Genomic DNA, 144179 nt, shown 5'->3' with positions numbered 1-144179 from the left:
TCTGGGACATTCACATATGGATTGGGTGGAGTAGAGATGATACATCTGAAGTTGCTGTAAAAAAAAAAAAAACATACTGTACATAGACATGTACACTACTACAATATATGGGCTTTATCTTTGTACAGTATGTTGTTTTTTTTTTGGTATGCAACTTTACATGTATTATCCCAAGTCTCCTTGCTCGCCTCTATCCTGAGGTTCATTAATTTTTACATTAATTTGTTCTTTGTTTGCTTTACAGCACATCAAGCAGTACTAGGGCGCCCGAAGCTCCTCATGAAGTCCAACCGGAGGCTGTCACACTAGAGGCGGTCCCTGAAGAGCCGCCCACCGCGGGTTCCTCTCGTCCTACTCCAACAGCTGGTCAGGACCTCAATGTTCCCCTACGTGTGCCCTCTGGTGACGCAACGATGAGTACATTAGCAGCGTTTTTTGAGTCCCTCATGCGTCGCCAGAGGACCGGTAGGAGCCGTCAGGCGGACTACAAGGATCTCACAAGGCTCGCTTACAATTCACCAAATTTGCTGCTTTGGAGGACACTGTGCGACTTCGCAGTTGGGTCCGGTGCATCACTATTGGTTATTGTGGCTCCCCGTGACGAAACGGTTAACGCCAGACCAGCTGTTTGAAGACAGGTGGACAGTGTCTTGTGGCAAGAACAGCACCACCCCACATCCCTTCCCCCACCCCAGACCCATCCCCCGTCCATTCCCTATTTCCCATCCCAACCGCAACATCCCCCTTCCCAACCTCCTCATCCCCCATCCCAGCCTCCCCATGCCCATTCCCAAACCCCCGAGCTCTTTACTCAACACTTTTCTCCCTCTCCTCCTCATTACTTTCCTCCAACCATTTTCACAACTCCCTCAACTCTTGCTCGGTCAACTGCTTCTCCTGCCCCATCCTCAAGATTGCACACTCCCTCTGTTGCACTTCCCACAACACACAGTTATATGTCCACAGGAGCACAATAACAGGACAGAGGGGGACCAAACCGTGTTCTGCCCTCCACCCCCAACCTTCTACTCCTTACTAGGCCTTCATATAGGCATTTGTATTATTATTTTTTTGTTTCCTTTTTATTTATATTTTTTTTTTACAAAAATTGTATTTAAAAATAAAAGTTATTTTGTTTTGAAAATGTATTTGCTTTTGTCTTTTTTTTTTTTTAAAGTGTATACAAATAATTAACATCTCACATCGCTTGTGGAGCGACCAATACTTGTGTCGCTCCACCAGCACTGGGAGATAAACAATAGTGTGTATAACCGGCCTGACAATCTCAAAGTGCCAGTGGAGCGAAACAAGTATATGTCGATCCTCAAGCGTGGGGAGATTGACCAATAGTGTGTGTAGAACAGGCCTGACAATCTCCCAGCGCCAGTGGAGCGACACAAGTATGTGTCGCTCCTCAAGCGTGGGGAGATTGACCAATAGTGTGTGTAGAACAGGACTGACATTCTCCCAGCGCCAGTGGAGCGACACAAGTATGTGTCGCTCCTCAAGCATGGGGAGATTGACCAATAGTGTGTGTAGAACAGGCCTGACAATCTCCCAGCGCCAGTGGAGTGACACAAGTATGTGTCGCTCCTCAAGCGTGGGGATATAAATATAAGTAACAAGATTCAATGTATGGTGTTAAACAAAATTTAATGAACAAAAAATTAAATATACAACAATACACCCCACTGTAACCACCCACATAAACAGGCAACCAAACATAATCACATTAACGGTTCATGGAAAATTAATCACAAATTGTTTACACAAATCAGTCCTGCCAGTCCACCCTTCCGGCATCAGAGCAGAAATAATCTGCAAAAGAGTCTCTCATCCTGGCAACCGCTACACTTGACCGCGGTCCAAAATTTTGAATGCTGGCCATCTCGCTGTCCTCCGGTATATGCTCCAAATTTAGGGGTTCTTTTTTAAGGAGGTAGTTGTGTAACACAACAGCAGACTTTATCACCTCGTCGACCGTTTCAACTTTCATATGAATGGGTTTAGTGAAAATCCTCCATTTTGCAACCAAAAGCCCGAATGTGCATTCCACCATCCTTCGAGCCCTGGTCAAGCGGTAGTTGAATGTGCGTTTTTTAAAATTTTATCTGCTGCTGGAATATGGTTTTAGAAGATTTCCACACATTTGGAACGCCTCATCACCAACCAACACAAACGGCATGGGTGGGGCATCTGTTCCTGGCAGTGGTTGAGGCAGAGGAAAATCAAATTGTCTGTTACATAGACTGCGGCCCATATAAGAATTTTCGAATTTTTGAATTTTTAAAAACCATTGAATCATTGGTGCGTCCATAGGCTCCTATGTCGACGGCAACAAAACGATATTGGGCATCTGCGATGGCCATTAGGATGATAGAGAAATATTTCTTGTAGTTGAAAAACTCTGATCCAGTTCCTTGGGGCTTGATAATTCTAATATGTTTCCCGTCTGCCGCACTGATGCAGTTGGGAAACTGACAAACCTCCCAAAATGTTTCTGCAATTTCTGTCCAATTTTGTCGAGTTGGATGTGGGATAAATTCATCATGCAGTTGTTCCCACAAAACACAGCATGTCTCCTTCACAATTATGGAGACAGTTGATATCCCAAGCCGAAATTTTAAATGGAGTGATGTGAAACTTTCTCCACTTGCCAGAAAAAAATAAAAAAAAAATAAAAAATATATATATACTAGAAATATATGTAAATACTAGAATAATACTTTTCAAAACAATACAATACAAGGTACATCAATTGGACGCAATTCTTTGGGACCTTATGGCCATTCATTTGTTCTGATGTAATTTTCTCCGGCCAAACAAATTTTTGGGAAAATGCAATCACAGATAACAGTGCTTTCAACATCGGTAATGCCCAATATACCAGACAAGATGTTGAAGTCACAATACTAATGCAGAGCCTCATTGGCATGCGCAATTCTGCACTTTGTACAGTGATGCTTGAAAAAATTAGGAAATTTCGGGTCTGAAAGATTTATTCTGTCACCTTAAAACCATAAAAATCAACCTTAAAAACATACTAAAAATAAAGTTAACAATATATAATAATTAATAACATTTTATTTACCTTATGGTCAGCAATAGGCGTTCTGCTGGGGAAACACTGTGGAGGAAAGTGGTGTCCTGTCTTTGGATGTGAGGTGACACCCGTTGTAAGAGATCATCAAAACTTTTCTGGATAATCCCTCAATTCAGGAAACAGAGTTTTAAAAGCTCCCCTTCTTATTCTTTCAGAGGTTATTGGATGCACCCAATAGCGACGTTGACGCCGCCATCTGGCTCTAAGACGTCTTCTCCAGCAGGAAACAAGGATTAGAGCCTGAAATCCAAAACTAATATGGTCCGGCATCATCTTTTCAATCTTCAGAGGGAGCATCTGAGGGGTAAGTGACCTTCGGTTGTCTTTTATAGCCACTGTACTATTTGCATAACTGATTGATTCTCTTTGATCTGTGAAATTTTGAAATTAGACGGATCCGCTATTTTGACGGATCTGGCAAAAACTATCTCCGTTATCATACGGTTTGACGGATCTGGCCGTTCTTTCCGGCGACGGAACGGCGGATCCATTGTATGAAAAAATGTACGGTAATATACGTTTTGCCGGATCCGGCAGGCAGTTCCGTTGACGAAACTGCTTGCCGTATCACTCTGCCGCAAGTGTGAAAGTAGCCTAAGGCACCATGCACACAACTGTATTTTTGTCCCGCATCTGATATGCATTTTCTTTGTGGATCAGATGCAGATCCATTCATTACAATGGGGCTGCAAAAAAAATGTGGACAGCACATTTTGTGGACAAGGATAGGACTTTTCTATACATGTGAAAAAAAAATTACAGCTGGTATCCATGTTTTGCAGATCCATGGTTTGCGGACTGCAAAACACATACAGTTGTGTGCATGGGGCCGAAAGAAGAGTTTATTTATCTGCCTAATCCAAAGAATGAGGAAATAACGTAGGAGGCTGCAAATCACTGCTTGTGGCGATTCTCATAAAGAGAAGAGAAGGATGGGACACCCACTGCACTGCAGGCAAATACAGAACAGCAGGGATTCTGAGGGGGGGCAGTATCTCAGAAAGTGTCAGGCATCTTTCAGACCAGCATGTCCAGTGCGGAAAACACATTCGTGTGGAAGAGTGATTACCTGCTATGGTGGTTTCACAGGACCACATGGCATTATAATAATTTATAATGCTGTGTGTCTCTGAATGACCTGTATCTACTGAATTGTACTGACGGCATTATGTCAGTAGAATTCTGTAGATGCAGAGGCACAAAGCATTATAAATCATTATAATTATAGAAAAATTAAGGTATGAGAGTCATACTTTAAAGGGGTTTTCCCATCTCAGACAACGATGGCATATCGCTAGCATATGCCCTCATTGTCTGATAGGTGCGGGTCCCACCTATCTCGTAAGCGCAGCCAGCAAAGTGAAGGAGCGCGCACCACGTATGCACGGCTGCCCTCTATTCATTTCTATGGGAAATGGGGAAAATAGCCGAGGGCTGGATTGGCTATTTTAGTCGGCCCCATAGGAGTGAATGGAATGGGGAGTCTGAAAATAGCTGAGCACGCCGCTTGGCTATTTTTGATGGGCCAATAAGAATGCTTGGTGGTGGCCGGACCTGGCACTGCCGGCCACCACTTTGCCGGCTTTGTTTTTGGCTGCATTTATGAGAAAGGTGGGACCCGAAACTGTCAGACAATGGTGGTATGCCCCCATTATCTGAGATGTGATCCTTTTATTTTTCTATAGGTATTTACATATATTTGTTTTCTGTGGGCAACAGACTGATATAGACACTTGGCATAATTGTAACATCTGTGGGGTGAGCCATCCGTTCTATAGTATATTATAAATCTAAATCATTATAGCGCCTTGCTATCCTGTGAAACCAGTAGTGTCCACAACAAGAAATCTTGCTCCCACACCGAGCGTGGCCTTAGGGTAGTGTCGGTTTTGCTTTTATTAGGCTCCATTCACACATCCGTGGTGTGTTGCGGACCCGCAAATTGCGGATCCGCAACACACCCGCCCGGCACTCCTATAGAAATGTCTATTCTTGTCCGCAAACTGCGGACAAGAATAGGACATGTTCTATCTTTTGCGGAGGTGCGAACCGGAAGTTCGGGCCGCGCTCCGCAAATGCGGATGCGAACAGCACACTGTGTGCTGTCCGCATCCATTCAGTCCCCATAGAAAATTAATGGGTCCGCACCCGTTCCGCAAAATTGCGGAACGGATGCGGACCCATTTGCGGACATGTGAATGGATCCTAAATTTGGCTCATCTTTAAACACTTTTGTCTAGAAATGTTACTCCAGTTTTTAAGTTGATTTTTTTAGACATTAGAGACCCAGCTTAATTTTCTTTTTGGAAACAGAATCGTGGCTTTTGTTTGAAAGGTTTTTTAAAAAGTCATAGTGGTAATTCTGGAGTGAAATAAATTAACATTTCTTGCCACACATAAAATGCCAAAAAGTTTCACATTTTGAACAGGACTTGTGCCAAAAGTTATGACTTTTTACACCAGAAAACTGACATAGATTTGATAAATTACCCCCATAAGGGTCTTTAGGAGAAAAAAAAAATACCTATATATTTCTTAGTTTTTTCGCAACATTTTTCACAGTGTTTTTCAAATTATTTTTTTTTGCTGCCTCTTTTGTAGCAAATAACAGTCAGATGTCACCTGTGAGGCAATAGGGAATTGTGGAAATGCATTACAAACAGTGCATTTTTTGTGGCATTTTTTTCTGACCTCATGATGTTTTCCCATGGCCGTGATGTCAGAGGAAATACAGTCTCCACAGAGGACGCAGTCAAATGACCACTTTCTCGATCTCTGGAGTGACAATAACTAATGCAAGTAAATTTGTAAATTGCAGGGCCTGTCAGGGATACACAATGGAGTGCTTCCGTGGAGTTTCGTCCCGTACTTCCGTTCCGCAAAAAGATAGACCATGTCCTATCTTTTTGCGGAACGGCCGCATCGTGGACCCATTAAAGTGAATGGGTCCACGATCCGCTACATCTGCCCCACAGTCGGTGTTCGTGCATTGCGGCCCACATTATGCGGGCCGCAGCATGGCCACGGGGCACACACGTTCGTGTGCAGGAGGCCTAAGGCTACTTTCACACTACAGTTTTTTGCGGATCCGTCATGGATCTGCAAAAACTCTTCCGTTACAATAATACAACCGCATGCATCCGTCATGAACGGAACCGGCTGTATCATGTTATCTATAGCACATATACAATATACAAAGAGTCATATCTAAAAGCCATATAAATAGATGTAATTACATAGGTAATTACAAAAGCAGAGGAAGGTTAGACAGAAGTCACACACAAAACAAATAAAAACAGTACATAAATAGCATTTAAAGGGAACCCGTCATCAACTTTATGCTGCCCATACTAACGGCAGAATAAAGCAGAGACGGGTGAGATGACTTCAGTGGTCTGTCATTTATAAGTTAAAAGTAAGTGGTTGCCGAGAACCAACATCACAATCATTGCAGACTGGGCCTGGAAAAGAGTCCCGGCCACCTGAGAAGAGTCCTGGTTATTCATGATCTCCTGCTCTCCTGCCCACCTGCTGATGACTGACAGTCTTCTACCTAGTTTTCTCTCTTTCTGTCTAGGAGAGAACTGCCAATCCTCATCAGATGGGTGAGAGAGCAGGAGATTATGAGTAACCATGACTCTTCTCAGGTGGATCTGACTCTTTTCAAGGCCCGGGCTGTAATGATTATGATGCTGGTTCTCAGCAACCACTTACTATTAGCTCATGAGTGACACACCGCTGGAATCAGCATTTCTGTCACTATTTTATGCTGCCCTCAGTTAGGTCAGCATAACGTTGATGAAGTTGATAACAGGTTCCCTTTAAAGTAAACTTGACATAGTAGTAGGTGTCTTCCCCTAATCAGGTGGGGGTTCTCTTTAATATATTATATTCTAGTAATTTACAATAGACACAGACATGATGGTAAGCAGAATGCAGCTGTACAAAGACAAAGTAGCAACATTTAGTAATGTAACTTAAAGAGGACCTTTCATCGGTCCAAACATTGTGAACTAAGTATCATGATCTGTACAGCAGCTCCCAGGGATCTCACTGCACTTACTATTATCCAAGGGCGCCGCTCCGTTCTCCTGCTATGCCCTCCGGTATCTTCGGTCACTGGGTTATAGTAGGCGGTGTCTGCCCTTGTCCTGTGGGCGTCTCCTTCTCCTAGGCTGTAGCGCTGGCCAATCGCAGCGCAAAGCTCACAGCCTGGGAGAGAAAAAAACTCCCAGGCTGTGAGCTCTGCGCTGTGATTGGCCAGCGGCATAGCAGGAGAACGGAGCGGCGCCCAGGGATAATAGTAAGTGCAGTGAGATCCCTGGGAGCCGCTGTATATGTCATGATACTTAGTTCACAATGTTTGGACCGATGAAAGGTCCTCTTTAATAACTACAGTATATACAACATAATATCAGGGGCGTAACTATAGGCTGTGCAGAGGTAGCAGTCGCCCAAAGACCCTTGTGTTGCATAAGAAGACACTGGTATTATAGAAAGTACATGCTGGTCAAGTTCCACCTCTGGCTGGAAGAAAGGGGTTAGGTCAAGAATTTTGCATGAAGGCTATGTGCTCCCCTGCTCCTGGCCAAAAAGCACTGAGGCAAGGGGGGGGCCCAAGCTGAACTCTTGCACCAGGGCCCATGAGCCTTTAGCTAAGCCCCTGCATAATATACAACATAATAACTATGTACAAATTGTACATCATAATAATTAAATCACTACATTAATTGGTGTCGGGGATACATGTAAACCTTCTATAGTTAGATAATAATTGAAGAACTTTACAATCATAATCAATGTTTCTGTTCAAGTACTAGAAGACACAATAAACAGATGGAGGCATGTCTATTGTATATATCCTGTTTTATTATTCCTCCTCCCTCCTGGTTTTGCCAGTCACTATTTTTGTTATTTTAACATTTGTAACTTCAAACCAATTACTTTCTTAAAGAGAAGATGTCACCTCTCCTGACATGTCTGTTTTTAGTAAATACTTGTATTTTCCATTTAATTATTGCACAGGAGAATCATGGTACATTGTGCCATTCCTCGTTATACCTCCTAGAAAGTTCCCCAATGGATATGTTTATTAATGATACTGAGAAGCAATAGATCAGAAGCAATAGATCCTCCACAGTCTAGTAGTCTGTCTATGCAAGGAGTAGTAAGCAGGTGGCTCACTCTGATTTATCACGATAGGTGCACAGGTTCAAAGAAGCACCCCCTGATTCTGATAGGTATAGTATAGATTGGGTAGAACCGGCACTCAAAACAGTCGGAATGTTATATATGCTTTTTATATGAATTTTTACCCTGGTGCACACAGGATATAGTGTTCATTGTTTAATAAATATTTTAATTCAATTTCCACGTGTATTCCGACTGTTTTGAGTGCCAGTTCTACCCAATCTATAGTAGTCTGTCTATATATATATATATATATATATATATATATATATATATATATATATATACCCGGTGTTTATTTTATTAATTTTTTTTTTAATCATTGTTTCTATTTTTGTTAACCATTTATCAGACATGCAAGTCTCTAATATTGTTTCTCTTAATAAGAGCACTAAACTATATACAGCTAGGTCCATATATATTTGGACAGAGACAACATTTTTCTAATTTTTGTTCTGTACATTACCACAATGGATTTTGAACAAAACAATTCAGATGCAGTTGAAGTTCAGACTTTCTGCTTTAATTCAGTTGGTTGAACAAAATGATTGCATAAAAATGTGAGGAACTAAAGCATTTTTTTAACTCAATCCCTTCATTTCAGGGGCTCAAAAGTAATTGGTCAAATTAATTAATTGTAAATAAAATGTTCATTTCTAATACTTGGTTGAAAACCCTTTGTTGGCTAAGACTGCCTGAAGTCTTGAACTCATGGACATCACCAGACGCTGGGTTTCCTCCTTTTTAATGCTCTGCCAGGCCTTTACTGCAGCGGTTTTCAGTTGCTGTTGGTTTGTGGGCCTTTCTGTCTGAAGTTTAGTTTTTAACAAGTGAAATGCTCTATTGGGTTCAGATTAGGGGACTGACTTGGCCATTCAAGAATATTCCACTTCTTTGCTTTAATAAACTCCTGGGTTGCTTTGGCTTTATGTTTTGGGTCATTGTCCATCTGTATTATGAAACGCCGACCAATCAGTTTGGCTGGATTTGAGCAAACAGTATTTCTGTGAAAACCCCAGAATTCATCCGGCTGCTTCTGTCCTGTGTCACATCATCAATAAACACTAGGGACCCAGTGCCACTGGCAGCCATGCATGCCCAATCCATCACACTGCCTCTGCCGTGTTTTACAGATGATGTAGTATGCTTTGGATCATGAGCTGTACCATGCCTTCGCCATACTTTTTTCTTTCCATCATTTAGGTAGAGGTTGATCTTGGTTTCATCTGTCCAAAGAATGTTCTTCCAGAAGTGTGCTGTTTTTTAAGATGTCTTTTAGCAAAGTCCAATTTAGCGCTCTTAGGCTGGGTTCACACTTGAGCGTTTTACAGCGCGTTCAAACGCGCTGTAAAACGCTCAACACATGAAAACCAATGCTTCCCTATGGCCCTGGTTCTCACTTGAGCGTTTTACAGCGCTGAAAAACGCGCTGTAAAACGCCCTACGCTCAAACAAGTACTTGAGCTTCTTTGGGGCGTTTTGACGCGCGTTAGGACATTGCAGTCAATCACTCAAACGCGCGTTTACTATTGCAAAAAACGCTTGTCAAAAACGCGCGTTAAACGCGCATATCAAAGACGCTCAGGTCTGAACCCAGCCTTATTCTTGAGGCTTATGAGTAGCTTGCACTGTGCAGTGAACCCTCTGTATTTACTTTCATGCAGTCTTCTCTTTATGTGTTGTTCTCTTGATTGGCTGTTGTGAAGGGGTTTCTCTTCACCATGGTAATTATTCTGCGATCCTCCACCACTGTTGTCTTCCGTGGGCGTCCAGGTCCTTTTGCATTGTTGAGGTCACCAGTGCTCGCTTTCTTTTCTGTAGATTTTGCCACTCCTAATAGTGTAGTAATTTCTCGGATGGTTTTTTTCTGTTTTCGCAGATGAAGGATGCCTTGTTTCACCTGCATGGAGAGCTCCTTTGACCGCATGTTTACTTCTCAGCAAAATCTTCAAAATGCAAGCACCATACCTCAAATAAACTCCAAGCCTTTTATGTGCTTAATTGAGAATGAAATAATGAAGGAATTGCCCACACCTGCCCATGAAACAGCCTTTGAGTCAATTGTCCAATTACTTTTGGTCCCTTTAAAAACAGGGTGCCAACATGTAAAGGAGCTGAAACTCTTAAACCCTTCATCCAATTTTAATGTCCATTATATCAATTTAACTTTAATATGTTTTAGTAAACAGGTAATACAAACAAAATTTGTGTCAGTGTCCAAATATAGACCCCACAGTGAAATTTCCCAGTGGACCAATGACCAAGGGGCCACCCAAGCCATCCTCTCTGCTGATGGCCAGGTACATAATAATCTGATGCTCTGAGCGGTAATTAACAATAGGAGCATCAGTGCTTATTTACCTGGCAGGTGACCACACATGTCCTCCTGAATTCAACTGTATTGCTGTCCTCAGGAAGGTGATACAGTTGAATATTGGTGGCTTGTACCGGAGACAGCAACTTGGAACATGACTCAGGTATTTAATTTTTTTCTTCTTTCTTTGGCCACTTGAGGAGCATACTACTCGGGGCACTACAGGTGTCATTAATAGGGGATGTCCAGGCAGCATGCTAAAGGCAGGGCCGTCTTTAATGCAGGGCAAAAGGGGCAGCTGCCACGGGCCCAGTTGCTCCTGGGAGCCCAGTGCCATAGCGTGGGGGGCGTTGCCCAGGGCGCAAAATTCCAGGGGGTGCTAGCGCGACCCTGGAGACAAGTGGGGGTGGCAGCAGGGCACAGGGAGATGAGCGCTTCCATTGTGGAAGCGCTCATCTCCATAGTCATCTGTATCGTCCTCCTCAGGACAGTGATACAGATAGATGTGCTGTGGCGGGGCAGGGGAGGGAGAGGTGTCTCCTTTCCCCGTTCCTCTGATAGGCTGCAGACATCATCGCGCCGCCTGAGCCGTACAGCACGGGACACAGGCCGTAAGAGGCCTGCATCGCATCGCTGCCATCCTGATGGAGGTAATTCTAAGTGTTATTTTTTTATATGGTACTACTTACTGGCACATGATTGGGGGACATCTATGGGGGCATTTGTTACTGGCACATGATTGGGGGCATCTATGGGGGCACTTGTTACTGGCACATGATTGGGGGGCATCTATGGGGGCACTTGTTACTGGCACATGATTGGGGAGAATCTATGGGGGCACTTGTTACTGGCACATTATTGGGGGGCATCTATATACCATGTTACTATGTTACTCGTTATTGGCACATGATTGGGGGCATCTATGGGGGCACTTGTTGCTGGCCCATGATTGGGGGCATCTATGGGGTACTTGTTACTGGCACATAATTGGGGGCATCTATGGGGGCACTTGTTGCTGGCACATTATTGGGGGGAATCTATGGGGGCACATCTTACTGGAACATTATTAGGGGGCACTGTGGGGGGCACTTCTTACGGACACATTATTGGTGGCACTTTTTACTGGCACATTATTGGGTGGCACTATGGGGGCACTTCTTACTGGCACATTATTGGGGGCACTATGGGGGCATCTACTGAGACCACAAAGGGGTATTTTATATGGGGGAAGGGGGAGAGGAACACTATGGGGGCTTCTACTGATGCCACAAAGAAGAGGTATTTTATATGGGGGGCTCTTTATAGGGGCATTTTATACTGGGGCACAATATGGTGGGTACTATGGGTAAGGGGAGAAAGGAGTACTATGGGCTCATCTATGGGGAGCACTAAGAAGGGGTATTTTATACTTGCAAATTATGAGGGACACTGAGGGCATCTACTGGGGCACTATATATGGGGCATTTTATACTGGTACATTATGGGGGGCACTAGGAAGAAGGGGGAGAGGAGCACTATGGGGGCATTTACTAGGGGCACTATATAGGGGTATTTTATACTGGCCCATTATGGGGGCACTATGGGGACATTCTCTCAACTGGGGGCATTAAAAGGGGGTATTTTCTGCACTGGCACATTATAAGGAGAATTATTACTACTGGGGGGCATTATGATGGGCTTTATTTCTACTGGGGGTCTATGGGGAACATGATTACTAGTATGGGCACTATGGGAGCATTATTACTTCTGGGGCACAGTGCGGACATGTTGGAGGCACTGTAGGAGAACTATTACTACCATGTGTGCTCTAGCAGAGAATTATTCCTATTGGTGGGACTTTTGGAAGCACTATTACTGTGGGGGCACATTGGCACAGTATCAGCTTACCACAATTATTTTTGTGGGACGTTATGTTTACACTATTAGTGTCAGGGTCACTATTGGCTGGGCGCAGTTATTTAAGGGCACTGTGTGCCAATAATTATTGAAGGGCACTATCTGCATGGTACTACTATTATCAGGGGGTTCATCTGTTTCTGCAGTATAGTATTGGGGAGCACAGCGGCACAGTATTGGGGGTGGTAGGATGATTTGTCAAGAAGATGGGAGGATGATGGAAAAGTAGTAAACTAAGATTTTGTTTGTCAAACTGCAGAGACGAGAAATGGCTGAAAAATGGTAGTCTGGTCTGAAGGTCTGAAAGGAGAAGATGAGGAAAGAGAACATATACATCAAAGAGACGTCACTGGATGTAAGAGGTATGTGGCGCTGTATTACCCTGTATGTAGGGATGAATAGAGGGGTTAGTAGTACAGTACTATCTGCATATTGTAAAAAAAAAAAAAAGTAATTGGCAAAATACTATATATTTGTGCCAGAAGTTGTGCTTTTTTAAATTTTAGAATAATGATACAGCCATTTTATTTGATCCTTTTGTGCCGATTCTTCCCCCCCCCCCCTCTATATTAAGGGACACTATAGTCACCAGAACCACAACAGCTAAACGTAGTAGTTCTGGTGACTATAGCATGTCTCTGCAAGGTTTTTAATGTGAACACTGCCTTTTCAGAAAAAAAGCAGTATTTACATTACTGCCAAGGAACACCTCTGGTGGCCACTTATCATTATTAAAGTTTACTACTCTACGAGGTGTGTGCATTTATTTTTGTGTGTGTTGTGGTGGAGGGAGTGATTGCATGCTAGGGTGTGGAAAGGCGGGATCCAGAGGGCCCAAGTAAATTCTTGCCCAGGGTACAATCAATATTAAAGACGGCCCTGTCTAAAGGGAGGCAAGGCTCAATGCTGTAACTGCATCTCATCTACTAAGTTCCCTGCTTTATATCTTAATTAGAGACAAATGGAGAAGGACAGAACAGAGGTTGCAACTGATGTCCACCACAGAGGAGCAGCTTTTTGGTAGGACGGACTGGCCATAGACCCTACATGGAAATGTCCTGGTGTGCCGATGCCCAGGGGGCCGCCCAAGTCCTCCTCTAAGTACATAGCGATCTGATGCTCTCGGCATTAAAGAGGACCTGGCCCTGCCTTCTGTCAATTTGGACCCACCTATAACATGGGGCCACTTTAAGTTCACAGTCCACCCCTGCTTTTGTGCTGCACTGTGGTATTTGGTTCTGCTGGGATGGCATTTTGCACTATGGTATTGCTGACCTGTCTACTTGTGTTGCTCTGCCTTTGAATTAGCAGGAGACTGCATAAGGGTTAATAGGCTTCTGAGACCATATAGAAAGATGGGTTTTTGCAATCTGTTCACTTTGTTTGGTGCTACATGGTGGCTATTGTTGTTGTGATGCTCTGCCAGTGGGCTGGTGGGACCACTGGAGGCTTAACCTGATGGTCACAATGTGGCAGTGCTACAAATTAGAGTAGGGACCCACTTCATGGAAGATCACTTTGATGTGGTGAGTGAGTCTATGCATTTTGATCAGAGCATGTACTAAATGCCTCATGGACACATTTAGAAATGATGCTGAGAAACAATAGATTGGTGCATGGCATGTGGATGTGTAATCCATGTCTTTTTCTCCACAGTCTAGTATGGATAGACCATTATTTTATGGTATTATAATGACAGGTATTTTGCATGATACAATATTTGCTTTCCTTGTATACTGTATGTCTAAGGGAGACCAGACCGATCATATGTGTCATGTGACTAGTGCCACTGGTTGTGAGCTTGTAAGGGAGCAAGACTTGTTCCACATGATACTATATGCGGAGAGAGCTACAGTATATAATTTAGGTGTATTGATCCGTAGCTGTGTGCTTTCTGAGACCTATGTTTATCTGTGCCTGGAGTGTATTATATCACGTGTATATACCCAGAGCAAACATACACCATGGTCTCCACATTACAGATGAGAATGTACCTTTTTAAAACAAAATGGTGTCACTAAGGGCTTCATCCAACAATAGGGCCACGTTATAATCACAAGATTCAATTCATAGAATTATTATAACCAAGCACTGAATGTTTTAGGCCTCGTTCACATTTCTGTGTCAGTGTAACGTCCATAAAAAAAAAAGCGTACATGTTTCATCCGCAAAGATGTCCGTGAAGGATCAGTGGTTGGTCCGTGTATCCGTTTTAACCATCTGTGTGTCATCCGTGAATTTACTGACGTTGCTCAGCTGAAAATTAATTTTCAAAGAATCTCCTATTAGTCTTCAGTGAAAAACGTACGCAACACGGACACAACATGGATGTGTGTCAGTGATTTTCACGGACCCATAGACTTCAATGGGCGTGCTTGGTCCGCATCACTGATCAAAGTAGTGCATGTCTCCGTGTTTTTTTTACTGACCCACGCTCAGTAAAAAAAATACTGAAATGTGGACACACACATTTAAATCAATGAGACAAAAGAAGAACTATGGCCAGCTCACAGTTAACTTGCATACACTTTGCTAAATCAATACATATACATTTATTATAAAAATTATATAAATAATATCCCCATTGTAAAGTTATTCGAAACACATTCAAGGTCCCTTTAGGTATTAAAATGCGGAGCTCTCGCATAAAACCTCAAAATATGGCCTTGTGATCCTTATATCGATATATCTAATGCACGCTTAATTATATCTTATTTAAGTAGATGTCTTGATATCCACAGTATAGCGCTCCTGCACTTATGCGGGGGCTTATAGTACTATTGGATTATGAAATGTCCCGTTGTAAATAATTGTTCAATAGTTTAGCGCTCCTGCGCTCGGACTGGGACTTATAGTACTCACGAGCTATGCCTAGAATGTCCCACTATGTCTCACTTATCATATGTTAGCTCGTTCTATGTTGATGGTGGTTTATTACTCACGAGACCCACAGTGCTGTGTTGGTATTGATGGCTCGTGTTGGCTTTATGCTTCTCTGTATGCCTATTTCGTCGATTTTTTTGCGCATGCGCCCTTGTGTTTCAGGAACGCCGAAACCACCTTAGGTTTCCTTGTGTGGATTATTTTGAATTATTGCTGTGCGACTTGTATTCCTCACAGGCCGTATGTACCAGACGCGTTTTGGAACAGAAACGTTCCTTTCTCAGTGGTAACCAATGGTGCTTATTTGTTTGGTACCACTATTGTTAGCACCATTTGTTACCACTGAGGAAGAAACGTTTATGTTTCGAAACGCGTCTGGTACATATGGCCTGTTAGGAATACAAATCGCACAGCAATAATTCAAAATAATCCACACGAGGAGACCTAAGGCGGTTTCGGCGTTCCTGTAACACAAGAGCACATGCGCCAGAAGTTCGACGAAGCCGGCATACAGCCAACACGAGCCAGCAATACGAACACAGCACTGTGGGTCTCGTGAGTAATAAACCACCATCAACATAGAACGAGCTAACATATGATAAGTGAGACATAGTGGGACATTCTAGGCATAGCTCGTGAGTACTATAAGTCCCAGTCCGAGCGCAGGAGCGCTAGACTATTGAACAATTATTTACAACGGGACATTTCATAATCAAATAGTACTATAAGCCCCAGCATAAGTGCAGGAGCGCTATACTGTGGATATCAAGACATCTACAATTTACAATTAAGTGCGCATTAGATATATTGATATAAGAAACTATAAGGATCACAAGGCCATATTTCGAGGTTTTATGCGAGAGCTCCGCATTTTAATACCTAAAGGGACTGCAAATGTGTTTCGAATAATTTTAAAATGGGATCAGGAGAGGATAATAAACTGAATATAGATAGAATAAATTAAATGTACCTGTCATGTGAGGATTTTATGGTAGTAAGCTATGGGACAGCATTGAATTTATTTCACCACACCGTGTATGTTAATCTAGAGCATTAATGATGTTTCCTATTCTAGAATGTAAGGTGAACTATATTGATCCTGGATATTGGTCTAGGGTGAGCTATGATGTTTAGAAACATTATAGTATTCTGCTAATATCCTGTTTGTCCTAATCCACCCCCTAGGGATATACGGATCTCGTCTTATACATTAGGGCTAGTCACAAAGGTATGTGCCATTGTGAACAAAATTTAAAAAAGGGTTTTCCAAGATTTTTATACTGATGACCTATCTTCTGTATAGGTCATCAGTATGTAATCAGTGTGGTGCTCACAGGAGTGCCACTGCTTTCTCAGTTGATTGGCGGCGGTCCCGGGTGTCAGACTCCCACCGTTCAGATACTGATGACCTATCAACAGGATAGGTGATCAGTATAAACATCCCAGAAAATCCCTTTAAGGCAATAAAACATATTATACAATTGTGATGAGTTGATTTTAATCCAAAATTGTAAGTTATTTTGCCACACAATCGTTGCTGGTGGTGGGCTGGTGACACAATGGACCTCATGCATCAAAGTTATCTATGAGAAAAAGAGGAGCTATTGACCGCAGCAACCAAATAATGAGCTTGCATTTTCCAAACTGCACTAGAAGGTCAAAAATGGACAAAATATGGATAACAAGCTTATGACTTTAATAAATAGGCCCACAGTAATAATCATTGATCCACTGAAGGCCACCCGGACTTCGTATAACCAGAGAACTGACTGTTGCTTCAATGCTTTCCTCATGTTCTTATGGGCATGAATTTTCTGCAGGTTTCTCACAGCATAAAATGAAATTCTGGTAATTCAGCTCTCCCACTCACAACTTTAACCACGAGAAGCTTGACACAGTAAAAATCTACAAGTTTGAAATTGTAACCACAAAAGTTAATATTCCTTATTCTAAAAAATGTGGATTCTATCACTGTAACCCTTATAAAGAAATTATATGAAAACCTGCAAGTGACAGAAAAATAAAAGTGTGTTCCTCAGTGGGACAGGGGCTAGGTATTAGCAAATAGATTTTAAAAAAAACTTACATGAAAATTGACAAAACAAATCTTTCCAGCTGAGGACATATACAAAATAATGAAAGCAAGTACAAGGCATATGTATACCCTTAACCCAGCTGTAGACATCACATGGAATTCTGCTGTCAGATACTCCCAGAAAATATTTCTGGTAAACATGGTCAGACACATAAAAAATAGAATACTATTGAAGGTAAGAAGAAATTATAGCATACACGTAAACATCCACATAAAGCCATTTGTACTGTAAACCTCAGATTGTGAAGGAAAGAAAAACACACCCTCATATATAATTTTATAATTAAATATTTATATATATATATATAGTTGATCAAAGCAAATGTAGGCAGCACTGCAGAGAAATGTAGAAAACGGGTGCCAGCAGCTGTAAAAACCTGGAAATATAGCGCAAAAATTCCACGACACTCCCACAAGTAAAAGGAATTCTGTGTTTTATTCACCAAACAACAACGTTTCGGTTCTCTTTCTGGAACCTTTCTCAAGCAATGATACATAACCACAGTGCATGGCGTATATAAATAGAGTAACCAATTTACAACAATAATTAATACAATTATGTGTTAATCAATCTAAAAAAACATGATTAAATAGTGCATACATAAAAATTCATTGGTGTATATAATTCAGTGCCCTCAGTAATCCAAACAATTCCTAATGATGTGTCATATTTTAAGAGAGCAATCATTAATTCATAAAAGTGCCTAATAAATTATCAGTTGACCATGATATGTGTATTAGTGATCAGGTGTGGTTAAAATCATAATTAAAAAAAATGCTTACACAAATTGTTTGAACCGGCAGGGATCCCCCCCTACGCCATGAGCTTCTCGGCGTGGTGTAAACATTATCGCGCGTGCGTAATGCACGCTTTCACTTCCGCTCCAAGTGGAATGCACATGAGCCGAACATGTAACCCCTATTTATTAGAAGACTGTCTAGATAATGGATATTTGGATTGAGTCCATTTTCTTTGACTTTCGACTGTTCCATTATTTCCATTTTTATATATAGAGACACCTTTTTATATCAATGGTGATTTTAGGAAGTATGGCGCACATAATGGAATTCCATATCTGGGCGCAGATATGGAGTTATCTTGTGCTGCCTCCAGACGCACCCCGGCCGAATAAGACTATGTGGTGAGATGTGTAGGGCTCCATATTCACCTATATATACATACAGTACAATGTGTGATTGCTAGCTACCCACTAAATAATCCCCCAAATTAAATAATTCATTTCCTTTAATAAGAGTCTTTGACCTTACACAGAAATAGAAGACTACTTAGAACAAACTTAAATAAGGAGAAAAATATACAAATATAATGGATTACATGTTTGAAAATATACACACTTATATATGCGCGCAGGTTGAGGGGCGCATCACGTGATCGGAAAATGGGAAATCACGTGTGCGCTCCACTCGAAGAAGGAAGAGATGTGTCACATGTTCAGCTCACGTGCGTTCCACCTGGAGCGGAAGTGAGAGCGCGCATTAAGCACGCGCGATAATGTTTACACCACGCCGAGAAGCTCATGGCGTAGGGGGGGGATCCCTGCCGGTCCAAACAATTTGTGTGAGCATTTTTTTAATTATGATTTTAACCACACCTGATCACTAATACACATATCCTGGTCACCTGATAATTTATTAGCCACTTTTATGAATTAATGATTGCTCTCTTAAAATATGACACATCATTATGAATTGTTTGGATTACTGAGGGCACTAAATTATATACACCAATGAATTTTTAAGTATGCACTATTTAATCATGTTTTTTTAGATTGATTAACACATAATTGTATTAATTATTGTTGTAAATTGGTTACTCTATTTATATACGCCATGCACTGTGGTTATGTATCATTGCTTGAGAAAGGTTCCAGAAAGAGAACGAAACGTTGCTGTTTGGTGAACACAGAATTCCTTTTACTTGTGGGAGTGTCGTGGAATTTTTGCACTAAATATATATATATATATATATATATATATATATATATATATATATATATATATATAGTTAAAACCAGCCCAGGTGATCAGCACACACATACAAATGAATTAAAATATTAATTGTACAAATGAGCTCATGTCAACTGTGGTGACATGCATACAACACTATTGAAGCTAAACTGGATTGACGTATATATACAAATGTAACATAGAAATATCATTCTGAGAAACGGTACTAAAGCCTTTTCACATATATAACTAGATACTACCACTAACGAAGAAAATAGAAATCAAGCGTATGATGGGTAGTGCCACAATTCTCCACAATGGTGAAATCAGTCCTATGATTTACATTGTCAAAACAATGGTGCCATATGGCTGAGCAATTAAAATCCAATAATTTATGCTGACTGACAGCGTGTGTGCAATGGGTCTATTGTTTAGTTTTTTTCTTGGATATGGGAAATAACCAGAGCTTATGTCAAACCAGCCATCTCGATTACTGACCAGTGAGCAGCCCTACTTGGCTTCCTTTAAACCTCAGAGTCTCAGCAACTGGTAGAAAAAACTGATCATATTTTATTGGGTTGTTAAAAGGCACCTATAGAAGTGCATTGGCCCTTACGAAGTTCTTTATTAGGAGCATTGCAGCCAATAGCGGATGGCACAGTGGCACATTGGCGCATGCTGGCAGTACTGTGTGGCTCAGTGGTTGGCACTATTGCCTTATAGTACCAGGGACAACATTTGCATGAAGTTTGTATGTTCTCTCTCTGTTTGCATAGGTTTCCTTTCACACTCTAAAAATCATACTTATAGAGACCTATGTGACTGGTGACAACTGCTAAATACATGCGGAGTATGCTACCGCACTGCTTCCATACCCATATATCCATGTCCTTTGTATTCTTTACTTAACCCACAAACCTTCTCCATTGTCACTGCCCCACACACTACTGTAGTTATTACAAGTGCTCTATTAGCTTACTGATTGTTGGATACTTCTGGCATTTATGATACTGTGGCATTTATGTTTGGATTCCTCTTTATAGATATGAACAATAATCACTGGTAGTAGCATACAGCCTTTTATTACTTTCATCCGTTTTTCCATCCAAAAAAGAATAGAAATAAAATCTGAAAAAATAAAAAACATGAACACGTATAGTGAAAACATAAAAAATATATAACTTTGAAGTACAATAGGTTAAGAATCAGTGGAAATTATTGGGGATGTATTCAGTAAAAAGAGGTCTATTATAAGGGGTACAGAAGCTGGAATAATATTGTTGGGTTAAGGTGAGGAGGCAACAGCTACTGGAATGAAGATAAACCAAGGTTTTCAATCCCATGTAACAACAGCTAAGGTGAGAGATAAAAGCAGTTCCTGTCTTTTGTACTTACTAAATGAGGGTCTGAAGAACAGAAAGCTAACACTGAAGGCTGCATGTTAAAGGGTAACAGGGCATGAAATTATCTTGCACCATCTCATTAACATCTGGGAGGAGAAAGGGATTGTTCATGCATGCTGGTTCCATAGGATTAGAATGAGTTACTTGTCCGGTGACATCCTCAGATTAGCAGCAGGTACTGCATTAATGAAACCATATATGATTATCACAAATGAGATTACATACTTGTGGTCAAATGATTACCTTTTATTAATTTTTTTAAGTGCTTACATATTGTGCAGCAGAGACAGTCATCATCAATCCGTTGTCTCATCAATCCTTGTATGTTTTTGAGTGAGTTAAAGGGAAATATACTGATTCGATTTGAACCCAGGACCACAGCGCTGCATTGAGCCACAGAGCAAATACGTTTATGAAGATATTTACATTTTCAGTGGAAAAACTCAGGGGAAGGTCATTCCTATGCTAATGGCTGAAAGACTCTTGTATCTCCATAATTTGCTTGCCTGACAGCGTACATTATTTTACATTACAATGGCAGAGGTTATACTTTGAAAAAGATTGCTACAAGTGACTGAACATGCTTTCACTTATGATGGTCTAAACATAAAACATAAATACTTAACCATCAAACCAATATAAGCGTTTTGTGGTGTCAAAAAGTAGCAAATTTTGGCACGTGCCCCTTTTTATGCAAAACTTTGCAACTTTTTGATGCGTCCATTTACAACATTTCAAAAGAATGGTTGGGATACTGGCATAAATTATACCTGAAACGTACTCCAACACCTAGGTGACATAGATTTCAGTTCTGGAGCACTGACCTGTAGTGATGGACGAACATCGCTCGGGACGGTTCGCGATCAAATGTTCGCGGCAGGCCCCAGTGACTTTAATATCAGGCGATCCTGAAAAACCTTCAGGTCATATTTGCAGCCACCAAATACTTACTAGAAGTGCACAAATAGTCCCACAAAATGGACAGTGACATGCCAGAGGGGGATCATTGGCAAAAATTCCCACAAAAAATATGTATTTTTATGCATCTTAAAAGGGAAACTCTCAAAAATGTGCTCTGCTGGAGCCTAGAAAATTTTTATTTTAGGCCACCGGAGTACAGGCCCCAAAAATTAGGCATTTACCTGACAGAAAATAACTTGTGATGATGTGGCTGGAGGTACATTAGGCGGTCATTGGATAAAAATTTTACTATAGGCAACTGGAGTACAGGTCCAAAAAATTAGGCATTTACCTGACAGAAAAGAACTTGTGATGATGTGGCTGGAGGTACATTAGGCGGTCACTGGATACAAATTTTACTGTAGGCCAGTACAGGCCCCAAAAAATAGGCATTCACCTGACAGAAAAGGCCTTTTAAGACAAGGACCATTCTTTGTTCTGGGTGGTGGCGGATATGTGTGAGCTAGCATGAGGAAATTCAATTACACGTGGTTGTCACAGGTGTTGAATTCCTCAGAGATCCATGCCTCATTCATTTTTAGAAATGTGAGGTAGTCCACACAGTCGTGAGCTAGGCGAGTGCGCTTATAAGTCACGATCCCCCCTGCTGCGCTGAATGTCCTTTCAGACAGTACACTCTACGAGGGGCAAGCCAAGAGTTCCATGGCAAATTGTGGCAGCTCTGGCCACAGGTCAAGCCTGCACACCCAGTAGTCAAGGGGTTCCTCACATCTCAGAGCATCCACATCGGCTGTTAACCCGAAGTAGTTGGACACCTGTCGGTCTAGGTGTTCCCTGAGGCTGGATCTGGAGGGTGACTGTCAATGGGTTGGCTGCAAGAATGATCTCATTTCCGAAGCGACCAACACATCTTCAAACCGCCCTTTTCTTGCAGGCACGGTAGGATTGGTACCCGCACCTGTTTTGCTGTGGGTGGAAATTCCTCTGCCGGCGCCCGCAACAGCAGAATGCAGCATCTCTCGGAGAAAAGGCCTGGAAATGCTGCATTCTGCCAGTCCTCTGTGATGCTGGTAACATGTCCGCCATTTTGTGTTTGTACCAGGGGTCTAAGTACGTTGCCACCCAGTACTGGCCCTTGACCTTTATGCTTTTTATACGGGGGTCCCTCTTCAAACACTGGAGCATGAAGGCCCACATTTGCACTAAATTGGATGCGGTGGAGCGCCCTGGCTCCTGCTTATCGCCCAGGAGAATGACATCCTCGGTCTCCTCCCCCCAGCCACGGACAACACCAGGGACCCCAGAGAAGTTTAAAGCCCCCCTGAAAGCCTGCTCTTCTTGCTCCTCCTCCTCCTTTCCCCAGCCATTATCCTCCTCTGACTTCTCTTCAGACTCCTGCTGACTTGTCTCAGATGGAGTAGCCCCCCTGGGAATTCATTCAGCATTGCGACTTCCTCATCTTCCAGCTCCTGCTCCTCAAAGGCTTGATCAATGACACAACGCAATGCACGCTCCAGAAAGAAGGTGTAAGGTACGATGTCACTGATGGCCCCCTGGCTGCGACTGACCAGTTTGGTGATCTCATCAAATGGCCGCAGAAGTCTGCATGCGTCTGAAAAGAAACAAAGCTCCCCAGAACCTGTCCTGCTGCAGAGTTCGTACAGGTAGTCGTTAACGGCACGTTGCTGCTGGAGCAGCCTATAAAGCATATACAAGGTGGAGTTCCAGTGTGTCGGGCTGTCACAAATCAGACGTATGATGGGCATGTGGTGTCACCGCTAAACATCAGCAAGGCGAGCCATGTCCTGCCACAAGACGTCCTGGACCCCGGGGTATTTGGCAACGAATCGCTGCACAACTAAGTTCAGGACGTGTGCCATGCACGGCACGTGTGTCATTTTGCCCTGTTTCAGCACGCTCAGCAGATTGGCACTGTTGTCGCACACCACTTTACCAACTGTCAAATTTAGTGGGGTTAGCCACTGATCGGCCTGTGACAGCAGAGCTGAAAGAAGTGCAGGACCGGTGTGGCTCTTGGCTTCCAAGCACAACAGTCGCAGTACAGCATGACGTCTCACCTGGAATGTCGAATAGGTTCTAGAGATCTTGGGGGGGCGCAGCGGAAGAGGCAGTAGCAGTGGAAAAGGAGGAGTCAGCCGAGGAGGAGACGGAGGATGGAGTAGGAGGAGGAGAAGAGGCAGGCCTGCATGCAATCCGTGTTGGTAACACCAAATCCACATGGGAGCCACGGGTTACATGCTTGACGGCCATCAGAAGGGTCACCCAATGGGCAGTAAAAGTTATGTACCTTCCCTGCCCGTGTTTGCTAGATCACATGTCTGTGGTCAGATGTATCTCGGCACTGCTCGGGCTCAAACATGTCCTCCATAGTAGGATATGTTGGCTAATCTCTCAATTTTAACATCAGTTTGCGGGTTTAGTAAGACCGCAGAGTGCAACTGTCTTTGCTATTATTATATTGTTATCTTGGCACCGACACTGTGTGCCAGAGATAAATTCACTTGCCGCTGAACGTGGCCATATAGCTCAGGGATGCCCTTCTGGGAGAAATATTTCCTTCCGGGGACCTTCCATTGCGGTGTGCCAATGGCCACAAATTTTCTAAAGGCCTCCGAGTCCACCAGTTGATATGGAAGTAGTTGGCGGACTAGCATTTCTGACAAGCCAGCGGTCAGCCGTTGGGCAACAGGGTTATCCGGCGTCATCAACTTTTTACGCTCTAACATTTGGGCCACGGAAGCCTTCCTTCTGCCAGATGAACACGACAATGGCACGGTGGAAGGTGGAGTGGAGGACAAATGGGAGGAGAGAGAAGGAGAAGAGGCAGGACGTGGAGCGCCGAGAGTGTGGCTTTGTGGGTTCTGACGGCGTTGCTCCCACTGGGCTCGGTGATGGGAGGCCAGGTGCCTTCTTAAGGTGGTCTTCCCTAGGCGAGTGTTGGGCTTACCGCGACTTATGCATTGACAGCACAGGCTGCCGATGGCAACACTATTGTCAGGAGCTGACACGTAAAAAAAAATCCCACACTGCGGAGCCATGTGCCGGCGTCTTGGGAGCACCAGAAGTGACCGTGCATGGTGGATGGCTCCAGATACATTTGCAGTCTGCTTTTTGCCTCCTGTACCCTGCGAGCTCTTCCTGCTTCTCCTCCCTTTCTGCTGCTCCATCTCTCCCTCTGAACTCCCCTCCTCTTCCTCTCTTGAGGGCACCCACGTGACGTCCATCGACACGTCATCATCATCACCTTCACCACCACTGACATTTGAGATCTCGGAGTAGGCAGCAACAGCGAGGACCACCCTCCTTGGGCTGATCTAGGTACTGTCGTCAGACCGCTGGGTGGCAGCTGTTGCTACCTCCTCTTCCTTATACGATGTCAAGAATGGCTGCGCATCAGTAAGGTATGGGGATGGATGGGAAAATAATTCCTCTGACTCTAGTGGAGGGGCTATGGTGGTGGTGTCTTTTGGGGTGCACACAGCAAAGAGTGAGGAGGGTGCAGAAGCGGAAGACTGAATGAGCCACTCAACCAACTCTGGTGCGTCCTTTGAAGTAATCGCACGCGTCTTCTCCAACTTCCCACTGAGGCTCTGGCCTGGTGCACCTGCCCGACCCATACGGAACGGTCTGCCTCTTCCTCTGCCTGTCATTTTCAAAATGACCCTGTGCCTAAATCCCTAGAGAAGAGCAGTATTTGTGGAAGCAGGTATATCACAGCCCTCAATCAATATTTGATGGAAACAGGTATATCAAACCCCTTAATCAGTATTTTGAGGAAGCAGGTATATCAAACCCCTTAATCAGTATTTTGTGGAAGCAGGTATATCACACCCCTCAATTATTTTTTTAGCCACAACAGTTATATCACACCACACTGTTTATTTGGGGCAACAGGTATATCGCAGCCGTCAATCAGTAATTTGTGGAAGCAGGTATAATCAGTTTTTTTGGGGGGCAACAGGTATATCACACCTTTGCAAATAGTTGTTTCAATAGCGCTTGTCTCTCTATATAGCTGCGGTATCACAGCAGAACCGTACACCACTGCTGCACAATACAAATGCACTATAATATGCTTTCTATGTTAGAAAGTATATTATAAGTATATCACACCTATCGATTGCACACCTATACCAGTCCTTAAAAGGACTTTTGTGGCCCTATTAGCTAGCGTTTGGTGTCCCCAACAGCCTGTCCCTTCTCCACAAAGCAACCTCTCCCTACACTGGCAAAATACTGAATGTAAAATGGCTGCCAGATCGAGTTCTGTTATAGGGTTGGGGGTGTGTCCATGTGCTGAAACGTCTCAATTGGCTGTCCTGTCCCACCTGATGGATGTGTCAAAGTTCGGCGCAATGCAAAATAATATGGCGCCGGCGGACATCGCCATATGCTTGCATGTTCAGTGAATTGCGAACGCACAAAATTCGCCTCAAAACGACCGCCGGGCGAACCGCAAGGCCATCTCTACTGACCTACAGTGCTGTGCCACAATTATTAAGAGGTTTTTGCCTCTTAAGGCGATGGATCCGACGCCAGCTAGTACAGACATTAAGACCAGTTTATGAAAGACCGGTTTTAGGGAATTTCTCCCTAGTATATAACAAGTTATATCTGAACTGTAATGTTTCAGGACTTGAATGATACAAATCCCCCCCTTTCCCAATTTTATAAATTAAAATAAAAAAAACATTAAGCATCACCTCCCAAAAGTTGAAGTGATCAAAAAATCATAACACCCCAAAATGGTATTACATTTTTTTGGGGATTTACATGCAAAAAAAAAAAAAAAGCCCTCACACAGCTCAGTAGACAGAAATATAACAGAGTTGTGCCTGTCAGACTATAATGCAAATACAGTGTTTTCAAAGTGTTTGATATTTTTTTTTTTTAAGTATTGAAAAGTAAGAAAAAATTGACATTTGGTATCATTCTTCTTGTACTGACCTGCAGAATAAAGATAAAGGGGGAATTTATCCTAGTTTTAAGTCAATCTAAAATATCCCCTACGCTGCTGGAAGATGTGTTTGCACCTTGTTATAAATTAGACGCATACTCCGGCAGTCCGTGGGCGCATGCGCTGTAGCGAGACTGAAGCCGGCTGAGTGTCCGAGCCGGAATCGCGATCGCGCTACAGCAGCCCTTTACTGCGCATGTGGGCTGAGAGCGCGGTCCCGGCACTGAGATGCGGCGTGTCAATCAAGGCGGCGGGAGGCGGGGAGAGCAGGATTGGAGACGCCTAGGCCGCTGCCCCCTTGACTTCAAGCCTGACTCGAAGCACGGGGCAGCAACTGAATAAAACATCGATTTCTCAATGAGGCTAAATGCTGGAAAACGAAGAAAAAGTGCAATAGGACACTACTATGTAGCACTATAAGGTACTCTGAACAGCTTAATAAGCGATTTTTTGGTGACAGGTTCCCTTTAAAAAGGCATCTCCTGTTTTAAGAAGAGGCCTCTTTTCTTCTTTCCATCTCCCAACAACCCAATATTACTCGGATATTGTGTCTATATTTACAGCAGATCTTTAAAATCAAGCTTAGTTGGGCACACAATACTGGTTCCAAAAGATTGGTTAAAGTCCGCCTACCAATTATTATAACAAGCCAAGGAGAACAGTGCGGCAAATAACTATACGTCACCTGTCACACCATATCAGACTTCATTTTTTCATTCTATTAAAACTGACATTACACAATATTGAAAACATCCAAAACAATCCTGACTTTCCTGTTGAAGATTTCCTGACAGGCAAAATCTTATCTGCCAGGACGGGATTCCTTTTCTATGTATACAAGATAAAACACTGTCCAGATCTGCACAGTGATATAATGTAGCGCTCACTACTAGCATTTATGAAATATCACAATGAGTTCTTCTTACCCAGTCCTGGTCTTATCCCCATGTTTGAATCAAGGAATACAACAAGGAAAAGAAGAAATGGTGTAAAACTATATAAAAATGTATTTGCTAAGCAAAGTGTAAAGTTGAAATGTACTTGTATAGAAATACTATAGAGGCATTCTTCCAGGTATGGTTAGTCACTCAGTAGATGAACATCCTCATTCAAAGGAGAATGGCAGGGTTGCCCTCTGCTGGACACACCATGTAAAGTCAAGACAGTCGAGAAGGACTGAAGTACATAGGTACGTAGATCATAAGGGCAGGTTAAGGGGGACATTTTTTCAGATTCACGTCAGTTTGGTGGTCTAAAAAAGTTGCAAGTCATGGCAACTGCGACACTATCTGTGACATTTTGTGATCCTCGTCACTTTGTCACGGTAGTCAATGTTTAAAAGCTAAAAGTAAGATTAGACCTGGATCATGGTTCATTTACTATGTGTGACTTTTGCAAAAGTTGAAAAAAAAAGTCACAACCTACGCCATGCAACCCCCTGGTGTACTTTGAGGCCTAAATGTGTTAAACACATTGCACTCACTCTAGATATATTAACCCCTTAATGCAAAACGCTGTGCATGTATGGCGGGGGAATCTGTGCCAGACCGCATTCTGCTGTACATGCACGGTGTTCATTTAAATGCTCCCCGGCCGAGATTGTGCGCCTGAAGCGCAACTTACCCCACTGTGTTGGGGATCGAACAACTCCCGCTTGACAGCCAGGGACCAATCAGCTGTGGTCCCGGCCGCAGATCACTGCGACACGTCTGTTCCCCCCTGCATGCATTCGTGCGCGTGTGCGCATGCGCGCACACACCTCCTCCTCTTGCCTCATCCAGCTCTCACTGAAATGAGAGGATTGCAGATGAAAAATAGCTTTCTGTACATGATTCACTGTGATTTGTCTGTTCCTGACAGTGGACCAATCACAATGAGTTATGTACAGTACGATATCTCTTAGCTTCGATCCTCTCATTTCTGTGAGAGAATTGATCGGAGCCAGAGCCAGTCAAACAGACCTGTCAAAATAAATTAATAAATAAATAAAAATAACTATAAGTGCCCCATCAACACCCCTCATTTGTCCCTACTACCTGTCACTGTGTTCTGTCTGCCAATAGTGACAGTACATCAGCACCCACAATTACACTTCAATAAACCCCCCAGTCCCTGTCATCCATACTGTCAGTAACCTGTCAGAAAGGCTTTTGGGAATTCATTAGGGTTAGTTAGGGAGTTATCAGGGTTAAAGCTCTAGTTTTAGGGTAAGTTAGACTAACGTTTATTGTAAAAAAAAAAAAAAAAAAAAAATTTTTAAATTTTAAATAATTCAAAAAATTATTGGGGACCACAGTACTGGTCTCTAATTATAAATACTCTGCGTTTCAACCCCCCCCCCCCCACCCATAACTCCGAATCTCTATCTTCTATCTGTGACCAGTCCTCGCCACTGATCTTGCCTGCAGTGACAAATTTCTGTCACCAGTGACTGATCTAAAACTCCACTGCTTTTCAGGGGTAAATTAATCACACTGAATGATTTTAAAGATAGGTTTGATCTCCCTACTAGTGAGTCATTTTCAGCCAATCAAGTCTTTTCATTCCTCCACTCCTTAAAGATTGACGATATAGGTTTAGATTTTACTCCCTTTGAACGTTTTGTTACTTTTTCTCTATGTAAGCAGGGGTTATTATCTAGAATATATGGAATGCTTGATGCTTCGCCCGAGGGAGTCAAACTTTCGTATATGGTGGAGTGGGAGAAGGATATACAAGAGGAATACCCACTTTCGGAGTGGTTTCTACGTTCCCAGACTAACCAAAAACTCATGGCAGACCACTCTGGCCGAGACCTCCGTGAAAGTGCTTCATAGAACACATCTGGTACCCTACAGGTTACATCATATATACCCAGAAGTTTCACCGCTATGCTTTAGAGGTTGCACAGATGATGGTACAGTTTTCCATATTTGGTGGACTTGCCCTCATGTACGTCTGTTTTGGTCTAAAATAGGCAAACTAATCGCTACAGTGCTAGATTGCACCTACAAGCCCACCCCCTCACTATGTCTATTAGGGGATAAACCCCCTTGGCTGACATTTGCTAAGTTCAAATTATCACAACATATATTGCTAGCTGCTAGAATCCATATTGCGTTCAAATGGAAATCTGATACGTTAAGTTTTCGTGCAATTATAGATAGAGTCAATAAGATTTTACTATATGAAAAACTGTTGGCCATTCGCATGGATACATATGAACCTTTTGAAAAACTATGGGAACCTTGGGTCTCCTCCTCCTACTCTGCCAATGTACAACAAAGTATTTTGTTGTGATATCTACTACGCCCTGTTGAAGACCTCAAGTACACGAGGCCTATAAACCACTTGAAGATGTAAGGATGTAATACTTTATAATATTTCCCTATAATTGACCACAGTCAGATCTCCTTTGGATATTTGTTCAAGTAATTTTATTTTGTTCCTTTGTTTTCTTATATGTATGTACCGAATACCTTTGCCATTGGTATCTCATGATACATTCTTGATGCTATAAAATTTCAATAAAGCATTTGAAACATAAAACTCCACTGCTTTTGGAGCACTTTTTTTTCAGTTTTTTTCTGAATAAAAAAATAAATAAAATTTACTTTCCAAGTTAGTATTAGGGTTACAAAATGTCTCAACGGGTGTACAGCGCCGAGGAAGCTTATGCTATACTAGCCTCAGAGTCTGACTGACAGTGGAGAAGAAGAATATTTTCTTATGTATACCTCTTCTTCTGATTCATCAGTTGACGAACCCTCTCACAGACGCAGTAGAGTTAGCAGCACATCAGCTTCTACAAATAACCCCAGCTGGACTTCTGCTACTAACTTTGTCCCTCAGGTGCCGGACTTTACGGCCACTACAGGCATTCATGTGAACACTGCAGGGTTCACGAAAGCTTATTTTTTCCACCTTTTTTTTCTGATGAATTGATAGGCATGATGGTGGAGCAAAGTAATCTTTATCCCAATCAATTTTTAGCCGCCCACCCCAACTCATACTATGCAAGACCCCTTCAGTGAACTCCCACGACCCCTTTGAAAATGAAAAAAATTTGGGGTCTAATACTTAATATGGGGATAATTAAAAAACCATCACTACGGTCATATTGGAGTAATGACCTTTTACATCACAATCCAATATACCGCACCACTAGGTCCAGGACCCGATTCGAAGTTCTCCTGAAATTTCAAAATTATAACAATAATGCAGATTGTCCACCCCCTAATGATCCTGGATATGATCGTTTATACAAAATTTGGCCCATTATAGATTAGAATAATCTAAAGTTTGGCCAGGTATACACCCCCAAAAGCATCTGTCCATTGATGAATCCCTTGTGCACTTCAAGGGCAGACTGCATTTTTGCCAATACCTGCCCAACAAACGGGCCAGATATGGCATCAAAATCTACAAACTATGTGAAAGCCAAAGTAGCTATACACATAAATTCAGAGTTTACAAGGGAAAAGATTCAAAAATTGAACCCTCAGAGTGCTCCCTGTCCTTGGAATAGCAGGCAAAATAGTATGGGACTTGATTCACCCCCTGCTAGGTCAAGGGTGAAATGCCTGTTTTCCAGGGACACTGTTGCATGCGGAACTATCAGACGAAACTAAAAACATCTGCCTAAAATTGTATGGACCAAAGAATAAGGCTACATGCACACGACCGTATGTGTTTTGCAGTCCGCAAATTGCGGATCCGCAAAAAAAAAGGACAACATCCGTATGCCATCCGTGTTTTTTTTTTGGCGGATCCATTGTAACAATGGCTAAAACGGACAAGAATAGGACATGTTCTATTTTTTTTGCAGGCTACGGAATGGACATACTGATGCGGACAGCACACGGAACGGAACGGAACGGAAACAAACAACGTTCGTGTGCATGTAGCCTAAGAGTGAGGGAAAGCAGGGCAGTTTGCATTGATAACATGATGCTTGTTAAGTACAAAGACAAGCATGATGTCTTTGTACTTACTACCATACATACTGACCCACCCCTGTTCCAGTTCGTGGATCCACAGAATCAGACCCCAAACCTGTGTGCATCCAGGACTATAATAAGTTTATGTGAGGAGTGGATCTGTCAGACCAGGTACTGCAACCATATACTGCCCTCCACAAAACTCGGGAATGGTATAATAAATTGGCATTGCACCTGACGCAAATTGCCCTCTATAATGCTTTTGTAATACACAGAAGTGCGGGAAACAGAGGAAACGTCCTGCACTTTCCAAGAATAAGTAATAAAGAGCTTTTTATTTGAAGAACAGGAAGGGGGAGGGAGCAGGGCCACAGGAAGTGAGAGCAGAATAATATGAGGACAGCTTTTCCCTGGGGTAGTTCTCCCCACAGAGACACGGAGAAGGCCACAAAAAAGATGTCGGGTATGCTCCAGAAATGGAATCAGGATAAACATAATTCATCATTGTGAGACGTGCCCATCAAAGCCGGGTCTTTGCATAAAAAATTGTTTTAGAATCTACCACACCTCTGCTGACTTAACTAAACCCCCTTTGATCATTTTATAAAACACCCCCTTGAAACTGTATGCTGGTAAAAATTCTAATTCCCCTTTTCTCCACATTGCAATTGGCATTCTAATAAAACCCATAACAAAGCTAAAAATTCTCATTACACCCCTAGATAAATACCTTGATGGGTGTTGTTTTATAAAAGGGGACAATAACTTTGTATGTTCTGGTAGCTCAGAGCCTCTGCAATGTGATGACATATAATATACAACATATTTCTTTTATATAATTTGAGACCCTTGTTTCTTTTAGCTGCTATATTTAGCGACTATGTCCTGCCATATAAAGCTTTTACACTATATATATATATATATATATATATATATATATATATACACACACATATACACATACAGTACAGACCAAAAGTTTGGACACACCTTCTCATTCAAAGAGTTTTCTTTATTTTCATGACTATGAAAATTGTAGATTCACACTGAAGGCATCAAAACTATGAATTAACACATGTGGAATTATATACATAACAAACAAGTGTGAAACAACTGAAAATATGTCATATTCTAGGTTCTTCAAAGTAGCCACCTTTTGCTTTGATTACTGCTTTGCACACTCTTGGCATTCTCTTGATGAGCTTCAAGAGGTAGTCCCCTGAAATGGTTTTCACTTGACAGGTGTGCCCTGTCAGGTTTAATAAGTGGGATTTCTTGCCTTATAAATGGGATTGGGACCATCAGTTGCGTTGAGGAGAAGTCAGGTGGATACACAGCTGATAGTCCTACTGAATAGACTGTTAGAATTGGTATTATGGCAAGAAAAAAGCAGCTAAGTAAAGAAAAACGAGTGGCCATCATTACTTTAAGAAATGAAGGTCAGTCAGTCGAAAAATTGGGAAAACTTTGAAAGTAAGGGCTATTTGACCATGAAGGAGAGTGATGGGGTGCTGCGCCAGATGACCTGGCCTCCACAGTCACCGGACCTGAACCCAATTGAGATGGTTTGGGGTGAGCTGGACCGCAGAGTAAAGGCAAAAGGGCCAACAAGTGCTAAGCATCTCTGGGAACTCCTTCAAGACTGTTTGAAGACCATTTCAGGGGACTACCTCTTGAAGCTCATCAAGAGAATGCCAAGAGTGTGCAAAGCAGTAATCAAAGCAAAAGGTGGCTACTTTGAAGAACCTAGAATATGACATATTTTCAGTTGTTTCACACTTGTTTGTTATGTATATAATTCCACATGTGTTAATTCATAGTTTTGATGCCTTCATAGTCATGAAAATAAAGAAAACTCTTTGAATGAGGTGTGTCCAAACTTTTGGTCTGTACTGTACAGGGAGTGCAGAATTATTAGGCAAGTTGTATTTTTGAGGATTAATTTTATTATTGAACAACCACCATGTTCTCAATGAACCCAAAAAACTCATTAATATCAAAGCTGAATATTTTTGGAAGTAGTTTAGTTTGTTTTTAGTTTTAGCTATTTTAGGGGGATATCTGTGTGTGCAGGTGACTATTACTGTGCATAATTATTAGGCAACTTAACAAAAAACAAATATATACCCATTTCAATTATTTATTTTTACCAGTGAAACCAATATAACATCTCAACATTCACAAATATACATTTCTGACATTCAAAAACAAAACAAAAACAAATCAGTGACCAATATAGCCACCTTTCTTTGCAAGGACACTCAAAAGCCTGCCATCCATGGATTCTGTCAGTGTTTTGATCTGTTCACCATCAACATTGCGTGCAGCAGCAACCACAGCCTCCCAGACACTGTTCAGAGAGGTGTACTGTTTTCCCTCCTTGTAAATCTCACATTTGATGATGGACCACAGGTTCTCAATGGGGTTCAGATCAGGTGAACAAGGAGGCCATGTCATTAGATTTTCTTCTTTTATACCCTTTCTTGCCAGCCACGCTGTGGAGTACTTGGACGCGTGTGATGGAGCATTGTCCTGCATGAAAATCATGTTTTTCTTGAAGGATGCAGACTTCTTCCTGTACCACTGCTTGAAGAAGGTGTCTTCCAGAAACTGGCAGTAGGACTGGGAGTTGAGCTTGACTCCATCCTCAACCCGAAAAGGCCCCACAAGCTCAACTTTGATGATACCAGCCCAAACCAGTACTCCACCTCCACCTTGCTGGCGTCTGAGTCGGACTGGAGCTCTCTGCCCTTTACCAATCCAGCCACGGGCCCATCCATCTGGCCCATCAAGACTCACTCTCATTTCATCAGTCCATAAAACCTTAGAAAAATCAGTCTTGAGATATTTCTTGGCCCAGTCTTGACGTTTCAGCTTGTGTGTCTTGTTCAGTGGTGGTCGTCTTTCAGCCTTTCTTACCTTGGCCATGTCTCTGAGTATTGCACACCTTGTGCTTTTGGGCACTCCAGTGATGTTGCAGCTCTGAAATATGGCCAAACTGGTGGCAAGTGGCATCTTGGCAGCTGCACGCTTGACTTTTCTCAGTTCATGGGCAGTTATTTTGCGCCTTGGTTTTTCCACACGCTTCTTGCGACCCTGTTGACTATTTTGAATGAAACGCTTGATTGTTCGATGATCACGCTTCAGAAGCTTTGCAATTTTAAGAGTGCTGCATCCCTCTGCAAGATATCTCACTATTTTTGACTTTTCTGAGCCTGTCAAGTCCTTCTTTTGACCCATTTAGCCAAAGGAAAGGAAGTTGCATAATAATTATGCACACCTAATATAGGGTGTTGATGTCATTAGACCACACCCCTTCTCATTACAGAGATGCACATCACCTAATATGCTTAATTGGTAGTAGGCTTTCGAGCCTATACAGCTTGGAGTCAGACAAGATGCATAAAGAGGATGATGTGGTCAAAATACTCATTTGCCTAATAATTCTGAACGCAGTGTATATTTTATATAAAACGTCTACACACCCCTGTTAAAATGTCATTTCAGAACTTTTTCCACCTTTAATGTGACCTATAAACTGTACCACTCAATTGAAAAACAAACTGAAATCTTTAAGGTGGAGAGAAGAAAACAAACAAAAAAAATAATAAAACAGACAGAATCTGTGGATCACTTCGGTTAGACAATGTGGAACAGGTGCTCTTGGTCTAAAGTGGCCCGCCCAGCCACAGGTAAATGGATAAGAATATAAAGCAAGATAAACCAGGCACTCTATATATGATGTCACAGTCGAGATATTTATTAATATATATAAAATCGGTATAAAAGCAGTATATATCTAACGAACATTTAATATAAATTCACATAAGTAATCATAAATATATCACAATGTCAGTAAGCAGCAATATGGTATAAGCGCATCAAATGTTAGTCCAAGCGGTACCGCTATAGTATTCAGACAAAAACCACAAATTGGTTCTGCATCCACTTGGATAGTGGCAGCACAAATGGTTTTATGAATGATCCAGATTTCAAAAGGTTTTTTGTATGTGCATAATTCCGTTATAAGCTTTCAATGCCAGTAAGTGAAACAATAAGACCAGTAGGTTTAAATGCAATAGGCTTTCATGGTGGCGTCCCAACCATTCGTAATTGCTGTTGAGCTGTTACCTTTAAACTGGTCGATCCACTCCTCTAGACGCCGGTTGTAGTGGTCTGTTGGATGTCGGCTGACTGTGCTTTTTATCATCAGCGGATAATATGTTCCATAGGACCAGGCGTCGTCCAAGTGTGTTCTGTAGTTTCCAAGGTTTTAGTTCAAGTCTAGGGAAGACTCTCTGCCAGCATGCCGGTGTAAGGTGTAGCCCATACGCGTTTCGGGGGTGTGCCCCTTCATCACTGCGTATGGGCTACACCTTACACCGGCATGCTGGCAGAGAGTCTTCCCTAGACTTGAACTAAAACCTTGGAAACTACAGAACACACTTGGACGACGCCTGGTCCTATGGAACATATTATCCGCTGATGATAAAAAGCACAGTCAGCCGACATCCAACAGACCACTACAACCGGCGTCTAGAGGAGTGGATCGACCAGTTTAAAGGTAACAGCTCAACAGCAATTACGAATGGTTGGGACGCCACCATGAAAGCCTATTGCATTTAAACCTACTGGTCTTATTGTTTCACTTACTGGCATTGAAAGCTTATAACGGAATTATGCACATACAAAAAACCTTTTGAAATCTGGATCATTCATAAAACAATTTGTGCTGCCACTATCCAAGTGGATGCAGAACCAATTTGCGGTTTTTGTCTGAATACTATAGCGGTACCGCTTGGACTAACATTTGATGCGCTTATACCATATTGCTGCTTACTGACATTGTGATATATTTATGATTACTTATGTGAATTTATATTAAATGTTCGTTAGATATATACTGCTTTTATACCAATTTTATATATATTAATAAATATCTCGACTGTGACATCATATATAGAGTGCCTGGTTTATCTTGCTTTATAAAAAAAAAAATAATGTGGTTGCATAAGTGTGCACACCTTCTTATAACTGGGGATGTAGCTGTGTTCAGAATTAAGAAATCACATTCAAAATCATGTTAAATAGGAGTCAGCATACACCTGCCATCATTTAAAGTGCCTCTGATTAACCCCAAATAAAGTTCAGCTGCTCTAGTTGGTCTTTCCTGAAATGTTCTTAGTCGCATCCCACAGCAAAAGCCATGGTCCACAGAGAGCTTCCAAAGCATCAGAGGGATCTCATTGTTAAAAGGTATCAGTCAGGAGAAGGGTACAAAGAATTTCCAAGGCATTAGATATACCATGGAATACAGTGAAGACAGTCATCATCAAGTGGAGAAAATATGGCACAACAGTGACATTACCAAGAACTGGACGTCCCTCCAAAATTGATGAAAAGACGAGAAGAAAACTGGTCTGGGAGGCTACCAAGAGGCCTACAGCAACATTAAAGGAGCTGCAGGAATATCTGGCAAGTACTGGCTGTGTGGTACATGTGACAACAATCTCCCGTATTCTTCATATGTCTGGGCTATGGGGTAGAGTGGCAAGACGAAAGCCTTTTCTTACGAAGAAAAACATCCAAGCCAGGCTACATTTTGCAAAAACACATCTGAAGTCTACCAAAAGCATGTGGGGAAAAGGTGTTATGGTCTGATGAATCCAAGGTTGAACTTTTTGGCCATAATTCCAAAAGATATGTTTGGCGCAAAAACAACACCGCACATCACCAAAAGAACACCATACCCACAGTGAAGCATAGTGGTGGCAGCATCATGCTTTGGGGCTGTTTTTCTTCAGCTAGAACTGGGGCCTTAGTTAAGCTAGAGGGAATTATGAACAGTTAAAAATACCAGTCAATATTGGCACAAAACCTTCAGGCTTCTGTTAGAAAGCTGAATATGAAGAGGAACTTCATCTTTCAGCATGACAACAACCCAAAGCATACATCCAAATCAACAAAGGAATGGCTTCACCAGAAGAAGATTAAAGTTTTGGAATGACCCAGCCAGAGCCCAGACCTGAATCCGATTGAAAATCTGTGGGGTGATCTGAAGAGGGCTGTGCACAGGAGATGCCCTCGCAATCTGACAGATTTGGAGTGTTTTTGCAAAGAAGAGTGGGCAAATCTTGCCAAGTCAAAATGTGCCATACCCAAAAAGACTGAGTGCTGTAATAAAATAAAAAGGTGCTTCAACAAAGTATTAGTTTAAGGGTGTGCCCACTTATGCAACCATATAATTTTATTTTTATATTTTTTCTTCCCTCTACCTAAAAGATTTCAGTTTGTTTTTCAATTGAGTTGTACAGTTTATAGGTCACATTAAAAAGGTGGAAAAAGTTCTGAAATGATTTATTTTTGTCTCATTTTTTTACAGCACAGAAACCTGACATTTTAACAGGGGTGTGTAGACTTTTTATATCCACTGTGTATATAATTTGTAGGATACCGAATACATAAGCTGTTGCTTATCAGTACACTGAACTTTAGAGTGTGTCCATACAGCAGTTTACGACCACATATGAAGTGTTGCCATATTCAGGAGAAAATGGGTAACAAATTGTGCTCTGTTACCCCTTGTGAAAATAAATAATGTGGGCCTAAAAAGACATTTTCTTGTAAAAAATGAAATTTTTTGTTTTTACAGCCAAATATTTCTAAATTCTATGAATCGCTTGTTGGGTCAAAGTGCTCGCTACATGCCTTGAAAAATTCCTTAGTGTAGTTTCTAAAAGGAGGTCACTTCTTGGGGTTTTCCACTGTAGGAGTACCTCAGGGTGTCTTCAAATGTGAATATGGCACCTGAAAATTATGCCAGTGAATTCTGCCCTCCAAAAGCCATATGGCGGTTCTTGCCTTCTGAACCCTGCAGTGTACCCATACAGCAGTTTACGACCACACATGGGGTGTTTCTGTAAACTACAGAATCAGGGCAATAAATATTGAGTTTTGTTTGGCTGTTAACCCTTGCTTTGTTACTGGAAAAAATGGATTAAAATGGAAAATCTGCCCAAAAATTTGAGATTCTGAAATTTCATCTCCATTTTCCATTAATTCTTGTAAAACACCTAAAGGGTTAACAAAGTTTGTAAAATCAGTTTTGAATACCTTGAGGGGTGTAGTTTCTAAAATTGGGTCATTTTTGGGTGGTTTCAATTATGTAAACCTCACAAAGTGACTTCAGACCTGAACTGGTCCTTATAAAGTGGGTTTTGGATATTTTCAGAAAAAATTCAAGATTTGCTTCTAAACTTCTAAGCCTTCTAAACGTTCCCAAAAAATAAAATGGCATTCACAAAATGATCCAAACATGAAGTAGACATATGGGGAATGTAAAGTAAAGTAATAACAATTTTAGGAGGTATCACTATCTGTTTTAAAAGCAGAGAAATTGAAATTTGGAAAGTTGAGAATTTTTGAGAATTTTTGGTAAATTTGGTATTTTTTTATAAATAAAAATGAAATTTTTTTACTCCAATTTACCACTGTCATGAAGTACAATATGTGACGAGAAAACAATCTCAGAATGGCTTGGATAAGTAAAAGTGTTTTATAGTTATCACCACATGAAATGACACGTCAGATTTGCAAAAATCAGTCTGGTCCTTAAGGTGAAAAATGGCCCGGTCCTTAAGGTGAAAAATGGCCCGGTCCTTAAGGGGTTAATAGGTTGCACCATTTCATAAATTTGGCTTAAAACTGACACAAAAACAATCTCAAATTATAAATGACACCCTAAGTGCGTTTTTCCCTCCCACAGATTTTCATGGGGAAAATGTGCAGCATAATATAGCACCAGTTAAGTTAATGAGATCCTTCAAATTTCATGTTCACAGTGTGTTTTTATTATGCGCAGAAATTGACCTGCATTGCGGATTTTGAAATCGATTGTTTGTGCAGATTTTCAGTGCAGATAGCACCCTTTACAGTGCAAAGAGTGAGATCTGGACAAATCTGTGATACATGCAGATTTTTATCCAACTAAATCCGTGTAAAATCCACATAAAATACTGTGTGCATGTACCCTAAAGTACAGGGTATGTACAGTTTTCCAGCAATGGCAGCAAGAAAGTCTCTCTAAGGGATTGTCACCATATATCCAGCCATCTATTGTTTTTTTTTTCTAGAATTTTTTTTTTCTTTTTCTTGAAAATGTTAAAAATTGCTTCTAAGCCTTCAAAAAATAAAATTACATTTACAAAATAATTAAATTTGAGTTGAAAAGTTTTTCCTTCATTTGGACAAAATATTCTAAATTTGACATTTTCTGCTTTTAAAAAGGATAGTAATCCCGCATCAAATAATTACTTAAAGCGAACCTTTCACCTGGATTTCACTTAATAAACTATCAAAAGTACCTTATAGATCATCCTCATTGTGTTAGCACACGGTCTTGTCCCGCTTTTCTGGCATGTATATGCATGGAAAAATCGCTTTATAAAGTACTCTTCTCCAGCTCCACAAGTCACGGTAGAAGTCAAGGGGGTAGCCCTTCCCTAGAGTGCCCCCAGTAGTAATAATACCTTATATTGTGCTCCAGGTAATAATCCCTGTATACTGTCCCCGCTTTTGTGGCATGGAAAAATCGCTTTATAAAGTACTCTTCTCCAGCTCCACAAGTCACGGTAGAAGTCAAGGGGGCATGCGCCACCTGTACAAGCGCGGTCCCGGCAACTGAGCCGGGTGTCAATTAGACTGCATAGAGGCGGGGTTAGGGCAGGGGAGTTACAGCCTGGTTGTGGCGGTAAGCTCTGAAAGGGGCTGTGCAGCCTGTTTATATTGGTGACCTATCCTCAGGTTCACCTGTTTGAAGAGGAGGTGGCTTTCCGTGTGAGTGCTGCTTCATCTTCATTAGACTCACTTGCAGCAGTGTAGTGTAATTACAAGTACTCTATTCACTTTCAAATCACACTGTACTTCTGAGACAATGGGCAGTGTAATGAAGATAGTAGCACTAGCATGGAGAACGTCATCAATATAAATGGGCTGTACAACCCCCTGAACTTTAATTTGACGTATAAAAGCGTTGGGTTACATTGTGATCTGAAGGCGCCCTGTGGCACTGCAGATCACTGTGACCGCACTGTCATTAGTTTGTCCGAGACCTGCTGAAGCGGTGTGGCTTCATGGCATTGTTATATCAGGGTGCTACAACATCACAGCGCCCTTTTTGACGTGAGAGTGCCCTCTACTGGCTGTAAAAATTAATTCTGAGCCTGGAGTCTGTGTATTAGTACCTTCCTGCCCTAACTATATCAGGAAGGGCTTAATTTACTTTTTTTCATAAAAAATAAAAATTTTAACACTTTAAATAAAATTAATAAAAAGTGAAATAAAATAAAATAAAAAACTTATAGAGCTATAATGAAGTAGTTAACCCCTTAACGCTGTATGAATATGTTTGTCTTGGAACTAAACTGTCACCATGTTAATGTGCAGGGATCTCAGCTACCCAGCCCGGGACCAAATAGGGCAGTCCCTAGCCGGTGATCGCTCTGATTGGCTAGTCTGTACGGACTAGCCAATCAGTGGTTTCTAATGCCGGTTATAAGTTCTGATGATCAGAACCTGGTGAGATAAAGTGATACTGTCCTGTGGCCCCCACTGTGCCCCGATCCTTCCTCTTCAGGCCCCAATGTGCCCTGCAGCGCTGACTATGAACCCTTCCTCCTGTTTCAGGATGGCTGTGCGGCTATGCAGTGAATGTAGTCAGCATCCATAGGATTAACAGAGGGAGGGGGCTCCCCCTCTCCTCCATTGGGCCGCCGTGCTGCAATGGCAGCAGCCCGATGGTTACTATGGCAACCAGACACCTTACAAAGGCTTCCATGCTTGCAATGTATCCAAGCCTGACTGACCCTGATGGTTTGATCAGGTTTAATGTCAGTGTAAAACTGACAGTACAGTGCATTGCAATAGATGACTATTGAAATGCACTGTACAACTATCAGGTCCACTGGATCTTCAAGATCCAAGTGGTACTTGATTTAAAAAAAAAAGTAAATAAAACAAATTAGTCTTACCGGTAATTCCCTTTTCATGAAATCTCCACAATGGCACCTTAGACTGATTATCCTCCTTCTCCTACCAGGCAGGGACATGAAGCTTCAAAAAAGGACCACCTGCATACTCACTTCAGTGTCTTCCGGACTTGGCAGGTCCTAAACTCATATCATGCATACTGTACAAACAGACTTCCACATTCCTCATTTCGTAAAAAGGGAATTACCAGTAAGACTAATTCAGTTTTTCCCCTCATCTCCACGATGGCACCTTACACAGAGGTCTACCAGATAAATAATAACTAGGGTGAGACAATACCTTGAAGAACCTTTCTACCAAAATAAAGATCTTTTTTAGCATCAATCTCCACTCTATAATGTGTGACAAAGGTGTGTGGGTTAGACCAGGTCGCTGCCTTACAAATCTGATCCAATAAAGCTGATGCCTTCTCAGCCCAAGAAACAGAATGAGCCTTAAGACTAGGAGGGTCTTTCCCCATAATCTTATCCAAATTGCTGATCTTAGCCACCTAACAATGGTAGCTTTAGAGGCCTTGAATAAAATTGTGCTCACCTTACTGCCAGAATGCAAGCTGTCATAGAACCCATCAGTGCCATCACTTCACGAATGGTGCATGAGCGTCTCTTCTTGAACTCTTGGATCTGTGACTGGATCTTCACAATCTTTGCCTCTGGGAAAAAGCACATTTGTCTTGTTGAATCTATTAGAGTGCCCAGAACACAATCTGCTGAGTTGGGAGAGCCTGAGATTTTTCCCAGTTAATCAACCAGCCTAGTTCTTCCGATACCTGACAAGTCCCTGGAAAGTTTGTTTACCAGTTCTGTCACAGAATCTCCTACCACCAACAGATCGTCTAGATAAGGAATAATCAATATATTTTCTTTCCTCAAAGATGCAACCATTTTCAGCGTCACCTTTGTGAACAACCTGGGAGCCGTGGTTATTCCATTTTGAATCTTTCGTATTTTATCGTTTTTCAGATTTATTATGAGACGAAACTTTCCATTGTAGTAACCTAGACCCATCTGTTCCACAGGTACTGATACTAAGGCCCCTTGCAGACGAGTGTGAGCGGATTAGGTCCGAATGCGTGTGAAAAATGCACGATTTCGCAAGCAAGTTCATTCAGTTTAGGGCTTGTTCACACGACTGTGTGAAGCCCGTGCTGTGGACCGCAAATTGCAGTCCGCAATGCACGGGCACCGATCCTTGGTCCAGCCGCATGGGGATCGCAGACCCATTTACTTGAATGGGTCCGCGATCCGTCCGTTCCGCAAAAAGAACGGAACCACTCCGTAGTGCTTCTGTAGTGTTCTGTGCTTCCGATCCGCATCTCCGGATTTGCGGACCCATTGAAGTGAATGGGTCCGCATCCGTGATGCGGAATGCACACGGAACTGTGCCCGTGTATTGTGGATCAGGAAATGCGGGCCGCAATACGGCAACGGGCAGCACACTTTATTGTGAATGAGCCCTTAGTATGCGATCACGTTCAGTTTTTATCACGCGGGTGCAATGCGATTTAATGCATTTTGCACGCACGTGATAAAAAACTGAATGTTTACAAACATCTCTTAGCAACCATCCGTGAAAAATGCTTGCACTTGCTTGCGGATGTGATGTGATTTTCACGCAACACCATTCACTTCTCTGGGGCCAGTGTTGTGTGAAAAAATGCAGAATATAGAACATGCTGCGATTTTCACGCAAAGCACAAGTGATGCGTGAAAACCAACGCTCATGTACACAGACCTATTGAAATGAATGGGTCCGGATTCAGTGCGGGCGCAATGCGTTCGCATCACGCATTGCTCCCGCGCAGAATACTCGCTCATCTGCAAGGGGCCTAATACCTCCATCTGCACTAGATCTAAAATTCCTTGTTCTAGGGATTGCAAACTTTGTAGGAGGGACATTGAGAAACGGAATTCTATAACCCTGGGACAAGAATTTTATCAACCAAGGACTTGAAGAAATATTTCTCCAGGACTCAAACGGTCTCAGGCCTCTTGCACGCGAACATTGTGTGCCTGTGGCCAGATTGCTGTCCGCAAAACACGGGCACCAGCTCGTGTGCACTCCGCATCACGGATTCGGACCCATTCCGATTGGGTCCGCAATCATGGAGATGTAAAACAGAAGCACGGATCGGAACCCCATGGAAGCACTACGGAGTGCTTCCGTAAAAAAAAAAAAAAAAAGTCTGTCCCGGCGGCACAGGTTTCTGCATAGAAAGATAAGCTAAACATATAGCCTACCTAATCCATCTAGGTATGGATCCACTATAAATAAGAGCAGTCACTTCAGGCTCGGACTGGCCCACAGGGGTACAGGGGAATCCCTGGGTAGGCCCCTGAGCAAGGTGGGCCCCTAGTCTCCTACCCCCTGCACAAGTGGCACATAACACAGTAGATTTACTGCACTATATACATATATTCAATGTACAGCACCTCAACCAGCCTATGTTCATATAAAAAAACTTGTTAGATTATTTATTGTATTTGAATGTATACGTACGGAGGGCCCCCAAAATAAATTTTACTGGTGGGCCCTAGGTACCCCAGTCCGACACGGAGTCACTTTCTTATGAATAAAGAAAGATCTCCTTTTCCTGCATTGTAATGCCTTATTCACACAGCAGTGATTCACAGACGTGTGCCGCACGTGCTCTCCACAGACAGCACACATACCCACAGACTTTAATGTGTGTATTCACACATCCATGTTTTAGCACAGAAGCATGCTCTATTTTGTCTGTGTTCACGGATCCATTACAGTTTATAGGTCTATGAAAAACACAGAGGCCATCTGTGTTTCACGGACCAATAGGAGGAGACACTGAGACACGGATGAATCACTGACCAGGATTTTATCCCAGACACGGATGTGTGAATTACGCATTACCCCTCAAACAATGTCCTGTACAGATTTTACTTCTATAGGGTCCTCAATAGTCATTGTAGCCCTTATAGCCTTCAATAACTGGTCCTCTTCTTCCATAGAAAAATGATGATTACACTTAACGGTAATCGGATTTTCCAGACCCCACGACAGCACCATAGAGAGAGGGATCCACCCCCAGGGACACGAAACCTACAGAAATAAAAGGGTGGAGCCTCTCTACCCATTCAGTGGATTACAGAGCAAGAGAGGGACTCCTACACAATTAATCATTCTGAACCGAACCAGCATATAAACCATATAATCAATACAGCTTTTTTTTTTTTTTTTTTTTTTTTTGCTACTCCATGTGAAATACAGAAACCATCACCAAGGGAGGGAATTAGGAAGGGTGCTGTCGTGGGGTCTGGAAAATCCGATTACCGGTAAGTGTAATCATCAATTTTCCCCTCCCCACGACAGCACCATAGAGAGAATTACAGAGGAATAGAACCCTTCCTAGGGAGGGACCACCGCTTGTAAAAACTTTCTACCGAAAGAAAGATCAGAGGAAGAGTGTAGATCCAAACGGTAAACGGTAGTGACGGAAAAAGGTAGAAGGTGAAGACCACGTGGCCGCCTTTCAAATTTGCTCAATAGAAGCCTCCGACCTTTCCGCCCAAGAAGTGGAAACAGAGCGAGTAGAGTGAGCCCTCACCGAGACTGGAGGAGACAGACCCTCCTCCAAGTAGGATTGTATAATGCCCAGTCTAAGCCACCTAGACAGGGTGCTCTTGGTAGCCTTTTTCCCTTTATTCGATCCCGAAAAGTGAATGAATAAAACAGAAGACTTTCTCCATCCTTCCGGAACTTTGAGATACTGTAATAAGCATCTCTGTACATCTAAAGTATGAAATGCCACCTCCCCAGAATTTTTAGGATAGTCACAAAAGGAAAGAAGAATTATTTCTTGGGACCTATGAAATTTAGATGACACTTTGGGTAAAAAGGCCGGATCAGGTTGAATTATGACTATCATCCAGAAGCCTAGTGAAGGGGGGATTAATGGAAATGGCCTGCAACTCGCTTATTCTTCTAGCAGTGGTGAGGGCTACCAATAAAACTAGCTTGTAAGTAAGATGTTTTATGCTCGAAGAATCAATGAGTTCAAAGGGTACTTTGGTTAAGGAATTTAGCACAAGATTAAGATCCCACGGGAGGACCCTGGGGGATAAGACTGGTGTCATCCTATCAACTGCTTTAAAGAATCTAATGATCCATGGATTCGAGGCAAAGTTTTGCTCGAATAGTACTGACAGGGCAGAGACGTGTACTTTAAGAGTACTCTTTGCAAGACCTAAAGAAAGACCTTTCTGTAAAAACTCCAGGACCTGGGAAATAGGGACAGATAAGGGTAAATGTTTTGGGTTAAGATTACTAAATTCTATAAATTTCTTCCAGGTTCTAGCGTAGATAGAAATAGTTACAGGTTTTCTGCTTTTAAGTAAGGTCGCAATGAGTTCTTGAGAGAAACCTTTCTTGATTAATAAGTTCCGCTCAAATTCCAAGCAGTCAGATGGAAACCACTGACCGCTGGATGAAAAACCGGACCCTGGGACAGCAGATTCGGGAGGTCTGGTAGAATCCAGGGGTCTGATATCGACATGGTCCGGAGTAGAGTAAACCATGCCAGGGGGCAATGAGGATAACCCTTGCCTTGTCCTTCCTGATGTTTTTCAGGACTGCTGGGATCAATTGGAAGGGGGGAAAGGCATAGGCTAGGGGGAAGTTCCACTTCAGGAGAAAGGCGTCCACCCCATAGGGGGACTCCCTTGGATTTAGTTAACCAAAAAGTTCCACTTTTTTGTTCTGGCTTGAACTGAAAAGATCTATAACCGGCATGCCCCAAGACTCTGTGATCCTGGAAAATATTGAAGTGTTCAGGGACCATTCTCCTTGCTTCAAGGGGTACCTGCTGAGGAAGTCTGCCTGAACATTCTCCTTCCCCTTTATGTGGAGAGCTGATACGTGACTGACCTGTTTTTCTAATGTCCCCAGTAATCTCCTTGCTTCCCACCCTAGGGTTACCGACCTTGTTCCCCCCTGGTGGTTCACATATGCCACGGTTGCCTGATTGTCTGAGAGAATTCTCACATGGCCTGTGCCTAGTAGGGACTGAGAAGCTTTCACGGCCAGTCTTACTGCCACTAATTCTTTCCGATTGGAAGAGAACAATCTCTGACTTGGGGACCATTGACCCTGAAAATTGTACTCTAGAATATGGGCTCCCCACCCCCAAGGACTTCCATCCGTGGTCAGGACCATAGGATCTGGATAGGACCATGGGACTCCCTGAACTAGATTGTCCCTGTCCAGCCACCATGATAGACTCTTCAGTGTAGTGTTTGAAATTTTTATTCTGACATCCAATGCCCCCCTGTGCTTTTTGAAGGCTGTTAAGATCTCTGACTGTAACTGGCGGGAATGAAGTATGAAAATAGGAGTCTTTTAAATCTATTACGGCCATGAAACAATGAGGAAAAAGAAGCTGGATCGTATTCCTCATTGTTTCCATTTTTAACTTTTTGGAAACCAGAAATTTGTTAAAATCCCTTAGATTGATGATAGTCCTGTGTGTACCATCTGGTTTCGGAACTAGAAAAAGAATGGAGAAATAGCCTTCGGATTGCTCTTCTGGAGGAACAGGAATCAGGACATCTTTCTTGATAAGGTCTAAAACTTCTTTTATTATGGGAAAACAGCCTTTTTGTAATAATGAATCTTTGCGAAGGCAAGGAAAGGAATTCTGGTTTCAGACCTGAACGAATAATCTCCAAGACCCAAGGCCCTGCAATCCTTTCCCAGGCTGCCTGGAAGAATTTTAGCCTTCCTCCCACTTCTGACCTGGCGTCATTGTTGAGTTTTTTTTTTTATTTGTAGAGGAAGAGTTTCCAAATAGGAATCCTTTCCCCCCAAAATTCTTGGATCTGAATCTATGATCTTTATCTCTGATTGGTCTTCTACTCGCATTATTCCTATAGGGACAAAAGGACTGTCTATTCCTGGAACCACATACCGCAGCAGGATTAGGGACCGGAAACCTTCTCTGCTTTCTCTAAAAGGTCATCTAGCTCTGGACCGAACAAAAATTCTCCCTGGCAGGGGATGTTACATAACCTTTATTTAGAGGCTATATCCCCCCCACTCCAACTTTTTAGCCAAAGGGCCCTCCGTGCGGAATTGGTGAGGGATGCCGACTGCGCACAGAGCTTAATAGAATCGACTGACGCGTCTGTTAAGAAGTCAGCCGCTTTTTGTAGAGTTGGCAAGGAGGATAAGATTTGTTCCCTAGGGGATCTTTCTTTTAGTTGCACTTCCAGTTGCTGCAACCAAAGAGCTAATGTTCTAGCCATAACCGTAGCAACGATAGCAGGGCAAAAGGATAATGTAGAGGCCTCCAAGGCTCCCCTAAGGAAAGATTCAGCCTTTTTGTCTAAGGGTTCTTTAAGCATACCAGTATCCTCAAAGGGAAGGGAGGATTTCTTAGACACCTTCGAGATGGCGACGTCAATTTTTGGGGCTTTCCCTCAAGAGGAGGAATTGACTTCCTCAAACGAATACTTGCGCTTAAAGAACCTAGAGTCAAAGACTTTCCTGCCTGGCTTTCTCCATTCCCTCTGAATTAAGGACATGATACTACTATGTACAGGAACACAACGACCTTTCCTCTCCTGTAACCCCTCAAACAGAGTCTGCTACTGATTTATCCTCTTTGACATCCTCCATGTTCATGGTAGATCTTATGACCTTTAGTAACTTGTCCGTATCTTCCGGAGGAAAAAAGGTATTAGCCATAGTTTAATCTTCAGAGGAAGAACCAGAAGAAGACGACTCCTGTGGTGAGTCACTGTCGTCAGACGAGTAGTTCTGGGATAGGCTAAATTTAGAACTTTTATCCTTTACAGATGTTCTCGCCCTCTTGCCTGACTTTAAGGAATTTTTAACTTCTGTTTTAATGAGTGATCTTATGTTTTCTAACATGCAAGATTTGCATAATTTCTTCCCGTAAGAAGAAGATAGCGATTTTCTACACAGCGCACACTCTTTGTTTTTTCTTTTTGAAGGCATCTTCTTCGGCTTAGGCTGGGAAAGAGAGAACACAAAAGGGCAAAATTTTGAGATGGAGCATCATAACTGAGCCACTTACCCCAAGGAAGATTGATCAACTACCAGGATGGGATTCACCATTTCACCCTCAGCAGATTCTTGTCTTCTTTCTTCCTCCATTGTCAGAAAGGAGGAGGTAGGGAGTCTATTCACTTAAGAAAAAATGAATAATTAATCTTTAGTCCGCACCATTACTAACGTGAGGGAATGTTTCTATTGAAAGAATTTTCCATACATGCAGTCAAGCGCAGACTGTCCTGTAATAGCTCAGGGACTGGTCTGGCTTGTACCTCCTAAAATACAGCACGAGCGGCATCCCCCACAGGAAGCGCGCCCCGGAAGACGCCGCCCATTTGACCTCCGCGTCATCACATGCATGTCATCAGCGTATCACCGCCTCCCGGACGCTGCCCACGTGATCAGCCGGAAGCGCGTCATCACACGCATCGCCTACCGGGAGTGACTGTCGACATCACGTGCCCGGAAGCGTCCGCAACGGCCCGTTCTCCTTAGAAAATCAGTGTGGCAGAGCCTTTCCTCAAGGATGTCCACATTTTCCGCCACTCCAGATGGCGCTTTCAATGGGGCAGAGCTCTCCCTGAGAGGTAACCTATATGCCTGCCGCAAGATACAGAGGGCCCCCGGAGCACCTCCATATCCTGTCAGCCTGCCCAGCAGCGCGATGGACCCCGGCAGCTACCGCCAGCCCTCTAGGGACCCCCTAGGAATAAAAGACAGACGGTAAGAACCTAAAAAGGAAAAAACTGTAGGTCTCCCACTCCAGGGACAGGAAACCACTGAATGGGTAGAGAGGCTCCACCCTTTTATTTCTGTAGGTTTCCTGTCCCTGGGGGTGGATCCCTCTCTCTATGGTGCTGTCGTGGGGGAGGTGAAAAAATGTGTATGCCCTTTTTCTCCTCCTCCGACAAGGAAGTCTAAATTCAGCTCTCCACTTTCATAACCATGGATATCAGCCTCTAAACTAGGAACATCCGAATAATCCAACACAGCAGATTACATATTTCTAGCGCTTTGTGACTTGCAGTATATTTTATATATTTACTTTTGAGGACACTACAGACTTCATCCTTAATCATAAGCTTCATACTGTATATTGAACCATAGAGGAGGACTCTTTTGCTCTCCATGCAGGACTGACAAACAGCTTTTTATATGTAGCTCACAACTAGTGTTGAGCGAAGGCAGCTTTGGATGCTTCATCCGAAGTCGCTTCTTTCAAAACTTCGGAATAATACTGTTTGGAAATACGCAACATGAATAACTAACCGGCTCATCGGAGCCCATACATTCTAATACTGTATGGAGACAAATCTCTGTACAGTATTATTCCGGAGTTTTGAACAAAGCGACTTCGGATGACGCATCCAAAGCTGTCTTCGCTCAACACTAGTCATGACTTTACACAAAGTGCATTTCTTATGTGTTTTACATGTTGTTTTCTTAGGCTTATTTTCAAAGTAACAAGGAATCCTCAGCATAAGCCTTAAATACTTTTATACTCAAGACCCATAACCTCCAAGTATAAATCCTGGGCTAGTGAAGTGCCACTGCGCTCACCAGAACTCTCCATGCTGCTGGACGTACAAGCCGCCAAAGCTTTTTGGCCAACCACAGATGCGTCAGATCCAGCTACAGTAAGGCCCCTTTCAGACAAGCGAGTGTCTTGCTGCAGACTCGCAGCAAGACACCCGGCCTGACCTCCCAGCACTGACTGGGTTGCATAGCATTATATTGATTTATGATGCTATATAGCCCTTACAGTTCTGGAATGTATTGGATAACAGTGATAGCATTATGTCAGTGTTATCTAATACACTGCTCAAAAAAATAAAGGGAACACAAAAATAACACATCCTAGATCTGAATTAATTAAATATTCTTCTGAAATACTTTGTTCTTTACATAGTTGAATGTGCTGACAACAAAATCACATAAAAATAAAAAAATGGAAATCAAATTTTTCAACCCATGGAGGTCTGGATTTGGAGTCACCCTCAAAATTAAAGTGGAAAAACACACTACAGGCTGATCCAACTTTGATGTAATGTCCTTAAAACAAGTCAAAATGAGGCTCAGTAGTGTGTGTGGCCTCCACGTGCCTGTATCACCTCCCTACAACGCCTGTGCATGCTCTTGATGAGGTGGCGGATGGTCTCCTGAGGGATCTCCTCCCAGACCTGGACTAAAGCATCTGCCAACTCCTGGACAGTCTGTGGTGCAACGTGACGTTGGTGGATAGAGCGAGACATGATGTCCCAGATGTGCTCAATTGGATTCAGGTCTGGGGAATGGGCGGGCCAGTCCATAGCATCAATGCCTTCGTCTTGCAGGAACTGCTGACACACTCCAGCCTCATGAGGTCTAGCATTGTCTTGCATTAGGAGGAACCCAGGGCCAACAGCACCAGCATATGGTCTCACAAGAGGTCTGAGGATCTCATCTCGGTACCTAATGGCAGTCAGGCTACCTCTGGCGAGCACATGGAGGGCTGTGCGGCCCTCCAAAGAAATGCCAGCCCACACCATTACTGACCCAATGCCAAACCGGTCATGCTGGAGGATGTTGCAGGCAGCAGAACGTTCTCCACGGCGTCTCAAGACTCTGTCACGTCTGTCACATGTGCTCAGTGTGAACCTGCTTTCATCTGTGAAGAGCACAGGGCGCCAGTGGCGAATTTGCCAATCTTGGTGTTCTCTGGCAAATGCCAAACGTCCTGCACGATGTTGGGCTGTAAGCACAACCCCCACCTGTGGACGTCGGGCCCTCATATCACCCTCACGGTCTGTTTCTGACCGTTTGAGCAGACACATGCAAATTTGTGGCCTGCTGGAGGTCATTTTGCAGGGCTCTGGCAGTGCTCCTCCTGTTCCTCCTTGCACAAAGGCGGAGGTAGCGGTCCTGCTGCTGGGTTGTTGCCCTCCTACGGCCTCCTCCACGTCTCCCGATGTACTGGCCTGTCTCCTGGTAGCGCCTCCATGCTCTGGACACTACGCTGACAGACACAGCAAACCTTCTTGCCACAGCTCGCATTGATGTACCATCCTGGATAAGCTGCACTACCTGAGCCACTTGTGTGGGTTGTAGACTCCGTCTCATGCTACCACTAGAGTGAAAGCACCGCCAGCATTCAAAAGTGACCAAAACATCAGCCAGGAAGCATAGGAACTGAGAAGTGGTCTGTGATCACCACCTGCAGAACCACTCCTTTATTGGGGGTGTCTTGCTAATTGCCTATAATTTCCACCTGTTGTCTATCCCATTTGCACAACAGCATATGAAATTGATTGTCACTCAGTGTTGCTTCCTAAGTGGACAGTTTGATTTCACAGAAGTGTGATTGACTTGGAGTTACATTGTGTTGTTTAAGTGTTCCCTTTATTTTTTTGAGCAGTGTACATTCTAGAGCTGTAAGGGTCATATGTATCATATATCAATATAATGCTACATGACACCGCCAGTGCTGGAAGTTCAGACCAGGTGGCCCGTTGCGAGTTCGCAGTGAGACACTCGCTCGTCTGAAAGTGGCCTAACTGCAAGGATCCCCACCCAGGCAGGCTGGCTGAGCTCCAATAACCTGTGCTTATCCAAGTTCTGTGCTCTTCCGCTTTCTCCGCTGTCTTCTTCCGGTCCTCCCCTTCAGGAACACACTCCTCAGGTGGAAGTTAGCAGCAGAGAGGACGGCAAACAAAAAGAGAAAACCGCGCTGCTCAGAATAGGTATAAGTTCACATTAGGAGTAAAAAAGGAGCATCTTTGCGATATTATTCCTCAGTATCCTGCGTGGATTATCACAAACGTCAATGCTCTAATCTTCTAGAGAAGAGAAGAAATAACCCGACATAGTGAAGTACTGCCGACTGGAGAGGGGGTGATCCATTGAATAGAATAAATAGAAAAGTAGAATGGATCTATAAATTGGGGACTGTGTACCCTGATGGTTTGAATGTTGAATTTGATATAAAGGCCTGTATTATAGATAAATAAAATATGGGTTGGACATTGATATGCAGCACATTCAAGAATTGTGAATCTCTGAGTGTAAATATAAACCTTTGGTGACAATATGGGGAAGTTGGTGTGACATTTTCTCACTTGCTAGATATCATAATGTAGGTTATTTTATGCAATGAAAAAAGAAAATGGGGTTATATATATTTTATGTGGGGTAAGTGTAGCAAAATGTAAAGACTAAAGTCCATATTGACACTGGTGTGGTGAACGATAAGTGGAGCCGAGATGACTGTGGGGGAGTGTAGGTAAAATCTTTGTGGTGTAGGTGAGAATAATGGAGTAGAAGATGAATAGGTGTAATCAACCATATGACTAAGAGGAGGAGACAGAGGTATTTTAATGGATTTTAAAGTTAGGTCAGAAATACAGTTTTTTAAATGCAGTATGTTTTTATGTATGTGAATATGTTTGTAATTTTATAACTGATACGGGGAATGGGGAATCTTGCTATGTTATCATGTGAATCGAGGTTGTGGTAACAGCCACATTAACTTGAAAAAGAAGCAATCTAGAGGAGTCCACAGGTGCCCCTGACGAAGCGGAGGCGAATCCTGGGTCGGGCGTTTGATGAGAGGACGTACACATTTTATATGATTGTTGTTTTCTGGATCTTGTGAGTAGAATAAATCCGTGTATTTAAACTCAGTTGGCAGTACTTCACTATGTTAGGTTATTTATTCTGTTCTCTAGGAGATTAGAGCATCGACATTTGCGATAATCCATGCAGGATACTGAGAAATAACATCGCAAAGACACTCCTTTTTTACTCCTAATGTGAACCTATACCTATTCTGAGCAGCGCGGTTTTCTCTTTTTGTTTGGTTTTCAGTTAATTGTGAAAGGTGTCCAACAAAGACCGCAGTGCAATTAGTGAACATTGATTCAGGACTGCAATTTTGATGCAGATTTAGTGTAAGTTTGTCCTTTTTTTTTTTCAGTTTTTCTTTTTGTTTATTTAGTTAGTATTGGGTATATTTGTTTATTTGTCACTGTATTTTATCTGTAAAGAGAGGACGGAAAATGCCTCAACAGGTGCAAAATAAGGAGACATTAGCCAGTTTCCCCTTCTTCCTGCTAGCCGCGGAGGCTATCGGTAGAAATTGAGAACAGGTAACAGTGGCTTCCTCTTCATCAGCCCTTTTGTGGACATGCCATGCGAGTCACAGGTAACACTGCGATATGCAGGGCGGGGAAGTCACTCCCCTAAAATCACCAGGAGCAACAACCACCTGAGCCCACAGGAAACCACTGCTGTCTGAGGAAGGGGATCCCTCTCTCTCCTGTGCGGTCATGGGAGAAGGGAAAATCTACCTCAGCTATGAGATTGCATACTGTAGGTTCAAGTTATAATTCACAGCAACTGTCTGGGAGGCAGTGGACGTTCTGCTTCTTTCCGTAAGTCACATACACTTGGCTTAAGTGTAGTCAGCAGCAAAAAAAAAACCTCAAGAAATAGCCAATTTTAGTGCAGAATTTGAATTTTTTTACCAAAACAACTGATGCAAAAGGCAGCTATTCCTGTTTGATTGGTATACCTCTGCCTCATGAACATTTACTATCTTTTTGAGCCTGAGGACGTAACTAGATTAATTTCAAGCAGGCTGACATTTTTATATACAGTATAGTGTGGTCCTGTTTTACCAGGACCACACTATGGTGTTGTAGGGGTGTAGCTGCTATAATAAACATGTGATTTGATGACCATGATTACTTCATTCGTTGCGTTGATATACCAGTACCATCTAAAAACTGTTGAGGGTATTAGTATTAAAAAGTTATAATTCTAAAAAACTGCAAAGATTTCCTTTTTAACTAATTCCAGAATTCATCATGTCAGAAATATTTGCCACTAAGACTTGTCATTAAATTACATTCTGCCACCAAACATAAAATTTCAGCTTGGTCATAAGTTTTATTACAATATATAAAATTTCTTACAGTTCATTATCAACTAAAGAGTCGTAAGTCCTCCAGGTGTACAAGTTGTTTCCTCTGTTTCAAGAGTCTAAAAATAAAAAAAATGCTTTAAAAGCTCAGCTAAAAGCACACCATGGAGTCTCATTCAAGTCACATTCCAGCAGTACATTTAGTACAGTACATGGAGCACCACCAATGGTCAGTTCATTACGAGACTCAACACGATACTGGACAGAGTGCACTCCTCCCTCACGATCCACTTTGAACTGCTCCTAGAAAGCATAGGGAAAAAAAACATAAGTGCTAATAGTGAAGAATACAGTAAATGCATGAAAATGAAGCAAGACATTTAAATTTTGCACTCCAGCTTACAGAAAACCAGCATTTCAGGTATCATACACAACACCCATTGGAGGTAAAATTTTCCAATAATAGTTAAAAGTATAGATGTGTTCAGTTTGGACTGCTTTTCAGTGCAGGATACCAACAAAACATCTATACCTGCTTCTGAGCTGCAATCCTTTTCTGATCCCGCTTCCTCCATGCAGGGTCATGAATATGGCGGAAGGTTCGGTATCCTGTGCTGATTCCAGTGGGTCGCAAGAGCTGTAATAAAAGACAAATAACACATGTCAGAGTGGTCTGGGAGGCAATACCTAGAACAGAAAAGTAAACCAATTGACCTCCTAACAGTCACAATAAAACAGGAAAAACTCTCCCAAAAATGTTACTTATTTTATTGTAGATATTTAATATATGTCTGAAGAAAATATGTTTGGTGCACAACTCAGGGGATACAACTGCCCTTAGTGACATAACTCATTTTAGCCTTAAGAACCAGCAACATTTCCCCCCTCTGTGTTTCAGCAGACAAATCTTTTGACTAATATATATAATATTTCTTTCCTCCTGCAGGCTGTCAGCTTCCCAACTGCCCCCTCCCCCCTTCAGACTAAAGGTGGTGGTGGTGGTGGGGTGTCGCTGGTTTAACTGCTCATATCTCTAGATTAGCAGAAGCTACTGACATTCCAAGCTTTCACTCAAGACCAGAATCACAGCATCATCTCCACTACATCGGAAGATATTGCTGTTAAAAATCGAGTTGGCATTGAATGCAGCTGAAAGTGAAAGTAAAAGCCAGTTTCACGCCTTCACTCCCAATTTGATTTCTAACAGAGATATCTTCCGATGTAGTGAGATAATGCTGTGTCTTGAATGAATTGCCAGCTTTCAAACAAGATCATGCCCACATCTCTAGCTGCTACCAATCCAGAGATAAGGGAAGCTAAAGCAGCCCCCACCTCCCCCTGCTGGCTGAGCTGTGCTGGGTAGAACTGTTAAGTGCTTTTCTCAAAGGTCGAGCAGAGCTCAGGCAAAACTGTTAGGTGGTTGAAGGGGTTTTCTGAGAGTGTTTTTTTTTTTTGTTACTGATGACCTATCCTCTGGATAGGTAATCAGTATCTGACCGGTGGGGGTCAGACACCTGGGACCCCTGCAGATCAGCTGTTTGAGAATGCGATGGCGCTCGCAGTAGCACTGCAGCCTTCTCTCAGCTCACCAAGCACAGCATCATACATTGTATAGTGGCTCTGCTAGGTATCACTCTCGGCTTTATTCATTTCAACGGGGCTGAGTTGCTCCTTGGCCACGTGACCGATGAACGTGATGTCACACGGGCTGGCAAAGCTGGAGAAGGTCGCGATGTTACTGCAACCGCTGCTGCCTTCTCAAACAGCTGATTGGCGGGGTTCCCCCACCGATCAAACACTGGGAAAAAAAAAATGATGATTACACTTACCGGTAATCGGATTTTCCAGACCCCACGACAGCACCATATAGAGAGGGATCCACCCCCAGGGACAGGAAACCTACAGAAATAAAAGGGTGGAGCCTCTCTTCCCATTCAGTGGATTACAGAGCAAGAGAGGGACTCCTACACCATTAATTATTCCGAGCTAAACAGCATATACAATCGCATACATTTTTATTTTTTTTATTTTTTTATTTTTTGCTACTCCATGTGAATACAGAAACCATCACCAAGGGAGGGAATTAGGAAGGGTGCTGTCGTGGGGTCTGGAAAATCCGATTACCGGTAAGTGTAATCATCATTTTTCCCCTCCCCCACGACAGCACCATAGAGAGAATTACAGAGGAAAAAGAACCCTTCCTAGGGAGGGACCACCGCTTGCAAAACCTTTCTCCCGAAGGAAAGATCAGAGGAGGAGTGTAAATCCAAACGATAGTGACGGAAAAAAGTAGAAGGTGAAGACCACGTGGCTGCCTTACAAATCTGCTCAATAGAGGCCCCCGACCTTTCTGCCCAAGAAGTGGAAACTGAACGGGTAGAGTGAGCCTTCACCGAGACTGGAGGAGACAGGCCCTCCTCCAAGTAGGACTGTAAAATGCCCAGTCTAAGCCACCTAGACAGGGTACTTTTGGTAGCCTTCTTCCCTTTATTCGATCCTGAGAAGAGAACGAATAAAGCAGAAGACTTTCTCCATTCTTCCGTAATTTTTAGATACTGTAACAAGCATCTCCGTACATCTAGTGCATGAAAAGCCACTTCCCCAGCATTTTTTGGATGATCACAAAAGGATGGAAGAATGATCTTTTGGGACCTATGGAATTTAGATGACACTTTGGGTAAAAAGGCCAGATCAGGTAGGATAATAACTCTATCATCGAGAATCGTAGTGAAAGGGGGATTGATGGAAATGGCCTGTAACTCACTTATCCTTCTAGCAGTAGTGAGGGCCACTAACAAAACCAGCTTAAAAGTGAGAAATTTAATGCATACCGAATCAATGGGTTCAAAGGGTGCTTTGGTTAAAGAATTAAGTACTATGTTAAGATCCCACGGGGGCACCCTAGGGGATAAGACTGGTGTCATCCTATCAACTGCCTTAAAGAATCTAGAAATCCAAGGATCTAAGGCAAAGCTCTGTTCGAACAGAACTGACAGGGCAGAGACCTGTACTTTAAGAGTACTTTTAGCAAGACCTAGGGAAAGGCCTTTCTGTAGAAACTCCAGAACCTGGGATATCGGAACACACGCTGGTAAATGCCTTGGGTTAAGGTTACCAAATTCAATAAATTTTTTCCAAGTCCTGGCGTAAATGGAAACAGTTACAGGTTTTCTGCTCTTAAGTAAGGTCGTGATGAGCTCCTGTGAGAAACCTTTTTTAATTAATAATCTCCGCTCAAATTCCATGCAGTCAGATGGAGACCACTGACTGCTGGATGAACGACTGGACCCTGGGACAGCAGATTCGGCAGGTCTGGCAGAATCCAGGGGTCTGAAACCGACATGGTCCGGAGCAGAGTGAACCATGCCCTTTTGGGCCAAAAGGGGGCGATGAGAATGACCCTTGCCCTGTCCTTCCTGATCTTTTTCAGGACTGCTGGGATCAGTTGGAAGGGGGGAAAGGCATATGCTAGGGGAAAGTCCCACTTCAGGAGAAATGCATCCACCCCATAGGGGGATTCTCTTGGATTTAGAGAGCAAAAGATTTCCACTTTCTTGTTCAGGCTTGTACTGAAGAGATCTATGGTCGGCAGGCCCCATGACTTGATGATCCTGGAAAATATTGAGGAGTTGAGGGACCATTCTCCCTGTTTTAAGGGGTGTCTGCTGAGAAAATCCGCGTGAACATTCTCCTTCCCCTTTATATGAAGAGCTGATACATGGCTGACCTGTTTCTCCAACATCGTTAATAATCTTCCAGCTTCCCACCGTAGGGATACCGACCTTGTCCCCCCTTGGTGGTTTACATAAGCCACTGTCGCCTGATTGTCTGAGAGAATCCTCACGTGGCCAGTGCCTAGGAGGGCCAGAGAAGCTTTCACTGCTAATTTGACTGCCACCAACTCTTTCCGGTTGGAAGAGAATGATTTTTGAGCTGGGGACCATAGACCCTGAAAATTGTATCCCTGCACGTGAGCCCCCCACCCCCAGGGGCTTGCGTCCGTGGTCAGGACAATAGGATCCGGGTAGGACCATGGAATTCCCCGGACCAGATTGTCCCTGACCAGCCACCAAGATAAACTTCTCTTGGTCGTGTCTGAGATCTTTATCCTGACATCTAATGTTCCCTTTTGTTTTTTGAAGGTTGTCAAAATCTCTGATTGTAACTGACGGGAGTGAAGTTGGGCCCATTCTACCGCCGGGATACAGGAATTCAGAGAACCTAGGACCGACATGGCCTTTCGGAGAGTCAGGGAGGTGGAAGAGAGGGATTTGATTTGTTTCCAAATTTTTGTAATCTTTTCTTCTGGGAGATATGTTCTTTGAGTCTCTGAGTTCAAAACTAGGCCAAGGAAACTCTGTACCTTTACCGGTTTCAGTCTGGATTTTTTGTAATTCACTATCCAGCCTAAATCCTGAAAGGTCTGAACCACAGTCTGAACACTCTTCTTGCAGTCCAGCCGAGAATTCGCAATAATTAGAAAATCGTCTAGATATGGGACTATCAAAATATTTTTGGTTCTTATAAATGACACCATCTCTGCCACTACCTTTGTAAATATCCTTGGGGACATGGACAGGCCAAAGGGTAGTGCCTGAAATTGATATTGCCGAATCTGACCCTCTATCGGAATCGCCACTCTCAGGAATTTCTGGAATCTCTGGTGCATTGGAATATGGAAGTAGGCGTCCTTTAAATCCAACACTGCCATGAAACAATGAGGAAAAAGAAGCTGAATCGTATTCCTCATTGTCTCCATCTTGAATTTTTTGACAACCAGAAATTTGTTCAAATCCCTGAGATTGATGATGGTTCTGAGTGTACCATCTGGTTTTGGAACTAGAAACAGGTGGGAGAAAAAACCTTTGGATTGTTCTTGTTGAGGAACGGGAATCAAAACATTTTTCTTGATAAGGCCCAAAACTTCTTTTATTATAGGAAAAGACCCTCTTACACAAATACTTTTTGTAATAACAAATCTTTGCGGAGGCAAAGAATGGAACTCCGGTTTTAGACCTGAATGAATGATATCCATGACCCAAGGTCCTGCAATCTTTTCCCAGGATGTCTGGAAGAACTTTAGTCTTCCTCCCACCTCTGACCTGGCGTCATTGCTGGGGTTGTTTTTTATTAGAAGAGGAAGAGTTTCCGAATAGGAAACCTTTCCCCCCAAAATTTCTGGATCTAAATCTCTGATCCTTTTCCCTGCCTGATCTTCTGCCCGTATTACCTCTAAAGGAACGAAAGGACTGCCTATTTCTAGAACCAAAGACCGCAGCAGGATTAGGGACCGGAAACCTTTTCTTCCTATCCGCCGCCTTTTCTAGAAGGTCGTCCAACTCTGGACCAAACAAAAATTCTCCCTGGCAGGGGATATTACATAATCTTTGTTTGGATGCTATATCACCCCCACTCCAACTCTTTAACCAAAGGGCCCTGCGTGCCGAATTAGTGAGGGAGGCTGACTGTGCACTGAGTTTAATAGAATCAACTGATGCATCCGTCAAGAAATCTGCTGCTTTTTGTAATGTTGGCAAAGAGGATAGAATCTGATCCCTAGGGGCTCTATCTTTTAATTGTACCTCCAGCTGCTGTAACCAGAGAGCTAAGGTCCTGGCCGTGACTGTAGCCGCTACGGCTGGACAGAAGGCTAGGGTAGAGGCCTCCCATGCACCCCTAAGGAAGGTTTCAGCTTTTTTGTCTAAGGGCTCCTTAAGCATACCAGTATCTTCAAAAGGAAGAGAAGACTTTTTTGATACTTTGGAAATGGCAACATCAATTTTTGGGGCTTTCCCCCAAGAGGAGGAGGCTACTTCTTCGAACGGATATTTTCGTTTAAACGCCCTAGAGGCAAATACTTTTTTGCCTGGTTTTCTCCATTCTCTTTGAATTAAAGACATAATGCTGGAATGTACAGGAAAACAACGGCCCTTCCTTTCCTGTAACCCCTGAAATAAAGAGTCTGCTACCGATTTATCTTCTTTAACGTCCTCAATGTTCATGGTGGACCTAATGACTTTTAATAGCTTATCCGTGTCTTCAGAGGGGAAAAAGATGTTAGACATGGACTCGTCCTCCGATGAAGAACCAGACGAGGACGACCTGGTGATGTCACTGTTTTCTGACGAAAGTTCCTGGGATAAGCCCGCTTTTGCACCTTTATCTTTAACGGATGTTCTTGCCTTTCTGTCTGACTTTAGGGTATTTTTGACTTCCGTCTTGATGAGTGACCTAATGTTATCTAATAAGGATGGCGACTCATCCGAAATGGTCTTGTCAATGCATCTTTGACACAATTTCTTCCCGTAAGAAGAAGATAGGGCTGTTCCGCATAGCGCACACTCTTTGTTTTTTCTTTTAACCAGCACTTTCTTCATCTTAGGCTGGAAAAAGGAGAGCACAAAGCGTAATAAATAAAGGGCAAAACGGAAAAAGAGCCACTTACCCCCTGAAGATCAATAAACTACCGGGATGGGATTCACATCTCCCTCCGCAGATTCCTGTCTTCTTTCTTCCTCCATTAGATAGAATGGAGAAGTTAGGGAGTCTATACGCTTATGCAAGAAAAGAGAAATAATAACTTTCCGCCACTATCTTGGAGCACATGTAAGAAAAGCTTACAAGGTAGGCCTCATACATGTAATTCAGCACAGACCGTCCTGTATAGACTCAGAGGACCGGTCTGGCCTGCACCTTTTTATAATAATGAAAAAAGGAAACCCAGCGTCCACGCTAGGAACGCGTCACATCCGGTACCCGGAAACCGGAAGTCCGCTGCGATCTGCGTTCCACGCCTCTGATGGAGCAGCTGCCGAAAACCGGAAGTGCGTCATCCCACTCCGCGTGCACCGGAAGTGACGCTGTCCGGCTTCTCCGTCAGAAATCCAAGTGGCAGAGCCCTGACTCCAAGGATGACCACTTACTTCCGCCCGTTGGCGCTTCATGGGGCAGAGCTCTCCCTGAGAGGTAACCCACATGCCTGCCGCAAGATACGGAGGGCCCCTGGAGCACCTCTGCATCCTAGGGTCCTTTCAGCCTGCCCAGCAGCGCGATGGACCCCGGCAGCAACCGCCAGCCCTCTAGGAACTTCCTAGGCAACCAGACCGACGGTAAGACCTGAAAAGGAAAACACTGTAGGTCTCCCACTCCAGGGACAGGAAACCACTGAATGGGAAGAGAGGCTCCACCCTTTTATTTCTGTAGGTTTCCTGTCCCTGGGGGTGGATCCCTCTCTATATGGTGCTGTCGTGGGGGAGGGGAAAAAACACTCTTGGGAAAACAAAAGAAACTCATTAAGGAGCAAGGAAAATAGTGAATACCAAGCAGTGCAATTAAATCAACATAAATCACCAAATGTCTGTGTAAGAATTTGAGAAAACAGTAATTTCCCAAATCCAAGTTATAATTTGTTCACAATATAAAACAGGCCTAACATTATATGGAATAGACACATTATTATGATGGCGACACACTGTTAATTGCCGAGATGTCATGCAATTCGAAGAAAAAGGGAACCTTTATTATATTGCTTAATTACATATTGCAGATCACTAATCCTCCATAAAAACATGACATGCTGAAAAGCTGGTGTGTTAAAAGAACACAGAATAACTAACAACTCCCTAACAAAATGTTATTTTTATAAGTGCAGCAATATAATAACCATGCAGAATAATGTACATTAATAAGCACTGGTTCCTCTATGCACAATACACTTTAACCCCTTTAATAACTGCCAACACGCCTTTCTACAGCAGTCATTAACCGGCTTTATTTTAGGCCGCCACCTTTTTACAGCAGCCTAGAATAAACTCTGCACAGTCTCCTGTGCAGTGGAGAGCGGGGGTCCAGCTCTCACATGAGAGCCGGGCTCCTACTCTTAACAGCCCAGACAGGAAGGAGCGCAGACCTGGGCCATTTAAACCCTTAGATGCTGCGATCAATAGCGAAGTGCACTTGGTTTCCTATTGGCACTCCTCAAATTAAATTACGTGTTTCCAATGTCTGTGCAAGGCTGTGTGGGACGTAATGAAGGTCAAGGCCTGCCAACAGTATATTCCTAGGCTGCTAGTGACTGTCAATATAAGGTCGCATTAACACGAACAAATTTTTGGTCCACACCCAATTGCGGATAGGATGTGGACCCATTAATTTCAAAGGGTCTGCAAAAAATGCAGACAGAACTCAGTGTGCTGTCCACATACGTATGTCTGTTCCGTAGCCCTGCATAAAATATAGAACATCCTACTGTAGTCCATTTTGCAGACAAGGATAGTCACTGTTACAATGAATCCGCAAAAAAAAACAAAAAAAAAAAAACAATGTGGATGCCACACAGACGTCATCCATATATTTTTGCAGATCCACATTTTGTGGAACACAAAATACATACGGCTGTGTGAATGCACCCTAACACTGACAGTATAATCATTTGTATTGCTAATGCAGTACAAATGTTATTATAGAAGCGATCAAAAGATTGCCAATTAAAGTAACTTTAAGGGACTAGTAAATTATAAAAAAAAAAGTTTATAAAGTTTTATTAAATAAAAAAATTCCAAAAATAAAAACATCCACGTATTTGGTATTTTCACGTCTGTAGCTACCCACACTGCACAATTATGTAAGCGAATGCCGTATAAAAAAAATAAATAATCATTTTGAGCTAAAAATAATTTTTTTAATTGGTCTTTATTGAAAATTAACAGTTTTCCCTGCACTGCTTTCAGTTTCTATGTATTTGCAGACTGGCACACTCTCCATTCACATTGAATCCCATCAGACAGCAGCTCTGACGCTGGATGTGTAACCCCGATATCTGAACTCCTGACAGCTCATATACACTCATTTACGCTAACTTCTTATCAAACTGATGAGAATTAAAAGGGCTGTCTCACTTCAGCAAATTACATTTATCATGTAGAGGAAGTTAATACAAGGCACTTACTAATGTATTGTGATTGTCCATATTGCTTCCTTTGCTGGCTGGATTCATTTTTCTATCACATTATACACTGCTCATTTGGTTATGACCACCCTGCAAGCCATCAGTGGTGGCCGTGCTTGCACATTATAGAAAAAATATATATAATCACTAGCCTAAGTGCGCTCCCAGCCACCAAATAAGCCGGCGCTTTTTCCTGTAGTGTGCAAGTGCGACCACCACTGATTGATTGCAGGGTCGTCGTAACCATGGAAACGAGCAGTGTATAAATTGATGAATAAAAGAAAACAGGCATCAAAAGAAACAATATGGATGATAACAATACGCGTAAGTGCTTTGTATTAACTTTGGCTACATGATAAATGTCATTTGAAGAAGTGAGACAACCCCTTTAAACTATAATCAGTATCCATAGCCTTTAAAAGGAAACCCGTCAGCAGTCCCGACTATGCTAAACTTCTGCCTGCACCAGGTAGGGGCTGGGGATAGCAGGACAAACATACCATTTGTAGAGAATCAGTAGTAGTGTGAATATCAACTTTTTTTCTGCAAGAATCTGCTCCCACAAGTGCCCTAGAGAGGCAATGCTTCAATGTCAAGTCCTCTCTGCTTCTCAGCCCCTACCCTCTGCAGCATCCAATGAGTACACCACTACAGCTGTCATTCAGAGCAGAGGGGATGAGCTGTGAGACATCTCACTGCAGAGAGCACATAAACAGTGAAGCTCTGCCTCCAGTACACTTGTACGATCAGTATACTGGAGGCAGAATAAAAGTTCATTTCCACACTACCCCTGATAGTTAAAAAGGTCCACAAAAATGTATGTTTGTTCTTCCCTCCCCCCGGCATTGTCAATAGTGCTGACAGACACCATTTAACATGTACCACCAAGACTCTGTATCTGAATGGATCCAATCGGTATTATTAGAAACAGTCTTGTTTTTTTTTACTGTAATACAACTTCTAAGAGCCCACATTTCCTACATTTAACACGTTTTACGTCTAACTTCCCACCACATTGCATTTGTGCCCTGCAGACCGTAAAAAAAGCGTTTTTAAAAACTCCTGTGTCCTATGCAAATTAGTTATCACGTATTTTCTGTAAGAGCGCCCCCTGTTCTGGCAGACCTGGCACACAGTACTGCATTTCCCTTTTGCCACTTTTTTGTAAAGTACTGCACACCCTATGTAGGGATGCCAACCTCAGGCAACATCCAATACAAACCTGAAAAATCATTTAGCATTCAAAAAATAGGGCGGTTCCAGTTCAGATGGTTATAGAAGCACAAATTCAGAAAAAGTACTTCCAAGGTACACAAAAAGAGAAATATTCTGCTAACCTGCAAGCCAGCTCCTTTGATCCTTCGATAAAACTCATCGTCTTCACGACCCCATCCCCAAAAGCGATTTGACATTCCATTACACTGTATCAGATGGAAAAAAAATTATTATAGGTGCCATATTACGTACTTCCATTGCCTATAAATATGTACCAGGTGCTTGGCCTTTTAGAATACACTAATAAACCAGGATGGTAATTGATCAACAGGAATTTAATAGTCTCATATAACCAAGGACTACCATTAGATTACGGTGCACATGTTTTTAATATAGGGATAAAGTAGTGCGAGCAGAGGAGTCTTTGCTCCGTATCCAAATCTCTCTGTAAGTGAAAAGTTATCATTCTAGGCCTGTGATGGCTGACCTCCGGCACTCCAGCTGTAGTAAAACTACGACTCCCAAGATGTACACTTGCTTGGCTGTTCTCAGAACTCCATAGAAATGAATGGAGCATGCTGGGAGTCGTAGTTTCACCACAGATGGAGTGCTGGAGGTTAGCCATTACTGTTCTAGGGCATATTCACATGTGGCAGATTAAGCTACTTCCACACTGGCGTTTTGGCTTTCTGTTAGTGAGATCCGTTCAGGGCTCCCACAAGCGGTCCAAAACGGATCAGTTTTGCCCTAATGCATTCTGAATGGAAAAGGATGCGCTCAGAATGCATCAGTTTGCCTCCGATCAGTCACCATTCCGCTCTGGAGGCGGACAACAAAACGCTGGCTACTCGCCGAACCGCTGCTCTGTCCCCATTGACTATAATCGGGACAGGGCGGAGCTCTGGCGCAGCACGGCAGTTCGCCGTGAGAAGCCGCCAGACTAAAGTGTGACATGCACTACTTTTAGTCCGGCGGCCTTTCGCCGCGCACTGCCGTGCTGCGCCGGAGCTCAGCCCCCGTCCCAATTATAGTCAATGGGGACGAAGCAGCGGTCCGGCAGCACGGCAAAATAGCGGCAGGACGATCCGACAGGGTGAACAGCCTGTCGGATTCGTCCTGCCGCTAGCGTGAAAGTAGCCTTAGCTACAGAAATCCATCCCGCATGTGTAAATGGAGTGGTTTCTGCAAACCCCCTGGACCAGTCTCAGAACTTTCTCCTCCCGTGTGAACAGTAAGTGAATAAGGTATCACATTACGTGACATTATTTTATAGCTTTAAAGAACACAATGAAAACATCTTAAAGAGGGCAATAAAAGCGATAGGAAGAAGGTTGTGTAACTTGTAACTAGTTCACATTCTGCCTACCGAGGGAACAGTTGTGGCATGCATCGCTGCCCCCTTGCTCATGAGCAATGGGCTATTATACATTTTCTTGTCTCATCAAGCTCTTTAGTTCAATAGTTCATCATAAGGCTCATAAAACAGAGAACTTCCAAATTATATATCTCATTCTAGCGTTTCATAATTATCCCACACATCTGAATGTTGGAAGCTGAAGGGACTACACACAGATACAGAGCCGAGATAGAAACAGAAGTTCTGTGGTTACACCCAGAGGCTCCGCTCTCTCTTCAACTGACGCGCCATCTTCACTGTATACCAGCAGCATGTTGGGCTACTTCACACTAGCGTTTTGGCTTTCCATTTGCGAGATCCGTTCAGGGCTCTCACAAGCGGTCCAAAACTGATCAGTTTTGCCCTAATGCATTCTGAATGGAAAAGGATCCGCTCAGAATGCCTGTTTGCCTCCATTCCGCTCTGGAGGCGCCTGCAGCATTTTTCTGTCCGCCATGTGGTGCAGAGCAAGACGGGTCCATTCTGACACACAATGTAAATCAATGGGGACGGATCCGTTTTCTCTGACACAATAGAAAACTGATCCATCCCCTATTGACTTTCAATGGTGTTCAAGCCGGATACGTCATGGCTATAGAAGACATAATACAACCGGGTCTGTTCATGACGGATGTATGCGGTTGTATTATTGTAACAGAAGCGTTTTTGCAGATCCATGACGGTTCCACAAATAACACTAGTGTGAAAGTAAATTACAATCTGAGGCAGCATGTTATAGAGCAGAAGGAGCTGAGCAGAACATATTACAATCTGCAGGCAGCATGTTCTAGAGCAGGAGGAGCTGAGCAGAACATATTACAGTCTGCAGGCAGCATGTTATAGAGCAGGAGGAGCTGAGCAGAACATATTACAGTCTGCAAGCAGCATGTTATAGAGCAGGAAGAGCTGAGCAGAACATATTACAATCTGCAGGCAGCATGTTATAGAGCAGGAGGAGCTGAGCAGAACATATTACAATCTGCAGGCAGCATGTTAATGAGCAGGAGGAGCTGAGCAGAACATATTACAGTCTGCAGGCAGCATGTTATAGAGCAGGAGGAGCTGAGAAGAAAGTATTACAATCTGCAGGCAGCATGTTATAGAGCAGGAGGAGCTGAGCAGAACACATTACAGTCTGCAGGTTGCATGTTATAGAGCAGGAGGAGCTGAGCTGACTGATGTGTAGTTTTCTGAGCACAGATTGAGTATAATTTGTATTTCATTCATTTAAATTCCTCTGCATTCTGGGCTTTGAAGTAAAGGAGGTGGTCCTATCAGTGATTGATCTCTGTATATACAGTCATAGAAGGAAGGCTGTCAGTCACTGATAGAACCGAATCCTTGTCTTCAGTCAGTGACTGACAGCTATCTCTGTATACCTAGTCATAGAGGGAAGGCTGTCAATCACTGATAGGACGGAATCCTTGTCTTCAGTCAGTGACTGACAGCTATCTCTGTATACACAGTCATAGAGGGAATGCTGTCAGTCACTGATAGAACCGAATCCTTGTCTTCAGTCAGTGACTGACAGCTATCTCTGTATACCTAGTCATAGAGGGAAGGCTGTCAATCACTGATAGGACCGAATCCTTGTCTTCAGTCAGTGACTGACAGCTATCTCTGTATACCTAGTCATAGAGGGAAGGCTGTCAATCACTGATAGGACCGAATCCTTGTCTTCAGTCAGTGGCTGACAGCTATCTCTGTATATACAGTCATAGAGGGAAGGCTGTCAGTCACTGATAGGACCGAATCCTTGTCTTCAGTCAGTGACTGACAGCTATCTCTGTATACACAGTCATAGAGGGAAGGCTGTCAATCACTGATAGGACCGAATCCTTGTCTTCAGTCAGTTACTGACAGCTATCTCTGTATATACAGTCATAGAGGGAAGGATGTCAGTCACTGATAGGACCGAATCCTTGTCTTCAGTCAGTGACTGACAGCTACCTCTGTATACATAGTCATAGAGGGAAGGCTGTCAGTCACTGATAGGACCGAATCCTTGTCTTCAGTCAGTGACTGACAGCTACCTCTGTATACATAGTCATAGAGGGAAGGCTGTCAATCACCGATAGGACCGAATCCTTGTCTTCAGTCAGTGACTGACAGCTATCTCTGTATACCTAGTCATAGAGGGAAGGCTGTCAGTCACTGATAGGACCAGCTTCTTCACTTCAAAGCCCTGAATGACATGGCTGTTAAAAATGCCCATGAAAAATAGATGAATTTCAGTGGACGGTGAGTATTTATTTTTTAACCCCTAAATGGCTATATTGTTCTACTTTACTCTTTTTTAATTAAAAAAAGGTCAGGTGCACTCCTGTCTAAATGGCCATTAAAAACGGTCCCATTGATTTCAATGGGATCCGTCTGGCTGTGAAAACAGCCAAAAATAGGACATGTCCTATATTTTGTCGGCCGCTATTAACTGGCCAATATAAGAAAATAAAATAAATAAAATAAAATAAAAAAACATGTGAATAGCCCCATAGGCTTTCATTCACATTTTAGATGTAGTAAGAACCTCAGCTGAGGTGTCAGGCCTAGAATTCCAGCAATCATTTCGTACATTTCTTCTCATAGGCTTACTTTAGGTGATGGTTAAACACTCACCAGTTCATAATGCTGTTTGGTAAGTAGTAAAATCCCCCCAACATAGGTCTTGTAATGATACAAGGGATGCAGCTCTGGGGATGCCACGTGAAAGGGGCCCTTTTCTGGGAATCCATAGTTCAGATTTAGGTTAAGAGGTAGCAGGTCAACATCATGCATAGCGATGTAGTCCGTATCGTTCCCACTCTCCAAGAATCCCACATTTATCAAGGCAGCCCTGTTAAACCTGATAAAAATAAAAAATAAATACATGATAGGTATCAGCCTAGTCCTGCAATAACTGGCGATTTAAATGAGTATTCCCATCTTGGACATTGGGGGCATATCACTGTGAAAGGTGCGGGTCCCATACTTAGAATGCAGCACGCTCGGCTATTTTCAGAAGTCCCAGTGAAATTAACGGAAAGCACACTGCGCAAGGGCGGCCACCACTCCACTCACTTCTATGGGGCTTACAGAAATAGCCAAGCCAGTGCATGTGTTTTCTGGCACTATGCAAGCTCCATTCTAAGTATAGGTGTGGGTCTAAGAGGTGGGACCTGCACCTATCAAACATATGGGAATATCCTAGCGATATGCCCCCAATGTTCAAGATGGGAATACCCCTTTAAGGAGAAAAAAAAACAACCTCCCACCTGCCCGAAAAACAGCAAGCTACTTGAATTACCTGCAAACATGCAGCTTTTCAAAGTTCTATTTAGTTACTCTGTCAGACATTCCTGTTTTGTTTTTTTGTTTTGTTTTTAACAGACAAAAATGGATAAGGAAACTAACAAGAGCCTTCAACTGTGTCTTCCTCCCAGTTCAGTATCTTTCATCATCCAATCTGCCCAGGTCTTTTTGCAGTCCCTGAATTTCTAGTCCTGGGCTCACAGTTTATGGTAACATAAAAATAAAATGTTGATAAGAAAGAAAAAATAAATAAAATAAATAAAACTTCAGATTCACAGACCATGGAGTGGAAATTAGGGCAATTTGCCTAAAATAGTTAAAGGGGTTGTCCGGGTTCAGAGCTGAACCCGGACATACCCTTTTTTTCACCCAGGCAGCCCCCCTGAGGCTAGCATCGGAGCATCTCATGCTCCGATGCGCTCCCTTGCCCTGCGGTAGATCGCGCAGGGCAAGGGCTCTTTTGTTTTCAATAACACACTGCCGGGCGGAAACTTCCGCCCGGCAGTGTGTTCGGTGACGTCACCATCTCTGATGGGCGGGCTTTAGCGCTGCCCTAACTGTTTTACTGGCCAGGGCAGCTCTAAAGCCCGCCCATCAGTTCCGGTGACATCACCGGGCTTCCTAGCAGCCCCATGGAGAGCCCCGGTACGTCACCGGATCTCCAAAAAATGCCTTTGCCCTGCGCAAGTCAAAGAACAGGAGACCAGCAGCTACGCAATCAATTGGAGGAGGTGAGTTAATTGATCGCCACCAATGTTTATTATACTGGGGTGATGGGGGGGGGCCACCAATGAAGATAACTGACCTGTTAATGCAAATACAGAAAGCGGGTGCCGGAATCAAATAGCCGGCACCCGACCTCTATGACGGGGGGCTGCGATCAGCGGCAGTTATAGAGGTCGGGTGCCGGCTATTTGATTCCGGCACCCGCCTCCTGTATTTGTATTAACAGGTCAGTTATCTTCATTGGTGGCGCAGTGGCCACAGCCCCTCCCCCCGTCTCTCTTACTGGCAGCGGCGGCGGCAGCAGCACAGGGGGGAGGGAGAGACTCCTTCTCCACTGCGCTGCTGAGAAGAACATCGGCAGCGGGGAAGAGAACTATCATCTCCTGTGCCCCGCCGCTGTATTCAACTGCAGAGCTGCGGTGGCGGGTCTAGTCGCAAATGGCGACAAGACTAAAAAGGTCTTGTCGCCATTTGTAAATTCTAAGTTGCATTTTGGTCGCCATCTGGAGCCCTGTATTTTGGGGTCCACAAAACGCGGATCCAAAAAATAAGGATGACGTCCATGTTGCATCCATTTTTCTTGCAGACCCATTGACTGCAGTGGGCCTGTGGTCTCTATCTGTGGCCAAGAATAAGACATGTTCTATCCTTTGAAGAATGGACGTACGCATCTGGAAACAAAGGGCATTTCAGTTTCTGGTCAGTTATATGATCATTTACCCCCTTCCTGATCAGGCCTAATTTTGCAAATCTGACTAGTGTCACTTTATGTGGTAATAACTTTGAAACGCTTTTACTTATCCAAGCCATTCAGAGAAAGTTTTCTCATGACACACTGTATTTCATGTTAATGGTAAATTTGAGTCAATATGTTACACCTTTATTTATAAAAAAACAAAAAGTTAACGAAAATTTGAAAAAATTCGCTGTTTTAAATTTTACAGTTAGTGACGCCTCATAAAATATTCATTAATTAACATTCCCCATATGTCTACTTTATGCTGGCATCATTTTAGTAATGTAATTTTAGTATTTTAGGACGTTAGAAGGTTTAGAATTGTAGAAGCAATTTTTTTTTTTTTTTTAGGAAAATTTCCAAAACCAACTTTTTTAAGGACCAGTTCAGTTCTGAAGTCACTTTGTGGGGCTTACATAAAAGAACCAACCCATAAATGACCCCATTTTAGAAACGACACCCCTCAAACTATTCAAAACTAGTTTTAGAAATGTTGTTAACCCTTTAGGTATTCCATAGGAATTAAAGCAAAAGAGATGGTGAAATTTCAAAATTTCACTTTTTTTTGCAGATTTTCCATTTTAATAATTTTTTTTCCTGGAACACAGCAAGGGTTAACAACAAAAGAAACCTCAATATTTATTACCCTGGTTCTGCAGTTTGCAGAAACACTCCATATGTGGTCGTATACCGCTGTATGGGCACACAAGGCAAGGAGTGCCATATGGTTTTTGGAGGGCAGATTTTGCTGGAATGATCTTTGGGCACCATGTTGCATTTGAAGAGACCCTGAGGTATTCCCACAGTGAAAACCCCAAAAAAGTGACCACATTTTGTAAACTACACTACCTAAGGAATTTAAGTGGTGTAGCAAGCACTTCACTCAACAGGTGATTCATAGAATTTTAAAAACTTGGGTGTGAAAATGAAAAATTAAGTTTTTTTATTTTACAAGAAAATGGTGCTTTAGGCCCAAACTTTCTTTTTCACAAACTATAACAGGAGAATCTCCCCCCCCCCCCCACACACACACACAGAATACAGTAACACCCCAACTGTGGTTGTAAACTGTTATTTGGGGATACGCCAGGGCTCAGAAGGGAAGGAGCGGCATCTGGATTTTCTAAAATGGAATTTTCTGTGAGAATTTTTAAGAGATAACTTTTTTAATTTTTTTTTGTTGAATTAGCTGCGTGAGGGCTTATTTTGTGCGGGACAAGCTGTAGTTTTTATTGGCACCATTTTGGGGTACATTCTTTCTGGTTGCTTTTTATCTCATTTTTGGGGAGGTGAAGTCACAAAAAAACAGCTTGGTGTCATTTTTCTAATTTGTTTTTTTTTTATACCGTTTACTTGATGGGGTAAATCATGTGATATTTTTATAGATCCGGTCATTACGGACGCAACAATACCAAATATGTCTAGGTTTTTTTATGTTTACATTTTACACAAACTTTTTTAGAAAAAAAGAATCATGTTTTTGTGTTGGCATTTTCTTAGAGCCATATTTTTTTCATTTTTCTGGCTATAGTATCGTGTGAAGGTTTGTTTTTTGCGGGATGAGGGGCTTATTATTTCTACCATTTTGGGGTTTATACGACTTTTTCTTGATTGATATTAGGTTTTTTGTGAGGTGACAAAAAAAAAGAAGCTGTTTTGGCATAATTTTTATTAGTTTTTTTTACATAGTTCACTTGATAGATCATGTGATATTTTTGTACAGCCAATTGTTACGGACGCGCCGATACCAAATAGGTCTATTTTTTTACATTTTACACAATAAGAGCATTTTTAGAAAAAAAAAATCATGTTTTTCTTAGAGCCATATTTTTTTATTTTTCTGGCAATGGCTAATTTTTTGCTGGATGAGGCAACGTTTTTATTGCTACCATTTTGGGGTACATATGACTTTTTGGGAGGTGTGCTAACTAAAAATAAAACTGTTTTGGCGTTATGTTTATTTTTTTTACGCCGTTCACCTGATAGGGTAGGTCATGTGATATTATAGAGCTGGTCGTTGCGGATGCGGTGATACCAAATATGACAATTTTATTTATTTTTTTCTTCTATTTTTAACATTTTTTAAATAACGGATTTGGGGGGAAATTTTTTTATATATTGCTGAGCACTGTGTATACAGTGATCTAGAAGGCAGAGACACCCAGGAACAGTCCCTGCCTTCTCTCTGGGGTGCCCTGCTGTCACTGACAGCGGGCCCCACAGCTCGGCAGCTGCACGATTAGCATGCAGCTGCCATCTTTGAAAGAACGTTCTGAAACATCTGATCAGAGATAAACCCGACCGTCCAAGACGTTTATAGTCAATGGGCGGTCGGGAAGTGGTTATAAAATATTCCATAAAGTAAAAAGTGAATTTACAAATCAGAAAGGCAGTCTTCTCACAATGAGAAATACTACAAAAATACTGTAAATTCTACTGCAAATTCTTATTCTTTATTTAAAAATTTTAATGACATATTGCACCACGATGACAAAGGTGCAGGTATCTAGGTCCATTGCAGGTCTAATTGTCCACTATATTCTGAAACATAATCAAAGTACAAACCTGTAATGATCCAACTGGTTGATGACAAATATATGGTGCCGGATCTTTTTCTCAGACAGGTACTGGTGCATATGGGGCACAAAGCTTAAAAGTTCTTCAAATCGTTCCCGAAAGGGAACAAGTATAGCAAGACGATGTGGACCCCAAGAAGGATCCTCATTCACAGTTCTAGGAACAGGGGGGCAGGACTGCTTGGGAGGTGCATCTTCTTGCTTCCTTACATCACCTGTACAGCTGAGTTGTAGCCACAGCATAGAAAGAAAACCAAGAAGCAGGCAGGTGAGGAACAGCTTGAAGATACTGCATTTTCTGGGCAGGATCCCAAGAAAGAGACCTGACCTAAAATGGAAAAAGGAACAGTTCAGACATATATCCAAAGGCAAGCTGAGCCATGATGTTAGGAAAGATGTAATGCTGTGGGATTAGAATACGGTAACTGCCTATGGTTCAAACAGAGATTAAGTCAGGCACGTTCCAAGCCAGGAGAACTGGGATCTGGTTCATATGGTTCTCTCTCAGACAGCATTCATTGCCTATCCACAGGGTAAGTAATGAATGTGGGATCACTGCAGGTCCAACTGCTGGAACACACATTGATCCCAAGATTGAGGGTCCCCGAGTGCCCTGCCTTAATGACAAAGTGGTGCACATGTCAGACTCTGTGTGGATCTTCGAGTCCCATGTTGGGCCACCACCCCATACACTGCTATGGGACTGATGTAGATGGTGCTCTGTTAGTCCCATATCAGTGAATGGAGCAGTGGACCAATATGGGACTCTAAGATCCACACACAGCCTTTTTACCCCCAAATCCTGCATGAATTATAACTAAGGCTACTTTCACACTAGCGTTCGGGGCTCCGCTTGTGAGTTCCGTTTGAAGGCTCTCACAAGCGGCCCCGAACGGATCCGTCCAGCCCTAATGCATTCTGAGTGGACACGGATCCGCTCAGAATGCATCAGTTTGGCACCGTTTGTCCTCCGCTCAGCAGGCGGACCCCTGAACGCAGCTTGCAGCGTTCGGGTGTCCGCCTGGCCGTGCGGAGGCAAGCGGATCCGTCCAGACTTACAATGTAAGTCAATGGGGACGGATCCGTTTGAAGTTGACACAATATGGCTCAATCTTCAAACGGATCCGTCCCCCATTGACTTTCAATGTAAAGATCCGTTTGCATTATCATGAACAAAAAAAAAAAATAATCTTTTTTTTTTTTTTTTCATGGTAATGCAACCGGATCCGTTCTGAACGGATCTAAGCGTTTGCATTATAGGTGCGGATCCGTCTGTGCAGATACCAGACGGATCCGCACCTAACGCAGGTGTGAAAGTAGCCTAAACTGTACACACCTAAACTCAGCACCTCAGATAGGACAGCATAGCAGATACTCGAGATCTCCTTAAGATACCCATACAGATCTACTTGCCCAACTAAAAACATCAGCAGGAAGGGACAATTTGATTTCCAACTTTCCTGATTCTTTGGTTCTCACGGGAGATAAGCCACAGTCAGAGGTGTCGGGCAGTGGATTATTCCCCTCTCAATATTGAGAACATATGCACGCTTTAGAGATAAGAGGGTGGAAAGGACAGGAGAATCCAGCCAATAGATATAGGGCTCATGCACACACACACTTATTTTTTTTCTGTGTCCGTTCCGTTTTTTTTTTTGCGGCCCGTATGCAGAACCATTCACTTCAATGGGGGTCAGACAAGTCCATGTGCATTCCGTTTCCGTATGTTCACATGGCCATTTTGAAAAAAAAAATAGAACATGTCCTATTACTGCGCATGCGCCTTCCATTTTCCATGGGCTGCTGAAAATAGTCGAGCGCTGGCTCAGTTATTTCCGTCGGGCCCATAGAAGTGAATGGGAACAGTAGCCAGTCATGTGCGGTGCGCTCCCATTCACTTCTATGGGGAGAGCGCTTGGTGGTGGCCGGACCGGAAACCTCCAGCCACCACCTTGTGGGGCTCAATTCCCGATATAGCTACAGGTCCCAGCGGTGGGACCCGCACCTATAAGACAAGGGGAGCATATCCTAGCGATATGCCACCATTGTCTGAGATGAGACAACCCCTTTATAGCTACTTTCACACTAGCGTTTTTTTTACTGTATCAGATAAGCAAAAACACTTCCGTTACTGATAATACAACCATCTGCATCGTTATGAACGGATCCGGTTGTATTACCTGTAATATAAATAGTTACAAGAATAGGTACACTACCGTGGTGGAAGCAAACAGTAACATCTGACTAAACCCTCAAGCTGATGTTAAAAATGAGACTTTAGCCAGTATATTCTTATATTAAGGACATACCTGAGCCCACGCACCACGCCAAGGTTCTCAAGTGGCACAGGACCTAACGCTAAACCTACCTGTACCATATGGGTAGTACCAGGAGCCTGTGGGCAAATTACAGCAGCGTAAGATCCGACTCACAGCAAACAGCTCCCAGTTCCCTCCAGTGTGACTAACCACACATACAATGGGAGGAGGCTTAGAGTCCCACCTATGGCTGGCTGATATGTTGCAGGCCTTACAGGTGCACCTAAATGCTGCCTTTTGAGACAACGTATTTTTGTGATTTAAAATTGTATATTTATATGTGGAGGTGTATAAACTCCAATCTAAATTTGCCTTGATTACCATCCATAGGCAGCATTTAGGTGCGCCTGTGAGGCCTGCAACATATCAGCCAGCCATGGATGGGACTCTAAGCCTCCTCCCATTGTATGTGAGGTTAGTCACACTGGAGGGAACTGGGATCTGTTTGCAGCGAGTCGGACCTAAAGCTGCTGTAATTTGCCCACAGGCTCCTGGTACTACCCATATGGTACAGGTAGGTTTAGCGTTAGGTCCCGTGCCACTTGAGAAACCTTAGCGTGGTGCGCGGGCTCAGGTATGTCCTTAATACACTGCTCAAAAAAATAAAGGGAACACTTAAACAACACAATGTAACTCCAAGTCAATCACACTTCTGTGAAATCAAACTGTCCACTTAGGAAGCAACACTGAGTGACAATCAATTTCACATGCTGTTGTGCAAATGTGATAGACAACAGGTGGAAATTATAGGCAATTAGCAAGACACCCAATAAAGGAGTAGTTCTGCAGGTGGTGACTATAGACCACTTCTCAGTTCCTATGCTTCCTGGCTGATGTTTTGGTCACTTTTGAATGCTGGCGGTGCTTTCACTCTAGTGGTAGCCTGAGACGGAGTCTACAACCCACACAAGTGGCTCAGGTAGTGCAGCTTATCCAGGATGGCACATCAATGCGAGCTGTGGCAAGAAGGTTTGCTGTGTCTGTCAGCGTAGTGTCCAGAGCATGGAGGCGCTACCCGTAGACAGGCCAGTACATCAGGAGACGTGGAGGAGGCCGTAGGAGGACAACAACCCAGCAGCAGGACCGCTACCTCCGCCTTTGTGCAAGGAGGAACAGGAGGAGCACTGCCAGAGCCCTGCAAAATGACCTCCAGCAGGCCACAAATGTGCATGTGTCTGCTCAAACGGTCAGAAACAGACTCCATGAGGGTGATGTGAGGGCCCGACGTCCACAGGTGGGAATTGTGCTTACAGCCCAACACCGTGCAGGACATTTGGCATTTGCCAGAGAACACCAAGATTGGCAAATTCGCCACTGGCGCCCTGTGCTCTTCACAGATGAAAGCAGGTTCACACTGAGCACATGTGACAGACGTGACAGAGTCTGGAGACGCCGTGGAGAACGTTCTGCTGCCTGCAACATCCTCCAGCATGAACGGTTTGGCATTGGTTCAGTAATGGTGTGGGATGGCATTTCTTTGGAGGGCCGCACAGCCCTCCATGTGCTTGCCAGAGGTAGCCTGACTGCCATTAGGTACCGAGATGAGATCCTCAGACCCCTTGTGAGACCATATGCTGGTGCGGTTGGCCCTGGGTTCCTCCTAATGCAAGACAATGCTAGACCTCATGTGGCTGGAGTGTGTCAGCAGTTCCTGCAAGACGAAGGCATTGATGCTATGGACTGGCCCGCCCGTTCCCCAGATCTGAATCCAATTGAGCACATCTGGGACATCATGTCTCGCTCTATCCACCAACGTCACGTTGCACCACAGACTGTCCAGGAGTTGGCAGATGCTTTAGTCCAGGTCTGGGAGGAGATCCCTCAGGAGACCGTCCGCCACCTCATCAGGAGCATGCAGAGGCGTTGTAGGGAGGTCATACAGGAACGTGGAGGCCACACACACTACTGAGCCTCATTTTGACTTGTTTTAAGGGCATTACATCAAAGTTGGATCAGCCTGTAGTGTGTTTTTCCACTTTAATTTTGAGTGTGACTCCAAATCCAGACCTCCATGGGTTGAAAAATTTGATTTCCATTTTTTTATTTTTGTGTGATTTTGTTGTCAGCACATTCAACTATGTAAAGAACAAAGTATTTCAGAAGAATATTTAATTAACTCAGATCTAGGATGTGTTATTTTTGTGTTCCCTTTATCTTTTTGAGCAGTGTATAAGGATATACTGGCTAAAGTCTCATTTTTAACATCAGTGTGAGGGTTTAGTCAGATGTTACTGTTTGCATCCACCACAGTTATTGGTTATTCTTGTAACTATTTATTCTATATATAATTCCACATCCACACATTTTACCATCTGGTGTAGGATGTCTCTGTGACACTTGTGGTATCCTGCGGGCATCCTACACTGTATGCATTTTTTGCTGGGGATCTCCCTTAGCAACAGACCAGAAGCGCAGTATCTGCTCGCCCGAGCATAAATGCACAACTGCATTTGGGGTTGAGCATTTACTGCCTTTTGAGACCACGTATTTTTGTTATTTAAATCAATTATCTGTAACATAGCCAAGACGGATCTGTCATGAACTCCATTGAAAGTCAAAGGGGGACGGATCCGTTTTAAATTGTAGCAGAGAAAACTGATCCGTCCCCATTGACTTGCATTGTGGGGGTCATGCCGGAACCGTCTTGCTCCGCATCCCAGGACGGAAAGCAAACTACAACATGTTGCGGTTTGCTCTCCTGTCTGGGAATGCAACTAAACGGATTGGAATGCATTTTGGAGCACTCGGTTCTGTCCAGTCCCCATTGACAATGAATGGGGACAAAACTGAAGCGTTTTTTTTCCGGTATTGAGCCCCTATGACTGATCTCAATACCGAAAAACTTAAATGCTAGTGTGAAAGTAGCCTAAGCCGAACTATTTGGTGTGCTAAAAGTCCAAATAGGAAGTTAAAGAGCCAGGTTAGTAAAAAGAATGCATGTTATATCCAAAAACACATCCATTCGTTTTTATAAAAAAAATAAAAAATGGCAGTATTCACATTTAGGTTGTTAATAGGTGCTTAAAAAAGTTTTGTTGAAAGTGTCCCTTGGCACACATTTTCAAGTGCTCTTTTAAGGGGTATTTAACTCAGACAATGAGGTCCCACTGCCTAGATTTTTTTTTAAGCTGGGGTGGAGTCAATATGAATGTGATCAGTGTTCATTAATACTTTCATTTTCACTGTGCAATGATTGAAGTGGTGAATGTGCTACTGTTACTGTGACGGCTCGTACATTCTTCCTCCGATTCACTTTACATTCTGTCGGCAGCACCACCGTTATTCACATGGGAAATGTGTTGCCAACCACCGAGCATTTTTACAAGAGCTGGTTCTGCCAATCATTGTAAAAACGGCCTTGAAGGGACTTTCCAGGAATAATTACTTTATATCTAATGCCCACATCCTGATTCCGCAAACAGAAAATTCATACTTACCTGCTACCCTACTGCTGCCTCCATGTTCACACAGTGTTTATATCGGCCGCTGAATGGTCACATGCTCCGCTGTAGCCAATGACTGGCTTCAGAGGTGATGTGCCACTTGTGACCACATCACCACTGAAGCCAGTCATTGGCTGCAGCGGAGCATGTGACCCTGCAGCGCCAGAGGTAAACACGACGAGGACCGGAACATGGAGACTCTGAAGGCAGCAGGTAAGGGTCCGTTCACACATAAGCAAAATGGGTCCAGATCCGTTCCGCAATGTTGCGGAACAGATCCGGACCCATTAATTTTCAATGGGGCTGAAAAAATTGCGGACAGCACAAAAGGCAGACAAGAAAAGGCATTTCTATTATAGTGCCGGCCATGTGCAGTCCGCAAAACACTTGCGGAGGAGTGAATGGACCCTTAGTATGAATTTTCTGTTTATGGAGGCAGGATGGGGGCATTAGATATAAAGTAATTATTGCGGGAAACCCTTGTTAAAGGTTTATTACACTTATTAGGCGTTATTCCGTATCCACAGGGTAGAGGATAACTATTAGATTAGCTCAGGTACAACTACTGGGACCCACACCCATCACAAGAATGGCAGCACTATACCCCGAAATGAATGGTGCTGCTGGTTGAGTAGGTGCCATTATGGTCCACTTATTCCCTATAGGACTGCTGGAAACAGTCACACACTGTACTTAGAGTGTCAATGAATCCCCAGGGAGTATGTTTGACCAGCTGCTTCATTCAGGGTACGGCAGGCACCCCTGTTCCTGTACTCAGAGGGGGGCCCAGTAGTCAGACCCCCACCGATCTGTCATCCTGTGGATAGGGGTAGTCTTGCATTCAGAAACCCCCTTTAAGTTACCTACTGAAATGACGGATGAGAGGTAGGGATGAGCGAACTTGTGTTTAAAGTTCGGAGTACAAGGTTGGAGTTATCTAAGAATTCCGTTATGGATTCCGCCACCATGGACAATCGGTATGGTCGGTGGTAGCGGAATCCATAACGGAATTCTTAGATATGCCAAACCTTAAACACAAGTTGGCTCAACACTGCTGAGACAAATGAAGTGCTCACCTGCTGTCCTCTCGCAGATACAAGGCCGGTTTCCTTCGCGTCAGATACATCTCTGCTTGTATGCAACTTAGTAATACAATAAATTCACATATTCATAACCATCTATGGCCAGAAGTAAAGGCATCCTACAGCCTGATCTGCATCACCCGCATAAAGCCGACCTGCCAGCTAAAGCACATAGTATCCTGAATAATAACTACTTCTGCCCTAGAAAACCAGAGAGCTGTATGAACCGAGGCAATATGGCGCCCGCACCAGCGGCTGGAGTCTGTGGGGACACACAAGCAGGGCTGCACTCTCACACTAAGCCCGCACAGTCCATAGCCCCCGGCGCTGCTCCTCTACCCGTTACACGCTGGCTTGTTACACTCCAGCCCTTCACTCTATCCACCCCGCCGAGAAACATGGCGCTGCACTAAAGGTTCCGGGGCTCAACGTTCCTAGATGGGCTTTTCCTAGACACTGTCTGTAGGGAAGAGGGAAACATGAGCTGCGTTTCACACATACATACTTGCGCTTTATTACATGGTCATAAGGAGAAAGGAGAGATAAAGCAGTCACTTATTACTAAAGCCTTTACACATTAGATAATAATAATAATAATAATAATAATAATAATAAATAATAATAATTATAATCATTAATAATAATAAAAAAAAGGGAATCATTTTACTGTTGGGGTATGACCAAATGGTGAGGCTGTGGGCAGTGGCATACATAGAGAAGTAAGGGCCCCATAGCAAGGGCCAAACCAGGCCCCCCCACACAGGACAGAAGGGTTTCTGCCTAAACCCCTTTCAATGACCCTTGGGCTTTTTTTTTTCCACTGCCTCGTTTGCTAAAAGTTGTTCCTTTAGGCTCCATTCACATGTCCGTGGTGTGTTGCGGATCCGCAACGCACCCCTATAGAAATGCCTATTCTTGTTCGCAAGCTGCGGACAAGAATAGGACGTGTTCTATCTTTTGCGGAGCTGTGGACCTGAAGATCGGGGCCACGCTCCGCAAATGCGGATGCTGACAGCACACTGTGTGCTGTCCGCATCCATTCCGTCCCCATAGAAAATTAATGGGTCCGCACCCGTTTCGCAAAATTGCGGAACGGATGTGGACCCATTTGCGGACGTGTGAATGGAGCCTTAGAGCAGGGATGGCCAACCTGCGGCTCTCCAGCTGTTGTAAAACTACAACTCCCACCATGCCCTGCTGATGGCTGTAAGCTGTTCGGGCATGCTTGGAGTTGTAGTTTTGCAACAGCTGGAGGGCCGCAGGTTGAGCATGCCTTCTTTAGAGGGTAGAGTCCTGACCAAGTTTTCACCTCCAGTAGAAGAGGAGATGATCCCAACTAAGACTGGACCCCCTCTTGCCCTGGGCCCCATAGCAGTCGCATGGTCTGCCGCTATGGTAGTTACGCCCATGGCCGTGGGGCGTTTGTAATGCGGCCATGATGTGGTCGAGAACCGTAGCTGCCTCTTATTTAGCTAATGAAGATTGCATTGTATAGTTGGTCTGCATTGTTAATGGCTGCATGGCAGCTTAAGTACCACAGGGATATTAACAATACAGTGCGGTCTCATTAGTTTAGAGGCAGCTGCGGCCCGTACGACCGCAGTATAGCCACATCGAAACCGCGAAACAACTGCATAATGTGGTGCTATCCTTAGGCTAGGTCTACAGAACAACATTTTGTCGCGCAACAATTTTTATAATGATAGTCTATGGTGTCGCGTTGCGACTGTCGCATCGCAATTTGAGATGGATTTTTCTGTGACTGTCGCGTCGCAGTCGCAGCATGTCACATTGCGACACCATAGACTACCATTATAAAAATTGTTGCGCGACATTAATGTTGCAGTGTAGTCGCGTGACTTATTGTCGCACGACACCGGTCGTCGTGTAGACCTAGCCTAAAGGCTATGTTTAAAAAGTAAGCAACGTTTACGCAACATAACCGTATGTATTAAATGTTTTTGGCGCGGAAAAGCTACCGGGCTTAACACTCAGCATTTCAAAGTGTGCAATCCTCTGGGGAGATACTCAGCGTGAACTCATATGCTGCAGATTTCCAATCCAGTTCACAGATCAGTTTATGGTGCAGTTTTTGTACACAGTGAGGCACATTTGTCAAGCTAGCCTCGTTATTTAGGCGTAAAATTAGACAGGTGTATTTGCTTCGTTTGTCAGTCTTTTGCCTTCTATTTATTAAAAGTCCTACAGCACTTCATAAATTAGACTAGGTGTATTGTTATTAGTCTGACCTCTGGTGGTTCTTTTTCAGTACGGCAGGTTCATATTCACTAAGACTGGCCTAGTATGCGCGTGAAAATGTTACACAAGCGAGCTGAAAATAGGCGCACGTCTCCATAAAAATGCGACTTCTTAGGCAAAATGTGGCGCAACTCGCCACTCAAAACTGATGAAGAAGAGTACGACAACCCTGGAGTGAAGTAGAAATTAGACTGTTTGCGACTTTCACATCACCGTTTCTGCTTTCCGTTCTCTGGCTCCGTTGAGGAGCAGGAGAACGGAAAGGACGGATTCTGCAGATAACTGAGATCTAACTGAGCGTAACGGAGCCTAAAGACCTCAGACTATAATAGTGTCCGCTCAGAATATGATTTTTGAGCGGAGACGAAAGTGATGTGAAAGGAGCCTAAATCAGGCACAAAATAAGGCGCACCTATATAAATAGGTCGGAAAATAGGCGCAAAAGTTGGAAAACTTCTCAATTAGTCTAAAAAATAAAAACAGCTAGGGGTGGAACCACCTAGCAACTTCTTGCAAAGGGCCTAGTTAACTCTGTTTCTACCATACAGAGCTATGCTGGTAGTATAAAAGGTATTACAATGGATAACATACCAATATATAACATAACATTTAATTGACAAACCATTTGCAGATAGTGTCTACAGCCATCATGCAAATTGTGGAGGCACACAGGACTAACACAAAGTGTCATGGTGTGGGTGCCATTAGGTACCATAGCCGTTCGCATCTGGTATTCGTGGAGGGAACAGAGACCAGCCTCTGGTATGTCCAGGACATCATAGGACCAGTTCTACTGGTGTTTCAACAAGATAGCACCCACCCACACACTGCCAGTGGTGGACCAGCCATAGACCCTACAGGGAACTTACCCGATGGGCCAATGCCCAGAAGGCCACCCAAGGCCTCCTCATGGCCGCCAGCCAGATGCCTAATTATCTGATGCTCTCAGCATTAATTAATGTAGGCGGATCAGGCACTTATGCATATGGTCAGTGGCCGCAGGTGCCCTCCTAAACTCAACTGTATTCCTGTCGTCAGGACGATGATACAGTTTCATACTGTGGCACAGGCAACTGTATTTTGTGCTGCACTATGGTATTTAGTTTTGCAGATGCAGAATGTTATGCTGCATTGCACTATATGGTTCTGTTGGGGCGGTATTTTGTTCTGCACTACAGTATTGCTGGGCCCTGTTGGCCCTGCCTACTTGTGTTGCCCCACCTTCTGTTAGTTTGGACCCACCTACTACATGGGGCCACTTTTAGGTTTTTCTCCTAGGGCCACGTTACGTTTCCAGTCCGCCGCTGCAAACTGCACGTGCCACACAAAGTGCCCTTCAGGGTATCCAGCAGCTACCCAGCCAGTTCGATCACCAGATCTCTACCCCATCAAGAATGGATGGGACAACAGATCTGCTATGCATAGCAGCCAAGAATCACCTCGGCTGAACTACAGGTCCAAGTTGAAAGAGATTGGAATGAAGCACCAAGGATATCAAGCATCTGTATGACTGTTACCATGCCAGAGTGGTAGCCTGTATTAATGTGATCCTGCCTCAACATAGACTCTGCTGTAGAACCCCTAAAAAAATGGTGCTCTACCTTAGTGTGATCATTGACCAAGAACCACTAGCAGTTTATATTTTGTCAATCTCTGCACAATCATTAGTTTTTCATATTTTTTTTTTTCAATTTTAGGTAGTGTATCTGCAGTACCCCAGACCTGAGGGTATCTGCAATTGTTGTTTTATTCTATATAGTTATGTATATTGTATGTTTTTTTTGGCCGTATCTTCCAGTAGGATGTACGGTTGGCAGGGACAGGGCTAACCACTGTGTTATTCCCCTCTTGGTAGGAGTGGGCTGGTCCTGCTTCCTGCCAGAAGGGGGAGTTTCTGTCCAGAGACAGTGAGGAAGCACACCTTAGAGCTCCTGCTGCTGTTGGAAAGTCTCCAGAGAGATCAACCTTAGGCCACATGCACACGACCATTGTGTGTTTTGCGGTCCGCAAATTGTGTATCCGCAAAACACGGATGGTGTCCGTGTGCGTTCCACAATTTGCGAAACGGCACGGACAGCCATTGATATAACTGCCTATTCTTGTCCGCAAAATGGACAAGAATAGGACAGGTTATATTTTTGGGGGGACCACAGAACGGAGCAACGGATGCGGACAGCACACAGTGCTGTCCGCATCTTTTACGGCCCCATTGAAGTGAATGGGTCCGCATCCAAGCCGCAAAAACTGCGGCTCTGATGCGGACCAAAACAATGGTCCTGTGCATGAGGTCTTATTCAGCCTCAAGAACAGACTTGAGAAATCAGACAGCAGAATGAATAGCTGAAAACCTGCATAATAGACACTGCTGTAAGGTGAGGGACTATAGCTCCGTTCCGCCTCCATTCCGCTCTGGAGGCGGACACCAAAACGCAGCTTGCAGCATTTTGTTGTCCGCCTTGTTGTGCGGACCCAAACGGATCCATCCTGACTTACAATGCAAGTCAACGGGGACGGATCCGTTTGACATTGACACAATATGGTGCAATTGCAAACGGATCCGTCCCCCATTGACTTTCAATGTAAAGTCAGGAGTTAATATACCATAGGATCTGAGTTTTCTCCAATCCGATGGTATATTTTAACTTGAAGCGTCCCCATCACCATGGGAACGCCTCTATGTTAGAATATACCATTGGATTTGAGTTAGATCGTGAAAACTCTGATCCGACAGTATATTCTAACACAGAGGCGTTCCCATGGTGATGGGGATGCTTCAAGTTAGAATATACTAAGAACTGTGGACATAACGGCCCCCTGCTGCCTGGCTACACCTGATCTCTTACAGGGGGCTGTGATTCGCACAATTAACCCCTCAGGTGCCGCACCTAAGGGGTTAATTGTGCGTATCATAGCCCCCTGTAAGAGATCAGGTGCTGCCAGGCAGCTGAGGTCAGACCCCCCCCCCCTCCCTCCCCAGTTTTAAATTCATTGGTGGCCAGTGCGGCCACCCCTCCCTCCCTCCCCAGTATTAAATTCATTGGTGGCCAGTGCGGTGGGGTGAAAGAGGATCTAGTACTGTAAAGAATGGTTGGTAGAAATATATATACACACACCATCCGTTGAGAAAAACGGCGGCGTGCGTTAGTAGAGGTGCAGTAGTAAAAAGAGGGTTATAAAACCTCAATCTTAGTGTTTTTTATTCCACGCGCTTTGTCACTACGATATACAGCTTATTTGCTGTGTATTCAGCCACTCGTGGCGGCCTACCACCTCTTTCACCTCCCAACCCACCTAGATTCCTCCCCGCTGGCGCCCGGCTGTTGTCTTCAAGACCACCTTTGGAGTTTCCTTCCAATGGAAATCTAAGACTAACACTCTTTTTTTGGGAGGATTTATTTCCCCTCCTCCTTCTTTATACAACACATAAGGGCCACTACCACTCCCATCCTCTGCACGACTCTTTAGGGGCTCTCTGCATATCTTCGACAACCCCTTTAAGTAAAATCTCTTTCACTTTTCTGGTACTGTACAATGCTGGGGATTTTCCACAACAGAAAATCCAGAGTATACAATACATGTGAACATACTCTAAGGCCTCATGCACACGACCGTTGTGTGCTTTGCGGTCCACAAATTGCAGATCCTCAAAACACGGATGGCGTCTGTGTGCGTTCCGCAATTTGCGGAACGGCACGGACAGCCATTCATATAACTGCCTATTCTTGTCCGCAAAACGGACAAGAATAGGACAGGTTATATTTTTTTTGCGGACCACGGAACGGAGCAACAGATGCGGACAGCACACGGAGTTTGATGTGTTTTTCACATGCGTGATAAAAAACTGAAGGTTTACAAATAACATCTCTTAGCAACTATCAGTGAAAAACGCATTGCATCTGCACTTGCTTGTGAATACAATGCGTTTTTCACTGAAGCCCCATTCACTTCTATGGGGCCAGGGCTGCGCGAAAACTGCAGAATATAGAACATGCTGCGCATTTTTTGTGACATAATTGCTGGAAATTTTTCAGCTTTTTTTAAATGCTGTGGCCAGTTGTTAGAAAATGTTTTTCTTCACTTCTGGTGTGCTTCTTTGGGTAAGATATTATTTATTTATTTTTTGTTTCAAAACCTGGTGAACGCCGCTCCATTCAAATGGAGTAACACCAGACCCCCATTCTTGTGATCATTGACTGATGTTTTTTTCATGTGTTCTCATACAGGCATCTCTATAGTAATTTAGTAATCCAGGATTTTACTATTGATGGCCTATTCTAAAGATAGCCCATTAATATCTGATTGGTGGGGGTCTGACACCCTGCACCCCACTGATCAGCTGTTCTACAGATGCTTCAGTGCCGAAATTACACAGCTCAGTCCACTGTGTAGTGGATAGAGCTATCTGATGCAGCGCTGCTACCACCTAGGGCAGTGATGGCTAACCTCCGGCACTCCAGCTGTGGTGAAACTACAACTCCCAGCATGCTCCATTCATTTCTATGGAGTTCTGAGAACAGCCAAGCAAGTGTGCATCTTAGGAGTTGTAGTTTCATCACAGCTGGAGTGCCGGAGGTCAGCCCTCACAGGTCTAGGTGAATGGGAGCAGCACTGTAGTAACTAGCTCTATCCACTACACAATGGCTGGAGCTACCAGGGAGGAGCAGGGTGTCCTACCCCTGCTGAACAGATGTTGGTGGCCTCTCCTGGGGATAGGCAATCAATAGTAAAATCCTGGAATACCCCTTTAAGGGAAAAACACAGGTAAAAAAATATCATATGAACACTTTCACACAGACAGTATGGTTAGGGTCCATTCACACGTCCGCAATTTCGTTCCGCATTTTGTGGAACGGAATTGCGGACCCATTCATTTCTATGGGGCAGCACGATGTTCTGCCCGGACACTGGATTGCGGACACGCACTTCCGGGTCCGCAATTCCTTTCCCCCAAAAAATAGAACCTGTCCTATTCTTGTCCGCAATTGCGGACAAGAATAGGCATATTCTATTAGTGACGGCAATGTGTGGTCCGCAAAATGTGGAACGCACATTGCCGCTGTCCGTGTTTTGCGGATCCGTGGATCCGCAAAACACGTTGCGGACGTGTGAATGGACCCTTAACATGTTGCATCAGTATTTTTAGGGTATGTTCACACTGCTAAAATCTGCCACTAATTCCGCAGTGGAAAACAGACTTTTTCCTCTGCGAAATCCACATTGAAAACTCACCAACAGTTTCCCCATTGACTTTAATGTTAAAAACTCCACCTTGTGCACACAAAGTAAAATAATAGAGATTTTTTCAGTAGCTGATTACGCTACAGAAGTGACATGGAAGGAGATTTGATTGAGGATTTCATAGAAGTCAATGGGAAAGCAGAAAAACCTCAATTAAATACTCTTGTAAAAATACCTCCACCAAGTTACAAATCTGCCACCAAAAACTAACTATTTTCAGCCATGAAACTGCTACAGATTTTTTTTCTGCTGTTGATTTTGCGGTGTGAACTTGGCCTGAAGCCAAAGCTAGGAGTGGAACCTACAGAGACAGGTTCTACGCCTATTCTCTGTTGGGGAACCACTCCTGATTTTGGCTTACAAATGCTGATGAAAAATACTGATTGTGTGAAATTGACCTGAACCCCTAAAAGGTTGAAAAAATGTATTCAATTTATGGCATTTCTACTTGCCAAAAATGCCACAAAAAGTGTGTGTGCAGGAGTCCTTAGTCATCTGACCTATGCCCAGAAGCTGTACATGGAAAGTGTACAAGCAAGAAAAACCTGTAAAAATGACTAAAGCACAAAAGGTTAAAGCACCGTGCTTAAAGGGTTTCTATCACTTTGTTTCACCTATTTAGCTTTCAGACACTAGCGATCCGCTAGTGTCTGCTTTATCTAACCATCCTAATATAAGAGCTTATTGTCCTGCCGTTTAGCTAAAAAAATAACTTATATAGATATGCAAATGAGCCTCTAGGTGCTATGGGGGCGTGATTAGCACCTAGAGGCTCCGTCTACCTTAACAAACTGCCGCCGCCCAGCGCGTCCCTCCAGCCCGCCCATCTCCAGAATGCGATCCTCTCCGTGCGCGTCTCTGTTCTGCGCATGCGCAGTGAATGTCTGATCGCTTCCCTGCTCAGACATCTCCACTGCGCCTGTTCCTCGGAGCACTATGACGTCATCGGCGCAGGCGCAGTGGAGATGTCTGAGCAGGGAAGCGATCAGACATTCACTGCGCATGCGCCGAATACGAGGAGCATCGCATTCCGGAGGAGATGGGCGGGCTGGAGGGACGCGCTGGGCGGCGGCAGTTTGTTAAGGTAGACGGAGCCTCTAGGTGCTAATCACGCCCCCATAGCACCTAGAGGCTCATTTGCATATCTATATAAGTTATTTTTTTAGCTAAACGGCAGGACAATAAGCTCTTATATTAGGATGGTTAGATAAAGCAGACACTAGCGGATCGCTAGTGTCTGAAAGCTAAATAGGTGAAACAAAGTGATAGAAACCCTTTAAGATTAGAGATGTCGCGAACATAAATTTTCCATTTGCGAACGCGAACTTCCGTGAACGAGCGAACCGGGTGAACAGCCATAGACTTCAATAGACAGGCGAATTTTAAAACCCACGGGGACTCTTTCTGGCCACAATAGTGATGGAAAAGTTGTTCCAAGGGGACTAACACCTGGACTGTGGCATGCCGGAGGGGGATCCATGGCAAAACTCCCATGGAAAATTACGTAGTTGACGCAGAGTGTGGTAAGTTGAATTCGCAATGCGATTAATATAACCTGCATTAATCGCATTGCGAATTCAACTTAGAGCTAAGTTCCTAATGGTTGTATTGCTAGAATTGACGAATATAACGAATATAGCACTATATTCTCAATCTTCGTTATATCCTAGCAATACAACCATTAGGAACCCAGCTCTAAGTTGAATTCACAATGTGATTATTATAACCTGTATTAATCGCATTGCGATTACAACTTAGTCAAATTTGTGACACTGCAGCTTCTGAATGAATCTAAGATGGATGCTGTCCTTGCTTTTTGATAGGAGGTGGGAGGGTCTGGGAGGGAGGGTATGCTGATTGGCTGGAATGTGTCTGCTGACTGAGGTACAGGGTCAAAGTTTGCTCAATGATTATGTATAGGGGGCGGACCGAACATCGCATATGTTCGCCCGCCGCGGCAAACGCGAACAAGCTATGTTCGCCGACGAATAGCTCGGGACATCACTACTTAAGATCTGCTAGCCAGATCTGAAGACTACATCCCATACCCACCATGGTCGGGCATGTCTAAACGGCTTGTAATATCACAGATTTTTAAACAGGGGTTCTAAGTACATTGTAGCCCTTACAAGGATGGCAAAATCCTCCAGTTTATATGCCGTTTCTACACGAGCAACATCATATACACTGCTCAAAAAAATAAAGGGAACACAAAAATAACACATGCTAGATCTGAGTTAATTAAATATTCTTCTGAAATACTTTGTTCTTTACATAATTGAATGTGCTGACAACAAAATCACACAAAAATAAAAAAATGGAAATCTAATTTTTCAACCCATGGAGGTCTGGATTCGGAGTCACCCTCAAAATTAAAGTGGAAAAACACACTACAGGCTGATCCAACTTTGATGTAATGTCCTTAAAACAAGTCAAAATGAGGCTCAGTAGTGTGTGTGGCCTCCACGTGCCTGTATGACCTCCCTACAACGCCTGTGCATGCTCCTGATGAGGTGGCAGATGGTCTCCTGAGGGATCTCCTCCCAGACCTGGACTAAAGCATCTGCCAACTCCTGGACAGTCTGTGGTGCAACGTGACGTTGGTGGATAGAGCGAGACATGATGTCCCAGATGTGCTCAATTGGATTCAGGTCTGGGGAACGGGCGGGCCAGTCCATAGCATCAATGCCTTCGTCTTGCAGGAACTGCTGACACACTTCAGCCACATGAGGTCTAGCATTGTCTTGCATTAGGAGGAACCCAGGGCCAACCGCACCAGCATATGGTCTCACAAGGGGTCTGAGGATCTCATCTCGGTCAGGCTACCTGTGGCGAGCACATGGAGGGCTGTGCGGCCCCCCAAAGAAATGCCACCCCACACCATTACTGACCCAATGCCAAACCGGTCATGCTGGAGGATGTTGCAGGCAGCAGAATGTTCTCCACGGCGTCTCCAGACTCTGTCACGTCTGTCACATGTGCTCAGTGTGAACCTGCTTTCATATGTGAAGAGCACAGGGCGCCAGTGGCGAATTTGCCAATCTTGGTGTTCTCTAGCAAATGCCAAACGTCCTGCACGGTGTTGGGCTGTAAGCATATCCCCCACCTGTGGACGTCGGGCCCTCATATCACCCTCATGGAGTCTGTTTCTGACCGTTTGAGCAGACACATGCACATTTGTGGATTGGATAGAACCGGCACTCAAAACATTCGGAATACACGTGGAAATTGAAAAAAAAAAAATTTATTAAACAATAAATGCTATATTCTGTGTACATCAGGGTAAAATTCATAAAAAGGCATAAAAAGCATATATAACATATGTGTGAACCAGATGAATATATATCTCTAAGGCAGAGAGATCTGAGTGCTACGCACAGCAGGCTGCATCCGTATCCCCCCAGTTGGGTAGGCTATTGGATCACAGTCGTCTGCGGTAAAGCAAATCAGAGCTAGTGTGTTTCCAATATATTCAGTAGTATATATTCTCATGCAATAATAAATATTATGCTTCAGGTATATTCAATAGCATATATTCTCATGCAAATCCCACATAGTCCTAAATGCGTACAATTAAGATTATTGTGCCACTGTATAGGATAAGAGATAAAGGATAGTCAGGGATGGTCTGTGTTTTAAACCATGACTGGATTGTCCATCACCTATAGCGGTCTCAGAATTTGAGTACGCTGTGTATGCAAAGTCAATTATCCAGCACGTCCGTTATCACAGTGCTTGTGCCGCCTCTCATGCAGCGAATCGGTATAGTTCCACTTAACTTTGTGTTACTCACTGTGTCCCGTGTAGGCTCACTCGGTTAGGTCTGCGGAAGGATTTCTACCGTGGCGTCCCACGCTTCAGCCTTTCTCCGCTGTGTTTGTATCGGGTCCGGTTTTTACTTGGATCCCGTCTCTACTCTCGCGAGAGACCTGTGTTATACCTGTATTAGCTGTTTCACTTGCGTGAGTCTTACAACACTTCTTTGTCTTCCGTGAGTGGATATATTCTCTGTCCTTTTAGTACATGGCCATGCACCGCTGAGATGATTCTTTCACAGGTAATACGTCCAGACGCGTTTCGAGATATCTTATCTCTTCCTCAGTGGGTATAACCTGTGAATACTAGTCTCGTATTTTATATACTCTCATCTCAATTGGCTGATTAATTTCACCTGTTCCAAAGTTTGTGTAGGGGAATAGAGACCTTGCTTATCATTAACCTTTTCTTTTCCATGTAGTGTTTCTATCTCAGAATCCTCTTTCGGTGGCAACAGTTATAATAGTGTCGAGCATCTCTGCATATATATATATATATATATGTTCACATATAACAACTATATAGTCAAATATAAAAAATATAAAATAAATAAATATATAAGTAAAAGTGTGTCGATAAAGACACTTCTTAATTACATAAAAATATATTGTCAGACATTTAATATCCTACAATGCAGGGAAATGTTTTTATATCGACATTATGTAATAAATAGTTGTCCACCCACATATTCCGGTGTAAATATCAAATCTCTGATTTTGAGATATAGCTGTCCATAATCATCTCGATAGAGATTTTTTACATATCAGTCCTAAAGGATATATGTCGATCACCATCCTCTTGAGGGCTGATTAACTCAATCTTAAAATGCTGTGGCAATTTTATTGTTACTTTTCAGGATATAAACCTCATTTTCAATCTATTTCTCTTTCTTATATGCATCCTTTTCTATAATCTTTGTTCCTCAATTTTAATATACTTTATATATGCGATAATCCAGCAATTTTTTAAAAGTTGCATTTTTTTATTGCGGTTTTTGCGATTTTTTTCATGCGGTTTTTTCGGGGATGCGTTTTTGAAAAAAAAAATTTTGTTTTAAAATTTTTTTGTTTTTATATATAGAATGGTCTTATCTTCCTTATATTTGAGAAATTTTCAGTTCAATAGATGTTATTATATTTTCCATTTTTCTATATCTCAAGGTCGTTACTTGTTTTTCCAACTTTATAGTCAATCTTTATTTTCCATCTATACTGCTCTAAGTGAATTGCGCCTTACAATTTAAATAAAACCAAAAATTTCCAAATCTGAGTTTAACCCCGCAGGGAGAAGGCTGCCAAAATCATAGATTCTTCTGGACTCAGCCCGTGACATTCTCATAATGTGATTACCTCCTCTCCAGTGTATGTCCACCTTTTCCAGGGCCACAAAAGAAAAACCCTTGGGGTCACTATTATGTGACACTTTAAAGTGTTTGGATAGAGAGTGGTTTTCATATCCTTTTCTGATATTGTTTAGATGTTCTGTTATCCTCACTCTCAAGGGTCTTTTAGTTCTGCCAATGTACTGTTTCTGGCAGGGGCACTGGAAAAGGTAGACAACACTGGAGGAATCACATGTCAAGCAACCCTTAATATCCAAAGTGAATTGATTTTGGGTAGATTGGACCCTACTTATCTTTTTTGGGAATGTTGAGTTTTTACACCCCGAACATCTCCCACATCTGTAAAACCCATTCATATTCAGCCATTTTTGGAGTGCGGGTGCCTCTTTTTTCTTGTGATTAATTATTGAAGGTGCTATTTTTAAACCTAAGTTTGGTGCCTTGGTGAAAGTGATAAGTGGGGAAGTGTGCAGCATGGGTCCAATGACCTTATCTCTTAATAGAAAGTGCCAGTGTTGATTTATGATGTGTCGTATTTGTTTGGATTGTGAGCTGTAAGGTAGAATTAATCTCAATTCACCTTCCTTATTTGTATTTTTGTGAGTATTTGGCTGAAAGAAGGTCTCTCTCTCTGTTTCTCTTATTTTTTCTAGGGCGTCTGTCAGGACTTTTTCGGGGTAACCTTTACATTCAAATTGTTCCTTCATCTTGAGGGCCTCAATTTCAAAATACACTTCCTCGGTGCAGTTTCGCTTTATACGGCGAAAACTGACCTGAGGGAATATTTAGTAGCCACTGAGGTAGGTGGCAGCTCGTAAATGGTATAAAGCTATTTTTCGCTGTTGGCTTATAGTGGGTATTGCACCTGTATTTATTGTCACGTTGTGTGATCTGAATGTCCAGAAACTCTATAGATGTTTCCTTAATTTTGGACAAAAAAATAAAATTCTTGCAATTGATGTTCATCTTTTCTCCATACAAACAGGACGTCGTCAATGTAGCGACGCCATAGGGCCAGGTCCGTCCCCAGTTTGGGGGTGATGTTTTCGTACTCCCACTGTGCCAAAAACAAATTTGCATAACTGGGGGCGAACCTGGTCCCCATGGCCGTCCCACATAGCTGTAAAAAATGCTCGCCCTCAAAATAGAAATGATTGTGATGGAGTATAAATTGAATCCCCTCCATCAGGAATTCAATCTGTTTAGGGCATAAAGTCCTATCTATTTCTAATTGTGATTTTACTGCTGCTATACCTTGGTCATGTCTTATACTGGTATAGAGAGACTGGACATCTAATGTCCCAATGATCCAGCCTGGTTCTACATCAAGGCCCACTTTGGATATTAAGGGTTGCTTGACATGTGATTCCTCCAGTGTTGTCTACCTTTTCCAGTGCCCCTGCCAGAAACAGTACATTGGCAGAACTAAAAGACCCTTGAGAGTGAGGATAACAGAACATCTAAACAATATCAGAAAAGGATATGAAAACCACTCTCTATCCAAACACTTTAAAGTGTCACATAATAGTGACCCCAAGGGTTTTTCTTTTGTGGCCCTGGAAAAGGTGGACATACACTGGAGAGGAGGTAATCACATTATGAGAATGTCACGGGCTGAGTCCAGAAGAATCTATGATTTTGGCAGCCTTCTCCCTGTGGGGTTAAACTCAGATTTGGAAATTTTTGGTTTTATTTAAATTGTAAGGCGCAATTCACTTAGAGCAGTATAGATGGAAAATAATGATTGACTATAAAGTTGGAAAAACAAGTAACGACCTTGAGATATAGAAAAATGGAAAATATAATAACATCTATTGAACTGAAAATTTCTCAAATATAAGGAATATAAGACCATTTTATATATAAAAACAAAAAATTTGTAAAACAAAAATTTTTTTTGAAAAAAAACGCATCCCCAAAATAACCGCATGAAAAAACCGCATGAAAAAAATCGCAAAAACCGCAATAAAAAATGCAACTTTTAAAAAATTGCTGGATTATCGCATATATAAAGTATATTAAAATTGAGGAACAAAGATTATAGAAAAGGATGCATATAAGAAAGAGAAATAGATTGAAAATGAGGTTTATATCCTGAAAAGTAACAATAAAATTGCCACAGCATTTTAAGATTGAGTTAATCAGCCCTCAAGAGGATGGTGATCGACATATATCCTTTAGGACTGATATGTAAAAAATCTCTATCGAGATGATTATGGACAGCTATATCTCAAAATCAGAGATTTGATATTTACACCGGAATATGTGGGTGGACAACTATTTATTACATAATGTCGATATAAAAACATTTCCCTGCATTGTAGGATATTAAATGTCTGACAATATATTTTTATGTAATTAAGAAGTGTCTTTATCGACACACTTTTACTTATATATTTATTTATTTTATATTTTTTATATTTGACTATATAGTTGTTATATGTGAACATATATATATATATATATGCAGAGATGCTCGACACTATTATAACTGTTGCCACCGAAAGAGGATTCTGAGATAGAAACACTACATGGAAAAGAAAAGGTTAATGATAAGCAAGGTCTCTATTCCCCTACACAAACTTTGGAACAGGTGAAATTAATCAGCCAATTGAGATGAGAGTATATAAAATACGAGACTAGTATTCACAGGTTATACCCACTGAGGAAGAGATAAGATATCTCGAAACGCGTCCGGGCGTATTACCTGTGAAAGAATCATCTCAGCGGTGCATGGCCATGTACTAAAAGGACGGAGAATATATCCACTCACGGAAGACAAATTAGTGTTGTAAGACTCACGCAAGTGAAACAGCTAATACAGGTATAACACAGGTCTCTCGCGAGAGTAGAGACGGGATCCAAGGAAAAACCGGACCCGATACAAACACAGCGGAGAAAGGCTGAAGCGTGGGACGCCACGGTAGAAATCCCTCCGCAGACCTAACCGAGTGAGCCTACACGGGACACAGTGAGTAACACAAAGTTAAGTGGAACTATACCGATTCGCTGCATGAGAGGCGGCACAAGCACTGTGATAACGGACGTGCTGGATAATTGACTTTGCATACACAGCGTACTCAAATTCTGAGACCCCTATAGGTGTCTATACCAGGTCCTGATAGATTTACAGTTTTATACTGTTAGGATAATGATGGGATTGTTGGTGGTTGTCTACGGTTTGATATGATTTTATCTAAATTAATTTTTTATAGAGCGCGGAGTACTGGTTTGCTGACATAGAGCTCAAATTTTCTTGTTGCCCACTAGAGGGAGCTCACAGCATTTGGATTTATACAGCTTACGTTGAACTCAATAATTATGCAGTGAGCGCTTCCTAGTGGCTGCACAAAGAATTTTATCTTAGTATCCAGCTCTATGTTTGCTCCTGAACTGCCTATAGTGGGGTTTCTGGGTACTGAGAGACTCCATTATGTGGGGATGTGTATATACTTCATTCTGGTAGCAAGGCACAAGGCACAGCTGTCGTGACTGAATCTTGCCTCCACAGCACAATTCCATGCAAACTGTTTTTCAAGGTCTCTTCATTAATGAGTAGTGTCAGGTACCTCCCGCTCTTAAAGGGGTTTTCCAATTTCTATCAACCCCCTTCCATTTAATCTTTGGGCCCGCCAGGGGAGTAGCTATAGGGGGTGCAGAGGTAGCAGTCGCTACCGGGCCCAGGAGCCTGAGGGGGCCCAAAGACCTTTGTTCCACGTAAGACACCGGTATTATAGAAAGTGCATGCTGTTCAAGTTACACCTCTGGCTGGAAGGAAGGGGTTAGGTCAAGAATTTGGCATTAGGGATCCCGTTTCAATTTTTGTCTCGGGCATGCAATCTCCAGATCAAACCCCATCAACTTTTCTCCTGCCACTTATTGTGATGTCATGTCATGGGTGCACTGGCTATAGACCCTACAGGGAAATTTCCTCATGGTATTTGGTTCTGCTGGGGCAGTATATTGTGCTGCACTGTGGTATTTGGTTCTGCTGAGGTAGTATATTGTGCTGCACTTTGGTATCTAGTTCTGCTTGGGCAGTATATTGTGCTACGATGTGGTATTTGGTTCTGCTGAGGTAGTATATTGTGCTGCACTTTGGTATCTAGTTCTGCTGGGGCAGTATATTGTGCTGCGCTGTGGTATTTGGTTCTGCTGGGGCAGTATATTGTGCTGCGCTGTGGTATTTGGTTCTGCTGGGGCAGTATATTGTGCTGCACTGTGGTATTTGGTTCTGCTGGGGTAGCATATTGTGCTGTGGTATTTGGTTCTGCTGGGGCAGTATATTGTGCTGCACTGTGGTATTTGGTTCTGCTGGGGCAGTATATTGTGCTGCACTTTGGTATCTAGTTCTGCTGGGGCAGTATATTGTGCTGCGCTGTGGTATTTGGTTCTGCTAGGGCAGTATATTGTGCTGAACTGTGGTATTTGGTTCTGCTGAGGCAGTATATTGTGCTGCACTGTGGTATTTCGTTCTGCTGGGGCAGTATATTGTGCTGCCCTGTGGTATTCGCTGCTGCTGGGGCAGTATATTGTGCTGCTCTGTGGTATTTGGTTCTGCTGGGGCAGTATATTGAGCTGCACTGTGGTATTTGGTTCTGCTGAGGCAGTATATTGTGCTGCACTGTGGTATTTGGTTCTGCTGGGGCAGTATATTGTGCTGCGCTGTGGTATTTGGTTCTGCTGGGGTAGTACATTGTGCTGCGCTGTGGTATTTGGTTCTGCTGGGACAATATATTGTGCTGTGCTGTGGTATCCAGTTCTGCTGGGGCAGTATATTGTGCTACACTGTGGTATTTGGTTCTGCTGAGGCAGTATATTGTGCTGCACTCTGGTATTTGGTTCTGCTGGGGCAGTATATTGTGCTGCGGTATTTGGTTCTGCTGGGGCAGTATATTGTGCTTCACTGTGGTATCTAGTTCTGCTGAGGCAGTATATTGTGCTGCACTCTGGTATTTGGTTCTGCTGGGGCAGTATATTGTGCTGCCCTGTGGTATTCGCTGCTGCTGGGGTAGTACATTGTGCTGCGCTGTGGTATTTGGTTCTGCTGGGACAATATATTGTGCTGTGCTGTGGTATCTAGTTCTGCTGGGGCAGTATATTGTGCTGCCCTGTGGTATTCGCTGCTGCTGAGGCAGTATATTGTGCTGCACTGTGGTATTTGGTTCTGCTGAGGCAGTATATTGTGCTGCACTGTGGTATTTGGTTCTGCTGGGGTAGCATATTGTGCTGTGGTATTTGGTTTTGCTGGGGCAGTATATTGTGCTGCACTGTGGTATTTGGTTCTGCTGAGGCAGTATATTGTGCTGCACTGTGGTATTTGGTTCTGCTGAGGCAGTATATTGTGCTGCACTGTGGTATTTGGTTCTGCTGAGGCAGTATATTGTGCTACACTGTGGTATTTGGTTTTGCTGGGGCAGTATATTGTGCTGCACTGTGGTATTTGGTTCTGCTGAGGCAGTATATTGTGCTGCACTGTGGTATTTGGTTTTGCTGAGGCAGTATATTGTGCTGCACTGTGGTATTTGGTTCTGCTGAGGCAGTATATTGTGCTACACTGTGGTATTTGGTTCTGCTGGGGTAGCATATTGTGCTGTGGTATTTGGTTCTGCTGGGGCAGTATATTGTGCTGCGCTGTGGTGTTTGGTTCTGCTGGGGCAGTATATTGTGCTGCACTGTGGTATTTGGTTCTGCTGGGGCAGTATATTGTGCTGCACTGTGGTATTTGGTTTTGCTGGGGTAGCATATTGTGCTGTGCTATTTGGTTCTGCTGGGGCAGTATATTGTGCTGCACTGTGGTATCTAGTTCTGCTGAGGCAGTATATTGTGCTGCACTGTGGTATCTAGTTCTGCTGGGGCAGTATATTGTGCTGCACTGTGGTATTTGGTTTTGCTGGGGTAGCATATTGTGCTGTGCTATTTGGTTCTGCTGGGGCAGTATATTGTGCTGCACTGTGGTATCTAGTTCTGCTGAGGCAGTATATTGTGCTGCACTGTGGTATCTAGTTCTGCTGGGGCAGTATATTGTGCTGCACTGTGGTATCTAGTTCTGCTGGGGCAGTATATTGTGCTGCACTGTGGTATTTGGTTTTGCTGGGGTAGCATATTGTGCTGTGCTATTTGGTTCTGCTGGGGCAGTATATTGTGCTGCACTGTGGTATCTAGTTCTGCTGAGGCAGTATATTGTGCTGCACTGTGGTATCTAGTTCTGCTGGGGCAGTATATTGTGCTGCACTGTGGTATGCTGGCCCTGCCCATTTCTGTTATCCTGCCTTCTGTCAATTTGGACCTGCTTACAATATAGGGCCACTTTTAGGCCTCTTTCACACAGGCATTGCGGGAAAAGGTGCGGGTGCGTTGCGGGAACATGCACGATTTTTCCGCGCGAGTGCAAAACATTGTAATGCGTTTTGCACTCGCGTGAGAAAAATCGTGCGTGTTTGGTACCCAAACCCGAACTTCTTCACAGAAGTTCGGGCTTGGGATCGGTGTTCTGTAGATTGTATTATTTTCCCTTATAACCGAAAATAATAGCATTCTGAATACAGAATGCATGGTAAAATAGGGCTGGAGGGGTTAAAAAATCACCTTAATCACCTTGCTCGCGCAGCCGGCTTCTCTTCTGTCTTCATTTAGCTGTGTGCAGGAAAAGAACCTGTGGTGACGTCACTCCGGTCATCACATGATCCATCACCATGGTAAAAGATCATGTGATGGATCATGTGATGACCGGAATGACGTCACCACAGGTTTTTTTCCTGCACACAGCAAAAAAGAAGACAGAAGAGATGCCGGCTGCGCGAGCAAGTGGATTAAGGTGAGTTAAATTATTTTTATTAATTTTTTTAACCCCTCCAGCGCTATTTTACTATGCATTCTGTATTCAGAATGCTATTATTTTCCCTTATAACCATGTTATAAGGGAAAATAATAATGATCGGGTCTCCATCCCGATCGTCTCCTAGCAACCGTGCGTGAAAATCGCACCGCATCCGCACTTGCTTGCGGATGCTTGCGATTTTCACACAAACCCCATTCACTTCTTTGGGGCCTGCGTTGCATGAAAAACGCAGAATATAGAGCATGCTGCGATTTTCACGCAACGCACAAGTGATGCGTGAAAATCACCGCTCGTGTGCACAGCCCCATAGAAATTAATGGGTCGGGATTCAGTGCGGGTGCAATGCGTTCAACTCATGCATTGCACCCGCGCGGAATACTCGCCCGTGTGAAAGGGGCCTTAGGTTTATTTTTTTTCCCCAGGGCCACTTTCAGTTCCCAGTCCTGTGCCTTGTCCATTTGTTTCCAGTTTGGACTTCCTTGCTCTGCTGTGACCTGTAGTGTGAAGCCATCTGATTACCATGGGTGAACTTGCAGACACAGTTAATGGAGACAGGTCAACAGGGTAAGGACTGGCTGATCCCTGCTGCACTAGTGTCTGCTAATGAGGCGCATGCTATGGAGGATGCAGCGAATCGTAGGGCCAGGCTATTTAGAAGGGCATGCTCACTACAGGACACAGCAGACTGGAAATAAATGTGACTGTATCACGGGTAGAGAGATCGCATGAATTCAGATAATTACAATACATCACAAAGATTAGATTAAATGAAAGGGGGTTGATAGAACCTGGACAACCTTTTTAACCCATTAATGACCAAGCATGAAAAGGTTTTAAAGGGGTTGTCCACCCTATTTTATATTGATGGCCTGTCCTCTGAATAGGCCATCAATATCTCATTGTCTGGGGTTCGACACCCCACACCACAAATGATCAGCTTTTCGGGAATATCCATTGCATACCAGAGTGCTGCTCCTACTGACGTGAGTGAGCTACTCCTGAACAGCTGATCGCCTGGGTTTTGGGTTGTTGGGGCCCAACTGATCAGATATTGATGGCCTATCTTAGGATAAGCCATCAATATAAAAGGGTTGAATAACCCCTTTAATAACTAGACACTTTTTTGTGATTTAGCACAGGGGGTGGTTTAATAGCCCAGTTTTTAAATGAGTTTTTTCTGCTTTCCCTTAGGCCTCTTTCAGACGGGCGTTGCGGGAAAATGTGCGGGGGCGTTACGGGAACACCCGCGATTTTTCCGCGCGAGTGCAAAACATTGTGAGAAAAATCGTGCAAGTTTGGTACCCAAACCCGAACTTCTTCACAGAAGTTCGGGCTTGGGATCAGTGTTCTGTAGATTGTATTATTTCCCCTTATAACATAGTTATAAGGGAAAATAATAGCATTCTGAATACAGAATGCATAGTAAACTAGCGCTGGAGGGGTTAAAAAAAAATAATAATAATAATTTAACTCACCTTAGTCCACTTGATGCCCGGCATCTCCTTCTGTCTCCTTTACTGAATAGGACCTGTGGTAAGCATTCATTACAGGTCAAGGACCTGTGGTGACGTCACTCCGGTCATCACATGATCCATCACCATGGTAAAAGATCATGTGATGGATCATGTGATGACCGGAGTGACGTCACCACAGGTCCTTGCCCTTAAATGAATGCTCACCACCGGTCCTGTTCAGTAAAGGAGACAGAAGGAGATGCCGGGCATCGCGATCAAGTGGACTAAGGTGAGTTAAAGGGACACTGACAGGCCCGATAAACATATTAAGTTATTCCTATGCAGTCATAGGTCTATTAAAGTGTATTCCAACGATATAAGAGTACCCCCTGTCCGCATTTTAAACCATGTAAAAACAACTTTATAATCATCTGTCAATCAGCTTCTTTTATGCCCAAGGGGCGGTTTTTCACATCTCTTTATGCCCAAGGGGCGTTTTTACTCCTACCTTTGTGCCCAGCCGCGCCTCAACTGTCGCTTCCTAGCGCCGCCCAGCTCATTATTATTCACTGGCTGGGCGGCTTTTATAGTCCCCGATCCTCCCGAGCCGGCGCAGGCGCAGCAGGAGACGCTGACATTGAATAAGGGACGCAGGCACACTGTGAGTGAGGGTGCCGGGCAAGTTATCCGGCGCACGCGCAGAAGGTACAAGTGAGTTCAATGCAACAGGAGACCCTGGCATTGAACTCACTTGTACCTTCTGCGTGTGCGCCGGATAACTTGCCCGGCACCCTCACTCGCAGTGCGCCTGCGTCCCTTATTCAATGCCAGCGTCTCCTGCTGCGCCTGCGTCGGCTCGGGAGGATCGGGGACTGTAAAAGCCGCCCAGCCAGTGAATAATAATGAGCTGGGCGGCGCTAGGAAGCGACAGTTGAGGCGCGGCTGGGCACAAAGGTAGGAGTAAAAACGCCCCTTGGGCATAAAGAGATGTGAAAAACCGCCCCTTGGGCATAAAGGAAGCTGATTGACAGATGATTATAAAGTTGTTTTTACATGGTTTAAAATGCGGACAGGGGGTACTCTTATATCGTTGGAATACACTTTAATAGACCTATGACTGCATAGGAATAACTTAATATGTTTATCGGGCCTGTCAGTGTCCCTTTAAATTATTTTTTATTTTTTTTAACCCCTCCAGCGCTATTTTACTATGCATTCTGTATTCAGAATGCTATTATTTTCCCTTATAACCATGTTATAAGGGAAAATAATAATGATCGGGTCTCCATCCCGATCGTCTCCTAGCAACCGTGCGTGAAAATCGCACTGCTTCCGCACTTGCTTGTGGATGCTTGCGATTTTCACGCAACCCCATTCACTTCTATGGGGCCTGCGTTGCGTGAAAAACGCAGAATATAGAGCATGCTGCGATTTTAACGCAACGCACAAGTGATACGTGAAAATCACCGCTCATGTGAACAGCCGCATAGAAATGAATTGGTCGGTATTCAGTGCGGGTGCAATGCGTTCAACTCACGCATCGCATCTGCGCGGAATACTCGCCCGTGTGAAAGGGGCCTTAATCTGGTTCAAAGAAGTAACATATTAGTTCTCAGGTGTTTCAAATCAGTTACTGAAAAAAACCAAAAACCTCTAGCATGTGTACGAGGTGTGCACAATGCAAAGTCAATGGGAAACTGTTGGTGGCATTCTGAATGTGGAATGCGCAGTAGAAAACGCTGCTGAATCAGTGGCCGATTTTTCCCATGTGAACATATCCCAACTGGGGCATCCATAGGAGTGGCAGTTACAGAGACCAGAGCCAGTATGGTGAGATCGGTCACTAGCAGAGCTGATCTGGGTCAGCCAAAGTCAGAAGTGTATTAAAAAGGAATGGGAAATATAAAGGAAGTATTTATACTTCTCCTTCCGGGTTGATCTGCTTCTGTCTTTGGCTGAAAAACCTGCAGAAAATTGTGCCTTAAAACCTCCTTCAAAAAACTCTGTGCAAACCTACCGTAACCCATGTATAGTTTTATCTGCGTCTCCTACCTCCCCTTCAACAGCAGCTGCTTTTATGCTTAGGAAATATCAGTGACTGGTCTTAGTATTAGTTGTAATATAAAGGGTTAATTCATTTGATATAGTAACTATATGTATAATATACACATAAAACATTTAACCCTTGGCATACAAATGTCTCTATCTAATAAATACTTAGCTCACCTATTTGTTACTCACATTCACGTCTGATTCGGCCAGCCAGTGGCAAGTACTATGTAAAGCTATTTCTCAGGACAAGTATGTACACACCTCTCCTTATCTTCTTCTAACAGACCTATGCCCAAGAGTTCTGCAATAAATAGTGTGCAAGCAGGAAGTACAAATGACCACATAGAGAATGCAGTCCTAAAGTACAGCTAAGGCTACTGTCACACTCGCGTTTGGTGCCGATCCGTCTTGTATCTGCACAGACGGATCCGCACCGATAATGCAAACGCTTGTATCCGTTCAGAACGGATCCGTTTGGATTATTCATTCAAAAAAAGTCTAAGTCAAAACAGATTGAAAGTCAATGGGGGACGGATCAGTTTTCAATTGCAAAACGGATCCGTCCCCATTGACTTACATTGTAAGTCAGGACGGATCCGTTTGGCTCCGCAACCCTTAGGCCCCTTTCACACGAGCGAGTTTTCCGCGCGGATGCGTTGCGGGAGGTGAACGCACAGCATCCGCACGGAATCCTGACCCATTCATTTCTATGGGGCTGTTCACATGAGCGGTGATTTTCACGCATCACTTGTGCGTTGCGTGAAAATCGCAGCATGCTCCTCTTTGTGCGTTTTTCACGTAACGCAAGCCCCATAGAAATGAATGGGGTTGCGTGAAAATCGCAAGCATCCGCAAGCAAGTGCGGATGCGGTGCGATTTTCACGCATGGTTGCTAGGAGACGATCGGGATGGAGACCCGATCATTATTATTTTCTCTTATAACATGGTTATAAGGGAAAATAATAGCATTCTGAATACAGAATGCATAGTAAAACAGCGCTGGAGGGGTTAAAAAATAAATAAAAAATCATTTAACTCACCTTAGTCCACTTGTTCGCGATGCCGGCATCTCCTTCTGTCCCCTTTACTGAATAGGACCTGTGGTGAGCATTAATTATAGGTCAAGGACCTTTGATGACGTCACTCCGTCATCACATGGTACGTCACATGATCTTTTACCATGGTGAATCACCATGGTAAAAGATCATGTGACGTACCATGTGATGACCGGAATGACGTCACCACAGGTCCTGTTGCTGCACAGAGATCAGATGAAGCCAGAAGGAGATGCCGGGCCGCGAACAAGTGGACTAAGGTGAGTTAAAAAAAAATTATAATTTTTTTTTAACCCCCTCCAGCGATGTTTTACTATGCATTCTGTATTCAGAATGCTATTATTTTCGCTTATAACCATGTTATAAGGGAAAATAATACTATTTACAGAACACCGATCCCAAGCCCGAACTTCTGTGAAGAAGTTCGGGTTTTGGTACCAAACACGCGTGATTTTTCTCACGCGAGTGCAAAACGCATTACATTGTTTTGCACTCGTATGGAAAAATCGCGGGTGTTCCCGTAACGCACCCGCACATTTTTCCCGCAAAGCCCGTGTGAAAGGGGCCTTACAGTTCTGGAATGTATTGGATAACAGTGACAGCATTATGTCACTTTTTTCCAATACACTCCAGAATTGTAAGGCTGAGTTCACACGAGCGTGTCCGGATAAGGTCCGGATGTGTTGCGGCAAACCGGCGCGAGTAGGTACCCAATTGCAGTCAGTTTTGACTGCGATTGCATTCCGTTGTTCAGTTTTTATTGCGCGGGTGCAATGCGTTTTGCACGCGCGTGATAAAAAACTGACTGTGGTACCCAGACCCGAACTTCTTCACTGAAGTTCAGGTTTGGGTTCGGTGTTGTGTAGATTGTATTATTTTCCCTTATAACATGGTTATAAGGGAAAATAATAGCATTCTTTAATACAGAATGCTTAGTAGGTGGTCAATTGAGGGTTAAAAAATAAAAAATAATTAACTCACCGTCTCCTCTTGATCGCATAGCTGCCGGTCTCTTCTTACTACTTTAATCATGAGCTGCCGGCTAAAGGACCTGTGGTGACGTCAGATCACATGGTCCATCACCATGGTAAAAAGATCATGTGACGGACCATGTGATGACCGGAGAGACGTCACCACAGGTCCTTTTCCTGCACACAGCAAAAAAGAAGACAGAAGAGAAGCTGGGCTGCGCGATCAAGTGGATTAAGGGGAGTTTAATAAAAAAATTTAACCCCTCCAGCGCTATTGTACTATGCATTCTGTATTCAGAATGCTATTATTTCCCCTTATAACCATGTTATAAGGGAAAATAATAATGATCGGGTCCCCATCCCGATCGTCTCCTAGCAACCGTGCGTGAAAATCGCACCGCATCCGCACTTGCTTGCGGATGCTTGCGATTTTCACGCAACCCCATTCATTTCTATGGGGCCTGCGTTACGCGAAAAACGCACAAAGAAGAACATGCTGCGATTTTCACGCAACGCACAAGTGATGCGTGAAAATCACCGCTCGTGTGCACAGCCCAATAGAAATGAATGGGTCAGGATTCAGTGCGGGTGCAATGCGTTCAACTCATGCATCGCATCCGCGCGGAATACTCGCCCGTGTGAAAGAGGCCTAAGGGTTACATGGCATCATAAATTAATATAATGCTATGCGGCCCCGTCAGTGCTGGGAGGTCAGGACGGTTGCTCTCGCTGACACACACTGCGAGTCCAATACGTGGAACTCGCTTGTGTTAAAGGGGACTAAAATTATGTTTTCACGAAACAATGGATTTTTCGCCATCCAGCTATCATTGTAATTAGCAGGATCAGGGTCACCATCAGGGTAGGACTGGCAGTACTGCAGTCGGGGGCCCAGACCAGCCTCATTAGTATTCACTTCAGTGTGCTGGATATGGATGGAGGGCGGGGCCCTATCCCAGCACATAGGGGAGAATTTATCATTCCCCCTCATGCCAGTTTTCTGGCATAAAAAAGTTCCAATCACAATTTTTAACATCTACTTGTGCAAAAATTATTGCACAGGTGGCATTTCTTTACGGCCTTTGCCCCTTTCCTGAAAAAGAGGTGTGGTGACGGAGGGGCAGCTGCCCTGGCATATTTATCTTCCTTTACACCAGTTTTCTGGCATAAAAGATGACTGAAATCTACGCCAGTTTAGCTGCCCAGACTTTCAAAATTGTGCCTAATTTATGACTAGGTATGAGACTAATTATAAATTAGACGCACCCTCCAGCAGCGCACTGGGATGACAAAGACTGCTGTAAAATGGCAATCTGATAAAGTCCGCCCATAAGCTTTTACGACAGCAATTGTTTTACAGGTCTTTATTGGGATTTGACTCCCAGACCTCCTCCATGGCAGTCAGAAAAGTTATTATACTACAGATACAAACTAAAAAGACTAGCGTGGTATTAGCAGGAGGTGCTCAAACCCACATGCAGTCGTGCATATATATAGGGGAGCAAATCCTGCACTTGTGGCCCGTTACTAATGGCGATCCCCAGCAAAAATGCATACGGTGGAGGATGCCCGCAGCGAACCACAAGTACCACAATAGACATCGTACACAAGGTAGCAATTGTGTGGATGTCATAATCAATATAACAAAAAAATAGCAAAGACAGGTGCACTCTGCAGTCTTACTAAACCCTCAAACTGATTTTAAAATTGAGAGATTAGTCAACATGTCCTACGGTGTAGGACATGTCTGAGTCCGAGCACCGCGCCAAGGTTTCTCAAGTAGCCCGGGACCTAACACTCTCCTAACTGAGCCGTATGGGCAATACCAGGAGCCAGTGGGCAAATTACAGGAGCATGAGGCCGACTCACAAACAACTCACCAGTTACCTCCAGCATGTAACCATGCTAGCAATGGGAGGAGGGAGGAGTCTGTGAGTCCCACTCAAGACTGGCTGATATGTCCCAGGCCTCACAGGTGCACCTAAATGTGGCCTGTAGATGGAAAACAGGCACATTTAAATTGGAGTTTATACACCTCCAGGAATCTCTATATATACAAACTGAAAAGACTAGCGTGGTATTAGCAGGAGGTGCTCAAACCCACATGCAGTCGTGCATATATATAGGGGAGCAAATCCTGCACTTGTGGCCCGTTACTAATGGCAATCCCCAGCAAAAATGCATACGGTGGAGGATGCCCGCAGTGAACCACAAGTACCACAATAGACATCCTACACAAGGTAGCAATTGTGTGGATGTCATAATCAATATAACAATATAACAAAATAATAGCAAAGACAGGTGCACTCTGCGGTCTTACTAAACCCTCAAACTGATTTTAAAATTGAGAGATTAGTCAACATGTCCTACGGTGTAGAACATGTCTAAGCCCGGGCACCACACCAAGGTTTCTCAAGTAGCCCGGGACCTAACACTCTCCTAATGTTGACTAATCTCTAAATTTTAAAATCAGTTTGAGGGTTTAGTAAGACCGCAGAGTGCACCTGCCTTTGCTATTATTTTGTTATATTGTACCTCCTGACGAAGCCTACGTGGCGAAACACGTGTTGAGGTCGAAGCAGTGGGGGAACCGTGTCACCATTTTTCAGCAGCAACATGGGTAGGTAACATGGTATCTGGATTAGGGTGGGACTAGTGATTTACAGTTATTGTTATATGCCATCTTTATGAGTAGTATTGCACCGTCCAATTATACCCTACAGCATCCATTGCTGGGACGCTGTGAATAAGAGCTAGGTAGTTGTTCAACACTAGGGGACAGCAATTGCACCCGCAACCACTCCAATATTCACAGCTTCTGTTAATTGTCTGTTACCTGCTGTATATGGTCACATTATCCCCATTGTGATTCTCCACATTGCAGAGCCCTTTTGTGGCCCAGTCTCCATGTTCTGTCTCTTTTGAGTCTCACCTGTAATGTCCATGTGATTTATAATTAACAGTTGCAAGAGACCCTTGTTCCTGGCTTCGGGCTCCTATATCAGCCTCAGAAACACCACCTCCCCCCTCCTCAGGGATGTGACATCATAGTGTCACTGTGACGTATGCCTGCCCTCCGAACAGCCAGTTGGCCCCCTGAGGCTAGCAGCACCACACGCCCAGCCATGTCCCAAACATAAGTAACTAGGCTGATAAAATCAACAAAAGGCCTCAGATCTATTGATTCCTTAGCCTTTGAAGTCACCAGCCACCTGGAGACATATCCACCCCACTGCAGGAACTGGCTAAACGCTGTCCCTATGGGGGGCATTTAAGTATATATATATATATATATATATATATATGTATATAGATACTTGGGGCGCATCTACATACACATATACTCATTATAAACCTGGGGCATACATGGGCAGTTATAGGCCCATATATATATATATATATATATATATATATATACCTGGGGAGAGAGCCATGGCAGATACACATATATAGATGTATGCACTGCTTACACACATCCCATATATATATATATATATATATATATATATATCTACATGAGAAGGACAGGAAATATATACTAACTATAAGGGGACACAGATCATATAAGGGGGCACAGATCAACCAGGGACCACATATTTCCCACAGGGCCCAACATGAGCCCCTGTGGGCCACTAAGGGCAGATGTGCGCAGATGCATGGCACATCTGCGCACATCACCCTATAGAGTGACCATTAATGCATGCATATATATAATATATGCATGCACGTGTTTGCATGCATATATGTATATATATGCATGTGTCTCAACCCTTCCTCAACAATCCCCCTGTTGTCTAAATTTTACGACAATATCTTGGGGAAAAAGGGTTGAGATATTTGCCCCCCCCCCCTCAACCCCATCCTTGGTGGAAGTTCAGGAAGAACTGTAGTGCACACTGATCTTTAGGTACTTAGACATCCCTCATCCAGTGTCCCATGACAGCCAGTGTCTCACCACAAACAACAATGATTTGGGCTCACCCAAATCATTGTTGTTTGTGGTGAGACACTGGCTGTCATGGGACACTTCCCATTGTACAGCATGGATAGGAACAACTGAATATCCTGAGTGAAGACACGAGGCCAAAACCACCTTGATCTTTACTGCCCTTGAATACATGTGTGAAGTCCCCTGATGATGTCTTAAAAGAAAGACAGAAACATGGCATGTAGGGCTTTGTAATTAGGGCCATATAGAACACTAGACCCATACTGAGGGAAAGGTTTGGTGTGGGGTCGCCCCTGTCGGGGCGGTTGCTCCATGTGTGAAAGGGAGGCGCTGCTGGTAGCCCCTGACCCCTAACGAGGTAGGAAAGGCAGAATAGGGCCTACTAGGAGTTATCTGCAGTGCCAATACCGACGCAAGCACCCTGGTCACACCGGTTCCTGGTACTATCCAAGACCAGGAAATTTCTCCATTGATTGTGGATCCCACAGAATGGGGTAAGATCCACCCTTTTTTTCATGCATTTGAAGGGGTATATTGGAGATATTGTTGTTGTCCATCACCTTGCAGAAACCATTATTTTAAATGACTTAGTAAATGTTATGTTTTAAATTAATCCCAGTTTACAAAACGAATCTGATCTTCAGGTATGGCCTGCCTCCAAGGAATCTGGAGCGGGTTCACCCTCACAACCTCAGTCCCAACTTTCTTTAACCCTTTCATGACCAAAGGTCATTGATGCCCCAGTGTCCAGGTCAAAATTTACAAATCTGACATGCGTCACTTTAAGTGGTAATAGCTTTGGAACACTTTTACTTATCCACGCCATTCTGAGATTGTTTTCTCGTGACACATTGTACTTCATGACAGTCATAAATTTGAGTCAATATATATCTCCTTTTTTTTAAAAAAAAAAATCCCAAATTTACCAAAAAATTGTAAAAATTTGCAATTTTCTAAATTTCAATTTCTCTGCTTCTAAAACAGAAAGTGATACCTCATGAAATATTTATTACATAACATTCCCCATATGTCTACTTTATGTTGGCATCATTTTGGAAATGTTATTTTATTTTTTTAGGACGTTAGAAGGCTTAGAAGTTTAGAAGCAATTCTTAAAATTTTTAAGAAAATTTCCAAAACTCACTTTTTAAGGACTAGTTCAGGTCTGAAGTCACTTTGTGGGGCCTACATAGTGTATAACCCCATAAATGACCCCATTGTAGAAACTACACCCCTCAAGGTATTCAAAACCAATTTTACAAACATTATTAACCCTTTAGGTGTTCCACAAGAATTAAAGGAAAATGGAGATGAAATTTCTAAATTTCACTTTTTTAGCAGATTTTCTATTTTATTACATTTTTTTCTTTAACACATTAAGGGTTAACAGCCAAACAAAACTCAATTTTTATTACTCTGATTCTGCGGTTTACAGAAACACCCCACATGTGGTCGTAAACTGATGTAAGGGCGCACGGCAGGGCGCAGAAGGGAAGGAACTCCACATGGTTTTTGGAAGGCAGATTTTGCTGGATTGGTTTTCTGAACGCCATATGTTTTTTATTTTTCTACCGATCGTCTTGTGCAGGGGCTCATTTTTTGCAGAAAGAGTTGAGGTTTTTATTGGTACCATTTTTGGGTACATAGGATTTTTTGATCATTCATTATTACACTTTATGGGACAAGGTGGCCAAAAAATTGGCTGTTTTGGAACAGTTTTTTTTTTTTTTTTTTTACAGCGTTCATCTGAGGGGTTAGGTCATGTGACAGTTTTATAGAGCAGATCGTTACGGATGTGGCAATACCCAATATGTATACTTTTTCTTATTTATTTAAGTTTTACACAATAATAGCATTTCTGAAACCAAAAAAATGATGTTTTAGTGTCTCCATAGTCTGAGAGCCATAGCTTATTTATTTTTTGGGCGATTGTCTTAAATATGGGCTCATTTTTTGCGGGATGAGGTAACGGTTTGATTGGTACTATTTTGGGGTATATTCGCCTTTTTTGATCGCTTGGTGTTGCACTTTTTGTGATGTAAGGTGACAAAAATGGCTTATTTTTTTACACCGTTTTTATTTTTTATTTTTTATGGTGTTTATTGGACGGGGTTGATGATGTGATATATTTATAGAGATGGTCGTTACTGACGCGGTGACACCTAATATGTGTGGTTTTCAGTTTTTTTTGTTTTTTTTATAGGAAAAATTATTTATTTATTTTTACTTTTATTATTTTCACATTTTTTTTTATCAGTTCCCTCTTGGATCTTGAAGATCCAGTGGGGCTGATGGTTGTACTATACTTTGCAATGCTCTTGCATTGCAAAGTATAATACAATCAGATGCCTGTAGGTGGCAGCACTGGACGCCTATACCATGGCAACCGGACGCCTTTGCAAAGCGTCCGGTTGCCATGGCAACCATCGGGCGCTGCGATCGCAGCAGCCCTGATGGTTGAGAGAGAGGGGGCCCCCTCCTTCTATTACCCCCATGGATTCCGCTACTGCGGCATCTATGGGGTTACAGCAGTGTCAGCATAGAGCTGACACACGCTGCTGATGGCGGCGGCTCAGGAATGGAGCTGTCGCCATCACACACACAAGGGGGACCGCATCGGGGGCAGCGCTGGAAAGGGGGGAGGGGGGGCAGCATTTTACTTACAGATCGGGGCAGGAGGGGGCGGACCGCTTTGGGGGGGGGGGGGGCAGGATAAGATGATGGACAAGAAGGGGGCACAGATCGGTGCAGGAGGGGGCGGACCGCATCGGGGGCAGGACAAGAACAAGGAGGGGGCACAGATCGGGGCAGGACCGCATCGGGGGCAGGACATGAACAAGGAGGGGGCACAGATCGGGGGCTTCAGGACACATTACCGATTTCAGGCTCTGATCTGCAGAGCGCAGATCAGAGCCTGAAACCGGCATTTTTTCACTGCCGCGATCCGATTGGTTAGTCTGCACAGACTAACCAATCGGATCGATTGCCGGCAAGGGGCCACTCTGATTGGCCCCTTGCCGGCATTACCGCACTGTATGCTGTCCGTGACAACAGCAGGACAGGGGCAGAAGCTTAAATCCAAGCGCTTTGCAGCGCTTGGATTAAAGAGCTGCCAGAACGTGTATATACGTGGTAGCTGCACGGGGCATGTGCAGCTATCACGTATATATACAGATTGCAGTCGTGAAAGGGTTAATCACAACTTTCGTCCAACATCTGTTTCCATCTTGACGGGTGCGGTTCTCCCGTGGACAGATTAATAGGTCTTTACAAGGCAGGTCAGACTATTAAGCGGTGATGTCATAGTACCTAAATTCTACTGCGGAGAACATCTCCGCCACACTACACATCCAGCCCTTCCCTTAAGAACTTCACCGTTCCAGTGTTCAAGATGGCAAATGGCAAACAAAGGATGCCTGTCCCTATCGTGTCCTAATCTTATCCCCATTCACACAAAACCAGGTCACATCTCTCCCAACACGACCAAATTCCATTATATGTATGTGTACCCATAGAGACTCATGCAACCTGGCATCTCTACCCCTCCAAAGACACAGGTAGGTCGCAGACCCCCGTGTCAATGGGAAATGACTATAGGATGCAAATGTGTACAGCCAAATAATAACTCACCACCGTGTGTTGGGCGAGTTTCCCTGGGTGTGGGCTGTCACACATTTGTACCTAGAGTGTCTATGGGTACACCATCGACCGACAAACAAAATCAATAAATGTACAATGTGCTATGGGGTTTCAGGGTAGTACAAGTTATACAACCCGAACCCTTATAGGAAACAAAGTGTGTCCATACAATATTTGGCTACAGGAACAATGTTTGAGTTATGTCCTGAGCCTCCTCCTTCGGTTAGTTCGGTTAAGTTCTGTCTGGTTCTGGTGTATTTGGTCAATAAGTCCCTTGACCCTCCGATACACAGTCTAATGTAGATGACGATGACCAGAACGAGAAGAAGTTTCATTGGGTTGGGTGAAACAAGTGAAAATAAGCCCTTCCACCCGAACGTCTCCAAGTCTTCCTCCAGAGCCTGAGATAATGCTCCCGCTGGATTGTGGCACAGTCTTCCATCTCTAGAACACCTCTAGACAGAGGTCGCTTGATTGCCAAAATCCAGTGGGATCCTCTGGAGCCTCACAAGAGTGTCAGGGGGAATAGCTGGTCTCTTCTGTGGCATCTCCTAGGTTTTTCTTCTGCTTCATATTAAACGCACTTATGGCAGAAGAAAATACCAGGCGCTCCCGGGGGAATCTCTCCCCTCACAGTGCAATTAAATGTCATAAATTCCCAGCACCAATGCCTTTGACCCATAGGTAGATAAAGGTATTGAGCTGCCCTTTATCTCACAGGACCCCTCGTTATCCCAACACTGGTGTCTGAACACCCTACCTTCAGAGGATTGCGTCCTCTGCTACACATCCCTCTGCGCCAACAGATAAGGATGGCCATCCTACTAGGTTAGGATAACTGAAGTGCTGTGGACAAAGCACCATCTTGTTATTGATGGCACCGTATCCCCGTCCACTCATGTGTACCCAGGCCGATTTCCCCCTGTGATCCCGTCTTGTGGAGGCCCGCAGAACCAATGGCATAGTCATGCCCTGGCTCCCCAGGACCCCACAACACAAGAACACAGTCCACAGTCTGCTGCCAATCATTCTGTGCCCAATCCCTATCAGAGCTGTGCTACCTGCTCGGACTAGAATTAAGTGCGCAGCACAACATTACACCAATGTTGTCTGTCCGCCCCAGTCCCCAGCGCAACACAGCCCTACCGAAAACCTTGAGCAAAACAGTGTTATCTGTATCTATCCGAGACCCTGGTTGCCCAGAATAAAATCACATCATCCTTTGTGCAGGATTTCCCGTGTGAAATTATCTGCTTGCGAACCTATACGTTCTCGATCCACAGTATAACACTGTTCCACTCCAAGGGGACACAGAATGAAACACAAACAGCAGACGGGACTTACAAGAAACTACATAAATCAGCATGGTGGAACACATCCGTAGACAAGGACTACCACCATCAACATCAAGAAAAACTTACAAACATAACAAAAACACACAACATGGACATACACCGAGAACAAACGGTGTAACAAATAGTACAGGGGTGTAAAATGTTGCCTAGCCTAGCTTGGCCATTCTGACCCCTCAACAGCTGGTGATGCTGCCGAGAGGTAACTCCTTTATGGCCAAGCTGACTAGACCCCACTGCACAATTTGTTACCTGGCTAATACTGTTGGACACATTGCAATTACTTGCACAAGGGCAATTCCTTGCAATGTGTCCTTTGTTCCCACACCTGAAACACGTGACTTGGTTTCCTGTCCTGTGTGTTATGTTCCTATCTGTTTTGCAGTGTCTCGCTATGTGACCTAGGCCACCACATGCAAAACATCTGTAGTTTGCTCTGCATGGCCCAGGTCCATCTACACTGCAGCCGTGCTCTCTTCTCCTGAATTGTTCCATCCTCAGGGACGCACTCTTCACAACAGTTCTTTTTCCCAAAGTCAGGGAAAAATCTCTGTTAGTCTGGACCGGCTTGACCTGATGATTTGACCGGTCACAGACTACTCTCCCCCCTTTTTGCCCTGCACAGGGCAAAGTTTTGGGAGATTCCGACCCTGACTTTACGGAAAAAGAAAGGGCCGGCACCAACTTGGTGATAACCTGTTGCATGCCAGACATTAGCTGGGACCTTACAGCAACCTCAGCCTTCAATTTGGCTACCGTCACATTAGTAGAGGCAGTCTGCTCCTTGAAGGCCTTGACCTCAGTATAAGACTGAGTCAACTTAGCCTCAATTTCCTCCTTCTGCCTCTACAGCTCTACTAACTGTGACTCTACCCTAGCCACCTGCGCATCTCGGTCAACAGTAGACTGCACATTCTCTGCCAGCTGTGCCTGCAATGCCGAAACCTGGTCCGAATTACTGGTACAGCACTGGCAGTGAATGGCCGGAGGAATTGTCTCCGTTGACTGAGACACCAGCGCCACTTCCTTTGGCTTACAGATGCTAGCCTCAAACGTATGAACGAGTTTGGCTAGCATCCGAAGCCGTTTGGTGGCCTTGTTCAACACCGTCCGTTTGTTAACACATAGCTTGTCATAACTACAAGCCTGTGCCAACAAATCGGACCACAGCATTTCTGCTGACTTGTATGTGGTGGGGAGGATGGGGTTAAATGTGCTGTGTCTGCTCAAGTGTTGCAGTGTGGGGAAGTCCATACTCACTTTTTGATGAGCGTCCATCTTCTCATTGGGGCCGTACCTCTTTGTCCTAACAGCTGCTTGGAAGAAGTCCTTTTTCTCCCGGATCGCTTCTTTCCAACCAGCCGGACTTGTACGCCGCTCCAACGAAGATGGATCTCTTTCAGTGATGTGTCCTCTTTTCCCTCGCAATCACTTGAGCGATGCAGTGACCGTGTAAAGCAAATAGCAAAATATTAGTTCACAGATAGACAATAGATTCTCTGTTAAAGATTTTGATCTGCGTTTGGTGCTATAAGGAAGAGTCGCGTTACCTGTCCGAACTATCAGGTCTTAGACGCTCAGACCACTGACCGCGTCTCTCTTGCCTGATAATTCACAGTATAACCGACCTCTAGCCTCAAAACCAAACACAGATTTCAAAATCTAAGCAGTGGGCCTGGCTCGCCAATGTAAAGGGGGAATATTAATCATCAATATTTATGCAAATATCAATAATTAACATTCATAAATGGGAGGAGCCATCTATTGATGACTACGCCCATTTATACCTTTATATAACAATAATACAATACTTTTACTATACTTTGCCTTACGCTAATCACTAAGCTAGCTGCATGCGCCTTACTATACTATCGCTAATAAACACACATTACACAGATAGTTATAAATAAGACATAGTATTTATTATTACCAACAATTACGCACGCAATACACTAACAATACAGTACTATACTACACTACACGGTTCCCAAGTTCCACCCACAAACTAACTATACAAAACACACACGTATTAGCAGCCCACCCCACCTGGTTCTATTTACTATCCCTATGGGGTACGACGAAGGGTTATTGGTGGCACTGCAGGGGTGAATACAGTCCACAGACATTGGGTAGGGGTCCAGCAATGCAAGGGTTAATGCCTTGCAAGTATAGTAGGATTAGGGTAAGGGGAACTAAAGGGTAGGGATCCAGCAATGCAAGGGTTAACAGGGATGCTCCTGTTAGGTGTGGAGATTCAGCAATGCCAGGGTTAATACCTTGCAAGTTATTGCTGAGGTACAGGGCAATGGTAGGAGTGGATGACAGGGAGAGGGATAGGGGGTATGTGAGGGGTAGGTAGGGGCTAGACAGGTAGATACTTAATCCTTCCAGAGTTAGTAGACCGGCCTTCTCCAGGTGCCCGTCATGGAGCTCCTCTCTCCCATGTGTCTCTGATTCTAGTCCAGTTGCAAGAGACCCTTGTTCCTGGCTTCGGGCTCCTATATCAGCCTCAGAAACACCACCTCCCCCCCTCCTCAGGGATGTGACATCATAGTGTCACTGTGACGTATGCCTGCCCTCAGAACAGCCAGTTGGCCCCCTGAGGCTAGCAGCACCACACGCCCAGCCATGTCCCAAACATAAGTAACTAGGCTGATAAAATCAACAAAAGGCCTCAGATCTATTGATTCCTTAGCCTATGAAGTCACCAGCCACCTGGAGACATATCCACCCCACTGCAGGAACTGGCTAAACGCTGTCCCTATGGGGGGCATTTAAGTATATATATATGTATATAGATACTTGGGGTGCATCTACATACACTCATTATAAACCTGGGGCATACATGGGCAGTTGTAGGCCTATATACAGGGAGTGCAGAATTATTAGGCAAGTTGTATTTTTGAGGATTAATTTTATTATTGAACAACAACCATGTTCTCAATGAACCCAAAAAACTCATTAATATCAAAGCTGAATATTTTTGGAAGCAGTTTTTAGTTTGTTTTTAGTTTTAGCTATTTTAGGGGGATATCTGTGTGTGCAGGTGACTATTACTGTGCATAATTATTAGGCAACTTAACAAAAAACAAATATATACCCATTTCAATTATTTATTTTTACCAGTGAAACCAATATAACATCTCAACATTCACAAATATACATTTCTGACATTCAAAAACAAAACAAAAACAAATCAGTGACCAATATAGCCACCTTTCTTTGCAAGGACACTCAAAAGCCTGCCATCCATGGATTCTGTCAGTGTTTTGATCTGTTCACCATCAACATTGCGTGCAGCAGCAACCACAGCCTCCCAGACACTGTTCAGAGAGGTGTACTGTTTTCCCTCCTTGTAAATCTCACATTTGATGATGGACCACAGGTTCTCAATGGGGTTCAGATCAGGTGAACAAGGAGGCCATGTCATTAGATTTTCTTCTTTTATACCCTTTCTTGCCAGTCACGCTGTGGAGTACTTGGACGCGTGTGATGGAGCATTGTCCTGCATGAAAATCATGTTTTTCTTGAAGGATGCAGACTTCTTCCTGTACCACTGCTTGAAGAAGGTGTCTTCCAGAAACTGGCAGTAGGACTGGGAGTTGAGCTTGACTCCATCCTCAACCCGAAAAGGCCCCACAAGCTCATCTTTGATGATACCAGCCCAAACCAGTACTCCACCTCCACCTTGCTGGCGTCTGAGTCGGACTGGAGCTCTCTGCCCTTTACCAATCCAGCCACGGGCCCATCCATCTGGCCCATCAAGACTCACTCTCATTTCATCAGTCCATAAAACCTTAGAAAAATCAGTCTTGAGATATTTCTTGGCCCAGTCTTGACGTTTCAGCTTGTGTGTCTTGTTCAGTGGTGGTCGTCTTTCAGTCTTTCTTACCTTGGCCATGTCTCTGAGTATTGCACACCTTGTGCTTTTGGGCACTCCAGTGATGTTGCAGCTCTGAAATATGGCCAAACTGGTGGCAAGTGGCATCTTGGCAGCTGCACGCTTGACTTTTCTCAGTTCATGGGCAGTTATTTTGCGCCTTGGTTTTTCCACACGCTTCTTGCGACCCTGTTGACTATTTTGAATGAAACGCTTGATTGTTCGATGATCACGCTTCAGAAGCTTTGCAATTTTAAGAGTGCTGCATCCCTCTGCAAGATATCTCACTATTTTTGACTTTTCTGAGCCTGTCAAGTCCTTCTTTTGACCCATTTTGCCAAAGGAAAGGAAGTTGCCTAATAATTATGCACACCTAATATAGGGTGTTGATGTCATTAGACCACACCCCTTCTCATTACAGAGATGCACATCACCTAATATGCTTAATTGGTAGTAGGCTTTCGAGCCTATACAGCTTGGAGTAAGACAACATGCATAAAGAGGATGATGTGGTCAAAATACTCATTTGCCTAATAATTTTGCACGCAGTGTATATATATATATATATATATATATATATATATACCTGGGGGAGAGCCATGGCAGATACACATATATAGATGTATGCACTGCTTACACACATCCCATATATATATATATCTACATGAGAGGGACAGGAAATATATACTAACTATAAGGGGACACAGATCATATAAGGGGGCACAGATCAACCAGGGACCACATATTTCCCACAGGGCCCAACATGAGCCCCTGTGGGCCACTAAGGGCAGATGTGCGCAGATGCATGGCACATCTGCGCACATCACCCTATAGAGTGACCATTAATGCATGCATATATATCATATATGCATGCACGTGTTTGCATGCATATATGTATATATATGCATGTGTCTCAACCCTTCCTCAACAATCCCCCTGTTGTCAAAATTTTACGACAATATCTTGGGGAAAAAGGGTTGAGATATTTGCCCCCCCTCAACCCCATCCTTGGTGGAAGTTCAGGAAGAACTGTAGTGCACACTGATCTTTAGGTACTTAGACATCCCTCATCCAGCTTCCTCCGACCTGCCCTTCACCGTAACCTACTCCTCCGTCCACAGGATACACCGTCTTCGGGAACTTTCTTGACATCTTAAGAGTCTTCCAGTGTCGGTGGCTCCCCACATTTGGAGTGGCCACACACCCACAGTCTCTCGGTAGTTGCCGATCTTCAGGTGTCGTCCCCCCCAAATCTGGAGCGGGTTCACCCTTGCAGTCTTTAACCTGCTCAGGACCGCCGTACCCAGGATTGCGTCTTTGCGGTGGACCTGTTACTCTGGGTGGACGCGCCGGTGCGTCCTCTCGCGAGATTTCGGGCAAAGCCGGCCCGGGCATGCGCATCGCGGGCCGGCAAAATTTAGAAGACAAGTTCGTCATCAACCTGCCAGCCAATGATAGTCGCTGGCAGGTTGATGATTTTCAAAAAATCGAATCAGAAGCCATCTAACACATTATATTTATAAATATAATGTGTTAAATGGCTTCTGTGCTCCTCTGCTGGTCCTTTTCGTCGGTTGGTTCCAGCAGAGGAGCACACATCACTGTGAGTAGCCACCAACACCCCACTTAGCCCCCAGATCACCCTCCATCACCCCAATTAACCCCTTGATCGCCCCTGTCAATCACCTAGTGAAAGGGAAAAAAGTGATCAGTGTAAACTGTCACTTTTTTTTTTTCACTGGTATTGATTTATAGTTTTAGGATAGTTTAGGTCCCTTGGTTAGGTAGTTAGCGTCGGTTAGCGCCCAGCCCACCGCACCGCAGTCACTTATTCGCTGATTAGCGTATCGCTAATCAGCTTTTGTACTTTTATAGTATCTGTAAGTGATCAAAACTGATCACAGTCAGATCTATAATTGTATTAGTGTCACCTTAGCTTGCCCTCCACCCAAAACGCAGTGTTTGCCCGATCAGGCCTGATCGGTCGCCCACACGTGCGTTCACCTACGCCCGCCCCGCCGCAGTGACAAAAAACTTTTTGTTTTTTGATCACTGCACAATCACTTTACAAGCGCTGCGGCGATAAAAAAAATCAGTTTTGATATTTTTTATCAATCGCAGCGGCCTCCGGTACTTCGCTAGCCTCCCCTTTGTAAGACAGGCTTGCTTTTTTTCTTGGGTAGTCTCAGGGAATACCCCTAAATTTAGTAGTCCAAATGGCAAACAGGGGGTATTCTTCTGAAGAGGCCTACAGGCTTCTGACCCAGTCGGATGAGGAATGGGAACCCTCACCTGACGAATCTAGCGGGTCAGAATATGAACCTGTAGAGAGCAGTGGCAGTCTGACCCAAAGTTCGGACGAGGAGGTTGAGGTCCCTGATAGCACCAGGCGTACCCGGCCCCTTGTTGCTAGACCACAGGTTGCGCAGGATCCGTTTCAAGGGCAGCAGAGTGGGGCTGGCGCTGTCGGATTATGTGGTGAGGCATACACCAGCAGCGCAGCCCATCCTGGACCTAGTACCAGCACTGCCATACAACATGGTGAAGTGGCGAGCACCAGAAGGGCAGTTGAAGCTGGTACGGTGGCACGTGCAGTAGTTACCCCGTCGCAGCCACCGCACAGACAGGCCCATAGAGCCCCTAGAATCCTTGAGGTGCTGGCAAACCCTGATTGGCAGTCACCAACTTCAGCCGCACCATTAGTTCCCCCTTTCACCGCCCAGTCTGGAGTTCTGGTTGAGACAGCTCAGATCAGTTCGGCCCTGGGATTTTTTGAGCTGTTCTTGACTGCGGAGCTCTTGGACTTAGTCGTGGCAGAAACAAATCTGTATGCCACTCAATTTATATCCGCCAACCCGGGAAGCTCTTATTATGCCCAGTCTTTCCGGTAGAAACCATTCCAAGTTTCCAAAATTAAATTTTTTCTGGGCCTTCTCCTGAACATGGGTCTAACCAAAAAGCATGAATTGCGGTCATATTGGTCCACAAACCCGATTCATCACATGCCCATGTTCTCTGCTGCTATGTCCAGGACACGTTTTGAGACCATCCTGCGTTTCCTGCACTTTAGCGACAACACAACCTCCCGTCCCAGATGCCACCCAGCTTTTGACCGGCTCCACAAAATTCGGCCCCTCATAGACCACTTCAACCAGAAATTTGCAGATTTGTATACCCCTGAGCAAAACATCTGCGTAGACGAGTCCCTAATACATTTTACCGGACGCCTTGGCTTCAAATAATACATCCCAAGCAAGCGCGCCCGGTATGGGGTCAAATTGTATAAGCTCTGTGAAAGGGCCACAGGCTATACCCACAAATTTCGGATCTATGAGGAAAAAGATCAGACCCTGGAGCCGGTCGGTTGCCCTGACTACCTGGGGAGCAGTGGGAAGACAGTCTGGGACTTGGTGTCACCCTTATTTGGCAAGGGGTACCATCTTTATGTGGACAATTTCTACACAAGTGTGCCCCTCTTCAGGCATTTGTTCCTAGAACAGATTGGCTGCTGTGGCACCGTGCGACCTAGTCGACGGGGCTTCCCCCAACGGCTCGTTACCACCCGTCTTGCAAGGGGGGAGAGGGCTGCCTTGTGTAACGAAGAACTGCTCGCGGTGAAATGGAGAGACAAGCGTGACGTTTACATGCTCTCCTCCATTCACGCAGACACAACAATCCAAATTGAACGGGCAACCAGTGTCATTGAAAAGCACCTCTGTGTGTCCACAACTATAATGCGCTCATGGGAGGGGTGGACTTCAATGACCAGATGTTGACTCCCTATTTAGTTTCCCGACGCACCAGACGCTGGTATAAGAAGGTGTCTGTATATTTAATTCAATTGGCTGCATATAATAGTTTTGTTCTCTACAGTAAGGCTGGGAGAACAGGATCCTTCCTCAAATTTCAGGAAGAGATCATCGCGAACCTCCTGTATCCACGAGGTTCTGTGGCCCCAACCACCAGTGTAGTGAGCCGTCTACACAAGCGACATTTCCCCAGTGTCGTTGCTGGTACCTCAAACCGACCGCAACCCCGAAAAAAATGTTGTGTCTGTAGCAGGAGTGGAATAAGGCGTGACACCCGCTATTTCTGTCCTGACTGCCCTGGCCACCCTGCCCTATGCTTTGGAGAGTGTTTCCGAAAGTACCACACACAGGTACACTTAGCATAGGGATTGCATCTCACAGGACAGGCACACAGGGCTATTAGGGCCCTTTTACTCACAGCTGCTGCCAACCTCTCCTTTCACCTGGGATAAAGTGCATAATGTACTTCGCCACATCTTTGGGCAATTTGCGCTTTGCACATTGTCCCATGGGGAAGGAGAGGTTTGTCCTATAAAGGTAAAAAATTTAAAAAAAACACCAGTAAGCAAAAAAGTTAACTTCAGTTCAAAAAGTTAAAAAAAGTTTATATGTTCTGTTCAAAAGTTATTATAAAGTTAATAAAATTTATTGCGTTGCGGCCTGGTTTTTTCTTTTTTTTTACCTTCCAGGTGGACCAACCGATCGACTAGCTGGAGCACTGATGTGCATTCTGACAGAAGCATTGCGCTGCTGTCAGATTACACACAAGTCGGTGTATGCGGCGCTGCAAGACGAGATTTCTCCTCTGCAGTAAAAGATACGTTTGCCGAGGCATATGAGCTGAGGAGGCGGCAGTGTTCATATGCTTTGGCAAACACTTTGTATATATATAAAAAATAAAAAATAAATCCCGGCAATGATTTATTCATCCACATCGATTGATGTGAATGGAGAAATCTGGTTTGCCAGGGCATACGGGCTAAGTGGGTATGGATGTTGGACGGAGCTCCTATGTCCTGGCAGACGCCTTTCCCCTCCTTTTTTTTTTTTGGCAGAGATTTTTTCATCCACATTGATTGATGCGAATGAAGAAATCTGTGCCGTTCATTTTTTCTTTCAGCCCAGAGGCTGAACGGAAAAAAATAATCTCATTACCCGTATGCTCAATATAAGGAGAATAGCAGAAACTCCTAATGCTGGCCATACATGTAATGATTGCAGAGACCCTCAAATGCCAGGGCAGTACAAACACCTCACAAATGACCCCATTTTGGAAAGAAGACACCCCAAGGTATTCACTGAGGGGCATATTGAGTCCATGAAAGATTGAAATTTTTGTCCCAAGTTAGCGGAAAGGGAGACTTTGTGAGAAAAAAAATAAATAATCAATTTCCGCTAACTTGTGCCAAAAAAAAAAAAATTCTATGAACTCGCCATGCCCCTCATTGAATACCTTGGGGTGTCTTTCCAAAATGGGGTCACATGTGGGGTATTTATACTGCCCTGGCATTTTAGGGGCCCCAAAGTGTGAGAAGAAGTCTGGTATCCAAATGTCTGAAAATGCCCTCCTAAAAGGAATGTGGGCCCCTTTGCGCATCTAGGCTGCAAAAAAGTGTCACACATGTGGTATCTCCGTACTCAGGAGAAGTTGGGCAATGTGTTTTGGGGTGTCATTTTACATATACCCATGCTGGGTGAGATAAATATCTTGGTCAAATGCCAACTTTGTATAAAAAAATGGGAAAAGTTGTCTTTTGCCAAGATATTTCTCTCACCCAGCATGGGTATATGTAAAATGACACCCCAAAACACATTGCCCAACTTCTCCTGAGTACGGAGATACCACATGTGTGACACTTTTTTGCAGCCTAGGTCGGCAAAGGGGCCCCCATTCCAAAGAGCACCTTTCGGATTTCACCGGCCATTTTTGTACAGATTTTGATTTCAAACTACTTACCACACATTAGGGCCCCTAGAATGCCAGGGCAGTATAACTAACCCACAAGTGACCCTATTTTGGAAAGAAGACACCCCAAGGTATTCGCTGATGGGCATAGTGAGTTCATAGAAGTTTTTATTTTTTGTCACAAGTTAGTGGAATATGAGACTTTGTAAGAAAAAAAAGAAAAAGAAAAAAATCATCATTTTCTGCTAACTTGTGACAAAAAATAAAAAGTTCTATGAACTCACTATGCCCATCAGCGAATACCTTAGGGTGTCTACTTTCCGAAATGGGGTCATTTGTGGGGTGTTTGTACTGTCTGGGCATTGTAGAACCTCAGGAAACATGACAGGTGCTCAGAAAGTCAGAGCTGCTTCAAAAAGCGGAAATTCACATTTTTGTACCATAGTTTGTAAACGCTATAACTTTTACCCAAACCATTTTTTTTTTTTACCCAAACATTTTTTTTAATCAAAGACATGTAGAACAATAAATTTTGAGAAAAATGTATATATGGATGTTGTTTTTTTTGCAAAATTTTACAACTGAAAGTGAAAAATTTCATTTTTTTGCAAAAAAATCGTTGAATTTCGATTAATAACAAAAAATGTCAGCAGCAATGAAATACCACCAAATGAAAGCTCTATTAGTGAGAAGAAAAGGAGGTAAAATTCATTTGGGTGGTAAGTTGCATGACCGAGCAATAAACCGTGAAAGTAGTGTAGTGCAGAAGTGTAAAAAGTGGCCTGGTCATTAAGGGTGTTTAAGCTATGGGGGCTGAGGTGGTTAACTGGCCTTTCTTTAACAGTCTTTTAGTGTCCACGTTTGGAGTGGCCACACACCCACAGTCTCTCGGTAGTTGCCGATCTTCAGGTGTCGTCGTCCCCAAATCTGGAGCGGGTTCACCCTTGCAGTCTTTAAAAAAATATGTTTACCTTTTAAAAATTTGAATGTTATTTTTCTCTATAAAGTTTAAGATTTTATTATTTTTGTTTGTATTTAATATTGATGACCTATTATAAATTTAGGTCATTAGTATTAAAAATGGTCTCATGCACACAAAAGTTGATGCTTCAGTTCAATGCATTTGGTACGGCAATTTGTGGTCCCCAATACACAGAGAACTGATGTTCAGCAGTCGGGACTGATCCAGACCCATTCTACTTGAATGAGTCCGTGATCCGTCCGTTCTGCATCACTGTGATTGAGGATCCATTCAAGTGGATCCACATCAGTGAAGACCACAGGGACAGGTGCCCTGTATTGGGAAATTGAAACGTGAGGGCTGCAATACTGCAACGAGTAGGTTACGGTCATTTGCTCCAAAAACACTATTTTGATCCATATTTTCATCCATGCTCACCCTTCGTGAGCATCAGAGGTTTTTAATGCTCCAATATTCTCCATTGCTATTTGCTTGCTAGTGCATGGAAATGACTATTAAAAAACTAAAAAAGTTATGCAGATGCTTCTGGCAAGCAGTGTTTTTGATGATGTCACTAGCTCTAATGGGCTGGCTCTCGCACAGCCTTAGCCTTTTTACGGACCAGGTGAGCGCAGAAGCCCGCATATTAGTGCTGTTGACATCACCAAACACAGTGCTTGGTAGAAGCATCTGCCCATCAGTGGCAATGTTTTGGCAAAATAAGGTACCCCTTTCCATGCACGATCAAGTGCTGTGCAAATGAGAGCATTGGAGTATGAAATGCTCCGATTCTCACATCGCAGTGTCTACATGGATGAAATTATGATGTAATATACTTACCTTTTCTGCGTAGAAGGATTTTCTCTGTGGATTGCGGGCCTGATTACATCTGGTGTTTTCCTTGCTCAAAGCTGAACGCATACATATACCATTTTATTAATAAAAATGGGACATGTTCGTGTTCAGCTGTGAGGACATGAACAAATCTAAAAGTGTCAAAAAAATATTTAATAGACGGAATTAGAAATGAGGTATTAGAAGGTATTTACACCAAATTTCAAACAAATTTTGGATTTGGCACAATACCTCAGCCCACGTCAAAGGTCCTCATTATCTTGCGAGTCCCTAATCTAAACTAACAGGGGATCTAACCAAACTAAGGAATTTCATTTAAAAAATTTTTTAACCAGATTCCAGCTGAAATCAGCGTCTTCCACGGATGGCATCCAACTGCCATGACAATGCCCCCTCAGGACTGCAGAAGTAGTCGGCATAGAGTTCCCGAACAGCTGGTTCAGCTGTTCCAGGCCGGCTCAGGTCTAAACTTACTGAAGATGTCATATTTAGGCCCAAATCTGCATCTGTGGAGGCATTGTGGATCCTGGTGAAGTTGTGTAGTAGTACACAAGCCTGTATCACCAGGGTGGCATTGTCCGGATTCATCTGTATGGATGACATGAATACTCTCCACTTAGTGGACAGTATTCCAAAAGCGCACTCCACATACCGACAAACGCGAGACAATCGATAGTTGAAGATGCGCTTCCTGTCATCCAGATCGCGTCTAGGGAAGGGCCGCATCAGGTGGAGTGACAATGCGAATCCTTCGTCTGCCACAATCACAAATGGAGCCGGCGGACCTGCAGATCCGGGAAGTCTACTGGGCTCTGGCAGGGCAAGCTGGTTTGTGTGAAGCCATTCACCCATTCTGGAAGCACTAAAGATGCGGCTGTCTAAAGTGCTCCCATAGGCCCCGATATCCACAATTACAAACCTGTAGTTACTGTCTGCAAGGGCCATCAGCACTACAGAAAAATATTGCTTGTAATTGAAGTACCGGGACCCTGAGTGAGGCGGCTTCTTCACACGGATATGTTTACCGTCCAGTGCCCCAATGCAGTTAGGAAACTGCGCTGATTGATAAAATCCCTCGGCGATACGTAGCCAATCTTCCGCCTTGGGGGTGGGCATCACCGCTTCTCTGAGATGCTGCCATATAACTGTACAGGTATGACAGACGATCCCAGAGATTGTAGAGATTCCAAGCTGAAACTCAAAATGCAACGAAGCGAATTAATTTCCAGTAGCAAGGAATCTGAAAAATACAAAAAAGGAAAGAAAAATAAGTTCTAACTTTCATTATAATATATTTATATTGAATATATAGCAGTGGTGGCGAACCTATTGCACGGGTGCCAGAGGCGGCACTCGGAGCCATCTCTGTGGGCACCCACACTCTGGAAAAAGTATGCGTGTACCAATATGCCTCAGACCTTTCCTGCCATTTATCAGCGCAGGACGCACCATGAACAGCACAGGCAGTGCACTGAATGTAGACAGGCTATTATAGCTACTACATGATAAAGTACATGAAAGATATACTATATTGGACTGTAGGATTCAGGTTAACTTGCCACGTTGGCACTTTGCGATAAATAAGGGGGTTTTGGGGTTGCGGTTTTGGGCACTCGATCTCTAAAAGGGTCGCCATCACTGATATATAGTATCTAAAAATGGCACATTCACTTACCTCAGGGTGACAATCAACCGTTGTTCTGAAGATATGCAGAGCCTCATGCTGGTGTCCAGGTAATTAAGGTCAGGATGTAGAGAGACCAGCAGATGATCGAATGCTTCCATGGACATCCGGCAATAGCTTTTGAACTTTATAGGGTCACGTCGCAGATCGTTGTATAACTTGTGAAATTGTCCTTTCTGAAGGCGCTGAGCAACATCTCATCTGGAGAGAGAATCCAGTGAAATAGTTACGTTATCCATGTCTTCTGCCATGATGATCGCTGAGAAATCGGTAGAAAACTATGCCAGCCAAGCAGAGGTTTCTTACACAGCTCGGAACGACACCAAAAGCACAATAAAATGGCGCCTGTACTAGCACATGTTCTCTGTTCTTATACACCTATTTTTTTTTCTATGGTACCCTAGCAACATCTTTTCCGCCTTCTTTTTCTGATTTTTGCGGAAACACGGAAAAGATGCGGATGCACTTTAAAAAAAACAACACGGATCCGCAAAAAAAGGAACGTAAATCTGGAAAGAAAATATACTGACGTGTGAATGGAGCCTTAGGCTACTTTCACACTTGCGTTCAGAGCGGATCCGTCTGGTGTCTGCACAGACGGATCCGCTCCTATAATGCAAACGATGGTATCCGTTCAGAGCGGATCCGTCTGCATTATATTTCAGAAAAGAATCTAAGTGTGAAAGTTAGTCAGACGGATCTGTCCAGACTTTGCATTGAAAGTCAATGGGAGGCGGATCCGTTTGAAAATTGCACTATATTGTGTCAACTTCAAATGGATCCGTCCCCATTGACTTACATTGTAAGTCTGGACGGATCCGTTTGGCTCCGCACGGCCAGGCGGACACCCGAACGCTGCAAGCTGCGTTCGGGTGTCCGCCTGCTGAGCGGAACGGAGGCCAAGCGGAGCCAGACTGAGGCATTCTGAGCGGATCCGCATCCACTCAGAATGCATTGGGGCTGTACGGATCCGTTCGGGGCCGCTTGTGAGAGCCTTCAAACCGCGCTCACAAGCGGAACCCCGAACGCAAGTGTGAAAGTAGCCTTACTTGTGCTGATGCTGAACTTTACCTATTCCCCCCCCCCCCCCCCATCCCCTTCGTTTTGGGTGTTCCACCTAGATTCTCCATCTAGTTTTGAGGAGGGCTTTGAGGGGGAGAAGTGTCATGGCTGGGTCTCAGTCCCTGTGTAGTTTGCCGTGACACGTCAGCCGTGCATGCAGTTGCCTGGGGCAACGTGTTTCGGCATGTGTGTGTCCTGCTCCCATTCCCCAGTGTCCTGGCCTAGTTTCTACTCCCGCTTCCCATCGGTGCAGAGTTTCCCCCACACTGCGACACAGAATTACTGTCTGCAATACCTTTCGACCAAAGAAACGTCTACAGCAACTGATAGGTCTAGCAAAGGTATAATTATTGGACTAGGTAGCCACTTTGCAAATCTGATCCAATGAAGCACCTGCTTTCTCCACCCAGGAGGAAGTATTGCCATCCATCCTGTGGCCGTCACATTCATATCCAATCCGAGCACCGCGCCTGTCACAACTTCCGGAGTGCGGTTGCCATTTGATGACTACCTGTGGATCTGACATCAGAAACATGTCGGACCCATGGCCATACCCGTTGTGCAGGAACTTTCTTCCCTAGAGCCACAAGCTCTGAGTGGGAACAGGCTCCCGATCTACAGGAACAAGTGCCACTTTACCCTTCCGCTCAGCATTGGTTTTCTACTCCCGGTGAGCAGACGAGTCCAGGAACATCCATAAAGGGCTGGGTGCAAGGAAGGCTCAGAGCCCCCGATGTCACCATCCTGGACATAAAATAAGAAAAGTTGAATTAGTCTTACCGGTAATTCCTTTTTCGCGAAACCTCCATGACGGCACCTTACTTGGAGATTATCCTCCTCCTCCAGCCAGGCAGGGACAGGAAGGTTCAAAAGGGCCCGCCTCCTCACTTATCTTCAGTGTCTTCTGGACTTGACAGGCCCTAAACTTACACACTCATTCGTGAACTTCACCAGTTATTTATCCATTCTCTGTGATACATATTAAATCTCATCCATATAACTCTAGACAAATTATTTAATTTTATAACTTTTTTTTTTTTTTGGGGGGGGGAATATAAGCGGTGCCGTCATGGAGGATTCGCGAAAAAGGAATTACCGGTAAGACTAATTCAACTTTTCCCCTCCCCTCCATGACGGCACCTTACTTGGAGAACTAACAGATTAGTCAATTAGGGAGGAACAACTGCTTGTAAAACTTTCCTACAGTAGGATAGGTCTCTTTTAGAATCAATATCTATCCTATAGTGTTTTACAAAGGTATGAGGATTCGACCAGGTTGCTGCCCTACAAATCTGATCCAAGGAAGCGGATGCTTCTTCCGCCCATGAAGTCGAAACTGCCCTTGTTGAATGAGCCTTGATATTTACCGGGGGTCGTTCCCCTATTGCTATGTAGGCTTCTGAGATAGCCGATTTTAACCAGCGTGAAATAGACGGTTTGGACGCTTTTAATCCTTTCCTACCCCCTAAGAATTGGACAAATAGGTTATTAGATTTTCTCCAGTCTTTAGTTTCTGATATATACTTCAGAACACACCTTCTGACATCCAAAGTGTGAAAAGCCTCTTCTTTTTTAGATCTGGGATTTTCACAGAATGAAGGAAGAACCACCTCCTCCATCCTATGGAACTCCGAGACAACCTTAGGTAGAAAGGAATTGTCGAACCTTAGAATTATTCTGTCGTCCCTGATCGTCATGAAGGGTTTTTTAACCGAGAAAGCCTGTATCTCATTAACCCTACGTGCAGAGGTAATGGCCACTAGAAATACTGTTTTAAGGGTCAGATATCGGATATTTGCTGACTCTAAGGGCTCAAAGGGGGGTTTAGTGAGACCGGAGAGGACAGAGTTTAAATTCCACGGAGCGACCAGAGGTCTACTCCGGGGTCTGAGTCTGACGGTTCCCTTCATGAAGCGAATGATCCACGGATTAAGAGCTATTTTTTCGTCTAAATAGGCACTTAAAGCTGAAATTTGGACTCTAAGGGCCAGATTTATCATTCCTCTGACAGCTCACTCCACTTTAACATATGGCTAAAGTCAGTTTTAGCCAAGTCAGATTTATGATCGGCCCTTTAAGACTGTAATAAATGTGGTTTGACGGTAGCAGTTTATCCGTCAGTAAGCAGCTTTACAAAAGTCGCACATCTTAACGAAAAAGTCGCACGTTTTTATGAAAAAGTCGCATGTTCTATTAAAAAGTCTCAAAAGATAAGCATGGTCCTCGCTGGAGTGAAATTGGGACTTTTTTGCGACTTTTTTAAAAAGTCGCAATAGTAAATTTGTCTAGCCAATCATTTGCATAAGCCAAAACGCCCATTTACTCAAAACTGGAGTGCTTAGCGCTTGCCTTGAAAAAGTCGCAAAATTTTGATTTGCATTTTTTTTTGCGACTATTTGACTCCACAAAAGTGACTTAGCCTAATGATATATCTGGCCCTAAGAGTGCTAGGTTTTAACCCTTTATTAAAACCTTCTTGAAGAAAATCTAGAATAGACAGAATACTCCCCACGGAGTTAGAAGTATTTTCTGAACACCAGGAAACATATCTATTCCAGATTTTGCGGTAAATTTTATTAGTGACATCTTTTTTGCCGGCTAGCATGGTATTAATTACTCTGTCCGATAAACCCTTAGATTTTAAGACTGCCCTTTCAGGATCCAAGCAGAGAGATGCAGACTTTGCGTCTTTGGGTGGAAAACTGGCCCTTGACAGAGGAGGTCTTCTGACCAGGGTAGAATCCATGGATCCTCCTTGGACATCTTTGCCAGGAGAGGAAACCAGGATCTCCTCGGCCAGTTGGGAACAATTAGGATTACCTCGGCCCTCTCTTCTTTTATTTTCCAGAGAACCCTTGTAATCAGAGGCAGAGGTGGGAAACAGTATGCCAGTTGGAAATTCCAAGGAAGAGCTAGTGCATCTGTTCCTGCACTTCTCGGATCCCATGGATCTAGGGAAAAATAAGTTGGTAATTTTGCATTTATTTTGTTTGCAAAGAGGTCTATTTGGGGAAGACCCCACCTTTGTGTTAAGGTCTGGAAAATTTCCTCTTTTAAACTCCACTCCCCCGGATCTAATTTCCTGCGGCTGAGGAAATCCGCTTGGATGTTTTGCGTCCCTTTTAGAAAAATCGCTGATAGGGAGAGGAGATTCTCCTCCGCCCACAAGAAAATCTTGTTGGCTAGGACTTGAAGTAGTTTGCTTTTTGTTCCTCCCTGGTGGTTTATATATGCAACCACCGTCTTGTTGTCGGACGTTATTTGTACGTTGGACCTCTTTAACTCTTCTGAGAAGTAACTCAGAGCCTCCCACACCCCCAGAAGTTCCCGGTGGTTTGATGAGTACCTCTTCTGGGATTGTGACCACTCCCCTTGGGCTGACACTGATTGGAGATGTGCTCCCCAGCCCCATAGACTGGCATCCGTGGTGAGGATCAACTGATCTCTGACTATCCAAGGAACTCCCCTCTGTAGATTTAAATTTGATTCCCACCATTTTAGTGAGGACCGAATGGGATCCGGAATTGTTATTAGACTGTCTAGAGAATCTTGTCTTCGGTTCCATATTTTTAACATGAACGCCTGAAGAGGACGGGAATGTATTTGCGCCCACTTCACTGCCGGGATACAAGCTGTAAAGGATCCTATCAGGGCCATCGTTTGTCTTATGGTGTGGGATCTTTGTTGCCTGAATTGTTTTACTTGGGATTGGATCTTTGTGATCTTTTCTGCTGGTAAAAAGCATTTTTGGCTCACCGAGTCTATGAGAATTCCCAAAAAAACTATTCTTTGTGTGGGAACTAAGTGGGACTTTTCCCGATTTAAAATCCAACCCAGTTCCTCCAGTCTGTCTATCGTTTTGGATAGATTGATCTCTAGGTCTTTCTGGGAGTCCCCTACTATTAAAAGGTCGTCCAGGTATGGGACTATCATTATTTTTTCCCTCCTCAGAGGGGTTATTGCCTCTAGCATAATTTTTGTAAAAAGCCTGGGGGCCGTCGTTATCCCAAAGGGTAGAGCTTGAAACTGGAAATGTTTTAGATGCCCTTGGACCCATACCGCTATTCTCAAGAACGGTTGTGACCCTGGATGAATGGGTACGTGAAAATACGCATCTTTTAAATCTATGGATGCTAGAAACACGCCTTCTTGTAGAACTTTGACCGTGGTTCTTATAGATTCCATCCTGAATTTTTCGTACTTTATGGACCTGTTCAGGGCTTTCATATTTATGATGAGACGCATTTTCCCGTTTGGTTTCTTTACTAAGAACACCCTGGAATAACAGCCCAGACCGACTTGGTTCGTTGGTACCGGAACTAAGACGTTCATCTGAACTAGCAGTTCGATTTCTTGTTCCATGCAAAGCTGGAGATGTTCCGAGCTCTGAACTGGAGTCTGAACAAATAAAGAGGGGGGACTTTTGACAAAGGGAATACTGTATCCTTTGTGGAGGGTATTTAGTAACCAGTGGCTGCATGAGTATTTTTCCCAGCAATCCACAAATTTTCCCAGTCTTCCCCCCATTGGGGCTCTGGCTTCATTTCTTGGAAGATTCCTCGGAACGGGGAGAGAACATAAAACCCTTCCCTTTCTGTCTTCCTGATCTCCAGTTTTCCGTTTTACTCCTTTTATTTTGAAAACTAACCTTTTTTTGGGGACGAAAAAAGGGAGCTTTCCTCTTCTTTTTATCCTCTGGGAAGTTCTTTTTGGAATCAGAAGCTTTCTCTAGAATTTTATCTAAGTCCTGACCAAAGAGAAGATTACCATAAAACGGGATGTTACATAGTTTTGCTTTGGAACCTGTGTCTCCGGACCAAGCTTTTAGCCAAAGTGCCCTTCTAGAGTTATTGGCTAAAGCCGTAGCTCTTGCGGCCAGCCTGACAGAATCCGCTGTTGTGTCTGACAAAAAATCTACGGCCTTTAATAAAAGAGGGAAGGAGTCTGCAAAGTTTTCGTATGGAGTATTGGATTTTAAGAGTACATCTAGTTGTTCCAACCAACTTTTTAGGGACCTAGCAACGGACGTGGCCGCGATATCCCCCATAAAAACCTCTTCATCCTCCTCTGATATTTCTTCAGATAGTGATGAGGATAGTAACAACTCTGACTCCGATGGCGATTTTAAAAATTATCTATTTTCATCTGACGATATAAACGATCTATTGAAAGCGGTCAGGGATACCATGGAAATTAAGGAAGAAAAAGTACATAGGTCCGCCCAGGATAGAATGTTTTCAGTATTAGAAACTAAGAAGAAAAGGGTATTTCCGGTACACAAAAATCTGCAGTCTCTTATCCTGAGGGAGTGGAAAAATCCTGACAGGAAGGTTTTCCTACCCCGAACAATTAAGAAAAGGCTTCCTTTTGACGAAGAAGAATTGTCCCCGTTCTTGAGTTGTCCTAAAATTGATGTTTCACTCTCCAAACTAGCTAAAGGTTCTTCTTTGCCATTCGAAGATACAGGATCATTGCGTGATCCTATGGACAAAAAAGTGGATGCTAATCTTAAAAGAACCTGGGATGCGGTCGCGGCTTTGTTTAAACCCAATTTTTTCCTGGGCTCCTGTTTTGATGTTGACGGAACGCTAGCGGCTGCAGAAAAATCTGAAAAAGCGGTTTTTATCTCCTGCTTAATCAGGCACTGCAATTCCTGTTTTAGGGACGGGACTTCTTCCCTAACAATGCTATCAATGCATTTTCCACACAGTTTTTTAGCGTAATTATCGGGGAGTTTGGCCGAACATACGCGACATCTGGGTATTTTAGATTTCGGCGATATTTTAGGTTTTACAGAGCTATCTTTGTCACTCTTCCATACAGAAAAAAGGGAAAAGATGAGAGACTTAGTAACAGTGCAAGCAGCATTCCATACTCACAACCTGGATGTCACTCACAGCTACAGGTTGGTCCATAGCTTCCTCCTGATCCATATGTGCGGATATCTGAGGCTGCAGGAAACTTGCAAACTCTCTGGTCAGAGGCCGACATCCGATATGACCAGGGCGCCAGTTTTTAAAAACTACGTAGGCCGGAAGTCTCCCCAGGACCTCCGACGTCATCCGGCCCGGCAACTCTCCGGCTACCACAATTAGGCCCCCAGATGATGTCACCCGCCGGAGCCGAGAATCTTGGGCAGCAGGCAGCCTAGAAACCGGAAGTACTCCTTTGAGTGTCCGGTTGCCGCGGCTAGTCACTACGCGCTGGCGCGCGCGAGTTTTGAATATGGAGAGGACCGCGGCAGGCTCCATGGAACGGCCTTACTTGCCCAAGGTAAGACCGTGGCTGGCGCAATGCACCCGCTACTCCGCGATAGCTCCCGACCGGAGCACGAACGTAGTCCTATCTTCCGCCTGGCAGGGACAGGAAGACACTGAAGATAAGTGAGGAGGCGGGCCCTTTTGAACCTTCCTGTCCCTGCCTGGCTGGAGGAGGAGGATAATCTCCAAGTAAGGTGCAGTCATGGAGGGGAGGGGAAAAATATATATATTCTTCAACCCCGACAGATCAGGGAGGACTCTAACCGCTGTAGGCCAAGAAACAGGTTGGAGGGGCCAATTTAATCTCGCTCTGTTCCTGCCCCTACAGAGGTCAAGGGTCAGTCTCTTAGTATGCTGCCATGGGGTGTGAAATAGAAATACTTAGGGTCCATTCACACGTTCGTATGTGTTTTGAGGATCCGCAAAACACGGACAGCGGCAATGTGCGTTCTGCATTTTGCGGACCGCACATCGCCGGCACTCTCATAGAAAATGCCTTTTCTTGTCCGCAATTCCGGACAAGAACAGGACATGTTCTTTTTTTTTTGCGGATGCGGACAGCACATTCCGGCCCCATTGAAAATGAATGGGTCTGCACCTGTTCCGCAAAATTGTGGAACTGATGCCGACCTATTTTGCAGACGTGTGAATGGACCCTTACTGTATAAGGCTTCTTTCACATCTGCGCTTTCCTTCAGTTTTGTCCCCATTCATCGTCAATGGGGACAAAACTGATCTGAACTGAGTGCACCAGAATGCATTCTGTTCCGTTCCCATGACGCACACACAAATGCTGTAAGCAGTGTTTTTTTTGTGCGTCATTGGATACTGATCAAGACGGATCTGGCACGAAACACAATGCAAGTCAATGGTGCTGGATCTGTTTTCTTGAACACAAAAGAAAACTGATCTGACGCCCATTGACTTACAATTGTTGTAGTGACGGATCTGTCTTGGTCATTTTAGAGATAATACAACCGGATCCATTCAGAACGGATGCAGCCGGTTGTATTAACATAACGGAAGCGTTTTTGCTGATCCCTGCCAGATCCTGATGTGAAAGCAGCCTAATGGTCACTGTTGTGGTGTCCATAGTGACAGGTCCATAACAGGTTCTATTTGTCTTACTGTCCTTTGTTGGGAGATCACTACATGCAACCTTCACAATTACACATTATTTCCAGGCTGTGTGCAGTAGACTTTAGGGATCGATACCGATATTCTGGGAATTTTCATTTTTGAAAAAAAAATAAAAAATTCCTACACAAATCTGCTGAAAATATGTTTATTGTTAACGTGTATTTTTATTTTTTTGTAAATCTTTCATTTATACTTAATATTTTAGTTTTTTTTTTTTTACAAACTTTTAGCCCCCTTAGGGACTAGAACCCTTGTCCTATTCACCCTGATAGATCTCTATCAGGGTGAATAGGATCTCACTCTGTCCCTGCTGCTCTGTGCTTTGTGCACACAGCAGCATGGAGCTGAACATGGCAGCCAGTGTTTAAGTAGCGTCCTGGCTGCCATGGTAACCGATCGGAGCCCCAGGCTTACACTTCTGGGGCTCCGATCGGAGGAGCAGGAGAGAGGGGATCCTGTGGCCACTGCCACCAATGATTAATACTGGGGGGGGGGGGGGCGCACTGCGCCACCAACGTTTTTAATACTGGGATGGGGGGCGCACTGCGCCACCAATGATTAATACTGGGGCGCGCACTGCGCCACCAATAAAGATAAGTTTTTCATTAATTCATATACAGGAGGCGGGAGCTGGCTGCAGAATCACATAGCCGGCTCCCGACCTCTATGAGCAGTAGCTGCGATCGGCGGCACCTAAGGGTTTAACTACCGCGGATCGCAGCTACCGCTCATAGAGGTCGGGAGCCGGCTATGTGATTCTGCAGCCAGCTCCCGCCTCCTGTATATGAATTAATGAAAGACTTATCTTCATTGGTGGAGCGGTGGCCACAGCCCCTCCCCTTCTTTTGTCCTCTCTACTCATTGGCGGCAGCATCACAGGGGGAGGGAGACACTGCTTCCTTCTCCCCTGTGCTGCTGAGGGAACACAGAGAGCGCTGAGAGCAGCGCGTTCTGTGTTCCCAATACGTTATCGGTATATCGGCAAAATAGATGCCGATAACGTTCAAAATCCTGAATATCGGCCGATAATATCGGTAAAACCGATAATCGGTCGATCCCTAGTAGACTTACTAATAATGAGTACCAAAATCAGGAAAAGATAAAACCAAGGCCAAGATGGAGGGAAATTTAGTTTTTATTTAAAGCAAAACATGAAAAACCCAGACATTCAAATTCATTTACAACAGGACCCGTGTAGTTGGGGATCCTAGTGGCTTAATCCCCTGAAAACAGAAGGGAGCCAGTTTACAGACAGACAGTCTCTGAGATTATTACTGCAGGTGGTACAGCTATTTGGCAAGTGCAATTTAATCTCAAAACGTGGTATTTTAAAATCTCATAGTGACCGTACAGCAGCAGCAAGGCTCGGGACAATGAAGCCACTGCAGCAGTTTCCTCCAGTGCAGTGCAAACCTGGGCCAGGTAGGAATATCCATATCACTTCTTATCCAAGTCTAAGAAAAGAAAAATCTATAACCATGAGTCATGATAAAAGCACATAAAATTAACCCAAGACCGCTTCACCATAAAAACAATTAAGCAAAACAGAAAAAAAAAAAAAAATCATGAATTTTTACTGCTAGAATAATTTACCTGATTTCTGCATTATGGGAGAAAAAAAAGTGAGGGGAAAAATGCTTATACTGTTGGCTTTTGGTATAAGTTCAGTATGATAAAAATGCAAAAATTCAATATTAACAATGAATGGTAAACAGCAACAATCTCATTCAATATTTTAGGATAGTTCCCTCTGGCATTGACAGGGACAATATGACATTGGTGATCCAAGCAGAGTGTTCTGGTCCCACATGCTGGAGTCACCGTGTAACATACAGTTCCATCCTATTGGGTTTTACTGGTGGAAAACTCCCAGCTGGAGGTGGTCCAACACTTCTGGTAAAGCAGACACTGCTTCATATGAAAGTTTACACCAGTTTCTTGGCTTCAAAGAAACTCTTCAGATGCCTCATCTGCCAGACTCCAATAGCCACAAGTATCAGTGTCTGAGCAATCGACCACCATAGGACGCGCTGGTTGGTGCTTTCACTTGTCTGTCGGAATCTCTCCTCCCGCCACTGCAAGGACCAGGAGAATTATCGTCAATATAGCAAGCAACATAAGATGTACAAATGATAGGTCAAAGACAAAAAACTTTATGGGGGAATATCTTAGAGGGGAGTCTGTCACCACATTTGGACATTATAGACCGCTTACATAACGCTGTAGCATAACTGTAGATGATTCAAATGGTACCTCTGTTGTGTTCTTGTGAAGTTCACCCGGGGCAAAAACAGACTTTTATACGTATCTAAATGAGGGCTCGCAAGTGCGTTCACTACGTTGGAGCCCAGGCTGCTCTGCCTCTTTTGCTCATATCCCCGCTTCAGTCTCTGCCTGCCCTTCTCTTCCCTTGCGTCCTCTTTCTCTGCCAGCGAGATCCCGCGCCTGCGTTCTCCCTCGCTGGGCTAGGGCATGCGCACTACGATGCCCATTGTGGGCACGGCGTCACTGTAGCTACTGCTCCTCTGGTCTGCCTCCTTGCCGCTGGTATTGCGCCGTTTGCGCAGTATCTACAGTGACGCTGTGCCCACAATGGGCATCGTAGTGGGCCCATTGTGAGCCCTCATTTACATACGAGTAAAAGTCAATTTTTGCCTCTGGTGAACTTCACAAGAACAAAACAAAGGTACCATTTGAATCATCTACAGCGCTATGTAAGCGGTCTATAATGCCAAAATGTGGTGACAGACTCCCTTTAAACTTCCTATGACCAATTTCTGGCTTAAGAAAGTTGCAAAGTTTTGAGACTCTAGTGTTCTGCATGGCCTTCCACAGCCTGGAAAATGTGCTGTAATTCACAACAGAATTAATAAATAATGAAAATAGGTTTTCTCTGTGCCTTTCAGGAACATTTCTATGCCTTGAAGCATCTAGAATGAACAAAAAAAAATATCTACCTAAAGAAAGGCAAAGTATAAATGCAATTACTATAACTGATAAAAATTGATAAACACCCCTCGCTGTTCCATCAAGCTGGCCTACAAATTACACAGCAAGTGGCTTCTAAAAAATGCTGCACACGTTTCTGCACCAACTCCACACCAAAATCTGAATGTGTGGTTTGCAGTTTGTTGCGGATTTGATGCATATTTGCATTGCAAACCGTGAAATCTGCACTGCAGGTGAATTTCAATCAAAGGTTAAAAAAAAAAAAGCAAAGTCTACATAAGAGCTGTCAAATCTTATTCACTTTGCTTGTACTGTAGTACACTGCGTTCTTTTCCCACGTGAAAAACCGAGCATAAACCGCAAAGTGAAATGAAGACATTGAAGATTAGCGGCTCTACCTAGATCCCAGGAAATGGACTGCTGCACACCTCGCGATACCCCCCAATACCGCAAGAAAAAATAAATTAATACTAGAACGAGGGACACTCAATAACTAGCAGTACATGGACCACTATACAGGTGAAACTCAAAAAATTTGAATATTGTGCAAACTTTTACACAATATTCAAATTTTTTGAGTTTCACCTGTATAAGCCAATGACAAGGATCCTTTTATTCTTTAAAACGGCACAATGTCAAATAAGGAAAACACATTAAAAGTTAAAACCATAAAACTCCAGCCTATATACACTCTGACATAAGTCCATCTGTTTGTGAATGATCTTAGTACTGCACAGTGTAAATAGGCCCCTATTATTGGGGTAGTCCTCCCTTAGATTGTATATTCTTAGGGATAATAAACTGTGCAGACTCAACTGAAAGTGTATAAAGTCTCAGAAATAGCGATGCCCCTCTATTTTGTGAGTTATACTCCTTTAAGGGTGGATAACCCCATTGGAAGAGTATACCCCACATGGTATACAATACAGTAATAAATTGGCTGTTTTAGGTTAACCATATTAGCTGGGGAAAAAAGTAAAATGTAAAAACATTTTTTCAAACAAATCTAAAAATATCTTGAAAAATCAAATTATATGTATAAACAATGAAAACAAACAAGCCTGCATTGTTCACATACATAAAATCAAACCAAAACACACCACTCGCCTACCAAAACTAAAAAAGTAATGCAACTAAACTGATATGTGCTAAAAACAACTAAACTGTGTCAGGACCTGAATGGGTTAAGAAGCTCTCCCAGGCAGTACAATCAAGGGATACGCTTACCCTTTGGTAATTTTGTTCCTTTTGAATCTGTTCCACTTGTTCGATCAACTGTCGCACACGTAGCTGTAGCTCGCTCAATTTGTCCTTGGCTGCAATTTGGGCATAGTCATTGGCATGTTCTCCAACTTGGATGTCAAGGTGAACCCTCTAAAGCAAACACAGTACGGGAATGTTGAATCATTGCAAAGAGAGATTGGGAATAAAAGGGTTGGGGCTAAGCCAAGAAACTTCATGCACGTGTGATATACAAGACTAAATCAGGCACAGCATAAGACCTAAGACAACTAAGTATATATCGAAATCCGTGTCTGACAAATAATGGGTAGTAACCCCAAAACCCCTCCCTTGTTCACACAGTGCAGTTCTGACCAGCTCATCAACCGTATGACTAGTAATACTCACCAACATCCCACCAGCAAAGAGAGAGAACTTAGTGGAGTTAGAATGGAGACATATCTGGTGTTCCCCGGGGGTGTGGGAAGTGAAGGTGAAGCGGCCCTCTGATCCGTACTGACGAGAAAGGATAATCTAGCATGGAAGGACAATTACATGTTAGTAGCATAAAGGAAAACCCTGACATAAGCAAGATAGGAACGCCGCACTTACTTTATCATCTGGGTCCTTCACTTCGACAAACATGCCGAGGCCAGGCGTTGCGGGTAAATACTCATCCCTCTGCTTGTCATAAAGCTGGGTGCGGTAATTTCCTGTAAGAGCAGAAAGATTACAAGCCTGAAGACATTGCCTACATATGTAACTAGCAGCACTGGCTTCATATTGATATTACCCCAATATCTAAGGATCCCGATGGCAAATCTAGGTGTATACGGGCGTCCAAATCATCACCCGATAGCAGGAGAATGAGGATCAGGCATCTGTTTTGTTAAGCTATGAGATAATCCCCTGGCAGGTGTCAGCTTGTCTCCCTCTTCCAACTGAAATGAACATGCATGCTACAGTATATGTATGGCCTGTGTCTGCTCCTGCAAGCCATATTAAAGGGGCAGGGGAAAAAATAAAATACTCAGCTCCTGTACATGTGCTAAGATAACAAAAGAGACAATAATCACCCCTTTACACCCCTGCGCTTCCAGTGCTGCTCCCTACCGATGTCTGTCTTCCTGGCTGTAGCAGTGACATTCCGTACCCACAAGTCACCGCTGATCATTGGCCTCAGCAGTGACATCTCATATACTGCTAAGGCCAGGGACTGGCTGCATGGTACATCACCACTGCAGCCAGAAAAAGAAAGACTGGCATGCACCACTGGAAGCAACAGGGATAAAAAGGAGAAAGTAAAGTATCGTCTCCTTATTTTAGTACATGCACATGGGTTAGCAGAGCTATTCTTGGTGGACCCTTTTAGGTACAGTAATATACAGTATGTACAGAACACATGCTGCTGACCACTCACCCCGCTCCCCCATCAGCCTGCCCTGGAATACATTGAGGGGACTCCTGAGTGCACGCACATAATGGGGAGGACTGCAGGAGAAGTCACCTGAATGTATTCTAAGACTGGTTTGCATAATACATGTATTACTGTACTTAAGGCTACTGTCACACTCATTTGGTGCGGATCCGTCATGGATCTGCACAGACGGATCCGCACCGATAATACAACCGCAATCATCCGTACAGAACAGATCCGTTTGTATTATCTGTAACATTGCCAAGACGGATCCATCTTGAACACCATTGAAAGTCAATGGAGGATGAATGTGTTTTCTATTGTGCCAGTGAAAACGTTTGGCTTAGTTTCGTCAGCAGCGTTTTGGTGTCCGCCTCCAGAGTGGAATGGAGACTGAATGGAGGCAAACTGATGCATTCTGAGCGGATCCTTTTCCATTCAGAATGCATTAGGGCAAAACTGATCCGTTTTGGACCGCTTGTGAGAGCCCTGAACGGATCTCACTAACGGAAAGCCAAAATGTGAGTGTGAAAGTAGCCCTAATAGGGCTCGCAGGAGGACAGGTGACAAAGTCCCATTAACCTCTTAAGGACACATGACGTACCGGTACGTCATGTGTTGTTCCGATCACTGCCGCCCGGCCGGCAGTGATCGGAACCCGGTGGCTAAATGCGCGGGGGGGGTCCCGTGACCCCCCCATGTCGGCGATCGCGGCAAACCGCAGGTCAATTCAGACCTGCGGTTTGCTGCGATTTCTGCAGTTTCTGGTCCCTGCGGTCCCTGACCGCGGGGATCAGAAACTTTTTATGCCTAAAAAAAGTTTTATTCCCCCCCCCTGCACCCCCGAATGATTTTTATGGTGGCGGGAGGTGCAGGGGGAGGGTTGCGGGCGGTGCGGCAGGCGGGATCGCGATCCCCCGCCCGCCTCCCCTTGAAAATTCATTGGTGTTCAGTGGGTATACCAGGGTGCCAGCACATTGCTGGCACCCTGGTATAAACGGCTGACATCTGCGATGCGATGTCAGCCGTTTAACCCTTTCCATACAGCGGTCCGTACGGACCGCTGTATGGAAAAAGTTAACAGCGCAGGGAGCTCCCTCCCTCTCCCATCGGGGGGCTGCTGTGCCTTTGCAGCCCCCCGATGGGGAGGGAGAGAGCCCCCAGACAGCCCCCCGAGAGATCCCCTCCTTACCCTTCCCCGTCTGCGAAGTTCTGAGCAGACGGGGAAGGTTCCCATGGCAACAGGACGCCTCTCAGGCGTCCTGCTGTCCATGGTGCTGAACAGATCTGTGCTGAAAGGCATAGATCTGTTCAGTGTAAGTAAAATACAGTGCAGTACAATATATATTGTTCTGTACTGTATTATACAGACATCAGACCCACTGGATCTTCAAGAACCAAGTGGGTCTGGGTCAAAAAAAAAGTGAATAAAAGTGAAAAAAAAGTAAAAATAAAAAAACACATTTATCACTGATAAAAAATGAAAAAAATAAAATTCCCTACACATGGTTGGTATCGCCGCATCCGTAACGACCTGATCTATAAAACGGTCATGTTACTTTACCCGAACGGTGAACACCATAAAAATAAAAAAACTATGATGAAATTAAAATTTTGCCCACCTTACTTCCCAAAAAAGGTAATAAAAGTGATCAAAAAAGTCGCATGTACGCCAAAATTGTAACAATCAAACCGTCATCTCATCCCGCAAAAATCATACCCTACCCAAGATAATCGCCCAAAAACTGAAAAAACTATGGCTCTTAGACTATGGAGACACTAAAACATCATTTTTTTTGTTTCAAAAATGAAATCATTGTGTAAAACTTACATAAATAAAATATGTATACATATTAGGTATCGCCGCGTCCGTATCGCCCGGCTCTATAAAAATATCACATGATCTAACCCCTCAGATGACCACCGTAATTTTTTTTTTAAAAAAACGGTGTAAAAAAAGCCATTTTTTGTCATCTTACGTCACAAAAAGTGTAATAGCAAGCAATCAAAAAGTCATATGCACCCCAAAATAGATGCCAATCAAACCGTCATCTCATCCCGCAAAAAATGAGACCCTACTTAAGATAATCGCCCAAAAACTGAAAAAACTATGGCTCTTAGACTATGGAGACACTAAAACATTTTTTTGGTTTTAAAAATGAAATCATTGTGTAAAACTTACATAAATAAAATATGTATACATATTAGGTATCGCCGCGTCCGTGACAACCTGCTCTATAAAATTACCACATGATCTAACCTGTCAGATGAATGTTGTAAATAACAAAAAAAAAACGGTGCCAAAAAAGCTATTTCTTGTTACCTTGCCGCACAAAAAGTGTAATATAGAGCAACCAAAAATCATATGTACCCTAAACTAGTACCAACAAAACTGCCACCCTATCCCGTAGTTTCTAAAATGGGGTCACTTTTTTGGAGTTTCTACTCTAGGGGTGCATCAGGGGGGCTTCAAATGGGACATGGTGTCAAAAAACCAGTCCAGCAAAATCTGCCTTCCAAAAACCATATGGCATTCCTTTCCTTCTGCGCCCTGCCGTGTGCCCGTACAGCGGTTTACGACCACATATGGGGTGTTTCTGTAAACTACAGAATTAGGGCCATAAATAATGAGTTTTGTTTGGCTGTTAACCCTTGCTTTGTAACTGGAAAAAAAATA

The 144179-nt window shown here is 43.7% G+C and overlaps 2 protein-coding genes across 4 annotated transcripts in view; both read right to left on the bottom strand.

Moving 5' to 3' along the window:
- Nucleotides 1-54667: 54667 nt before the first annotated feature.
- B4GALT7 (beta-1,4-galactosyltransferase 7) lies at nt 54668-103615 on the bottom strand. 3 transcript variants are annotated; one of them, XM_040406855.1, is made up of 6 exons: nt 103582-103615; nt 73537-73875; nt 68838-69063; nt 64948-65031; nt 55196-55300; nt 54668-54966 (listed from the first exon to the last, which is right to left on the bottom strand). In XM_040406855.1, coding segments are annotated over exons 1-6 (912 nt in total). In that variant the 5' UTR covers nt 103584-103615; the 3' UTR covers nt 54668-54810. The 3 variants fall into 3 exon arrangements, with proteins under 3 accessions (XP_040262789.1, XP_040262798.1, XP_040262782.1); XM_040406864.1 differs by having other exon boundaries at nt 103567-103612; XM_040406848.1 differs by lacking the exon at nt 103582-103615 and adding an exon at nt 80385-80764.
- Nucleotides 103616-137032: 33417 nt separating this feature from the next.
- TMED9 (transmembrane p24 trafficking protein 9) overlaps nt 137033-144179 on the bottom strand; it is a 10928-nt gene continuing 3781 nt past the window's right edge. Inside the window, exons 2-5 of the mRNA XM_040406833.1 lie at nt 140698-140798; nt 140494-140619; nt 140092-140238; nt 137033-137990 (exon numbers count right to left, since the gene is read on the bottom strand). Coding sequence (XP_040262767.1) covers nt 137841-137990; nt 140092-140238; nt 140494-140619; nt 140698-140798 — 524 coding nt within the window. The 3' untranslated portion in view covers nt 137033-137840. The remainder of the gene's footprint in view (nt 137991-140091; nt 140239-140493; nt 140620-140697; nt 140799-144179) is intronic.

Source organism: Bufo bufo, chromosome 1, assembly GCF_905171765.1.
Source record: "Bufo bufo chromosome 1, aBufBuf1.1, whole genome shotgun sequence".
NCBI classification, from domain to species: domain Eukaryota; kingdom Metazoa; phylum Chordata; class Amphibia; order Anura; family Bufonidae; genus Bufo; species Bufo bufo.
The sequence above is the reverse complement of the archived record's forward strand: the minus strand, read 5'-3'. Positions and strand labels throughout refer to the sequence as shown.

Excerpts from the sequence above, each read along its gene's own strand:
- B4GALT7 (XM_040406848.1), bottom strand. The coding sequence starts at position 80,434 with ATGTATCTGACGCGAAGGAAACCGGCCTTGTATCTGCGAGAGGACAGC. Across the intron at positions 65,032-68,837 it reads CCAAACAGCATTATGAACTG|TGTAATGGAATGTCAAATCG; the intron begins GTGAGTGTTTAA and ends CATCTGATACAG. Across the intron at positions 54,967-55,195 it reads GGATTGCAGCTCAGAAGCAG|GAGCAGTTCAAAGTGGATCG; the intron begins GTATAGATGTTT and ends TATGCTTTCTAG.